This window comes from Onychomys torridus, chromosome 18 (assembly GCF_903995425.1).
Source record: "Onychomys torridus chromosome 18, mOncTor1.1, whole genome shotgun sequence".
Classification (NCBI taxonomy): domain Eukaryota; kingdom Metazoa; phylum Chordata; class Mammalia; order Rodentia; family Cricetidae; genus Onychomys; species Onychomys torridus.
The window spans coordinates 6206063-6348652 of record NC_050460.1 but is presented as its reverse complement, the minus strand read 5'-3'; the positions used below and the strand labels follow the sequence as shown (position 1 = coordinate 6348652).

Sequence of the window (142590 nt, the reverse complement as noted above, 5' to 3'; positions counted from 1 at the left end):
AGACTTGGGAGCACTCAGTCCTAAACGGGATGTCTTCCTCAGAGCCCTCCCTCGAGGCTCAGGGGTCCGTGCAGAGGAGGAGGTGGACAATTGTAAGAGCAGGGGGTGACGGATGAGTTCAGGTAAAGTCTCCCAGGTCCAACAGGAATAGCACCTATCTGACTCCGAGAGGCCTTGGCAGCATACACACAAGATTTGCACAGCTTCAAGCTAGACAGGGTCCCAGTGCTGAGGAGGGAAGAGGATTCAGGCTCCTATCTGTAAGCTGTTTGCCACAGATACCCACTTTGAAAGGAAAAATTCATTTTCTCCAGTGGAGTCTCCATATACCAACCAAACCTCAAGGGAAGGTCCCATGCCCAGGAGTAGCTGGCCAGCGCAAAACAACTTAATAGTACTTTTAATACTTTCGTCCCATTTTTCTTTGTTTGAGCTTTTTTGTCTTATGTATTGTTTATTTTGATTGTGTGTGTGTGTGTATGTGTGTGTGTGTGTGTGTGTGTGTGTGTGTGTGTGTGTGCATGTTTCGTTTGTTGTTTGTTGTTCTGTTTTTGTTTGTCTTGAGAGAGAGAGAGAGAGAGAGGGAGGGAGGGAGAGAGAGAGAGAGAGGGAGGGAGGGAGGGAGGGAGAGAGAGAGAGAGAAATCCTGTCTCAAAACAACAAACCAAACCCAGACACAGGGATATGGACTTAACTCAGCAGGGAAGAGCACCTCTCAGTTCCCAGTACCCACATGGTGGCTCAAAACTGCCTATAACTCCAGTTCCAGGGAATCCAACACTTTTCTGGCCTCACAGGGCAGCAGGAACACACACAGTGCATAGATTTATGTGTAGATAAAACTCCCCCACACATAAGAAATAAAACAAAAAGAGCCTGGTGTCTGATCCTCAGTACCACATGCAGCACACAAAGGACAGACTGAAGTCTGGAGCTCACACAGAGCACATGCTGGACCAGTGCTGGAGCTCACACAGAGCACATGCTGGACCAGTCCTGGAGCTCACACAGAGCACATGCTGGACCAGTCCTGGAGCTCACACAGAGCACATGCTGGACCGGTGCTGGAGCTCACACAGAGCACATGCTGGACCAGTGCTGGAGCTCACACAGAGCACATGCTGGACCAGTGCCGGAGCTCACACGGAGCACATGCTGGACCCGTCCTGGAGCTCACAGAGCACATGCTGAGACCTTATCCATATTGGATATTGCATGTAATCCTCACGGTCCTCAGAAAGGAGTTATCTTGGTGAAAGTCTAAATTAGCCTTAGACAGCTAGTCTGTATCTGTGCCAGGAAGTCCTAAAGGCAAACAGCCTAGGAGAACTCTAATTCCATCAGGAGAGGCTCAGAAGTTGACGCGTGAGTGTGAGGACCAGTGTTCGGATCCCCAGAACTCACATACATGCCAGGTGGTTGTAGTAGGCCACCTGTAATTCCAACCTTGGAAGGTGGAGACTGGAGATCCCAGAGCAAACTGGCTAGCAAGACTTGCCAAATTGACAAGCTTTGGGTTTGATGGAGATCTGCCTCAATGAATACGGTGGGAAGAACAATGGAGGATGGGTACCCACATCAACCGATGGCTTCAACACACACGTGTGCGCACATGCACTCACATGGGCATAATTCACCCCGTGAACTTTTGTGTGACACTATTCCTGTGGAGACATGAACAAACTCACCCCAGGTAGGGGACAGTCAACAGATAGACGTGAGAATACCGCTAAAGCTCACTTGGGAAGGAATGAGTTTATGGGGTGCTTACAGGAATACGGGTAGGGCAGACGCATCACTAACTGCCGGCTGTAGTACGGGTGATGCTCCTGAGAGCGGGGAACTTGGAAGGCACGGTGCAACCAGGATAACTTAACAGTCAGGCAGAGGCTCTCCTGGGAACCCAAATGTGCTTTTGGGAAATTAAACAAACTGTCTTAAGTAGACGGTACACTGGGTTAGAGAGGGAGCCGAATTGTTAAGAAGAAAAAACAACTAAAGGCACATAGGGCTCCAAGAGCTGGAGAGTAAACAGAACACCAGTGACATGCAGCTTATAGAAAACAGTCTAATGCACGATTGGAGGCCCAGACTGAGCGAAGGGGAAAATTTATTTTATGTATGGGTTGGCGATATGGCTCAGCAGGTAAAGGAGCTTGCTGCCAAGCCTGACCAGCTGAGTGTGCAGGCAGAGACCAGAGAAGGATATTGGGTGCCTGCTCTATTGTGACATCACTCCTTTGAGACAGGGCCTCTCACTGTACCAGGAGCTAGACCACCAGTCAGCCCCATGACGCTCTTGTCTACTCGACACAGTGCTCAGGTGACAGGAACTCACATAGCCATGCCCAACTTTTTTTTTTTTTTTTTACTTTATTGACTCTTTGGGAGTTTCACATCAGGCACTCCAATTCTGCTCACCTTCCAGGTCCCGCATATCCTCCCCTCATCCCTGCTGCACCCCCCCCACACAAAAGAAAGTAAGCAAACAAACAAAAACAAAAACAACCCCCCAACCAAACAAAAACAACAGCGAAAAATCTCTTTGCTTCTCCTTTCCTGCCTCTCCATCACCTCTCCATTGGTCCTGGTGGCACTGGAAACTTCAGTGTGTCATATAGTAGACCTTTTGTCCCATCAGCTTTACTGGCAAATGTTCATTGCAATGAGCCACTGATCTGGTTCAAGGCCATCCTCACTGGATCCTCACCAGAACTCCTCTGGGATATCCAATTGTTGCCTGGAGTCTTGGAGATCTTGGGGGTATCGCTCCACAGGACCAGTTCCTCCACTACCTCCAGCAAGCTCTAGATGGGGTGGATGCTAGGGTGGCAACCCAAGGTCCGGTTGTAAGCCTGGGTGATGGCCAAGCTGGTCAGTCTGGGCCACGGGGGAGAGGGGTCAACTCCCCTACATGCCTGCCCTCAGGGTCAGTTTACCCTTGCCTGTGGTGAGGGGTGGGGGCCATCTCTCCCAAATGCAGTGTCCAGCAAGAGGCCAGGCCAGCTTTCCCAGGGCCAGCGAAAGCTGGGACAGCTCAGCACAGCCCTCTGATTTCATCTCCCATGGTTGCTAAGGTCTCCTGATATCCACACAGATATCCACACAGACCCCAGTTGCAGCTGGACCACAGACCTAGACATGGTCGGCAGCAGCAGCTTGTGCCCGGTCCTGGCTTTGGTGGAAGGAATGGCCACTCAGGTGGGAATGGTTCTGGCAGCCATGTGGTCACCAGACACCTCTAAGGCCCAATCCTGGGCCTCTATGTGACCTTTGGTGGCAATGCAGGACCCGAACTTCAGCACAGACCCTAGCTGTGGTAGGACCATGGACCTGGATATGGTCCTTGGCAGTAGCTAGGTCTGGGTGTCACCACTGTGCCTGTGGCAGTATGGCCCTGAGACACCTACATGGCCCTCGATCTCAGGTGTCTGTACAGCCTTGGGTGGTAACAGGAGCCTTGGACATCAGTTCAGACCCTGGCTGCAGGAGGGTCACAGATCCTGACGTGGCCCTCAGCTGCAGCTCTGGTCCCAACGTCACCAAGGCATTGAGTAGCAGCTCAGGCCACTCAGCCCTGCATGCGTCCTGGCCCTCGGACACCAACCTGGACTCAGGTGGCTGATCTGACCTGGGCGTTCTCACGGCACTAGGTGACGACAGGAGCAGAGGATCCAGACCTGGCTGTTATAGGGCCACAGATCCAGACATGGCCTCTGGCAGCATCCTGGGGCAGGATGACACCATGGCCCTAGAAGGCAGCACAGGCCACCCATAAATGTATGGCCTCTGCTGTGGCATGGCCCTCAGACTCCAACCAAACTTCAGGCTCCAGCCCAGATCCTGGGCCTCTGTGTGGACCCTAGTGGCAACGTGGGCCACAGACTTCAGCACAGACCCTAGCTGCAGCTGGACCACTTTGGCCTGGTCAACATCCTAGCTCCAAGTGGTAGCCCTGGCCACTCAGATCAGGATGGCTCTGGCAGCAGCGTGGCCCCTGGACACCAACAAGGCCACAGGTTATGGCCCAGGCCCCAAGCTTCATGTGCCTTTGGTAGCACTGTGGGACGTGAGCATCAACTTAGACCTCGGCTGCGGAAGGACCATGGACCCACACATGGTCCTCAGCAGCAGCCTAGGCCCACTTGTCACCATGGCCCCACGAGGAGGCAAAGGCCACCCAGATTGTGTGGCCCCTGAACCCAAACACGGCCCCAGGAGGCAGCCCAGCCCACTGGAGTCAGCATGGAACTTGATGGCAACAGGAGCCGTGGACATCAACACAGGACCTGGCTACTACAGGACCAGGGACCCAGACACGGTCCTTAGCAGCGCCCAGCCTGGGCATCACCATGGGCCTGGGTTGCAAGTAGACCTCTCGCCTCAGTCTACTCACTGCCTTCACCATGGACCTGGGTGGCGAGCAGGCCTCCGCCTGTTCCTCACTGTCTTCATTTCTTCCTTTCTGTGTCTTTCTACAACGCATGAACCATTCTGCTTCTCTGTCTCTCCCATTTCTCCACCACGTAGTTCTTTATCATAATAAGGCCCACACACCTGGCTCCGGGCAGGCCCATGACTGTCTTCCAGGGCCTTGAGGACCCACCATGCCCAACTTTTTTATGTGAGTTCTGGGATTCAAATGCAGGAGGTTCTCAGGCATGTGTAGGAAATGCTCTTAGCCACTGAGCAATCTTTTCAGCCCCTAAATTTTTATTTACTAACTCATTCATTAATCTACTCACCATTTTTTCATGCTAGGGATTGAATCCAGGGCTTTAGACATGTTACACAGATGCTCTATGAATGACCCCCCTCTCCCTCCCTCCCTCCCTCCCTCCCTCCCTCCCTCCCTCCCCCTCTTGTGTGTCACTGGGAACTGAACTCAGGGCCTTACTATGCTAGGCAAATTCTCCACCACTGAGCTAACCCCAGGCCACTTTTCTTTTCAGGCAGGGTTCACTGAGTTGCCCAGGCATCATTAAACTCATTCTGTAGCTCAGGCTGGCCTCAAACCTGTGATCCTTCTGCCTCAGCCTCCCTACTAACTTCCAGGATTATGGGTGTGAGCATTCATACCCAGATTACATTTTATTTTAGTCTTTCATTTCATTGCAACCAATACAACTATTGCATGAAAATCTTGATTATAAAACTCTAACTGGGGCCAGAGAGATGGCTCAGTGGTTAAGAACATGTCCTGCTCTTGCAGAGGACCCAGGTTCAGTTCCTACTACACTGGATAGCTAACAACCACCTCTAAACCCAGTTTCAGGGGATGCAACACCCTCTTCTGGCCTCTGGGAACCCTGCACTCACGTACACATAAACACATGTAGGCAAATTAAAATAAAATTTTTGGAAAAGAAAACTGAGACTTGTGATTTTACTAAAATTTGAGCATGAAGAAGAGATTTTAGAATACACATTCAATAGTGCATGAATTATTGGTTTTTAGTTCATTGTTAAACCGAACATTGCTGCCAGCCTTTAACGAACTCCCAGATATGTAATATTACCTGAATTTAGTGATTTGTATATTTTGCTCTTTTATCATTTAAAAAACACATGTATGCGTGATGGTGCATGCCTTTAATCTCAGAGGCAGGCAGAGCTCTGTAAGTTCAAGGCCAGCGTGGTCTACTGAGAAAGTTCCAGGACCGTCAGGACTACATAGAGAAACCCTGTCTTGAAAACCCTAACCCTAAACAACAACAAGAAGACTATACATATGTATATAGACATACCTACATATATATACACAGACACACATGTGCACACTTTTAAAATAAAATTTATTTATTTATTATGTATACAGAAGAGGGCGCCAGATCTCATTACAGATGCTTATGATCCACTATGTGGTTGCTGGGAATTGAACTCAGGACCTCTGGAAGAGCAGTCAGTGCTCTTAACCTCTGAGCCATCTCTCCAGCCCCCTAAAATAAAATTTTCATTTGACCAAGGAAAATCCATCTGCAGTTGTCTTTCTCATTTAAAAACCACTTAATTTTTTATTTAAGTAAGAGAAAAGACCAGCGTCAAGCATCCTAACTCTTGAGCATAAAGAAGCTTTATTGGAAGGAAGATGTGGTGGTGTTCACCTTTAATCCCAGTACCTGGAGGCAGAGGAAGGAGAGCAGAAGTTCAAGGTCATCCTCAGGTCCTGGGGATTCTGTGTTAGCTACAGGAGACCATACACAAAACAAACAAACAAACAAACAATAAATAGACAGGCATGCCGCACACCTTTGATCCCAGCACTTTGAAGGCAGAGGCAGGAAGATCTCTGTGAGTTCAAGGCCAGCCTGATCTAAGCAGAGAATTCTAGGCTAGCCAGGGCTATATAGTGAGACCTTGTCTCAAAAATAAAAAAGCAGAACAAAACAAACAACCCTTTTGTTTTCTGTCTTTCTGTGTTAATAGTTGCTAATGTTCTGATCCACCCCTTGAATCCTGTCCCTTGGTACCGCAAAACTCCGCTCCTTCTTCTCTCTCTTCTGCTCTTCCTCCCACGAGGTGCGCACCCCTTGCCCTTCTCTCTCCCTCCCTATTTCTCTCTCCCCTCTCTCTTCCTCCCCACCAAATAAAACTCTTCACTGAGCGCTGTCTGCGTGGCATCTCTGTCTCTCATCTGCCATGGGGCACCTTGGTTCTATCCACCAGGACCTTCCTCATACAATATAACAATAGTGACCTATAAACCAGCCTGGACTAAGATATAAGACTGTCTACACACACACACACACAGAGAGAGAGAGACAGAGACAGAGATACAGAAAGACAGAGAGAGACAGAAAGACAGAGACAGACAGACAGAGACAGAGATTAATAACGTCTTTCTCAAGTCAAGTTGGATGGCTTACACTCTGGGCCACATAGCAAGTACTAGACCCTGTTTTCAAAAAACAAAAACTAAAATTGAATAAATATTTTTCTCATCTTCTAGAAGATTGAAGGCTGAAGGTCACATTCACCTACAACTTGCTGATAGACAGACCTGGCGTTGTCTGACGGGTGCCTGCTCCACCCTTCTGGGAGCAGAGCCAAGGATGGGGTTGGTCTTGATTTCTCTAGTCTCTAAATGACCGGCAGGAACAACCGCTCGGTGCTTGCAGAGTTCTTCAAGGCAGACACAGCCAGCCTGCTGGTGTCCAGCACCCATCCTCAGAGGATGCACTTCTCATGCTAGCTGAGACTGTATTTCACAGAATAGATTGTGATAACTTTTATGACAATGTAGATTTCTGAGGACTCCTTTGCCGGTGTGCTCTGGGGTGTGACTGTGACAGTTGGCCGTCTTAGGACCCCGCTACTTCTCTCTGCACTGTCTGGGAAGAGAGGATGGGGGAGGGGTTAGGAAGAGCAGAAAGTGGAGAAGTTTCTGGAAGAGGCCTATAAAGATGGAGAACAGAATGAAATGCTGTAGAGGAACTGTTCAACGGGCTGGGGAGTGAAGACAGACTGACGATGGTAGACGTGCTAGGGGCCTTGAAGTTTTACCTCTGGGGAGAACAGACTCATCGAAAGAAATGTCAGCTGGAGAAGCTTGCAGCCGGGATGTGGGTTGGTGGTTCTGAGCTGTCTTTTGCAATGACTTCTTTACTCAGCTCCTTGTCAGCCTGGGAATAGAAACCAGTGCCACTTGGCAGTCCTAAAAATAATCACAGCCCAGACAAAGACAGAGGCCTGGATGGGTGAGAGCCAGAGACTGGGTAGGAAGGCAGAAGCCTTGACTGGCCACACAAAGCCAGGATGCCTATGCATCAAAAATTTTTGATCTGATGGAATCAAAAGGATTCAAGGCTTGGGTGTGTAGCTCAAATGATAGAGTACTTATCTAGCATTCCTGAGGCCTTGGGTTCAATACCAGTACTACATAAAACCAAACAGAGTGGTTCACTCCTTTTACCCCAGCATTGGGTGGTATATGAAAAAAGATCAGAACTTTGAGTGTGTGGCCAGCCTGGGATGCAGACCATCCTGTTAAAAAAAAAAAAATCAAATGTGAAATTACTTTTCATTCTGTCCAAGGTCCCCCAAATAATCCTTAATGCCTCCGTGGCATGTTCCTATGGCCTGATTTCCTACCAGAGATACTAAACCCCTAAATCAAGAGAGGGTTGCCATTTGCCAACTCTCTAACCTCAAAGTTACCCCTGACAGTCTCTCATCCGAGTCCCATGTCCCTCTTAGATGTCAGTTAAGGCCTCACTCTGAAAGACAGAGATGATTAAATTCCACAAGTGACCCTGGGCCATTGCCAGCCCAGGCTTGGGTTGTTTATCCTGCGACAGCCCAGGCCAGCTTGATCACTTCATCCTCCTGAGGGTAGGATTATAGGGATGTGCCACATCCCCCCACACCTCAGCCTAGTCTTTCAAAGGAGTCTAGCTACCTCTGCTTCAGTCTGGATTCCCTGGACTCTGGGACAAGTTGCTGGGGAAAAACATCCAGCCAGCCTCCATGTACTGCAACCACCCTAGCAGAACATAGCCAGATGAGGACCAGGACTGGCCGGCTTAATTCCTCAGTCACAAGCGTAACACTTAAGTAGCACTTGTGTTAAGTCACTTAAGCTTTGGGTAATGTTCTCGTTTAGACACCGTCTCAACATGTAGTAGTCTTGGCTGACCTGGAACTTGCTGTGTAGATCAGGCTGGCCTTGAACTCTCGGCCTCTGGAGTGCTAAGAGTGCTGGGTTTTACATGGACAGACATGTGGAGGTCTGGTGAGAGCCTTCTCTAGGTCATTCCGTCCTAGTAGCATCCTTAGGGTGGGACCTTTAGTTCTGTTTTCAGGTGAGAAAACGCAAGTTCAAAGGGTGACGTCATCCCGCCCTCCCACAGCTGGGAAGTAGTATATCCTGGCTCCACATCTAAGTCCGCTCCAAGGAAGTTGGGCTGGCTAGAGGGTGTCCCCGGACGTTAGGAAAGGGGAGCCGTGCTATCCCTGCCTCTTACCTACATAGGACCCTCCTGGGCTACAGCAGGAGCAGGGTGAGGGATGGACAAGGGTCGGCTGGAGTGCTGACCAGGAGCTGCATCTAGGTGAACAAAGGCTCTTTGTGGCCAGGGGCTCCTTTGTAGGACAGCACTCTGGCCCTTCTTCCTCTTCACTTTGTATGAAATGTCTCTTGGTGTCACAGGGCTCTGGTTGAGTACTATTTCCCCAAAGGTCCCCTGGTTTGGCCAGTTTACCAGTCTGCTGCCTACGTGTGACCAGCCTTTTGCTGTGTGTACTACAGAGTGACTGTCATAGGGTCACCTGCACTGAGCATTCCCTTAGTACACTGAGAGTCCCTGAGCTGGAGATCACATAAGGCTCTCTTTCCACATCACATCAGCTATGTCCTTTCCCATGAACGCTCTGTCCCCTCTTCCTCCCTGTCAGCCTGTGGCATCCTAATGGCACCAAGCCAAACCTGAAACCTTTGTCCCCCTCCAGTAGCTGGACTCCCTGATGGACAAGACAGGAAGGACAAGGTGGTCTGCTAATGACACTATACACCTGTGAGCATGTGAGGTCCGTGACCCTGCTGGGTACCGCTGAGTTAAGCTCTGCAGGATTGCGTGGATGTCCCAACAGGTAACCAGCACTGCTTTGGGAACCTTGGAGGAGAAAGGAACTTTCAGTACAAATTACTGGGGGAAGAGGTGTGGTGGGGGTGGGTGGTGGGTGGGGTGGGTGGGGGTGGGGGTGGGGGGGTGTTCCTAAATGGGAAAGTCAGCTGGCCTCAGATTTGTCACAGCTGAGGTAGTAGCAAAGTAAAAGAACATTCTGGAAGCTACTGAATGGACATTGGGGTCTGTTGTGTAGCGTCTTGATCCCCTGATTGTGTCCTGGAGTGTGTCTTTGGAATTAAAAATTCCTTTTTCTTTTTTTTTGTATGTGGAGCTGAGGATCGAACCCAGGGCCTTGAGCTTGCTAGGCAAGCGCTCTGCCACTGAGCTAGATCCCCAGCCCCATCCGTTAATTATTAATTAATTAATGTGTGTGTAAGAGAGAGAGAGAGAACAATCTGAAGGAGGAGTCGGTCCTCTTCTCCCACCAGGTGGTTTTCGCAGATCATCTTGGTGGAAAGAACCTTTTCCCAGGGAACCACCTCACTGGCCATGTCCTAGGACTCTTTCTTGTGTATGGTCCCTGCTGCCACCTCCTCCTCAGTGAATTTCCATTCTCTCAGCTTGGGCAACACGACACAGTTCTCATAGCAACCACATAAGCGTCTTCCCATATGACCTTCTGAATGGCGGCTCTTCCCCCTCCTCCCCCCCCTCCTCCTCCCCCTCCCTCCTTCTCTTCATTTCCCTCCTCTTCCCCTCACTGTAGCTGGAGCTTTCCTGTGTCCACCTGGCTCCTATGACTGCTTAGACCCAAGTAAACACACAGGTGCTTATATTACTTATAAACTGTATGGCCATGGCAGGCTTCTTATAACCCATTTCTATTAATCTATAAGTTGCCACATAGCTTGTGGCTAACTGGTTCTTTTACATCTTGCCTCTCATGGCAGCGGCTGGCAGCGTCTCCTCACTCAGCCTTCCTGTTCCCAGAATTCTCCTCTCTCTTTGTCCCACCTATACTCCCTGCTTGGCTACTGGCTAATCAGCACTTTATTTATTAACCAACCAGAGCAACACATTCACAGCATTCAGAGCAGTATCCACAGCACCCCACCTCCCTTTCTCTCTCTCCCCTCCAGTGCTGAGGATGGAACCCAGGATAGACAGCATGCTAGGAGACCACTCTATCACTTAATTCCACCCAGCCATGTCTTTCCTCCTCCTACTCCCTTGTTCTCTTTGGAAGGCCCCCTCCATCCCCAGGTCAGGAGAGATGGCTCAGTGGATAAAGTGCTTGGTGTGCAAGCATGGAGATCTAAGTTCAAATCCCCAGAATCTACACAAAGCTCCTATGGAGAGGAAGGAGGCAGAAACAGGAGAATCTTGGAAGTTGCAGGTCAGCAAGCCTGGTGTTCACAACAGAAAACATACAAAACAAGAGACTCTGTCTTGAACAAGGGGGAGATAAGGATGAACAGCCGATGGTGTTCTAACCCCCACACATGCCATGTGTGTGTGTGTGTGTGTGTGTGTGTGTGTGTGTGTGTGTGTGTGTCCCTCCCCGGGACAGCCGTTCCCTCCGGTAACTGTCACCTCTACACAGCTTACAGGCAGTGCAGTGCCTGCTTGCCACAGAGCCCTAGGCTGAGAATGGAGAGGGGACACGAGCACCCTGGAGCTGCCACTCATCTCTACATAGGCCAGTTTCGAACACCCAGTGATAGGGCAAAGCGAATGTCTGCCCTCTGGAACTTCAGTGACTCACCCCGTAATCATGTAATTGACACCTGCAGCCTGACAGGTCCTGGGCCGGGTGCTGGGGCAACATGGTGAATGGCACCTGGTCCATGTCAGTGGTCTTAACCCTCCAGAGCCAACAGGGAGTCACTGAGAGTGCTCTCCTACAGCTGGAGCAAGACAAGCTTTTTTTTATCCTAATCTGGGTAGAAGAGCAGACCCCTCCTCCTGGGCTCTCCCTCCTGTCTGACCTTAGGACTCATGTGTAAAGAGGACACAGGTGGGGCTGAGGAGGTGACTCGGTTGCTGAAGTACTTGTCGATACACACCGTGAGGACCTGACTATAGATGTCCAACACCCTTGTAAAAGCCAGGCACTGTGCATGCCCCTGTGATCCCGGTGCCTGGAAGGCACAGGCTGCAGGCTCCCGGGGGCTTCCGGCCAGTCAGTCCAGCTGAGTTGGTAAATTCAAGGTTCAGTGAGAAACTGTGTCTTAAAAAGTAAGATGGAGGGGCTAGTGAGATAGCTAAGTGGGTAAAGAGAGACACTTGCTTCCAAGCCTGACAACCTGAGTTCAATCCCCCGACTCATAATTTTTTGTTGTTATTTGGTTTTTTGAGACAGAGTTTCTCTGTGTAGCCTTAGCTGTCCCGGAACTCTGTAGACCAGGCTAGCTTCAAACTCAGAGATCCTCCTGCCTCTGCCTCCTGAGTGCTGGGATTAAAGGTGTGTGCCACCACTGCCCGGCCTGTCTCTTTCTCAGGTTGACCTGGGCTTTGTGTCTTGTGTATAGGAGGTACAGATCCTCTACACCGTGCTGTGAGGAGTGGTGAACAGGAGTATGTCTGGGGAATCTGCATGTCTCCACATGTTTCCCCGTCTGCTTAATTAATAGGCAGGCAGGGCGTGCTTTTAGGTTGGGGATAGTTTCCCCTTAGAATGTCAAAGGCAATGCTCTTTTCTGATGGTGCAGTTGAACAATCAAGCGTTGCTTTGAGTCTCTGCCTTTTGATGTGCCTCTGCTTTCTCTCTGCGAGTCTGTGAGATCTGCTCTTTCTGAGGGGGTTCTGAAACTCTGTGATGGTGCCCTGGGGAATAAGATTTTTCCTGGCTCTTTGGCCTGCTCAGCTTGGAAATTCAAGTTGAAAAACTCTTGAATTGCTTCTTTTTTCTTCCCCTTTCCAACTAACCCCCATGTGTCCTTTTTGAGAGGTCTTCAACATTGCCTGGCCTAGCCTTGGACTCCTGGGCTGAAGTATGTCTCCTGCCTTAGCCTCCTGGGCTAGCCTTGGACTCCTGGGCTGAGGTATGCCTCATGCCTAAGCCTCCTTAGTATCTGGTACTACGGTAGGTACCACAGTGTCTTTTCTGTTTTCCTTTATGGTTTGTGTGTACGTGTGCATATGGGGGTACTTTTAGTATGGCCTTAATTTTATTCTCAATTGTAAGCCTTCAATAAAGAGTAACTATTAGCTGATCTTTGGTTTAAAAATACTTCCTTATCTTTAAAGACTTGTTTATTTTTAGTCTGTATGTATGAGTGTTTATATCTATGTGCACTGCATGTGTGCAATGCTCATGGAAGCCAGAAAAGGGAGTTGAGTCCCACATAGAACTGGAGTTACAGATGGTGGCAAGCTGGTATGTTGATATGTGGGTACTGTGGGCTTAACTTAGGTTTGCTGGAAGAAGAGTGTTATGTGGTCTCAACTGCTGGATCATCTCTCTAGCCTAGTCTATGGGGTCTCTCTCTCTCTCTCTCTCTCTCTCTCTCTCTCTCTCTCTCTCTCTCTCTCTGAGACAGGGTTTCTCTGTGTAACAATCCCAGCTGTCCTGAAACTTAATTTGTAGACCAGGCTGGCCTCAAACTCACAGAGATCCACCTGCCTCTGCCTCCTGAGTGCTGGGATTAAAGGTGTGTACCACCATAGCCTGGCTTCTAGCCCCTATTCTATTTTATTTAATTTGAAATAGGGTCTCACATATCCCAGGCAGGCCTCAAACCCTCTGTGTGGCACTTGACCTTGAACTCCTAATCCTCCTGCCTGCTTCTACCTCCTGGTCACTGGCATGAAACTCGTGTGCCATTATGCCTGGTTTGTGTAGGGTTAGACCCTGAGCCTAGGGCCTTATGCATCCTAGGCAAACTCTCCTGACTGAGCTGCATCCCTGGTCCTATTTTTCCCCTATTAAGACACGGTCTTGCCATACTGCCTAGGCTGGTCTGGAGTCCTTGGCAGCCTCTTTCCTCAGCCTTCTCAGTTCCGGGACTTGAGTTTTTACTCACGCCTGGCCTGACCCTGTCTTCAACTTCCAGTCCTCATGGATTTTGGTTTCATTTCTGCTACTGTACTTTTAATTTCTAAGACTTGATTTTGTTCTATGAGCGAGAGCTCATTTTTGTATCATCTGACTTTTATTTTATGGATATAGCATCTTATCTGAGAATAAATGGTTATTTTAGGCCAGGCATGATGGAGCACACCTTTTAACCCCAGCACTGGGGAGGCAGTGGCAGGCAGATCTCTGTAAGTTTGAGGCCAATCTGATCTACATAGAGAGTTCTAGGCCAGCCAGAGGTATACAGAGAAACTCTGTCTCAAAAAACAAAAAGTTTATTTCAGATTTGTGTGTGTGTGTGGTGTGTGTACCTGCATGTGTGGGCAGGTGGGAGTGAGCTGAGGTACCTGCGTGAGTCCACTATGAAGGGAAGCCTGCATCTTGGCTGCCCTTGCTGGCTGAGGACTTGGCTGTCTCGTCACCCTCCTTCGCTCTCCCAGCTTGTCATCTCGCTTGCTGTAGTCATCTCCTAGAGTCTATTCCTTAAAATAAAAAGATCTTTGTAGCATCTCCAGCTTCAGGAGGCAGGAGGGGAAGTGCATGAACTCGGCCCTCCATCTTTAATTAGAAGTTGCTCAGTTGGGTTTTCTGTTGTCTCCTCAAATTCTGCTGGACTCAGAGCCTCTCTTTCATCCTCTACCACAAAATGAGTGGCTGCTCCCTCTGCAAATCCTTCCTCTTGCCCCTGGTTTCTTCACTCTGCTGCTATCGAAGCTTTAAAACCACGGTACGTATCTTTGTTTTCCTTGCCTCCTATTTGTGGAACAAGGTCACCGTTTTCTCCTTCCTCGAAGCTCCCTCCCATTTCCCTTCCTTTCCCAACGCTCACCCAGATCTGCCCTCTCACAGCAGGGCCGCAGAGAAAGGCCCTGAGGAGTGATCTTCCCGCTTTGTCCTCACAGCTGATCTACGAACTGAAATGGCTGTCTGGTTTTTGTGTTCTTTGGTTTGGGTTTAGGCTTTCCTTGTTCTGTATTTTCAGGCAGGGTCCTGCTATGTAGCCCAGGTTGGCCTCAAACTCACAGCCCCTTCTACCTCAGCTTCCCTAAAAGTCTGTTTAAAAGAAGAAAGGGGCTGGAGAGCGCTGCTCTTTCCGAGGACCCACGTTCAGTTCACAGCACCCATGTTAAGTACCTTGAAGCTGCCTGTAACTCCAGCTCCAGGAGATCTCAGGCCTCTGGCTTCCTCAACACCTGCACTCACATGCACACAACACCCCCCTCCCCACCCGGACACACACATACTCATAATTGCCAAATAAAATAAAAGACTCTGGGGCTGAAGACATGGCTCAGTGGTTAAGAACATTGGCTGCACACGCCTTTAATCCCAGCACACGGGAGGTGGAGGTAGGTGGATCTCTGTGAGTTCGAGGCCAGCCTGAGCTACAGAATGAGTTCCAGGAAAGGCTCCAAAGCTATGCTCCAAAGCTACATAAGAGAAACCCTGTCTTGAAAAACAAAACAAAACAAAAGACCATTGGCTGCTCTTCCAGAGACCTGGGTTTGATTCCCAGCACCCACAAGAAAGGCCCTGGGGGAGATGAGAGTGAGAGTGAGCTACCTTTCACAATCATCTGTCTGTAGCTCCAGGTCTTGGGGATCCCATACCCTCTTCTGGCCTCCACAGGCATTGTATGCACATGATGTACAAGTACACACACAGGCAAAACACTCACACACATCAGCAAAAATGGGCATGGTAATAAATGCCTCTAGTTCCAGCACTTGGATGTAGGGGCAGAGGCAGGTGGGTCTTTGTGAGTTCAAGGCTAGCCCCATCTACACAGTGAGTTCTAGGCCAGTCAGGACTTTGTACTGAGACCCTGTCTCCAAACAAAACAAGCAAAAAACCCAAACAAAAAGAGGAGGAGGGGGGGGGAGGGGCCGAAAGTGATGGTGCACACCTCTAATCTCAGCCCTTGGCAGTAGGACCAGGAATTCAGGGTATCCTTGAGGCCAAGTTGGCCAGAGTCTGTTTCAAAACCAACCAAACAACAAAAAGACAACAGCAAAACAAACAGTACACTTAGCAGGTAGGAGCACTCGCTGTCCAGTGTGACGACTGGAGTCTACTCCCTGGAACACAGGAAAAGCCAGATGCTATGATGAACATCTGGAAGCCCAGCACTCCAGCTGCACAGGGAGGTGGAGACAGGACCAGTGCCTGGAAGCTCCAGGGCCAGACAGCTTGGAGTGCTGGAGGACATGATGCCACAGAGGCAGAGACAAGAAAGACCCTGTCTCCACAAGTAGACGTGTCTGATCCACACATGTCTGCTGTGGTGCACATGTATCAGACACACAACAGCAACAATAAAAAAAAAAACAACCAAAAACTAAAGGGGAGCGGTCACAGCCACCGTTCATAAACTGAGCTACATTTCCAGCCATTTGGTCAAACATTTGATGTTGCTCAGAACGAAAGTCCAAGTTTCTGGGCTGAACAGCAACTTCCTCCACTGGCCTCTGGGCTACCTGTCCAGGCTAAATCCTCCGGCCTCTCTTCCAGATGCTTCTCTCTGCCTAGCCACCTCCTGTCACCTAGATCCCAGAGAAGTTACACAGATAGGACCTTCCCAGGTCCCCTCCCCCAGCTCCTGCCTGTCGTCTGGCTCCCTGGTTCTTTGAGGAGACTGTCTAACCCACTTTGTATTTTAAGACTTCATCAGTGTCTTGCAAGCAGGACAGTCTCGATAAATTTTGAATGTATGAGTGACTGGCCCGTTACATTTCATTATTTATCTGCCCCTTCTCTGCTGCCTTTGCTGTCACATATTAATAACACTCTTTATAGGAGACCTCTTAAATAATTAAGGTGCTTGAAAGTGTCAAGAAGGACTCTCTCCCCATGGAAAGCCGCCTAGAGCAGAAGGGATTGGAACAAGTTCTTCTCTTTGGTGGGGATGGGGAAGGAGGATGTCACTATGTAGACCAGCCAGAGAAGGTTCTTTTCAAGTCTTTTAAGTTTTGTGTGTGCATGTGCTTGTGCGTGCGTGTGTGTGTGCGTGTGTGTGTGTGTGTGTGTGTGTGTGTGTTCTCAGAAGCTGTCCACTTAGTTCTATAGACAAGGTTGTCTTTCCAGCCTGGGGCTCCCCTGGGTAGGCTGCCCAGGGGGCCCCAATGTGGGGACTCCCGCCTCTGCCTCTCCAGGACTGGGATTTCAAGCATACACATGCCTGCCTTTTTCTTTCTTTCTTTCTTTCTTTCTTTCTTTCTTTCTTTCTTTCTTCCTTTTTTTTTTAAATTTCGGTCCTGGGGCTCGAACTCAGGTCCTCATGCTTGTACAGCCAACACTTTACTGACTGAGCCATTACCCCAGCCCCTGCTGAGTGCTAATGTTTGACTTAATAGTTACCTCACTACACAGTGGTGGTCTTTTTGCCAGCTGTTCTGTGACACATACACACACCCCGAGGCTCCAGGCCTGGGTCTATTAGTGATCCCCAGAGCTTCCAGAACCAGCTGGGCTCAAAGGAGAGACTCAGTTAACACTGAACCTGGTAGTAAAGCAGGGGCTCAGTTAACACTGAGCCTGGGTGTGAAGCAGAGAGGCTCAGTTAACACTGAGCCTGGGTGTGAAGCAGAGAGGCTCAGTTAACACTGAGCCTGCGTGTGAAGCAGATCCTCAGTTAACTGTCATAAGCTGTCTGTCTGCTCTGGGATAGAGAAAGACACATGAGCCAGCGTGGGGCCCTCTCTCTGACACAGATGTAAAATTAGGCCTGGGTTGGTGGCAGACCTGTGGCAGCTAGGAACAGAATGGCCTCTTGGAGGGGCTTCTGGAGGCAGTCAGTGACAGAGAAACCTGAAGCAAGAGAAGTGTGAGTGTGTGAGAGGAAACTGGAGCTGCGGGGTGGGGTGGGGCACAGCCTGAGGAGAGGTGCAGGTCCCTGCAGGGAGGCTTAGGAAACTTCTTCAGCTCCCGCTGAGGTGCTGCGCCCTACTCTCCCCTCCCCTGCCACGGGGGCCCAAGTGTCAGAGAGCCACGCCTACCCAGGGTACCCATTAGGCTCAGGCCTCTGCTGGTGGAAGGGACTCCCTCCCCATTCCCTCCCCTCCAAATGCCCAGCGATAGTTTCCAGACCACCCCAGGGGCCCATCCCTCTTCTTGAGGATTTTGTATTGAACGCAGCACTGAGCAAAGCTTCGTGTGTGTGTGTGTGTGTGTGTGTGTGTGTGTGTGTGTGTGTGTGTGTTGGGGGAGCAGGGTGAGGGGGTAGGGAAGGGTGGAGGGAGTGGGTGGGGTGCGGTGAAAGAAATGGTTCAGAAAACAGGGAGGCCTGGCCGCGCAAACTCAGAGTCCTGTCCTTTACAAAGGAATGAAGTCATCCTAGGTGAGAGTCCAACGCCATGTCCTCTTTCTGTCACCTGAGGGTCTGCTCTCTCCCCTTGTGACTAAAGTCTTTGGAACACAGCCTCAGCTCTACCCTTCTCCCCACTACCCAAGCTCCCCAGCTGTCTGTCTTCTGGGGCTGTTCTGTCCTCGGGTGCCATTCCCCAGTCTCCGCCTCTATAGGCCTGCCTTAGCCTGGGCTAGCCCTCTCCTGGGTCTGTCTTTTGAGACTCCTCACCTTTGTTTTGGGCTCCTTCATGGCCACACCTTTTGCTGGATAGCCAAATATGGGTCAGATGTGTTTCACCAATGTCCATCTGTCCATCTGTCTATCTGCCTGGCATGGGCAGCTAGGTGCTCTACCATCTTCAAGCTCAGGTGAGACTTAATCTGCTTTGTCCTGACTTGAGCTGAGTGGGTAAAGATTCTCCCATGGGATGTGGGCCTCACACCCTGGTACAGCCTCCTCCTCCACTGAAAATAGAATGTGTAAGGCTTTAGTCCAGCCAAGGAGCTGCAGAGCAGGCTCGGGTGAAACCTTCCATTATTTGTTATTTGGGGGGAGGGTGCATGCCACTGTGTCCATGTAGGGTCACAGAACAGCCTGGGGCATGGTCCCTTTTGACCCTGGGGGTCCTGGGGGTCTCAGATCTTGGCAGCCTGTGCCTTTCACTGCTGACCATCTTGCTGCTGGGTCTTTCTGGGATAAGGTGTCCACAGGTAGCCCAAAGATGTTTTTCAGCCCTCAGCCTCCTGAGTGGTTAGTTACAGGTGTACACCACCATGTCTGGCTGTTCTCCTTACTCGTCCCTCCTCTCCTTTTTGAGACAGGATTTCATGTAGTCCAGGCTGGCCTTAAAACCCTGGATTCTCCTGTTTTCTCCCCTAAGATATAAGAGTGTCGCCCTTACCAGTCCAGTTCAGCTCCTTTTTCTTTTTAAATTTTCTCATGTTTATCTATCTATCTATCTATCTATCTATCTATCTATCTATCTACTCTGTGTGTGTGTGTGTGTGTGTGTGTGTGTGTGTGTGTGTGTGTGTGTGTGATGCATGGAGGTCAGAGGACAACTTTGAGTAGTCGATTTTCTCTTTCCAACATGTGGGTGCCAGCAATTGAACTCAGGTTCAACTAAGGAACTTCATCTACTGAGCCACCCTCCTGACCCCAGCTCTTCTCCACTCCTATCCCCTACAGGGCTTCTTTGTGTAGCCCTGGCTGTCCTAGAACTCACTCTGTAGACCAGGCTGGCCTCAAACTCCGAGATCTGCTTGCCTCTGCCTCCTGAGTGCTGGGATTAAAGGCGTGTGCCACCACTGCCTGCCCTCTTTTCTTATTCTTGTTTATGTTTTGAGAAAGGATCATGCATGTTGAGACATGCCGAAGCTGGCCTGCAACTTTCTAGCCTCTTGCCTCTAAAATGAAACATTCCAGTTAGGGTGACAGGACCACTCTCTGCCCAGCTCAAACTTGACATTAGCAGCACACCAGAAACCCATGGAGGGCCCTTCCCGCTTACATCCATCCCCTTCTCCTGGAAGACAGCCAGGTCCTGAGTTCTTGTCACTCCTATAAATTCCTTAAATCTCACCAGGCGGTGGTGGTGCACACCTTTAATCCCAGCACTGGGGAGGCGGAGCCAGGCGGATCTCTGTGAGTTCGAGGCCAGCCTGGGCTACCAAATGAGTTCCAGGAAAGGTGCAAAGCTACACAGAGAAACCCTGTCTCGAAAAACAAAAACAAAAAGACAAACAAGTTCCTTAAATCTCTGCTGCATGTATGTACCTGATAGAACATTGCTACGGATGTTTTCAAACATGCTATAAATGTAAGTGTTCTGTCTCCCCGCTCCTCGACACACTTTCATCTTCTAATTCCTCTTTCGTTGGTCCTGCTGCAGGGCCCTTGCTTAGCCTTCTCTTTGCTGCACACCACACTGGAAACTGTAGCACACCTGAGTGCCCCTCTTGTGAACCAACACTGAAGCAATACCCAGCTCATTGCCCTGAAGGTCATGGACTTTGTCATCTCCATCTATTTCTGGGCCATAGAAGCAACTCCATCCTGACAGATGCCTTTGTGAGTGTCCTGCCCACCCGCCTCCCCGGAGCAGGTAGTGGCCTGGTCTAATTTGGGGCCAGTTCAGGTCCCAGGGAAGGGTGGGGGAACCCTGGTGGGAGGACACGTCCATCCCACCCGGGCCCCGCCAGTTGGCTCAGCTACCTGGGGGTGGCCAGCTCCATGCCTGCCTGGACCCTCTGCTAGGATAACGGACCTTTCAGACCAGGCAGGCACAGGGGCAGGCTGTTTTTCTAAACTTTTGTTTTTTACATCATTTATTTATTTTACGTGGGGGAGGTGGACTCACGTGTGCAGATCAGAGAGAAGTCAGTTCTCATCCGCCGTGTGGGCTCTGGGGATTGAACTCAGGTCGTCAGGCTCGGCAGCAAGTGCCCTTACCCCATGAGCCATCTCGCTAACCCTGTTTCCCTAAACTTTTGCTCCTGAGGCCAGGGCAGGGGACCAGGCCGTGGTGGGACTTCTCTTCAACCTGTGGAAGAAGCCTCTGGGTGTAAACCAATCAACGACGGGTGTGTACACACAAGCAGGGCTGTCGACTCCCACTCCAGACAAGGCTTTCTTTGTCTCCCTGCCTCGAGGTGCTGCAGGAGGCCCCATGTGATTATTTCCTCAGGGCGGTTCGGCCTTGCTCTGCTGCAAACCCGGGTTTACCTCATTCAGCCTGGAGAAGAACATCAGCTGGGCGCTCAAAAAGCCACTGTCCAAGTCTCGCCCCTGAGGCTGTGTACCTCACCTGAGGCTGTGTACCTCCCTCACCCCTGAGGCTGTGTACCTCACCTGAGGCTGTGTACCCCACCCTGAGGCTGTGTACCTCACCCTGAGGCTGTGTACCTCCCTCACCCTGAGGCTGTGTACCTCCCTCACCCTGAGGCTGTGTACCTCCCTCACCCTGAGGCTGTGTACCTACCTCACCCTGAGGCTGTGTACCTCACCCCTGAGGCTGTGTACCCCACCCTGAGGCTGTGTACCTCCCTCACCCTGAGGCTGTGTACCCCACCCTGAGGCTGTGTACCTCCCTCACCCTGAGGCTGTGTACCCCACCCTGAGGCTGTGTACCTCCCTCACCCTGAGGCTGTGTACCTCCCTCACCCTGAGGCTGTGTACCTACCTCACCCTGAGGCTGTGTACCTCCCTCACCCCTGAGGCTGTGTACCTCACCCTGAGGCTGTGTACCCCACCCTGAGCTGTGTACTCCCTCACCCTGAGGCTGTGTACCCACCCTGAGGCTGTGTACCTCCCTCACCCCTGAGGCTGTGTACCTCACCCCTGAGGCTGTGTACCTCACCCTGAGGCTGTGTACCTCCCTCACCCTGAGGCTGTGTACCTCCCTCACCCTGAGGCTGTGTACCTCCCTCACCCCTGAGGCTGTGTACCTCCCTCACCCTGAGGCTGTGTACCTCCCTCACCCTGAGGCTGTGTACCTCCCTCACCCTGAGGCTGTGTACCTCCCTCACCCTGAGGCTGTGTACCTCCCTCACCCTGAGGCTGTGTACCTCCCTCACCCTGAGGCTGTGTACCCCACCCTGAGGCTGTGTACCTCCCTCACCCCTGAGGCTGTGTACCTCCCTCACCCTGAGGCTGTGTACCTCACCCTGAGGCTGTGTACCTCCCTCACCCTGAGGCTGTGTACCTCCCTCACCCTGAGGCTGTGTACCCCCCCTGAGGCTGTGTACCTCCCTCACCCCTGAGGCTGTGTACCTCACCCTGAGGCTGTGTACCTCCCTCACCCTGAGGCTGTGTACCTCCCTCACCCTGAGGCTGTGTACCCCACCCTGAGGCTGTGTACCTCCCTCACCCTGAGGCTGTGTACCCCACCCTGAGGCTGTGTACCTCCCTCACCCCTGAGGCTGTGTACCTCACCCCTGAGGCTGTGTACCTCACCCTGAGGCTGTGTACCTCCCTCACCCTGAGGCTGTGTACCTCCCTCACCCCTGAGGCTGTGTACCTTACCCCTAAGTGAATATCTCTCCTCCCTTTGGCCCCTACCTCCTCCTCACATTCTATATGTAGCCCAGGCTAGTCTCGAACTCAATGGCAGTCTTCCCACTCAGCCTCCTGAATGCTGAGATCACAGGCACGAGCCACCGTGTCTTCTGAACCACCTGCTAGCTAATTAGACCATGCCTCAGTTTCCCCGTCTGAGAAATGGGGGTGCAGTACCTAACCTAGGGTTGTGGGGAATGAAACAGAGCTTCTAGGACACAGTAAATCTCATCAAATGTTAGGGGTTTTTGGGGGTGGGATTATTTCGAGACAGGGTCTCATGTGGCTCAGGCTGACCTAGGACTGTATTTATTTCGAGACAGGGTCTCATGTGGCTCAGGCTGACCTAGGACTGTATGTATGAACTGGAATGACCTTGGCCTCCAGATCCTCTTGCCTCTCACCTGCTGGGTCTACAGGTGTAGGTCACCACACCAGGCTAAATGTTAGTACGGACTACTGTTAGAACTCGGCCTTCCTTTGGGTGAGTGAGTGGCTGTAGAGATCTCTGACTTTGGGTCCCCACATTCTTCCTCCTTCCTTCCGATTTCATAAGCCACACGTCGGAAGATTCTGGAAAGTCCCAACAAACAGCAAAAGGAACTCTGGCTCCAGGTTAGGAAAGGGGTAAGCGCTCCTCCTGCAGGCAGCGTCCCCTTAGCGGGTCGCTTTGTCTGAAGCGCCCTCTGCCGGCCGCAGGCAACAGGCCCTGGGACAGGGTGGTGAGTTCTGGTAGAGACCTCTGTAGTCAGGTTCTGAAGTTTCTCCACAAGCGCAGGAACGCTAGATCAGGACGACCTCTGGCCACAGCCAACACCCAGTCAATTCGGGGGAAGACCGTGGGCTGGGGAAAAGGTCAGTTAGCGGCACTGGCTGCTCTTGCAGAGGGCTGGAGTTTGGTCCCAGGACTCACATGGTGGCCCATGACCATCTCTAACTCGGTTTCCTGGGGGTGTGACATCCTTTCCTAGCCTCTGCAGGTACCAGGCACTTAGATGATGCAATTAACAAATATGCAGGCAAGATATTCATACACATAAAATAACCTTCAAAAAGTAGATAACATAACCAGGGACGCACGAGAAGAAAGAAAATAGGCTGGGCGGTGGCAGTGCACGCCTTTAATCCCAGCAGAGCCAGCCAGATGGATCTCTTTGAGTTTGAGGCCAGCGTGGTCTACAGATCGAGAGCCAGGACAGGCTCCAAAACTACAGAGAAAAACCAGAGAGGGGGGGGGGGGCTAGACAGCACAGAGGACTTCCTGATGGAAAAGTGACCGAGAGACAAGGCAGAGTGCTGGCATTAAGACTACCGTGTTGGGCACAGTGGTACACAATGTAACCTTAGCACTGGGGAGGCAGACAGCCAGGTGACTGAGTCCGGCCTGGCTTCTACACTAAGTTCCAGGACAGCCAGGGCTATATAGGAAAATTCCAACTCAAACACAAAAAGGGTAAAGTGAGTTTCTAAGCTCAGTGGTCCTAGAAACTTCCCATGTTGTATAGCGCAGGGCAGTCTTCATCAGCACCCAAGGTGGACCTTTAGCTTACTTCTTGACACACTGATAAACACGCGCCACCAGTCTACGGAAGAACAGGAACACAAAACCAAAAACCACCTGGATTCCAGCTGAAGCAGGAGAAACTGAGGTTAGACTGCTGAGAGTATAAAGCGGGAGTGGAGAAGATGCCATCTTGTCCCTCTTAGGGTCTGGAGTAAGCAGGCAACCACTGGGAATAGCTCTCAGAACACAGCCTGCTTTTGCAGGGGCAGGCAAGGGAGCCAACACCCTTGAATTCTCCTGGGTCCTTGGGGCCGGGAGAGGGGAAAAGGTCTCCTAAGGTTTAACCGCAGATGGTGCTATCCAGGGTAAGCACATACTGCCTCTGTGGTGGCCAGATGGCCAGGCCTGCCTGTCAGGGCGAGCAATGTGTGTCTGTGTCTGTCTCCAAACAGGGCCTGGTCCTCTCTCAATGGCGTGTGCGTGTGTGTGTGTGTGTGTGTGTGTGTGTGTGTGTGTGTGTGTAGACAGACACAGGAGTTCATCTTAGATTTGCTGAGTGTACAGAGGACAAGGTAGAGGAACTAAGGTAAGGAAAGAGGTCGTGAGCCAGGGTTAGAAGGGAGCAAGAGAGTCAGCAGGCAAGGCCGCACAGCTGCGGTCTTTGGAGTCTCAGACGTTGAGAAGCAGTGTGTGGCTTGCAGGGTGATAGCATTTGCAGCTCCGCAGCTTCCCTTCTGTGCTCCTCCCCCTCCGGTCTGCTGACCAGCCTCCCCAGATGACACCGGGCTGGGGAGGCCCCAGTGGGTGGCCCAGGGAGCACTGCTCCAAGGGGATGTCACCCACCAACAGAACTCACCTTGGGACTAAGAGTTGAGTCCTTTCTCTCTGTCTCTTCCTCCTCCCTATCCATGGTCCCCTGAATGGACCAGACCATTCTTTACCCAACCCAGAGCCACCTGCACGATGCCACTGCAGACACATGCACCTCAGGGCCAACAGTAACCAACCCTGTCGTCAGGACACACACCTGACGTGGCCACCCAGGTGACATGACGGCTTAGTTGGGCATCATGTGTGGAGCAGCACATACTTAGCCATAATGGCAGAGGCCACGGTCATGAGCTGTAATACTCTCCTGGCTGGAGCACAGTGCCCTGGCTGAGAATGCCCTGTCAGCAAGCAACCGACCTGCAACAGGGTCTGGCATTCAGGGTACCAGCTGGGAGAAGGACCCAGGAGGACCTGTGCTCCGGCTTGCCCGCCACTCCTGTCCTCAGCAAATCTTCTGGCTCCAAGGACCCTCCCCTCCCTCGCCTTGGTGACACACACAGGCCCCGGTAAATAGAGGACTTTAATATTTCTGTGCTGGTCAAACGGAACACAGGTGGGGATACATGGGGAAGGCCGGGGCCCCTTGCCTCTAAGGAGGGCGGCTTGTGTGGGGTGGGATAGGGGTTGGTGGTGATAGGGATTCTCCTGGGACATGTCCAAGGAGTCTTTCTCAGGGAAGGGGCCGTGGCAGGGTGCTCTGGGCATCCCTGACACCCAGTCCATGGCCTTGGGTTGTGGGTCCCCCATAGGGGGTCTGTGGAATCTCAACATTTTCCAGCTCTTCTGCTAGAATCCACACTCGAGCATGATGGGGACTTGGTCCTATGCAGGGGTCTGAAGAGCCCCCAGAAAGCAGCCCAGGGAAGGGGGCACGGTTCTGCCCTCTCCTTTCTCCTTAGGTGGAGTAAGAGCAGAGGGAGGGTGGGCAGGACCCCTGGACCCTGGGGAGAGGGGAGGAGAGGATCTTGCCACCAACAGACACTGTAAACTTTGGTTTTAAAGAATAACTTAAGTGGAGGGATGGCTTCCAGCCTGGGGCCAGGACAAAGAGGGGGTGGGGGTGCTCGGCAGGCGACAAAGGAAAAAGCCAACAAAAAGATTTGGTTTTTGCTTCCGGCATAAGAAAGGTCTTTGGTCATCCGTTTAACTGGGGGGGACAGGAAGAGGTGCTGAGGGGGTGAGAGGACCCCAGTGCAGGGGCCCCCCGCAGTCTGGGGCTGAGGATGGTTCCTGCCTGGCTCTCTCCCATACTGTGATACTCAGTTCACCTATGCATACAGGTCTGAAGGTGCCCAGCATGGGGAGGTTGGGGTGCCACGGAAGCACCTAGAAAACAGGGTAGGGTGGAGGCCTGTTTAGTCTGGGTCCTGTCTCAGGTCGGGGAGAGGGGAAAGGCAGGGCACAACTTGCCCCACCCCAGCAGCTTGAGGGGCTGGGCTGCAGCTGCGTTCCCAGTCTGCTTGCCCCATGGAGCAGGGAGCTGGGGCTGGAGCACATTATAATCTTCACAGTTGGGAAAGGGTAAGGGAAGACAACCAGGAAGGGCCCTCTGGCCAGAGACCTCTGCCACAGCCAGGGCAGGAGATGAAGGTCGGGGATGTGAGGATGGCTCAGCCCCGCCTGCGGGTCTCCCCTGTGCTAAGGGGCCCTGGAGGGGAGCGCTGGTGGGGGGAAGGCCCTGCTGCTGGTGGTGGTTGGGATACAAGGGAGGGTCTGAGAGGGTCTGGGCCCTCCATGTCCTCTATGGGTCCCGGGCCAAGGGTTCTGTGTCCTCTCAGGGGGCAGGGATGTGCCTGCCCCCAGGCGTCTGTCAGTCAGGTGGCTTGGGGAGCTGCTGGCCCAGGTCTTGCCCGTCTGAGTCCCCGAAGTGCCTTGAGGTTGGAGGGGCTGTAGAGTGGGGTGGGTGGGCTGGGGTCCGGACTGGGCGGCAGGGTCTTGGCCTGCCCTGCCTGCCCACCCAGCCCTTAGGACATGTCCTCTCCTGGCAGGTCTTCCTCCAGGTCCCTGTCTTCCGGAGGCCCCACAGTGCTGGGGTTGGGACCACCCAGGGGAGGCCCTGGCCGCCTGTCTTCCTCTGCCTCAGCGGGTTCCTCTTTTACTTGCACCTGGTGACTGATGGAAAGGGGGATACGAGCATGTGGGTGCCAGGGCTTCCCTCCTCCCACAGATTCACTCAGAAGCCCAGGACCCTGCCAGGATCCTATCATCTGAGGTCTGACCTTCCCCCAGGCACTGTGTAAAGAGAAGAGGGGCAGAAGTGGGAGAGGGGATGGGGAAGAAGGGAAAATACACAAAAGATGGAGGGCAGGGGGGGGGGGGGGGAGGGAGAATTGTGGGGGGTCATGAAGGTGGAAGCCATCACTTGTCCATTGCATAGAGATGCTGCGGGGCAGATGAGCCACCTTCCACATCTGAGGGGCTTGTGTGAGCTCACCTGTACTGAGGAGGGGAGAGGCGAGGAGGGCTGCTGCTCCCGTTGCTTGGCAGTGGCTCCCCAGGGGCACCCATGTCATCCTGGCTGAGGGGCAGAAGGCTGCTGGCCGAGCCAGGGTTCAGCATACCAGGACTGCTGAGTAGGGGGAAGCTGCTCTCTGCCAGGGCAGCCTGGGGCACACAGGGTGGGGCTCTCAGTGCCTGGAGACCCTTCTCCATTGTCAGAGCCCTCACGTGGATGGCACACTGATCTATCTGGCCAACCCTCCCCCTCCCCCAACACACATCAGCCAGAAGTCCTCATCCTACCGCCAGCTTCCCTGGAAAACTGTTCTGGCCTAGCAAGCCCCCCCCTCCCCCCGCCCCGTCCCTCGGGCCCTGGGGACAGAGGACCCTAGTCTGGTGGGCTGAGGGCTGGGACTCCTTTGGCTGTCCCAATCTGCATGCGTCATGCCCACTCTTCCAAATGCAGGCTTGAAATCAGAGGTGCACACTGGTATAGAGTTGGAGTAGGGTAGAGGGGCAGAGGGCTGAGGCCAAGAATGGGGACTGCTCTTTACCCCCCCGCTTCTTACCCACCCTCATCCACTGGGGGAGAAGTTTAGGCAAAGCCAAGGGCAGGGCAGAGGGGAGAGCAGGTGGGCTCAGTCACCTGGTAGCTGGCGTTAAGTGCCCCATAACTGAGGCCCGAGATCATGTTCTTCACCAAAGTGGGACTCCTAGGGAAGAGAAGGCGACCTCAACTCACTGGTCTACACATGACCATCCCCGATTCTAAGCCAGAATGAAGAGATGCACTTCACTCTCCCATTGCTACAGGGGAGGCTACAGATGGGTCCTCCCTGTTCTCTCTGCTCTGTTCTTCACGCACACAGCCCTGCAGGGAGTGTGGACTGCCAGCCTTGGAGCTGATGGGCTGGAAAGCAGCAACAGTACTCCCAGAATTCCCGTTTCACAGGGTGTGGCCAGTAGTTTCCCTCTCTCATCATTTCCTCCCTCCCTCTCTCTCTTTCTCTCTCCTCCGCCCGCCCCCCCAGGTTCTTAGCCAAAGGGCATGCCTTTAATCCTAGCACTCATGAGGTAGAGACAGACAGATCTCTGAGTTTCAGGCCAGCCTGGTCTACAGAGTGATTTCCAGGAAAATCAAGAATAAACAGAAAAATCCTGTCTAAAAAAAAACTAAACAAAAACAAAAGAAAAAGAAACAGAGTCTCTCATAGCCCAGGCTGGGCACTGCAGTGCCTGTGGCTGAGGTTGGTCTTGAACTCCTGAACCTCCAGCTTCTACCTCCTAAGCTCTGGGAACATAGCGCTGCACCACCATGCCTATTTTCTGATGTTTGGCAAACAAAGCCTGATCTATAACTTATATCACTCCTTGTATATAAAGTCCACTTTCTGGAACTCTCAAACTTAGGAGAGATGAGCCTTGTGCTCACACCTGCTCCCAGGAGCACCATACCCCAAGAGGGGCCTTTCTGTTCCAGAAGCCACAGGCTCTGGGGAAGCCAAGACCGAGGCTGTCTGCCTCCCACAGAACCACTCAGAACCCACACTGCAGGGAGAAGCAGAGGGGCACCAGGGCCCAGGCTGGGAATGATATGACATTATCAAGGGCAGAGGCGACATGCAGACACATAGTAGGGCATTGTGCAGTCGTGCCCTGCAGTTGCACAGCAAGGCTATGCTTGGGCAAAAGAAACATCAGGTACTAAAGGTATCTTAGCCTGGGGAGATGGCTCAGAGGTTAAGAGCACTGGCTGCTCTTCCAGGTCTGGAGTTCAATTCCCATCAACCACATTATGGCTCACAACCATCTGTAATGAGATCTGGCGCCCTCTTCTGGTCTGCAGGCATACATGCAGACACAGCACTCATACATAATAAATGAATAAATAAATCTTAAAAAAAAAAAAAGTATTTAAGTCTACTGCAGACCTCCCCTGAGCAGGAGCCTCTGGCGTGTGTACAAGAGAGTATGTGCTGGTGTGAGAAGGGAAGGTTCTGACCTACTATGTGGTGAAACATCACAAACAAACCTGATGTGATACCTGGTCCTGGACCCAGCTCTGCCACCAACCTGCTGAGTGGCTTCCTGCCAGGGCTTCCCTTGCCCTCTCCACTCAACTTCTCCACTGTGACACAGAGGTGGGGCCCAGGGTTCTCCTCCTACCATTAGGAGGAGTGTAGGTGATAGCTCTCACCTCGGCCCACACCCCAGCTCTGGCCATGACTACTGTGGGAGTCACCTCTCTGGTACCCTGCCCCTTCGACTCCTCCCCTTAGTCAGAAGTGAGACCAGAAGACGCCAATGCCATCTCCGGACTGTCTGTCACGTCCATGCAGCTTGCCAAGCAGTGGTCTCCTCCACCCTCGACACCCACACTCCCCTTTCAGGGTGGCGTTTGGTGTCTTTGAGAAGCAGGGCTGGCCTGGCTCAGGCCATGCTTGGGCACAGCTTGCCCGGCTGGGGCCCACATACCCTGTCATCTTTGGCGGCCTTCGTTTCTGATACTCGCGCTCATCCACGGTCCACACAGCCCCCTTGACGTTCTCCACGCGGACGAAGCATTTATGCAGGCTGAGGTTGTGGCGCACGGCATTCTAGAGACACAGTAAATGGGGTTCACCGCCGTCCCAGTGAACATACGAGCATCCTCCCGTGCTCCCGCAACAACCTCCCACTCAGTCCAGACAGGGAGAAGGAAGGCTCTCACTGGCCCTGCTACCAGGAGCCCCTCCCCACTACGCCTCATCTTAGAAAATGTTGTCTTGGGTAGGGTGTGGTGGCACATGCCTTTATTCCTTAAAGTGGGAGGCAGAGGCCAGCCTGGTCTATAGAGGGAGTTCCAGGCCAGCTAGGACTATACAGAGGCCCTGTTTCAAAAGAAAGAAAAGAAAACGCTGCAGCCAATGAAATGAAACGTTCCTTCCCCATCCTCACGCTGACAGCAGTCATTCCTGATTTCTGATTTTTTAAAGGAGGAGTCTTTTTTTTAATGTGCATTGGTGTTTTGCCTGTGTGTATATCTATCTATCTGTGTGAGGGTGTTGGATCCCCTGGAGCAGGAGTTATAGACAGTTGTGAGCTGCCATGTGGGTGCTGGGAATTGAACCCAGGTCCTTTGGAAAAGTAGCCAGTGCTCTTAACCACTGAGCTATCTCACCAGCCCCCTGGCTTCTGATTGTAAGACTGAACATGGACCCTGGTGGCTTAGAGAAGTTGGGACACTGTACCTCAGGCACACAAGGAACTCTGAGCTTGTAAATAACTTCCACCACTACCTCATACTTCTCTCGACCTTTATGGAACCCCTATGGAGCCTGAGGCTTTGAGCTGTGACTGTAAACAGACAGCTTCCTAGGAACACAAGTATACAGTGGAGCCTAATACATACACACAAATGGAAATAAATTGCTAACTTGAAAGGACAGCCTAAATGCACAGCTGTGAGACAAGAAGACAGAGAGGGTAAGTCACCTTGTTACCACCACCTCCTCCTGGCAAGAGAACTTCAGAAATTGAGGTCACCTGGTTGGTAGGACACATGGGTGGGGGTTGCTGGGCCTAATTCCCTCTGGAAGCCTGAGTGAGGGCCCCGATCTACCCATCTCCTGTCCCCAGGTCCCTTGCTCCCATCTCTACTCTCTGCTCTGATTTTTTGTCTCTCACCACCAGCCCCATGCCTGTCCCCATTACCTGTCCCCCATCAGCCTCCTCCATGAGCCCCATCCCTGACTCCTCTTTACATTTCTAAACGGGGAAGAAAGCGGGCAGGGTGGGCAGTGGGCACCCTGGAGAGCCTCTCTCCTCCCCAACTCTTGCCTCTTGCAACTGGCCCGATTTCATTACCAATTTTAATTTGCCTCTAATTAAATCCTGTGTATTTTTCCGACTCGCTTGCTAATCCACGAGGGAGGCGGGCGGCTGGAGTGGAATCTCACGGAGCGATAATTACAAAGGGCCTAATCACGCCGGGGCTCCTGCCTCGGAATAAATTTGCCCGCATTACGGGGCTCCGATCCTCCGCTTTGCAAATGAGAATGACCCCAATTTCCGAGGGTGGCCTCGCCGGGGCTTTTTCCCTCGTTTCGAAGCCTGATTCGTGATGAGAGACTAATTCGTTACGCTGAAACATTAACGGCAATTTAAGGGGTCTGGCGGAGGCTGCGTAAACAAAAGGATGGGCCCACAACACAGGCCCTAGGAGGGGATGGCTATGCGAGGGCTGGTGAGGACCATCAGCTTGGCAGATGGTCGCTCTGTCCCCAAGAAATGGCAGCTAGCCTGGCCCACACCCACTCCCAAGCCTGGATGCCTGGGGTCTAAAGTAGACAGCATCACCTTATGGATGGGGGCCAGAAGGGGTGCGGGTGGGGACTAAGAAACCCAAATAAAGTAGAGGAAGATGACCCGGAGGATGTGCAAAAAAATGGAACCGAATCTGAGGGAAGAAACCACAGGCTGCATTTCCCCAATACCACGAATGAAGTTGGCTGGCTGAAAACTCTCAAGGACAATGTAGATCTCAAGCCAAGATAGTCTGACCGGATGTGTCAAGTGTGGGCCCCTGGGTGGTGTGGGTAGCAACACAGACACATTGTGTATCTGAACCAGTGTGTGGGAGGGATGAAACAGAGACAAAGTGACCAGATGAGTTGTTTTAACACAGCCACTGAGAAACCAAGAGAGCCTGCTTCCACACAGAAACCAGGCTCTACACTAATTAAACTTCAAGTTTAATGTGATGTGATTGTATCATTTGTAAAGCCTGCCTTCCGACCTGGCCTGGAGGTTGGAGGCAGGACCAGGTGGTCCCAGAACGCGATGTTGGCTCAAAAAGATAGCAGAACTGTGGTTGCCAGGAAGTGACATCACTCATAGCCAATCAGAATGGCTGTCCCAGTCACATAGTCTCTCCAAGCTTTGAGAGCTTGGCATAGGAAAGGGAAGATGATGTGATAGGCCCTTCTAATAGCCCTTTGTACATTACCAAGGTAGAAAAGGCTGGGCTACAACGGACCGCACCTGGTGCTTGGCAGTGCCCGGCCCCAGGGCCTGATACACGCGCTGTGAGAACTGAGAAGGGAGGCGGTCTGTTTCGCTGCAGTTTTCTCACTGGCCAGCAGGGGGACTCGAGAGCCAGGGATACAATTAGAGTTCTGAGATAGAGACGCCCCCTCCTGTGTCTAGACTTCCTGAAGGGGCCAATACTCCCCCCTCCTCCTCCTTCTTAATTTAGATATCACCTTCCCACCTTACTGTATAGTGCAAGACACACAGAGTGTGCGCATGCACACCTTATCTTGACTACAGAGTGGTTGAGTGCCCCAGCCCACGTCTCTGTGTCCCATTTTCCTAGGGTCTTGCATTCCTCCGGTCTCCTAGGGAAATGCTTAGGACTGAAAGCGTCGAACGATTAATTAGATAGAGGCAATTATCTTCCTGCTACATAGGTTAGCTGGGTGGCGTGTGAGGGCCCATTTGTGTCCCTAGGAATGGTCCATGGGCCTCAGTCCACCCATGTATCTGGGCCATATACCTGCGACCTCTTCCTGGACATCATATGAACCTTTAGTTCCAGAATCTAGACCCATGAAGTCCCTGTGCATTTACCCCAGGACCTCTTACCAAGAATTCACCCATCTGAGGCCTGTTCTCACATGGCTGAGTTCTCTGTACTTTAGAAATGCCACAGAAGAAAGAATTCATTTCTTCCCATTAAAGAGACAACACAAGGCTGGCTAAGATTACTAAAAGGAAGTCCCTGGGCAAGCCTAGCACACACAGGGCTGGGTTCTGTGTCCAGCACTGCCTAACAGGGTGTGGTGACGCACACTTGTAATCCTGGCACTCAGGGAGGTGGGGGCAGGGTGATCATTTGAACCCAGGTTTTAAGACAATATGGCAAGTCCCTGATTCACAAAGGGGTAGTTATGAACACTCTGTACCTCCTGCTAAAAGTGGGGTGTGTGTGGCCCTGGTGGGCTATTTCTGCCGAACTGTTGAGGGACAGGCAATGTGGCAGACTTGGTCTCACTGGGATGGAAGTTTAAGAAGTAAGTGTGGATGGGGGGACAGAGGGCACACCTCACCTTCCAGGTGGCAGTATTCCTTCGGAAATAGGCAAACATCCTGGTGAACCAGTTATAGATCTCGTTCAGAGTCAGCTGCCTATCCGGGGTTTCCAGAATAGCCTGTAGGCAAGGAAAGAGCAGAGAGCCTCAGCCTCAGCTCACAGCCCTAGGTTTTCACCCTTCTATGCAGCCCCTGACTCACCCGTAAGGAGAGGAGGCCCACTGCAGTGTGTATGTGGACCCAATGGGTAGATGCAGGGCTCTGTGAGGCGGGCTGGGTGTCCCAGCAAGGCCAATGAGCTATGGGGGGAGGGGGCTGAGGATATTGGAAGCCCAGCCTCCAGAGGCTGCACATGTGCACATGGGACATAGGTGCCTTTTTTGGGCTTGAGGGTGAGGGGAAAACAGGGCTTCACGTGCCCTATCTGGAGGAAGCAAAGAAGCACCACTCTTGAAGCAGTTGGGAATTTGTCCTTATTTGGGCAAAGTGCACCCTGAGAGTGTGAGAGAATGCACACCTGCAGGAAGTCCCACAGAATGGACACATGTGTTTATGAATATCATGTGAGCATTAAGAACATGAGGATTATGGACAGGAGAGGAGGAACAGAGAGGGAGGAGGCTAAGTGTATGTATGCAGGCAGGATGAGCATGACACTGTGGATACCACAGTACAAATTAACCGGAAAATACTCTGAGCTGCAGGCAACCTAAGCCACAGCCTGCAGGAGGAAGACTGGATGAGAGGCCCCAGGATCCTCTCGGAGGTAGGGACCTTATGGTCAGGTAGGCCTGAGGACAACTACCTTGCCTTCCCCACTCCTCCTGCCTGCCACACGTACCTGGCGGATAAGGGAGGCGTAGGTGAAGGGGGGCCTGACATCAGCATTCTTGTAGAACTCATGATTCTGGGCCAGCTCTGGGGGAGACAGGCAGAAGGTGAGGCAGCCAGACTGGGTACCCGCCTGGGGGGGGGGGAACACCCCTCCCACAGCAGCCTCACCTGAGGAGATGGGGGAGCAGAATTTGTCGCTGCTTCTCCTGCGAGCAGGGCCCCCACTATGCAAAGAGGCAGAACCCAGACCCGGGGGTCGCAGGGGTGTGACAGGGGCAGCGGCTGAAGTTGGAGGGTGCACAAGGCCATCTGGGAATGGGTCTGCAGAGACGGTCACCTTGGAGAATGAGGAGGAGCCAGGGACTGGGTTCAGCTGTGAGCCATGGGGAAGGTGCTAAAAAAAGCACCCAAGGAACTGTCCCCTGAAGGCCAGGGTATGCTGTGGAAGGGTTCAGGGCATGCAGGGAAGTGGGGTACTCACTGGCTGGCTGAAGGGCTTGGGCTCTGAAGGCCGCATATGCAGATGTGCCATCATGGCCTGCAACCTCTCGCTCTCCTTGGCGAGCTGTGAAAGATACAGATGAGGAGGGACATGGTGAGGGAAGGGAATAGGTCCTTATCCCTACATGCCATCCTTCACCAGGATACTCCTCAGGATACACACACACACACACACACACACACACACACACACACACACACACTAACATCTGTTTCCTCTGTGCCTTACTTCTGAAAACTTTCTGAAGGCCTCAGGCATTCTTTGCCCTCTGGACCTCCACGCCAGGATGTGACACTCTCTCCCTTTCTCCGTGGGCATTCTAGGCTCAGTCTATACCATACTTACACATGGATGGCCTCTTCCAACCAGCAATGTGCCCTTTCTCCCCACGGAAAGCAGAATCTGTGGTTGAACAACCCCAGTGCCTGCCTGGTTCACTACTGAGAGGTATGTGGGAATGGATGAATGATTCACTCTCTCCATTCATAAATTTGATGCATCTTACAACTATCCTCTCTCCACAGGGTGCCCTGTTAGGAGCCAGAGATGGATAAACATGGATGGCTGACTGACTCTCTTGAGAACTCCATGCAGGAGCCAGGACACCTGGCTCTAATCCCAATTCCTCCATTCACTGAGTGGCCACTTGAAAGTGTCTGTGCCTGAGTCACATGGTATCAGTGCAGGCTTGACAGCCTCTCTGAGGATTCCTGGAGCTACGTGGAAGACTGAAGAAGCATGGCACAAAGCAGGTGTATGCTAGCCACTCACATTAGTCTTGTGTTCACACAGCATATAAAACACCGCACTGCACACACAGCCTCAAACTCAGCTCACCCTCACAACTCATCAGTCCACATCTCACACTATGGGAATTAAGACCTAGAGAGCCTAAGATGCTGGCTCTGAGCACAGGACCTTCCCAGCACCCTCCCTGCACACCCTCGGGTCACACCTGGATCTCCAGCTGTTGGACCACCTGCATCTGCACGCGGCATTGGGCCGTGCTCCGGTCATCCAAAGCGTGTTCTGTGTTGAGGTGTCTTAGAGAGGAGGAGGTCAGGGAAGAGAGTGAGCCCTGGGCTTTCTGACTTCACCCCTCCAACCCATCCTCCAAGCCCAACTCTGTCAGCCAGCCCTTCGCCAGAAAAGCAGACAATAAGAGCTACAAAGAAGAGCAAAGGAGTGGAGGGCAGCGACTAAGGAAGCTTTCTCCTCAGCCTCCTTTGATGTCTTAGCTAAAACCGGGCTATAGAGAGATCTAATTGCAAATGAACTAATTAAGTAAACCTCTGACGAAGCGTGAAAACAATTTGTTTGACCCTGATGCTGCAAGGGTCCGGGAGACAGCGGAGTTAATCAGTCAGTGACAGAGCTTGGCACTGTGGTGGCGGCTGGCCGCCTGCTGCCAGCGCCTGTCCGCCTCCCACCCTGCCTGTCCTCGGCTGGCCATCACTCTCCACGATGTGGAGAGATAGGCTTCCTCCACTGACACCCCTGTTCTGGGGTGGGAAGGGAAGCTGCCAGAAGGAAGATGGGGGGTGGGAAAGCAGAGGAAGAGCTAGGCCACTCCGCAGCTCAGCTGGGACATTAGGACTGCAGGTGACAAGAGGTACCATGGGCTGGACAGAGAGGGGCCCTTCAGGGAGAGGCTGGGTGACACCTACTTGATAAACTGGCCCAGGTCTTCACACAGGGTCTCACAGCCTGGCCACTTGCATTCTCCATGTCCATAAAGGGGGTGGGAACTGGGGGTCTCCTCATGGGAGGAGCTAGAAGTGGAGGAAAAGGTAGTGGTCAGAGCCCAATGGCTCCTCCTCAGCAGCCTGGGTCCAGCTTTTGTCCGACTCCCAAGGAAGGAGGTGAACTCCTGGGTCCCTGAGCTCCAAGCCCCTCCCTCTTCTCAGTCCCCACCATGATGCCTGCCACCCTTGGGGTTCCAGGTACAACCCAGAGCAGGGCCTTGGCACGTGCTACGCCCTAGGGCCATCCATACCTGTCTCTCCGAGATGTGAGCACAGTGGGCTGTCCGTTGGGTAAGGGGTGGTGGGAGAGGGGTGGGGAGACCTTGGGGGGGCTGGCGAACGAGGTAGCGGTGGCAGCTGTGCTGGCGAGGTCCAGCCCCTCCTGCCTGACGCTGTCCTCAGCAGGCTGCCCTGGGGCACCCTCGCCTTTCCACAGCTGAGGCAGGTCTGTCGGGCACACGGCTGCTGCAGGAGAGAGAGGCTGGTTGGCTGCGAGCACAACACAGAGCCTGTGCCTCACCCGGGGCTTGGTGAAAGCTCGGGGCTGGGGGGCGGGGGGGGGCGGGGGGGGCGGGGCGGGGCGTTGCTCACCTTGCGGGAGGGCCTGGAGGGGCCCTGAGGCTTGGCTAGGCTGCAGGCTGACCAGCCCCTGCCTCTGCAGGTTGAGCAAGTGCTGTTGCTGCAACTGTTGCATCTGCAGGAGCTGCTGCTGGAAGGCCAGCTGTTTGTTCCCCAGAGCCTGGGAGGGAGCCCGAGGGGGTGGGCAGAGAGGGGTGCCGTTGGCCTCAGCCGTGCCATCTGGCCCCCACGCTGCCGCCACCCCCTCCCAGGGCCTGTCAGCCCCTGGAGCTGTCGTGGTGGCGGCGTCTGCCGCTGCAGCTTCTCTGCTCCCGGCCCAGCTTCCATAGGGCTGCATGCCTTCTCGCAGTAAACACACGCATGCACGCACGCACGCACACGCGCAAACACACACAGCCAGACCCAGACACGCAGCACGACGCCCTCCCTTCTCCCTCCTCCTCCTCCTCCTCCACCTCCTCCTCTTCGGCAGCAGCAGCTTCGGCTATGCACACCGCAGCTGTGCGCCTGGGTGGGGGTGGGGGCTCTCATCACAGTGATAGATGAGCCTGTCAGATCTGGGGACCACTCCCACCTGGAGGAGACCCTTCCCACATGCCCAGGGCCCCCCTTCTTCTAGGGTGGTGGAGACTTTGCACCCCTATCCCATCCTATTTTGCTTTTTAGACACAGTGCTAAAGGAGTGGATGGGACCTGAGCAGCCTCAGCCGAGTCCTGGAACAGTGACACCAGCATCGCCCCAACACAAGCTCCTGGTTCCCTGCGTGTGCGTTCCTCACCCCTCCCCTCTCAGTCCTTCACACAGGCACTGACAAGTCAGGCTGTCAGCAACTTTTCTGAGCCCAGAGAGCCAAACATGTTCTGGATGTTTGAGAGGCCAGGGTATCTCTGCCTGCCTGCCCTGGGGAGTGGGCTGGTGTGTAAGTCACTGAGGCAAGAGGTTAAACAGCCTAGATTCAAAACCAGATCTGGAGCAATTGAAAATGCACTGGAGGAGCCAAAGGGGTGGGGAATGGCTGGTGACCACCAGAGCAGCATGCTGGGAAGGGTAACCTGAAGTGGGGCGGCAGTCTGGTCAGGAAGGAGACATGCCTGGGACACAAGGGACCTGAGGTCACCTCTCAGGAGGCACTGTGTGTGGCAGAGCTGGGCTGGGGAGCTGGGACAGTAAACTGGTGAGGCTGCCCAAGGCATCATGGGACAGGACAGGAGCTAGGACAGCTAAGGTCAGGGAGGTACACTGCTGAGGGTCCTCCAGATGAGACAGCTGGCTGACCAACGGACGAGGTGGGCAGCAGGATGGTACGACATGAGTCCACTGGATATAAGCAAAGGCCACCAGACACATCTGATGACTTGCACACACTTCTAAACACATGCGCAGAGACAGTACAATTTGAGGGACAGAGAGAAAGAATGGGTAGGGTAAAGAATTGGAGGCATGTGAATGTCCATCCTAACTTCTTTCTTGAACCCTCCCTCCCAACATTCTCCTGGTTTTCTACTATTCCCAGAAGGCTTTTTTTTTGATCAGACTGAAGAAGACTGGGTTGTCTGTTGGGACTGGAGAACTCAGGGGACATCTGGGCTGGGCTCTGCAGCCACTCACCTCTTTGGGCTGCTGTTTCCCAGCCTGTTGCTGGGTAAGGAGCTGCAGGTGGAGCTGTTCTTGCTGCTTCTTGTAATATTCCTGCAGCTGAGGGAACAAGAGGGGTCGGTTTCCAGGAGCTGCTAGGTGCAACCCAGCCCCACTCCTGCAGGCAGGTCATGAGAGAGTTCCAGGAACGTGGCCAGGCAGGGAGAGAGAGCTGAACTCTTCGGCATGTCACTGAGAGTGTGTGTTGGGGGATGGGGGCATGGTGTTCCACTGCTTCACCCTGCTCCCCCAGAGTTCTAAAGACAGAAGGGAGGCTAGCTCGTGGGAAGGAAGGGTGGGAGACAGCTGAGGATTCTCCCAGCAGCCCTAGAGGAATGCAGACCCGTCTGGCCTGGGCAGTCTCTCTGGTTTCTGCCACAGCACAGGTCCTCAGTGAGGCTCAGGGAGGGAGTGGAGGATGCTGCCCTGGGGCTAGACTTACCTGCTGGAGCATGAGGGCCTGTTGCTGCTGCAGCAAGGCCTGCAGCTGAGGAGGTGACAGGATCTGCTGCATCTGCTGCGGAGTAAGCATCTGCTGCGACATCATGGCCACAGACACAGGCACCTGTGGGATGCACCCCGTCAGTCAGAGGTAGTACCCAGGGCACGGCAGAGCGTCTCTCCAGTGCACCTGCCTGGGTTCATATTCTGGCTCTGCCACCTATGGGGCTGCATCTCTTTTGACTTTTTGTTTGAAATGATATTTTTTTTGCAGGTGGTGATGAGACAGGATCTATCACGTGTCCCAGGTTGGCATTGAACTCCTTATCTTCCTATTTCTCAAGTGCTGGGATTACAGGCCCTTGCCTCTATACTTTATTTGTTTTATTTAAAAATATTTTCACTCTCGAGCCCAGGCTGGCCTTGGACTCCTCTTGTCTTCCAAACACTGTGATCACAGATATGAGCCACTGCTCTCCACAGAGCTTTGTCTCTGGACATATGATTTAACAGTGTCAACCTCTTCAGGCTATAGAGGAGTAACAATAACAGCAGCCAGAGGCTAGTGGATAGCAATGACCAATAATAAATGGCTGTGATCGAGGGATGTGTGGTCCCAGATGTGGGAGATGAGATGGCACCGGAACAGGTCACTGGGCTACTTCCAGCTCTTACTTATGTTTGAGATCCCAGCAAAGTGGCCTGCTTAGGAGCAGCTGGGAGACAAGTCAAAAGTATCCCACCTGCTGGCCATGGTGGTGATGGCCTATAATTCCAGCACACAGGCAGATCTCCTGAGTTTGAGGTCAGCCTGGTGGACACAGCAAATTCTAGGCCAGCCAGTGCACAGTGAGACCCTGTCTTCCCCCAAGCTTGACATGATCCCACGCTGGCATGAGCCCAGCTGGACTCACTCTGAACACCTGTGTTCATGGCACACATGGTGGTCCAGGGCAGAGGCCCAGAGAGCACACACTGCTGGGACCGTTCTGGAGATGTGCATGTGAGTGGACTCATATCTACAGTGGAGTAGAAAGCATAGCAGGCCAACAGGCTTAGAGTCACTTGCCCTCTTTGGGACATCACTGTCCTCAAACATAAAACACAGGAACTGGGCTACAAGAAATGAATTCAGGATTCCCCAAGCCCAAGCAGAGCAGCTTCCTACCTCCTGAGCCTGTTAGCACTCTCTAGAAGGGGCAGAGGATTCAGCCACAGCAAAATGGTTCAGACAAGAAACAATGACATCATATTTTCCCATAGCCCTGCCTTCTCTGAGCTCCCTCAGTCACAGCAAGGCAGTTTAGGCCATTACACAGTCCTATAGTGGCAAGCAGGTGCTCTGATGGTGTCCCACCACAGGCTGGCAGACGGGCTGGGCTAGTCTAACTTGAAGGGCCATTGGCTGAGATCTCAGGATGATTGCCCTCTTTGACGCTTTAATCCCAAGGTTGGGGCTGTGGCTCTGTTGGTAGAGTACTTGCCTAACATTCAAAAAGTCCTGGGGTTGAACGCCAGCACTGTATAAAATCAGGTGCAGTGGCACACACCTGTAATGCCAAATACCAGAAGGGCGGAGGCAGGAGGGTCAAGAATTCAAGGTTATCTTTGACTATGTATTGAGTTTGAGGACAGCTTGAGCTACATGAGACATGGATCCAGACGAGAAAACTAATAATAATAGGAAGAAATTTAGTCGGGTGGTGGTGGCATGCAGCTTCAATCCCAGCACTCAGGGGGCAGAGGCAGGCGGATCTCTAAGTTCAAGACCAGACTGATCTACATACAGAGCAAGTTCCAGGACAGCCAGAGATATACAGAGAAACCCTGTCTTGAAAAACCAAAAAGAAAGAAGGAGGGAAGAAAAAAAAAGAAAAGAAGAGAAAAGAAAAGAAAAGAAAAGAAACAGTTACCACCAGGTCTAGGAATCGCGGTCACCGAACTCAAACTGGGAGCTGAGACTTGTCAGCTCTCAGCTGGGCTCCCCATGACAGGAGGAAGGGAAGGCTGCCCATGGGCTCAGTGTTGGGGTGCTTGCAGCCTGAGTTCTCTATGCTGCCACCCACCTGCTTCTGGGCATCCACCAGCAGGCTCAGGGCTGGCCGCCTTCCACTGAGCCCAGCCCTAGGTCCCTCAGCCTGTGGGTCTTGACACCTCAGCAGCCTAGCCTTAGAGAGAACCTTTCTGGGGTGAAGTTTCTTCTTCCTCCTCATTTTCTGTTTCTTAAAGACAAGGTTTCTCTGTGTAGCCTTGGCTGTCCTGGAACTTGTTAGACCAGGTTGGCCTTGAACTCAGGGATCTACCTGCCTCTGCCTCCACCCAAGTACTGGGTTTAGAGGCATGTGCCACCACCGCCCAGCTGGTTCTTTTTAAAAATTAATCTAATCTTGTTGTTGTTGTTGTTGTTGTTGTTGTTATTATTATTATTATTATTATTATTATTATTATTATGTGTCTCCCCTCCACAAAGGACAACTTTTGGGAGCTGATTCTCTTTTCATGGGTTCTAGGGGCTCGAAACTCAGGTTGCCAGGCTTCTGTGACAGGCACTTTACATACTGAGCCATCTCACTGGCCCTCATCACTACTCCTTGAAAAGGTGAATAAGCATCGTTGTTTCCATCTTGCCTGGGATCTGAACATCATCCCTTCTCAGCCTCACATTGGAGAAAATGATGCTGCTACTGACTGAGCTGGTGCCAAGCAGGTGGCTAAGCCCTCTAGCAGGTCTTACCTCCCCAAATGTCCAGAGCGACCATTGAGAAGTGTACACCATCTCCATTTAGACAGTGGAGGTCAAACAACCAGCCCCCATCCCCAAAGGACTGGAGCCCCAAAGTGGAGCATAAAGGACATCCCAGGGGTCACTCAGGACAACTCACCAGGTCACTTGTTCCAACCAATGCCAGAACGGAACAGAAGTCAGGAGAGAGGGCGGGCAGACACACCCCAAGGACCCTACTGGGCACCAGGACAGGAATGACTGACGGCAGAAAGGAGCCAAGGACATAGCCTAGCCTTCTTTGGGGTTTTCTGACTTGGAGGTGGGAATGGAAGAGATGACCTGAGAAGGCGTTCTGGCCCCCAGGCCCCCTGTCAGCTGGCTGAGCAGCTGGCTGCAGAAGCCTCCCTGGAGATGGCCTTCACCCTGTGTGCTCATCTCCAGGTGGCCAGCCAAATGGAGCCCAAATAGACTCAATGAGATGGCTTGGCCCAGCTATCACCATGCCCATCCTGGAGTTGTGAAAAGTGAGTAGACGCGCTCTCACAGTACCCCTGCAGACACGCTGGGCTGGGGTGTTAGTACGGGCACTGGAGGGCTCACCAGCTGGGAGTCCCTGCCTCAAGGCTGAAGGATCAATAGCACTATGGCAATGGTGATGGCCGACTGCCAGCGCTGCTCAGGCCCCAGTCCTCCACCTACCTCGAATGCAGAGTGCTGGCTAAGGCGGCCTGATTAGGAGGAATGAAGACGGTGCCTGACATGGAGGAAACGTTAACTAGGGGCCAAGGGTTGGGAGGATCCAAATTCAACTCCCAAAGGATAGACTCTGGGGTCCCTGGTAAGAGGGAATAGTATGGGGCACAGGCTGCCATGTGGTTTGGGTCTACCCCCTTGCAAACAACCAGAAGAGCCTCAGGCTAATTCTGATCTGAAGTTGACTCAGAAAGACAGTGGTGGCCAGGAATGAGGTTTGGTGCCTGTCATCCCAGCACGTGGAGTCTGAGGCAGGAGGATTACCTCAAGTCTGAGGTCAGCCTGGGCAATTTAGTAAATTCCCGGCCAATCAAAACTACAGAATAAGACCCTGTTTCAAGGAACAAACTAAAACAGGGATGGGAGGGAGGGCAGGAGTGTAGCTCAGTGGTAGACACTTGTCCAACACGCACAGAGCCCTGGGTTTAACGCCTAGCACTACATAAGCCAGGTGTGGTGGTGCATGCCTGTAATCCTAGACGGAGACAGAAGGATCAGACGTTCAAGGTCATCTTCATCTATATCTACATAGAGAACTGGAGGCCAGCCTGGGCTACATGAGACCCTATCTTAAACAAAAACAAACACACAAACAAATCTAAAAAACCTCCATAAAACACAAAACCAAAGAAAAGGCACAACTTCCAGAACTGTGGGGCTGAGAAAGAAGCCAGGCTGGCCCTGACTGCCTCTTCGAACTCCTTCCTGGCTGCCTGCTCACAGCCTTCTGAGATTGATTTCCAGTTATAGCGAGGGCCACTCCTCGGGCTTAATACCGCTTTAAAGCTCACTGAGGGTAGCTGCAGGAAGATGGTAAATGAGGGACAAGTGACCTGTCCAGGAGCAGAATGTGGCCATGGGACCCCAACAACTTCATTACCCACATCACTCAAGTCCCAAATCCACAGCACATCCTTTCTGCTAAAGGGCCCTTAAGCATCCCGCTTCTTCATTAACCCTGGGTCCTACTTGAGGACAGTTCCCACAACACCTCAGAGACAGTGAGGATGGGGTGGGGTGGGATGCAGGGGAGGCAGACCTGACCCCAGGATAAACAGGACTGGGGAGAAGAAGCTCAGGGACCCCAGGGACTTGAGTGGCACAGGTGCTTCACTGACTGAGGTTCCACATGGAGCAGAACTTTGGGCTCAGGCTAGTTTCTGCCCTTATTCGTAGGGTGTTGCAGTTTGCCTATCAACTTGACACAGTCTAGAATCACTTGAGGAGAGTCTCAATGAGGAACTGTCTGGATCAGGTTGGCTTTTGGGAATGCCTGTAGGAGATTGTCTTGATTACACTAATTGATTGGCGGGGGAGGGTGTACCTAGCCTGGAAGTGAGTGGCATGTTGGCACCATTCCCTGGACTGTGATAGAGCAGAGAAGACGAGCTGACGCTAGGCACACATGCATCCGTACTCTCTGCCTCTGGGATGTGCCGCCTTGAGTTCCTGCCTCGACTTCCCTGCGATGATGGAATATAACTTGGACTTGTGAGCCAAATAAACCCTTCCTTCCCTGAGCTGATTTTTGTCAGGGCCTTTTATCACAGCAACAGGAATTAGGGCATGGAGTGACTCTGACTAGTTAGATACTCTCTGAGCCTTGGCTTTCTCATTTGAAAATGGATCAATAATAACAGCTTTCCCATGGGTATGAGGACAGTGATACTTGCAGAGGGCCAGCCTTGGATACTCACTCTGCATCCAGGCTGGTAGGGGATGGGGTGGGGTGAGGTGATTCATTTGGTAAATGCTTGAGAAGACCCTAAGTTTGATCTTCCACCCCTACCTCTGGGACCAGCCAGTGTAACCTAACTGCTGAGCTCCAGGCCACTGAGAGACTGGCTGTGAAGGTGGTAATGATTCTGAAACTATCTTGGGGTGACACGTGAAGTAATCTCGGCCTCCACATGCACATACACATATGCACACAAACACAAACACATGATATCTGCTGGGTGGGTGAGGAAGCTGATTTCTGAGAGGTGAGAAGGCAAGCCAAGGGCCACCTTTTCTCTCTTGGAGGCAGCTCTCTTTGGCAGGGGAAGGCGTCCTAAGGAAGTGATCTTCAGATAACCATCCCAGCACCCAGCTGGAAAGTCCCCCGCTGGGTTCACTTGAGCTTTCCATTGTGGAATGTGTGTGTGTGTGGGGGGGGTGTTGGGGGGCCCTGTAGCTCTCACCTCCCTGCTTTATAAGGAGGTGCTAAGCCAGGCCAGCAAGGGGAGGGCTGCTGGAGACCCAGAGAAATCCACGGGGGGGGGGGGGGTCCCCCTCGTCCTCTGTGACCTAGTCACACACCCCATGAGAACTGTCTCCCCTTGAGATCTCCCTCCTTCCCTCCTCCCTGTTGCCTTTCCGGACTTTGTCCCCCTCCTCGCCCCAACCACAACCGTTTGCCAGCTCCCCACTCTTAAGAACTCTCAGGTTGCTTAGATTGCTCTGAGGCCACCGAGGGCCTCGGCTGCACAGCTGTCTGGCACCTTGAACTTTTTCAAAGCACTTTCCAAACATATGCTTAAAAGAAAGAAAGAAAAAAGCATAGATAACTTGCCTGTGAGCACTGAACCCTCTCCAGGACCATGCTGCATCCTTCAAGTACCCTGAGTCTATCTTATGTCCCTGCCCCCTAAATTCTCCAGGTCCCTCAGGCCTCAGAGGACTCAGGAACAACTCTGCACAGTGCTCACCCCATTCCCTTCCTTAAATTCCTTTCAGAGCCTGGTTTAATCCAGTCCTCTGTCCCAGCTACCCGCTCTGCCCCGGCGGGGAGGGGGCTTGGGCGGCTGGGAGGAAGCGGCTGGCCAGAGTAGTGACCCATTGGGGCCCAGACTTCGATTCTCCCGAGTTCTTTGGGACACAAAAGGTAAACAGAAGGCCAGGCTTCCCCACCTCCTGCCGCTCCCCTCCCCTTCCAGCCAGCCAGATGGGCCGACAGGCTGGGGGAGGGGAGAAGGGAAAAAGGGCAGATTGTGCAAAGGAAAACACAAGAGACAGACGGCAAGAGACAGGAAATCGGGAGAGACGGGGAGAGATGGGGGGGGGGGACTCAGTGATTCTGCAACTGAGGAGTCGGGGGGGGGGGGGCAAGACCCAGCTTAGGGATGGGGTAGCACGTGGGGAGGAAGGGGGACAGCCTGAGAGCCAGCGGGAGGAACCCCAGTGAGTCAGGTCCAGAGAGGTGCAGACAAAGAAGCTAGGCAGCCGCAGGCCTGGCCGCTCAGGTGGAGACGGAGGTGTTAGTGCCTCTGGCCCGCCCTGCAAGGACTGTACTTCCTCAGGAGCGTGGGGGCTGGGAAGGCGGGCTTGCTCTGAGGGGTCTGTGACCTCTCCCTGTGCCTAGCATCTCCCCAAGCCCCTGTCCTCTGTCCCGACCCTGCCTAGTGCGGGTGGGTGTGCCCCCTCACCTGCACCGCAGAGGCCGACTGTTTGCTGTCATTGTTCCCGGGGGAGTTGAGGCTGGAGGCTTGCTGTAACAGGAACTGCCGGGCCACCTGGAGAGCCTGTAAGACAGGGCTGAGTCAGTGCCTGGCCCCAGCAAGGCCCTCAGAAGTGGCTGGGATCAGGGATGAGTATGCGGAAGGGGGTGGGGTGGGGGTTCGGGCTGTAAAGAGGAACACCCAAAGGTCATGAGGGAGGGTCACAGGTCCAGGGGTTTGGGGTAAGGATGGAGGTAGGAGAGGCTGATAACTGCTATGGTAAGAATCACAGCAGTCTTCTAGGACTCACCCAGGGGTCGGAGTGTCCATTGGTTTTCCACTGGGACAGCAAAGGTCAAGGGTCAAAAGGGCTCCAGGTGAAGGTGCAGGAGGTAGAATGGTGGGTACTTTTTACTGAGAACCATGTGTCTGGTGCTTCAGACACATTATCTGTTTGTTTCTGAGGCAGGCCATGGCTGCCCCGGAACTCACTATGTTCAAGACCAGGCTGACTTTGAACTTAAGAGATCCTTGGGCATCATTCAGGGCTAGATGCAAGCTCTTGATCCTCGGTTATAAAGCTGTGAGTTAGGGCTTAGCAGCCTTCTCTTCCAGATGAGGCAGCAAATCTCTAGGAGGTTAAGTCAGTAACTTGTTCCAAGATCAACTGACCAGCCCCGGAAGCCTGCTTCTGAGGTTTAAGGAGGGGAGGAGGTGGTGTCCATTGAGAAGCTACCTACAGGAGGGTACTACCATGAAGCTAGGGCACACAGGTGGGGGGTGGGGGGTGGGGGTGGTGTGGAGGGGAAGGGTCTGGGGGCCCGAGGAAACCAATCGGATTTGAAGGCCATGTCTAAGCGATCAGTCATGTGAGTGCCTGGGCTTGGTGGCCAGTGACAAGGGACTGAGCCAAGGGGATCCTAGGAACGGGATGTGTGTGGGGGAAGAGGAGTGGGGGGTACAGCCCATGAATAGGTGATAGTCTGGTAGGAGAATGAAGGGTCAACCCAGGAATGTGCTCCTCTGGGACCCAGCCAAGGCCTTGTCCCCGAGACCTGGAGGTGGAGGTGGTGGCAGTGGGGACCTGTCCAGTCAGTTCCAGGTTCCTCAAAGGCCTCCTAGAGAGCCAGAGCAGATGTATTCAGGCCCTGGAGCAAGGCTTTGGCACTGGGCACATATGGGCTGCAATCCCAGCTCTGTAGTTGACTGGCTGTGACCTTGGGTAAGTCATCCCATCTCTCGGTGGTTATGTCTCTTTATCCGTAAAACTGGGACACGACCCACTGCGGAATCAAGACCAAGGCTGGCGCCTCGTTGGCATTCAGGAAGTGTATACCCTTTTCTTCTCAACAATCCCCAGGTGGCTCTCTACTTACCCACTCCACTCGGCCCACACTTGTTAGATGAAGGTGCCCAACTTGTAGCTGGCTCACACCCTGGCACACACACCTGTTTCTTTCTCACATGGATTCCACTCTCCTACCCCAGCATCTTTAAGGTACAACTCTTTTCTCTCCTTTCCCTGCCTCCTCTTCCCAAGGATCAAGCCCAGGGCCTCCTACAGCTCCTCAGGCAAGCGCTCTACCACTGAGCCACACCTCCAGCCCCAGCCCCACCATGGATGTGTGGTGGACACTCACAGCTCAGCAAACACCCTCTGAGCGCCCACTGTGTACCCAGTGTAACTATATATACAATCCACCTGCGTGGTCCTTCACAGTGTTGACTGGCACAGCTTTCTGGGACTTCAGTCTAGTTTACCTTAGGGCACTATCTAAATACTCACTGGTGTATCTATGGGAACGCGCGGCCTCCTAGGCAGCCCTGTTGCCTGACCACCCCCAGCCCCGCCCTCCAAATGGCCCAGACTTCCAGGCGGAGTCAAGATGCTGCCTCTCCTGAAGGGTTTTCTTTAGAAAGCAGAAATTGGACCTCCCTGGGTCAAGAGATTCCGAGGAACTACAGGAAGAGAGGGTGGTAAAGGGTGTGGAGAGGCAGGGGGTGGCCTAGGAGCCCCCAGGAAGGAATTCTGGCCTCTGTCACAGTCTAGCTCTTACTGGCCTCCACGTCTAACCATACTGCTTCTTGTCCTCTAGGGGGAAGATGGCACACAAGACACGGTAAGGGGTGGGAGTGGGGGTTGACCCCAGAGCTGACCAGCACATGGGATTCAAGAGACATTAGTCAGTGGGAAGGGGACAAACCCTGATGTGGGGGGACAACAGCAGGGTTCTGGGGAAGGTGGAGAGAGAGCCTGGCCCAGTTTCTGGGGCTGCACAGTAGCCAGGGGTTGAATTCATTCCTCACCAACTCTCTTTCTTTGTGGTTCCCTGGAGCACGAAATTACAAGGTTTACAGGGGGGGGGGGGGGGGGGGGGTGGGGAGGGGTGTGTGACCGGGGCCTACAATCTCATTCCTGGAAGCAGCAGGCCCTCCACTCTCCACCTCATGAACTTCCCTCCCCTTCTTCCACCCTGTCTTGGGGAGCTCTTCCTCAGGCCAGCTGAGTTAGGTGAGGGGTACTCCTCCCTCTCTATCCCCACAGGGAATCTGTTTCTTCTCTCCCTCCTTCCTTAGCGTGAATGAAGTACCTACTGTGTGCTAGGTCATGCTAGGTGGTAGGTGGTCCTGCCCACGGGTGTTCCCCTGCTGGGAGCAGGGGGTCTCTACAGGACTGAGGACTAAGTAGGGAGCTGAACCATCAATGGCACCCTCATGTGGTAGGACTCCGTGCTGTGGAGCTCTGAGCAGGCCTCCCAGAGGTGACAGTCCTGGAGTCCTGGAGGGTCTGCTCATCAAGTGGACAAGGAGGAGAGGTGCTCCTGTGGTGTGCACCTCTCCTGAAGTGAGAGGTGGGAGCTGACAGGGCTTGAGATAGTCCCCGGCTCAGGCAGAACACTGGACTGTGCTGGGAGTCAACAGGAAAGGTCGGGGTCTGGCTGCAGGGGCCCCAGAAGCTGATCACCTGCTCTCCAGGCACCTCACTCACTCACTGCCTCCTTCCCTTCTTCCCACACAGCCTGGAGGGATGGTTCACCTACGGGGACGAAGCAAGTTCCTTTCCAGCCTTGACCTATCTGGAATGTAGTAGCACCTAAAGAATACACTGAAGGTGTCCAATGATGGCTGTGGACAGATTCCAGGATTGTGGTCTAAGCTCCCCTCCTCAGATGGCCATGACACCATGCACACACCATGTCACACACCATGCAGTGTGGGTGTGTGGGCAGTAACTGTTGTCCTGGGCTCTACTTCATGCCGTGCATGCACCTGGCTAAGGATGGTGTGCTCTGGGAGCCATGGGCATCCCCAACCTAGGCTGTCTTTTTGAAGACTCCCCCATGGGCTAGGCAGGTCTAAGGCATTCCTAGTTTCACTCATCAGTGTAAAGTACCAAGTGCCAATGTCTTCTGCCCCTGCCACTGACGGTTAAATAAACCACTGGACCCACAGCCTCTGAGATGTGAAAACAACCAGCCCTGACCTCACAGCCCAGCTCACCTTCTCTACTGATGCTGACCAAACTGGAGCCACTGCGGGAATATCAGAGAATAACTCTGTGGAGTTGGCTTTCCCCTTTCGAACTCCAGGAGGGCAGGGTTCCACAGCAACTATTTACCCAATAAATTGACTGGATCAGAGCCCCTTAAGAGCATGGATGTTGTCAAATTCAGCTGTGAGCTTCCCACCCCCAACACACAGTAGGCATAATTCCTGCACACAAAGTCTACCTTGTTCCAGGCTAAGTATGGAAGGCTGTCAGGGGGTGATCCTAAGTTCAAAAGCTAAACCTGTAAAGAGCTTTGTAGTACCCAAGGCACTTCTGTGGTGTCAGGATGGCCAAGAGGTCCACAGTGCCAGAGCCAAAGAACCTCTGCAGAAGCTAACAGAACTGTCCAGGAGCATCCTCGCACTAAGGTAACGGCTCAAACCCAGACATGGATGCAGGCAAAACACCAATGCATATAAAAGAAAAAGAAAAGAACATGGAGATCCAGGAAGGGACCTAGGGCTCACCCAGAGGCACAGTGGCAGAAGCTGAACCAAAGTCCACCAGACCTAAGGCTGAACTCAGCAGGAAAAATGAGCACAGGCCAGCAGGTAATGGGAGACTCCATATCAGTGGGCTGTGTTCACATGCAGCGCTGAGCGTCAGCCCTAAACTTTGTCTAACTCCGGAAACCCACACTTTCTTGTCTGTCTCTGGAAACTTTCTGGCAAAATTGGAATTCAGCCCTATCTCCATTTGTTGATATTTATGTGAGCTTCCGTGATCAACTCAGACCACTAAGCTCACATAAATGGGGCACGTACCTTTAGCCCCTGGGCCACCTTATTGGTCCTGTGTTGATCTTATGTGCTGAGGGCAGGCTAGATTCAGGTGAAGGGGCCCCAGAAGGTGTCCAGGAGTGCTGTCTCCACCCACCACCTCCTCGAGCCTCAAATCCAGAAGCAACTTAGGAGAGGCTGACAGCTCTAGGCCCAGGACAATTTAGTCACTGACCTATTGTCCCAGGAGCCACCACCAAGTTCAAGGAGGAACTCTTAACTGTCTGAGCTCTCTAGTTTAGTGGGCTGATACAACCACCAGACAAACACACAGGCCAAACCTGACTCAGCTAAGTCTTATGCTGAGGACAGCAAGCTACATAAAACACGGCCAAGGCCAAGGGAGACCTCTGAGGAGACACTTCACTGCAGAAGCGACTAATTCTCCCCAGGGAGAAGATTCAAGGCTGAAAAAGAGAGGTGCAAAGGCCCCGAGGTAGAAAAAGCAAAACATGAGGTATATCATAAACTATACATAGGCCAGCCAGCTGGCACGTGCTTTTAATTCCAGTACCCGGAAGCCAAGGTAGGAGGATCTGGAGTTTGAGACCAGCCTGGGCCACACAGCAAGACCTCTCTAGATATACTCTCTGTCTATTTCTCTCCTCCCCCTCAACCAAATAGCAGGCTGAGGCTGAATTCTAGAGACAGACATGGAGGAACTAAGTAAATAAAGGCAGGGTTGTTTTTGTTGTTGTTTGTGTGTTTGTTTTGGCTTCTTCTGAACATGTATGTACATGTTCCTATATGTGCTGATACACACACGCACACACATGCACACACATGCACACATGCACACGCTCATGTACCTGTATGTGGAAACCATACCAGTAAAGATTCAACACCCGAATCCTCTCAATAGCTCTCCCTTTGTTTTTTGAGACGAGGGTTTTTCCTAAGTCTGCCAATTTGGCTATGCTAGCTGGCCAAACTACCGTCTCCGCCTTTCCAGCACTGACAGTCTAGGCTTTTTAAATGGGCACCGGGAGCTAGAACTCAGGTCTTTTTTTTTTTTTTTTAGAACTCAGGTCTTAATAATGCTTGCATGCCAAGCACTTTATTTGACTGAGTCATGGCCCCAATCCATTTTGGTTTTGTCTTTTAATATTTTTTTCTTTTAATGTGTATGGTCTTGTTTGTTTGTTTTTGCCCATTACCACATCCATCCTGGTGCCACAGAGGCCGGAAGAGGGCATCAGATTACAGACAGTTGTGAGTCACCATGCGGGTTCTGGGAATCAAACCCTAGTCCTCTAGGAGAACAGTCAGTGCTCTTAAACCACTGAGCCATCTCGATAGCGACATCCATTTCTGTTCTTTACAACAAAGCCTTGTTATTTGTGGGCTAGCCTGGAGCACGTGACTCTGCTGCCTCTGTGTCTCAAATGCTTGCATTATAGGTGTGCGCCACCACACCAGAGCTTCAAATGACATTTACCTCATTCAACACCTGGCACAGGTGGGCAGAAAGTGTTATCTAACCCCTGCTAGTAAACAGCAGGTGTCTAATATGTGTTCCTTACATACTCATCCATCCCTCAAAAATTTTGGATAGATCAAAGGAGGGAATGCCAGGGAGAAGGGTCAGAGGCCTGAGGTAAGCAGCAACCACCACAGACTGAACTAACCTAGGGAGACACAGGTTCTAGACCAGGAAGGCTTTTTCCTCCAGTGAAGAGGCATAAAGATGAAATTATACAGAGAAGGGGGCAAAGAGTGGGTGGTGGGGAGACTATAAACCCCCAAAGTGATTCTACTACTTTTCTTCCTTTGGATTTTTTTTTTTTTTTTTTTTTTTTTTTTTTTTTTTTTTTTTTTTTTAAGAAAGCATTTTGGAAAAGGCTGTTGATTTTTTTTTTTACACCAACCTCGTAAAAATGACATCGGCACATTCTCAAATTAGAACTATTAACATAAAAACCAGGGAAGCCCAGGCACAGACAGGCCTTCCCAGGTGGGAGACATCCATCCTCAGGACAGTCCAGATTCAGGGCCCCTGCTGCCAACTACAGCCAGTTGGCCTCAGCAGGTGCAGAGCAGCCGTGGGCCAGTGGCATAGAAAGGACTCTGTCCCTGGACAGCTCCTGCATCCTGCCCTTGCAGGTACCAGCACAGCTTGACTCCCAGTGACAGCCAAAGCCAGCGTGCCATGGCGCTGGGAGAGGCAGGGCTGGGGTCCAGTGTCTGAGGGGATGGCATCCAGGCATCGACAAGCAGTGAAAGAGCAGGGGTGGACGGCATGGTTCCCAGTCAGGTCCTCTGTCTTAGCTGTAGAATTCTCCAGAAGTGGGTCTGCTCCACACTGCCTGGCCCCAGCCACCTCTTCAGGGGCTGGATCCCACTAGCGCATTTCAGAGCAACCCCAGCTCACACTGTAGGTTCCAGGGGAGCCCATGGATGACTGGAATTCAGCCCTCTCCACTTCAACCCTCACCCTAAGCCCTTTGCCCTCAGGAGAAACAGACCTCTTCAGTGGGGACTAATCCTGGCTTCTGTGGAAAGAAGGTAACATCAGGGAGCCAGAGGGGAGAAGCTCTGTATGAGTCTCCTGGAGGAAAGCCAGGGGTCCTTCCCCCAGGCTCTGGGCCCCTTCCTTTCTCCTAAAGGGACTACCTCTTGGCAGATAGGCTGGCCTTTGGCTTACTAATTCAGGAAGTGGTAGCCATGCTCCCCATCCCCTCCAGTCCCCACCCCTTCTCATCTACCTCTCCCTATCGACTTCTTCTGTGCTAAGGTACAGTTCTGAACCGCTCCCCACCCCTGGGTGGTTTTCCTTTGCACACCCCAGTTCCTCTGGTGGGGGGGACTCCATCTCCAGATGGACAAAGGGAAGTTCGTTAGAGGATCAAAGCTAAGGCAGAGGAATCCAGGGCGTGAGGCTGGAGTACTGAAGATACAGCCCTGACCAGCAGGAAGGCTTCAGACAACTGTTGGCAGCCTGTGGGCGGTGGGGCGGGGCTGATCCCCTCGGGAAGCTCCCTTTCCACCCAGTCCTCCTAAGTAGCCTGGCAGAAGAGGGCCAGATGGAGGAAAAGCTCTTTCCATTCTTCCTCTCCCCTCCCCCCAGCTCCCTGACTCCCCAACCCCCATCTCTTTGGAGGGGGTGAGTTAAAAGCCCATTACTGGGCTGAGCCCCCCAACCCTTTTGAATCTCCTCACAGGATGCGACGGGGTGGGATTTGGCCCGGTTGCCATGGCGACTGCAAGTGGGAGTTCCCAGACGCTAGGCAACCCCCTGGTGACCCTCTCTGACCTGTCACCCCTGCAACCCAAGGACAATAGGAACGCTGGCTCTGGGGGCCCAGGACGCCTTTCAGCTCAGTGGCCATTGGTTCTGCCTACCCCCACCCTGCCAGTTCAGTCCTCCTGGCCCCAAGTCCAGCTGTCTGCCAGCAAACCAGACCAGTCCCTAAGACCTTCCAAAACCAGGGCAGGGGCACACCTCTCACAGCCCAAGCCCGGTGGGTATTTGTGGGTCCCCACAGCATTTTCAGTAGCACAGGCAAAATAAGCCTCAACTGTGCCTTGCTCAGGCTGACCTCCAACTCAATACGGTAGCAGATGACCTTGAACTTCAGGTGTTCTGGTCTCCACCTTTCAAGTACTGGTGTTCCAGGTCTGTGAGTGATGTTATGCCTAGTTTATACAGCAGGGCTTTACATGGGGCAAGCATTCTACCAACTGAGCTACATCATCACGGCCTAGAGTTTCTGAAAGGTCTGTGGTCCTCCCTCCCACACCACCTTTACAGGATAGTCTCCACAGAGAGCGTGGCTGTGGAAAATGTGGGGAAGCCCCAGGGAGATAATGGAGCTTGGTTCTCCAGTGGCTCTGTTAGTACTAAGGGCTCCGGGAAATACTGAAATGGGGCAGCCAGCATGGGACTGTGCAGCCAGAACTGGCCTGGCAGCTAAGCTGGGTCGCCCCCTCACCTCTGTTTAAACAAGGTCCCAGCCGCTGTTGCGTGGAAACAGAGCACCAGCTCTTGTTCCGAAGTGACGTGGCTAGCCTCTTCAGCACTGTTTGCTCCAGCCTAAAGTCCTGTCAGCTGCCTGGCTTCTGACTCGCCCTGTCTGGCTGTCTCTCAACTCATTACTCCTAAAGGCCAGGACTGCATTTCCAGGACTTGTTTACCAAAGAGACAGGGACCCACAGACAAAGGGACTGGGGCTGGGAGATCCTGGGAGGGCAGGACAGACGGCCAGACTTCAGCCTCCAGCAAGCACGGAGGGGGGGGGGGGGCAGTTAGAGTCCCCAGCCTTCCTTTTGTTTTGACACAGGCTAGCCTACTCTGTGTACCTAAGGATGACCTTGAATTTCTCTGCGGCCTTCCTCCTGTACCTAAGGACTGAAGTGCTACCATGCTCAGTGGGGATGCCTCTGTGTGTGTGTGTGTGTGTGTGTGTGTGTGTGTGTGTGTGTGTGTGTTCACCTGTGCAGGAGCACATGTTGAGACAGCGGTTGACACTGGGATGTTCTCAATTGTTTTGCCACATTACTTTAAAAATTTTTATTTATCTATTCTCCAAGGATTACAGACATGTATACAATGTATTTTAATTGTATCAACCCCTAGCTCCCCGCCCCCTCCCATTCCCACCTATTTTTAGACACAGTGTTTCTCACTGAACCTGGCTGGGGCTTATAGTTTCAAGTAGACCAGCTAGTCAGCCAGCTCCTGGGATTCCTGTCTCCCGGTCACCCCAACACACTATACTGGGATTATAGGTTTGTTCTACCACACCCAACTTTTATGTAGATACTAGGGATCCAAACTCTGGCTCTCATCCAAACTCTCCCGCTCAGCTATCTCCAGGGCCCCAGAGCTGCTTATGTCTGAGACAGGGTCTCACCAAGTAGCCCAGACTGTTCTGAAACTTGAGACCCTCTTGCCTCAGCTTCCTGAATGCTGGGGATTATAGGAATGTGCTACTATACTTGGCTTTAAATTGACTTTTTTCTCCCTCTATTTTCTTAAATTAATTTATTATTATTAATAGTGTGTGTGTACGTTTGTGCAGGGGCCCAGCTGCCACGGTACAGGTGTGTGGACAACTTTCACCTGTTAGTTTTCTTCTACTATGGGTTCTGGGCATGAGTTCAGCAAGTGCTTTTACCCAGTGACCCATCGTCTGCTTTTCTTTCTTGTTTTAAGAGACCCTTTTAGCCAGGCAGGAGGTATTCTCACTCACTGATTATTCACACACGTATTTAGCACCTACTGTGTGTGAGTTCTTCATCCCACATCTTCCAGGCTATGGTGGGAGGACAAGGAGAGAGAGGGAGGACCCTGAACGAGGTACCTGGAGGCTGCCTCTGGCTGTCTCAGCGCAGTGGCCTCTCTCCCCAGGGATGCTGCAGCAATTTAATGACATTTAATGTCACAGTGAATCCAAAGGCTGTCTTCTACAGACTTCCTGCTTATGGCTGAAAGGCAGGTGGAACCAACAGATAACTTCCCTTCCTTGATCTTGCTTCCCCCCGCCAATAACAACCCCTACTTTTAGGGGACCAAGAGTTGCTGAATGTTCTCTCCCAAAGCCTCAATTCATCTGTTGGAAATGGAAGAATGACCCACAGACTATGTTTCACTTTAATTGAAAATTTTATCATTTTAATTTTGCAGTGTTATTTTCAAGGTTTGGAGCCAATGAAACCTTTTCTTAAAGTCTCACATATTTCCCTTGGGCCTGGGCACTTCGCCCACAGTGAGCCCAAATGGATAAAACGGCCATCCCGGATTCTTTGTGAAGCCGATACAGGATTTTCCAGGACTTTGGGATGGTCCCCAAAACAAACAGGAGCGACTGGAACGTGGACTTGAGATGGTAAGTCATGGCCCGTGTACAGGGCCGAGCCCAGAAATATGATCAGTACAGACGGTTCCGTCTCGCCTGCCCAAACATCTCCCCAGTTACCCAGAGGCCTGTGTTTATGCCTCATGGCAAGCTTTCTATTTTCCTCTTGAAAATTACATTTTGTTTATTTATTTTGTGGGTGTGTATGTGTGTACACAAGCCACAGTGCATGTGTAGGGGTCAGGAGACAACTTGCTGGAGTCAGGTCTTTCCTTCTACCTAAGGATCCTAAGGATTGAACTCGGGTTGTCAGGTTTGGCGGCAAGCCTCTGAGCCATTTTGCTGGCACCAAGGTTTTTGGTTTTTTGTTCTTTGTTTAAGTTTCCAGTTTAGGCGGCTCCTCCAACCCTGAGCCACATTTGAATTTGCATAGTTCTCTTTGCAAAGAGATGCAGGATGGTCCAAAACTGCGTGGCCTTGGAAAGGTTCTAGGTGTACATTTTTTAAAGATGTATTTTTAATTATGTATATGTAAGTGTGTGTCTGTGCATATATGCAAATGAATGCAGGTGCCTACAGAGGCCAGAAGAGGGAACCGAGTTCTTAAACTGGCATTGCAGATGTTTGAGCTGCCATATGGGTGCTGTGAATCAAACCTGAGTCCTCTGCAAGAGCCCACGTTTAATTATATTTTGATAAAAAATAGGATTCTGGGGGTTGGGGATTTAGCTCAGTGGTAGAGCGCTTGCCTAGCAAGTGCAAGATCCTGGGTTCGGTCCTCAGCTCCGACAAAAAATAAAAAATAAATAAAAATTAAAAAAATAGGATTCTGTCTCAGCAGAAAGCACAGACTCAGTGGGTCTCTTCCCCCCAGAGAATCTGCTTAAGAAGGATGATGTGACATTGCCCACCAACACCCAAGGATCATATACCTGAAGATCTGAGTTCGATCCCTGGGTCCCACATGATAGTAGAATTGACTCTCCAAAGCTCCATACATGCACTGTGGCATGTGAACACTACACACACACACACACACACACACACACACACACACACACACACACACACACACACACACACACACACGACATGCATACTATAAAATATAAGATGCTAGGTGTGGTAGCTTACTCCTTTAATCTTAGCATAGAAAGGCAGGCAGATCTCTGAGTTCCAGGGCAGGCAGCCTGGTCTATACAGCAAGCTCCAGGCCAGCAATGGCTAATAGTGAGACCCTGTCTCAAAACAAAACAAACGAACAAAACAAAAAACCCCCACAAATATGGAGTGACTAAGGAAGGTCCCCTAAATCCATCTCTGCCCTCTGTACATAGGAGCGCACACATGCAAACAACACACACAGAAACTGTTACCTCCTCTACTTTTCACACCTACTTGAACAAGTGTGGAGCGTCACACCCGGCTGCTTCTCATCCTAATGATCAGCGTGTTAGTGGCTAAGGCAGTGGGCTGCTAAGGTTCTGCCTGGGACTCAGGACAGGTTCCTCTGTCCCTGTTTGAAAGGACCAGCCACCTGAAGCCTCAAGTGTTAAGATGTGGGGTGGGGTAGGGAGGAGCCTGGATGACAGGGATGACTGGAGGAACAGGAAGGCCCAGGCTGCACAGGTGAGGATGGTAGCGAGCACCCAGAGTCCTCCTGTTCTGCTTTCCCAGCTGAGCCCCTGAGGGCCAGGCCACCAGCCACAGTTTAAGAGGTAAAGTCAATGGAGGACTGACTCCCAAGGCCAGGGCTGGCTGGGCTGGTTCTTCTGAACCCTTCAAGCATTATCTCCTCCACCCTAACCCTTGGGTGGGGCTGAGACCTGCTCATTCATAAGCTAACTAGGTTCTTCACCTAGTGCCCCTGGGTCTTCAGAGAGGCCAGATTATAGTCATAAAAGAAGAAAGGGGACACAGACTGGGCTCCCAGTGTGAGCCTTGAAAATACAAACCTGGGCTGGAGAGATGGCTCAGCAGTTAAGAATATTTGCTGTTCATCCAGAGGACCTGAGTTCGATTCCCAGCACCCGTATCAGGTGGCTCATAATCATCTATAATTCTAGCTACACAGTATCGGACACTTGGGGCCTTTGCAGGCCCCTGAACTCATAAGCACATACTGTGTGAAGAATGCAGATATACACACAATTCAAAACATAAAAATAAGATAGGTGGTGGCGGCAGACGCCTTTAATCCTAGCACTAAGAGGCAGAGGCAGGCGGATCTCTGTGAGTTCCAGGCCAGCCTGGTCTACAGAGTGAGTTCCAGGATGACTGTTACATAGAAAAACCCTGTCTTGAAAAAAAAAAGTGTGTGTGTGTGTGACAGAGAGAGAGAGAAGAGAGAGAGAGAGAGAGAGAGAGAGAGAGAGAGAGAGAGAGAGAGAGATTGAGATTGTCCTTCTCCTCCCTTCCTGGGCCTCTTTCCACACTCTTTGGCCACTGGTACCTTTAAGTTCAACCTCTTCACAGCTCAAATCAGAGACGTAGGCAGCCTTGGTTCACAGCACAAATAAAAACACCCCTATGTGCAGAGCACACACTCCCAAACCTGTTAATATAGCCAGTTTCCCAGCCACGTGCCTATAAGAGCCAAGACACTCACAGACTCAAAACAGACTTTCAAAGCCTGCTGCCCAGGCGGCTGTCGGCCCTTATGGCTTTGCTGGGACTATTTCAAACTTTATAAACTTGGGCTCACAGTACCACTTTGAGCTCCCCAAGCTCAGGCTAGCCACCACAACAGCAGACACACAGGGAAGCCCCTGGAGGCTGGCCCTTCTCACTGTCTAAAAGACAGGGTGCCAGGCAGGACAGAGCAGCGACAGATACTGGGTGGCCCAGAGGGTGTGGATAAAGGCCTGAGGAGATCAGCCTGCTCCTACCTGTTGCTGTTGGAAGTGCAGAAGCTCCGTGGAGCCCATCTCGCCATTGCAGTCAGCTCCGCCCGCCGCCTCCCGGCCTGAGCCGTCCCTACCCGCAGCCGGAGCTGCGCCTGCTGTCCCGGCCCCACTGCCGCCATCAGCCTGCCCAGAGAGGCTGCCCACGCCGTTCTGACCAGACGGAGCCGACCTGATTGTCTCCGATGCAGATTCCACCATCATGTCGCTCTGTCAGGACCTGGAGAAGAGACATGGAGGAGAGGCTGAGGCTCAAGGACAGATTGCCAAGGCAGGTTCTACCTGGGACTGAAAGCTGCTCGCACCCATCACCCACCTCACCAAACCCTGTCCTGGGGGGGGGTCCCTTCCTCAATTTCCCAGAAGCTCCTCCTGAGACCCTCTCAATGTCACCCTTTCCTCAGGGTTAAGGGGCAGCTACAGAAAGCAGCTGAGGTCCCTATCCTGCAGCCTCCCATTCCCTTCTTCCAGTGAGAGGAGACGGGCGAGAGCAGGAGAGGAGCCCTAACCTCTCCCCTCGGGTCCTAAGCCTGTTTTGGTCTCTTTTTAGCTGGGACCTGCCAAATCTCTTCCCTTCTACCAGCAATGTCCCTTGACTTTGTTTCCATATAGACGCAGGAGTTTGGAGGGCAGAGGGTGCTTCCCAGGACACAGAGGCCCTAATCAACACAGGAAACTAGCTGCCCTGAGCCCTTAGCATCTATGGAAGGCATCCTGGGCCCACCTTCAGTTCTTAAGTCCTCAGCCCAGCTACCAAAGTAACTCTTATTTATTACTACCCACAGCCCAAGAGTCCTCCTCCGAACAGTGAGATCTGCATTTAACACCCATTTCACTGATGTGAAAACAGAGGCCCTAGGTCTAAGCCCTCGCAAGCCTCACCCCCAAAATGGGGCAGTTAGTATAATTGAAGGCTAGAGTGTGTGCTCAGCATGTGAGGCTTCGTTCCCATTCTCAGCACTAGGTAAACTGAGGCAGGAAGGAAGGGAAAAAGCTATCACACCTGTAATCTGTTTGGGAGGCTGTGGTAGGAGGAGTTCTAGGCCAGCCTGAGTTACCAGAGAACCTGCCTCAAAAACAAAAAGATGGAAAGATGGCTCAGAGGTTAAGAGCACTAGCTGTTAGTTCCTGGCACCCAAATAGGAGTGTTCACAACTATAGCTTCAGGGGATCAGACACCCTCTTCTGGCCGCCACAGACACCCACACAAGTGTGCATACACACATACACACACACACACACACACACACACACTAAATCTGAAAAAACAAAAAAAAACCCCAAATCAAGTCTTTTTTAAAAACATACTTCTTTGTGTGTTTTGCCTGCATGTGTGTCTATGCAGCATGTACATGAAGAATCCTGAAGGAAGAGGCATCAAATGCCCCGGAACTGGAGTTACAGACAATTGGGAGCCGCCACATTCGTGCTGGGAATTGAACCCACGATTCTGTCCTATGGAAGAACCACCAGTGCTCTTAACCAGCCCCAAACCTTATCCAAAGCATGAGGGTCAAGACCCAAATGCCTCCTCCTTAAACCTGGTCACATGGAATGGCTGTAACCTGTCCAGACTGGGACAGTGAACAGCAGGGAAAGCAAGGGGTGAGGAGTTCCCTTCTCCAGGTGTAGAGCATCCTACCAGCCTGACACACACTTCAGAGGGGGACGTTTAGCATAAAATGCTATTCTGAAACTAGGAGGGTAGTGCATGCCTTTGACCCTAGGTGCATGCCTGTAATCCTGGGACTCTGAAGCAGAGGGATCACAAGTACAAGACTCTGCCTCTCGCACCCAGCACTCACTAGCGTGTGTGTGTGTGTGCGCACACGCACACGCACAGGCACACACACACACATAACAAACTCTTCTCAAATTCTAGACTCTATATTACCCCGTGAACAATTACCCTAAAGGGAACAGTCAGTGCCCAAGCGGACTGTTGTTTAACATATGTCTCAGACTCCCTAAACCTCCATTTCCTTGTCTGTCAAAAGCATTTCATCCCAGCCTCTTGGAGACCTTTAAGACAATGAAGGCGCCTGCCCAAAGTAAGCCCTCATCAGCCCATTCCCCATCCGCCCTAACCGTGAGGACAGAGGTGACGAGGTTCAGAGAGGCTAATGATTTGTCTGATGTCACACAGGGATCAAGCCTCTTGAACACCCAGTGATGACTGGAGAAGCCAGCCAGATAACCACATGTCCTTCTCAGCCAAAAGGATGAGGCCCTTCAGGTAACAGATTAAGGAAACTGTAGGAGGTGGCTGAGTTCCTTACTCTTCCCAGGGTGAGGCTCCCAGCAGCAGCATCCTCCCATTCCTACTTTTAAGTCTTTCCTTCTGTCCCCTGGGCCACTTGTTCAATCTTTATCCCTGCTGGGAGCAGGGTGGGAAGGTGTGTAAGGGTATGGGGGGGGGGAGCTGAGGGGTCACACCACCACTCTGGAGGCCTTCTCAGTTTTTGACTCTGGACTGTCTCTTGCAGTGGATTGAGGAGAGGGAATCCTAAAGAACGCACGCACTGCTCATGTGGCCTCAATGTCACAGTATGTTCTCGTCAGCAGCTCCCACTCCTGAGATCTGAGAGGAGGTAGAGCAGGGGTAGAGTGTGGAGGTGACGGTTTGGAAGAGATTGAGCACTCCATCCCAAGCCTGTAATAGCCATGTCGGCCCCAGGGCTAGTAGCTGCCAAATGATGGATGGGTGGGCTCTGGCCTCCACCCACCACAGCACAGGGCTTCAGCCCCCTCCCCTGAAACCACCCACCCCGAAAACTTCAGGAGTAATGTCCCCCACTCAGGCCTGGGCCTCAGCTGGGGGTGAGGAAGTGGGAAGACAGCAGGAGCCCACTACCCACTCCTCTAATTCCAGCCCTGCTGCATAGAGAGCAGCTTCCAGCTCAGAATCCCAGGCGAGCTACTCTGAGATCTGAGAACTCCTGGGCCCCAGGGAACAAAGACGAGCCTCGGGGCTGGCGCTTGCAGGACAAAGTAAGGAGAATCTGGCAGCTCTTTCTCTCAGGGAAGGGGAAGTGGTCCCCTTCCAACATTCACAGGAGCACAGCAAAGTTGTAGCTCTGACAGCAAGTTTGGAAAAGGGGGAGTGAAAGGAAGGAGGATGTCAGTGGAGTTGTCCTTCCTTCCCCATCCTTTCGGAGAGGAGGGGGAGGGGGAGGGGATAGCGACACCAAGTGAACAACGCAATTGTGGCAATGTGCCATGTAATAATAGCTATTCAAGGGCCGATCATTCATATTGAACAAGCCTCTCATTTGCATGCTTGAGATTATATACATTTGAAAAGTCATTTCCGCAGGGTGTATGAATAGCAACCATTCCCTTCTGGAGTGTGCTCTGCCCCCTCCTGGGGCCCGTGCCCACTGACACACACCCATATGCCTCCTTCCAGGTTCCCGCCCACCCACCAACGAGCCCCTCAAACCCAAGTGGCAGGAACTTCCAGGCCCTCTAGGAATCCTCACCTTTGCCCTGGCACACCTGCCTTCCAAGACTGAGCACAGCAACAGCCAACAGCCTCCAGCCTCCTACCCACCTCTCAGAAGAGTGTTGTAATGAAGATGGGGAGTTCCCTGTACTGTAGGTGAGCAGGCGCTAATGTCTGGGGCTCTCAGCCAGCTAGCGGTGGGGTGGGGTGGGGTGTCACCGTTATCAGGGACTAGAAACAAGGAAGGAGTTGAGCAAATCACTGGTGTGCCTTTGACTCTGGCTAGGAGAGATGGCAGCCTAGGCTCAGTCACAAATCAACCATGAGCCCTTTGCCTTCCTACATCTCAGGAACTCAGTTTGCCTTCTCTCCATAGGAAAGTAGTTTCAGGAGCTCCAGGGAGGTGGGGGCGGACTCCCTAGCCTAGTTGGTGGATGTGAAGCCATAGTATTTGAGTGTTGCTGGGAGCCACCAGGAGGCCATTAGAGTCACGGCTTAGTCCCTTATCCCAAAGGCTCCACCCAACATGGATCACAGCTGGCTGCTCTGGGCAGTCCTTCATTCCTATACTCCTGTCTTACTGACTTCACATGTTCCTGTCCTCTCTGTATACACCTTTCTGCAGCAGGGAAAGACACAGCTGAGACTAGACACCTAGTCAGAGTTGTGTGGCCTGGGCAAGTCACTGGGCCACTCTTCATATAATAGTCCCTTCAGGCTTGGTGTGTGCTCCTCCTCAGCACCCAGGAAGGGTAGGCAGGAGGACCAGGTTTTCAAGGCCAATCTCGCTAGCAGCCAGCGGGCCCCTGCTTTTCCCTACCCCAAAAAGTCACTAAGGAATGGGCACCAAACATTTTCAAATTTCCCTAAGAACTGCTAAAACTAGGGCTTCTCACTCAGCCAGCATTCCCAGACCACTCCCCCACCACATGTTGTGGGTAGTGGAAGACCATTTACAGAGGGTGTGTGTGTGTGTGTGTGTGTGTGTGTGTGTGTGTGTGTGTTGGGGGGCGGGGGTCCAGGATGTGGAGGGCTACATGTGGGTAGATCCTACACTCCCATACTCCGGATTCCCTTGGTGAAGTCTGAGCACTGGGGAGCCGTAGTCAGGCCTGGGCTCCAGCAGGCATCCTCGGAAGGAAGGCAGGTTAAATCCACAGCTACCTCTTCCGCTTTGGGGAACTCCGTGGTCATCTGAGGGCTCCCACTTTCCCTGAGGCTTTTGCCTCTACGAAGCACCCCAGCGGGAGCGAAGGCAGCAACGCCTTCTCGGAACCAGCCAGGGTCCGCCCCGTCCCCTCCCTGCCGGAAGTGACGAGTTGCACCTAGCTAGGGGCCAAAGGGGCCCTCCAGGCCTGGGGTACTTCTGGGAGTCGGAGAAAGACACCAGAGCCCTACACGTGGACAAACCTTTTGTGCCTTTTCGCGGGCCCATATGGCGTGGGGAGTATTAATTACCGTCGCGTTTTAATTAACAGTCGCTTAATCTGAGCCGTAACATTTGCCACGACACCCTACGCCTCGCCTTGAACCCCGCGCCGCCCGCCCTGCCAACTCATCAATTAATTTTTATTGACGTTTTCTTCCCCCAAACAGGCACAATACCAGGGTTTTCCAATTAACACCTCCGCGATCTCTAATTAGTGCAATTAACAGACTGATGGATGCCTGGAGTTTACCCGCGAGGGAGGGGGTTGGGGGAGACCAAGGAGCTCGCGCGCGCGTCCTGCATCCCGGGAGCAGCAGCGCAGCAGCAGGAGAGGAGACAGATGGGGCGTGGCCATGGGCCACCTGTACCCGAGTCCTGGTGGCCCCTGAAGCAGAACGTGGTCCGGTTAAAAGTCTGACACTTAGGGCTAGAAAATTGGTGTCTAGCTGCAGCCCTGTCGGTCACAAACTTGCCGAAAGACTTGGAGCAAATAAGTGGATGTTGTCTACTTAAAACTCCAAAGAATGCCGAGGAAGCCGATTGCAGTCAGCAGCGACAGAACATCCTAAAGCACAAGACCGTGGAGAAGAGCGAGCCCAGGGATGAACCAAAAACTTAGCATGCTTGTACCGGGCTCCATCCGAGAGTTCCCCCGTGCAGCTGACCTGCCTGTCTGAGGCAGGAGGGCTCCGAGAATGAGAGAAAGCTTCACTTAAGAGCTAGCTTTCCCATGGACCAAATTAGTTAGCTGATGGACCGCTGAGGCCATGCATTCACTCAACCAGCACTTAGGGTCCAATTAACCCCCAAACAGATCTAGCCACAGAGCCTGAAGGGCAGTTCTTTCTAGGAGGTATGCAAAGACTCAGCCAAGGTGATTGGTAGAGGTGAAGGCTCCACTCATGTTTTCTTCTGAGTATCTGTCCCTGAAAAGGTGGCCACTTGTGGGGTTCTCTCTCCCTCCACAGCTAGCCAGTCAGGAGTATGTTGTACCAGCAATGATCCTTCACCATTCATAGTCTCAGAAAGCATTTAGGCAGCACCAGGGTGTTAGGCAGCACCAGGGTGCCTGGCTGGGTATGCAGAGAATAGGCTTCAGCATGCCATTCTAGAGCTTACCTTCTCGTGAGGGGAGACAAATGATAAAGTCATATAAATAGCCCCTCTCAGATGAGATGAATTCTATCCAATAAGGAATAAATGGGACTCTAAATTTTAAAAATATAGTAATTGTATTAATTCTTGAGAATTTCACACATGCACACAGTGTCTTTTGATCATACGAAACCCCTCCCCACACCCAGGGCTCTACCTTAAATGGAGTCTGGATTGGGGAAGGCCTCTTGCTAAAACAAGTTAGCTGTGAAGGATGAGTGGGCTTGGCCAGGCAGACTATAGCCTGAATGCCCCCCCCCAAAAAAAACCCACACACCACACACACACATGCAAAGGCCTTCATGAGTGGGCTTGGCCAGGCAGACTATAGCCTGAATGCCCCCCCCAACCCCCCCCCCACACACACACACGTGCAAAGGCCTTCATTTACTAAAAGAGAGCCTACTGGGTTCAGACATTTCTAGGACTAAAGGTCTTTGGAACAGTGACATTTCCTAGATCACATATGAAGACATACATGAATATGCATGGAATACAGTATGGAGCCCACCTTATTTGCCTATTCCTTTCTTTCTGGCTATCCTGCTAACAAGTCTTTTCAGGGCCATCAACCTTGGTCCTACAGTCAGCTGAGTGTACCTCTCATGTCGAGGACCCAGGGACTCAATGCATCTCTGACCTTCACTGGCTGCAGGCTGCCGAGGAAACATGGAGAGCTCTGCAAGCAGCCACTCACTCGCCACCTACCACTAACCCTCTGCTGGCATGCTTCACGACATGAAACAGTGAGGTCACCAGCCTTCACCCTGGTGTTCGGATCTCTAATATGGGGCTGATACCAACAAGTCATCCTTTCCTCCAAGGATGCTTCAGAACCAAATGAGGCACGGTGCATGAGTGAGGCGGTCAGGGAAGGGCAGTTCCTGGGGCTCCCAAGGGCCTTGCTGCAGCCCCCTCTGGAGTTTAAAAGCTCACCTGGCTGGGCAGTGTTGGCACACACCTTTAATACCAGCACTCAGGAGGCAGAGCCAGGCAGATCTCTGTGATTTGGAGACCAGGCTGGTCTCCAAAGCGAGTTCCAGGAAAGGCGCAAAACTACACAGAGAAACCCTGTCTCGAAAAACAAACAAACAAACAAAAAACCGAACCAAAACAAAACAAAAAGCTCACCTGACCCCTTCCAGCCTTCTGTTCAGCTTCTGAGAAAAGTTAGGGTAGGACCCACAAGCTAGAGAGCCCCTAAGGGCTGAGGACCCAGCTCAGTGGGATCGCTTCCGCTCACCATAAGCAAGGCCCTGATTTTCACCCTAGGCAACAAACACCCTCTCCCCAAGTTCCTATCCTGGGACTTGGGGGCTTTCCCATCTGTGGATCAGGGGCTGGCACCTCAGCTTCCCTACACACCTGTGCCTGAGTGCCAAGGCAAAGATCCTCCAGAAATGGCATGTGGCACCTTAAGAGCTACCCGCCCCCAAATCTAGGGACCATGCGAGTCCTCTTAGCACAGAACTTCAGGGCTAGAGAGGCTTAAGACAAGCAGCAGGGCCAGGATGGGCCCATTTCAGAGGGTCACCTGACCCACACAGCCCTTGACTGGGAATCTGTCCTGGGCTAACCTTTGGAGGAGGGGTTTCCTCCCCAAGTTTCAAAATGTTTTATTTTCTAATTCTAAAAGCAAATGACATCTTGGTAGAATATTCTGGAGGGAAATGCATAGCTGGGTGTGGTGGTACATGCCTATAATCACAGAACAGGCTGAGCTAGGAGGAAAGAGTTTCAGGCTAGCCTGAGCTACACAGCTAGATTGTGTCTTAAAAAACCAAGAACCATATCAGTGGTGGTGGCACATGCCTTTAATCCCAGCACTCAGGAGGCAGATGTAGGCAGAGCCAGCCTGGGCTACACAGAGAAATTCTATCTTGAAAAACAAAAACAAAAACAAAACAAAACAAAACAACAACAACAAAAAAAAAAAAACCACACACACCAACCAGGTCTGGCATCCTAAGCCTGTAGTCGTAGCACTTAGTAGGCAGAGGCAAGAGGGTCACTGGAAATTTGGGCCAGCCTGGTCTACACAACACATTCAGAGTCTGACACATGGGCTGTTACCTGTCTTCACTTAGGAGAACAGGACACTCCACATTTTGCTTAAAAGGTAGTCACTTCTTCATTATTACTGCTTTTTATTTTGGTTTCATTTTTTTTCTGAGACATGATCTTACCAGGCAGGCCAGAATGGTCTGGAACTCCCACAATCCTCCTGACTTTCCCGGGGCTGGGGTCACAAAGCCACTGCCAGGCTTTAGAGTTACTCAAACTGGCAATTCTGCTGAGGATAACCTTGAACTCTTGACTCTCCTGCTTCCACCTCCCATTACTCAGACTGCAGGCATGTGCCATCACTGCTCTCAGCTTTGGAACTGTGTATCTATAAAGCTCTTGATCTCATTGCTGTCCACCCATTGGTACCTGTCTGTCCTTTCCTCCTGAAGGCCATTTCCCTCCACTCACACAGCTCCTTCTCCGAGACAGTTTCTACATGAGGAAGCCAACACTGAGCCCCTGCGGCACGCACAAGCTCCTGGTAGAGAGGTGCAGAGTGGACCTTGTCCTGCAACAGATACTGGGTACATGAGGTGGGAATCTTGGCAAACAGAGGTGAGAAAAACACAGGCCTGGCTTTTGGAGTGAAAAAGAACGATAGGTAACCAAAGGCACCCAAGGATCTTCCTGACGAAGGAGCCTTAACAACAAACCATCCCTACTTCTTCCTCTCGACCAGTTAAATCCGACTCTGGGGAGTGGGGTACAGGCATGGCACCTCACACAGCTTTCTCCAGGATTCTGAACTACAGACGCAGCCAGGGTGCAGAAACTGCCCCCACCCACACACACACTTTGCAAATGTTACCTTACGGCATTGAAAGGATGGGTGCCCAGAGGGTGTGTGGTACTCTGGAAAGACCCCTGCAGGTGACTTCTGCACTAGGTCACAGGCAGCAAAAGCCTCCAAAGCATAATTTGCCAATGTGTTTCATTATGTGTCTCTCTCTCTTCACGGTACTGGAGACTGAGCCTAAGTCCTTGTGTAAGTCAGGCTTCACCACTGGGCTGAGATATCAACCCTTCAAAAAACCTTTCTTCCCCTAAAGTGTCAGGCAGGGTTTCCCTAAGGCACCCAAGGCTGGCCTTGAACTCACTCTATAACCTAGATAGGCCTTAAATGTGCCTCAGCCTCCTGAGCAGCTGGGATGATAGGTTCAGTCCTCAAGTGCAGTTTAGACTTCCTAGTCACAGCCAATCCACTCAGAGTCCCTGGCTGCCTCCACCATAGCCTGGCCCTCTTCTCTCCTCCACACTCCTGTGGCTCACTTTGAAAGAGGAACCAGTTTAAAGATGACAAATAACTTGACAAGGTCATCTGGTCCCAGACCCTTCCCAGCATCCCAGCCCAGTGCTGCCAAATCCATAGACTCAAGACACTCTTCACTGCCACTTTCTCTCCATTGCTCCTTTTACTACGAGGATGAGGACGTCACAGTGCTTCCACCAGGCCTGGCAAGGCAGCCTCATTCAACACTCTTCCCTATTACCATGACCAAAAGGAAGGATTAACAGAGACAGGGATGAGAGAGAGACAGAGAAAGAACCAAAGAGCCCACTCCATCTCATTAAGAAAGTAAACATAAGAGCCATCTAAGTGTCTAATTAAGCTTCTAATTAGTCCCTGCTTGTTACTAATGCAAATTAGATTACTCCGCTTAACTACAGCATGTCCACAACACCCTTGTTAATTGCGGCCTTTTGAAATTAAATTACTCCCTAATTAGCATATCAAAGCCATTGATTCGGAGCTGGGAAAGAAGAGGGCAAGGGGAGCCTAATGCCAAGTTTGGTTAATCAGACACAGCTAATTAAATAGTGACGTCTTACGTGGGGGGCCTGCCGGTTCAGGGGTAGGGGCTACCCATTCAGGGCCCAAATGACCATCTGGAGTCTGTCTGGAGCCTGGTTCTGGTGGTGCCCTTGGCACCAGAGGCTCCTGTAGGCTTGTGGCAGACCACCTGGTCTGGCACTCCATGGCCCTTGACCCAGGCCTGCCCCCTGTCTCCCCAGAAGATTTCTAAGCATGGCATTCAGGAACATCTTAGGCACCAATTCAGGGACATCTAATACATAACAACATGCAAATAGGCAAAGACTGAGCGAGTGTTCCTGCACCTCTCTGTTCCTGCATCCAAGTTGGTTTCCGAAGGCACCTCATTCTCTCTAGGCCTCAATGGACCAGAACCAGCTTGTGATCCCATTCTTAGGGGACCTCCCTGTCAATTAATTGATAACAGGAGGCATCAAATCATTCTCTTGAGGATGTGAGATTTTGGTGAAGGAGAATCTCATCGCTGGGGATCGGGTGGAGGTGGTAGGCAATCATTCCTCTAACCAGGCTTCTGATCAAACAAGGTGTACACAGGGAGGGTAAGTTTTGGGTGGGAGCAGGTAACGGGGTGACGATTCTGCAGAGGGCCTTACCTGGATGGGGTGGGCCCCTTTGCACTTGCCCAGCCTCTGGAAGCATGAGGCCTTAAAATTCACTTCACAGGGGAATGGGGAAACCAACTTGCTAGGATTGGAGCTTAATGGCATTTGGTTTAACCCCAGAAACCACCAAAACCAGCAAGAACTGCCCACCAATGTCGATTCTTAGCAGCCGCATGGGAATGGGGATTGGATATGGGCAAGAGTGTCCTTACAGGTCTTCTCTGAGCCATTGCCAGAAAGACTCTTAGGAGTCTTTTGAGGTAGCTTGTCCCTACACCCCCCCCCTGCAGCCCTCCCCCATTCTCCTTAAAGAATAGTGGGATCATGCAAGTCAGGCAGTGTGGGTGCACGCCTTTAATCCCAGCAGAGATCTCTGTGAGTTCAAAGACATCCTGGTTCTCAGAGTTCCAGGAAAGCCAGGACTATACAGAGAAACCCTGTCTCAAAAAACAAAACTACAACAAAACAAACAAAATAACCAAACCTAGGACCAAGCATATGTCCATGTGAAAAGAAAATATGTAAGCCAGATTTAATTTCTATAATCCCAGAAATTTTAAGACTGAGTCAGGAGAGCTTAAGACCAGCCCCAGTTACATAGTAAGACCTTGTTTCAAAAGGAAGGAAGGAGGGAGGGAGGGAGGGAGGGAGGGAGGAAGGATGGATGGATAAAGAAAAGAAAGATCCGGAGTTGGGGAGATGACTTGGTGGTTAAGAGCACTGGCCTCTCTTCCAGAGGATCCTGTGGGCACCAGGCACACATGTGGTGCACAGACATATATGCAGGCAAAGCACCCACACACATAAAAGAAAAAGAAAGGAAAGATCTAGGTAATATGCTCAGTAGCTAAGATGGCCACTACAGAGGCCAGGGAGAAAGAAGTAACTGTCACCCAGCCTCAGTGTGTCCTCAACTGCACACAAATGTAGGCTGTGCTTGATTGCTCAAAGGAAGCCTGAGTGGGGATATCTATGTGACATCTACCACTGGCTGAACTGTGTGACAGCCAACAAAAAGCAGGGGTGAAGTCATTCAACGGGTGATGTCACCCCCGCCCCCGAAATAAACCTTTCAAGAGACAAGTTCTGTATGTAACAACAGTGATTCCATCTACGTCAGACCTCCGCCCTGGGCCTTGTCAAAGGAGAGTAACAATCACACCTTGGGATACCAGGATGTGGGTTAGGTTAGGATGGTGCTATAAGCCAATGGTTCTCAACCTTCCTGACGCTGCAATCCTTCAATACAAACAACACATGTTGGGCTGACCCTGACCATAAAATTATTTCATTTCTACTTCGTAACTGTAATTTTACTACTGTTAAATTAATCATAATGGAAACATCAGATATGTGGCTCCTATGGGGTCTCGACCTACAGGTTGAGACCTGCTGGTGTTCTCCGCTGTATGATTCTTTGCAGGGAGATATCTTACGGAGCCTTTCCCACGCCATCTTCCATGACACTAGGAGCTGTTTCCTGAAGACACTTACCCTGGCTCTCAGGAAGCTGCGCGGGGGGGGGGGGGGGGGGGTCCATACCTGTGCCCTCTCCCCTACTGATAAATCATCTGCCAAGGGCGACAACTTCTAAATAACTCCTAAAAATGATGAGTTGGCATTTTCTTTGGGCCACCAACCAGCTCCCAAATAAAGACAGGGAGACATGATTAATTATGAATGCTCGGCCTTAGCTTAGGCTTGTCCACTAGCTCTTTTAACTTATTTTAACCTGTTTCTATCCATCTACATTTTGCATCTGGGCTTTTTACCTTCCTTTCATTCTGTATGTCCTATGTTCCTGCTTCCTCTGTGGCCAGCTGGCTGGCATCTCTTTTTCTTTCTTCTTCCACACCGCCCCAACTAAAAACCCCACATTATGCCCCTCCCTGCTACTTCCTGTCAACTAGTTGCTAATGCTGCCTCTCTGAGCCCAGGTTAATTTTATTCAATTAATGAAAATGCAACACATCTTTACATAGTTAAACAAATGCAACATAAACAAATGCAACACATCTTTGCCTAGTTAAACAAATATTCCACAACAGGACAGCAGGACAGCAGGAGGGATGGGCCAGTGAGATGGTTCAGCAGGTAAAGGTGCTTGCCACCAAGCCTGACAACCTACGTTTGATTCCCAGAATCCATGCAGTAGGAAAGAACCGACTCCCAAAAGCTGTCCCTCGGACTTCTACATGTTTGTCATGGCACGTGTTCATGTGTGCACAAACAAAATGCTAAAAAAAAAGTGAGAGATGCCCCATGAAGGGTGAGGTTTTGTTTATTTAAGGGGAAACCAGATAGAGAGAGGTAGACTCCCTGAAAAGGTGAGGCCAGCCAGTGCCCAGCGCCAAACCAGGCAAAGGGGTTCACAGCAGCACTTTGATTTTAGAAAATATGTGAAATTAAAAGCAGAAAGAAAGAGTGTGGGGGAGGGGTGAGGCTGTCCTGGTAAGTGGGGGAGGGGGCAGAAACACATAAGGAAGGGCCAAGCTGCAGCCTGCCTCACAGAGCTCTCTCTCCCAACGAGATTCAATTAATTGATAACAAGAGGCATCAAATTAATTTCTGGAGGATGTGAGATTCTGATGTAGGGAAATCTCGTCGATGGGGATCAGGCAAGAGGAGGTGGGCAGCACCCCTTTTAATCAGGCTCTGGCTGTCTAATTGGCAGACAGGAGGCTTGCATGAGTCATGGGGTCCTTTGCCGAGTTCCACAGCACCCCCTTCAGGAAGCCCCTTGGGGGGCAGCAGGCCAGGAACATGCTGTTGGGACAAAGACTGTGGCCATCCTCATCTGAGGCCAGGAAGAGTCAGCGGTCATTCACTGACAGCACTTTAGGAAACCTGATACTCACAGAGAACAGCATGCCAAAGGCCAGACAGTGAGTTAGGACATCGGTGGCAGTGCCTTACAGGGACCCCACGGTGTACCTAGAGGACCCAGAGAGTCATCCCTGAGCACAGGGGGCATAACACTGAGGGACACTCTATAGCAAAACACAGATCATGACGTCTGAGTCTGCGCAAGTGGTTCATGTCCCCCAGCATGGTTGGAAGTCTGGGCTCCGGTGGGTTGGCTCTCACAAGCCATGATTGCTTTCTTAGGCTCAGGTCTCAGTGGTCTGTGACCTTCCATCAAGGGGGAAGGATGTTTGATGCTTGGGGACTCAGGGAAGATGCCGCGGGAGCCACTGGGAGCTTCATTGACATTCCTAGCTCAACTAGAAAGAAAGGGGGGAAGTAGCTTGTGGCCACTGGGGAAACCCAGGAGAGATTCTCCCAAGGGACCATAGATGAGACCCTCAACACAGCCTACTGCTCTGAGTGCCACCAGCTCCTGCCTCTACTCCCCTAGCACCCCCAGAGCTGCCCCTTACTAGACCGAGGGCACATCTTGATGTTCCATTACTTCCCTCACACTCTCTCCGCACGGCATTTTCCTCCCTCCACACAGGAATTCCTGCAGAAAAGAAGAAAGTCACTCTTTGGGAGTGACTTCTTTAGACCTGGGGCCACCAGAAATGTGGACTCCTAGAAATGCAGGCCCAGCCAGAATTGTGTCCCAGGAGCCAGCGTTGGTTTGGCAGGATTGAGGAACCCAGCACTCAGCTCTCCTTACCTGCCCATGCCTCCATTTTCCCCTCATGGGGGTGGGGTAGGGGTAAGGCAAGACTGCTGCCTCAGCACATGTTCCCTGGGAGAACCCCAGGCAGCCTCTCTTGACCCCAGCACCCATCTCAAAGAGCCACATTCCCTTTCTTACTCCATTTGCATTTTCTGAGTTGCAAGAGAGCCCCCTCTTATTTCCTTTTCTGGGGCCTGCCAATGTGTCTGCTGCACACAGTAGGCACAGGGGTTTGTGGAATGGACATCCTGGAACACACATCTCTATTCCCCAAATCCTGTCCACCCTCAAGTCTGGCAGCCATCATCTTTCCCCCTCTCTTCCCGCCAGTCAGAATTCTGAGGCATGCCATGCTCCACTACTAATAATAGACAGACAGACAGATAGATTTGGGTCACTTCTGCCCCCCTCCCTACTTCGAACAAATGACATTCTTAATTCTACATACTGTCCTACTATAACGAAATCCACCATTTGCTCCCCCTGCCCATTTACACGCTAGTGGCTGGGGTCAGATGCCATCAGAACTAACTCCAGTGGGAAAGCAACCACCCTTTACCTCTACCCGGCAGCACCCATGCAGCCCAGCCATTCCGAGGTAGTGGAGCAGAGAAAGGGCCCCAGGAGATGAGGAGACACCTGGGGCGGGAGGCACAGGTTTCTGATGGGGCTGGGGGAGATAATGCATGGCTTTATTGCAGGCAAGCGAACAACAGCGTGTGTGTATGTGTTTATGTGCCCATCTATCTGTCCTGGAACTAAGGAGGGTGATACAACAAGGAAGTCCACATGGCCCCTCACTCTGGTTCTATGCAGAAGTTATCTTTTGTGGGGTGCTCTTGTTTTCCAGCCCACCAGTGTGCCCCAAGCCTTCTGAGAGAGCCCAGAGCATGCACAAAGTCAGAGCCAAAGGCAGCAGGGTTCCCACTGAGACCTGGGATTGGTGCGGCGATCAGTAGAAGGGAAAAGTGTTCATTTCCATAGAAAATGCCAAGTGGTGGTGGGAAGGACAGACCACTTCAGGCTCCCTGCAGGAAAGGTTCTTGCTTCTCTGAGATGACCATTCAGTGGTAAGTCCCAAATTTGAGGTTTTCTGCCTGATGGATTCCTATAAGGGCAGGAGGCTCCATTCCCAAACACTAGGAATCTTCCCTTTTGAAAAGAGAAGCTGGTCTTCCTGTAATTTTTTTCTCCTCAGTCTTCTGGAGAATTCTATTCATTTGTACTTGTCTCTATTACAACCTTAAGAAGGCCTAAAGAACAAGCCGGGGTAGGTGCAGGCAAGGAGTGCAGACCCCTACTAAAGGCAAGCAGGTCATACAGCCCAGCAAACTAGGGAGAGAGGAGGCTGGGCCAGGCTGATGAAGTGGTCAGTCCTCTATCCCTGCCCTCCTCCCTTGCCCAAAGCAGAGGCTCCAGTCCCTGGTTATTCTGGAGCCCAGCAATTTAGTCCCAGCTCTGAGCCCAGGCAGCAGTAAAAACCTCACACAAGTTACCACTTCTCTCTGGCTTAATTTTCCAGCCTATAAAGTGAAGGTTTATACTCCAATATTTCCAGTATTCAGCCCAGGAAGTGGTAAACAGTGGCCTGGCAGTGCTGGTAAACTAGTTAAAGAAAAGAAAATGAAAAGTGCCATCATTGAAGGCACTCTGATGGCCAGACACTTGCTCGGGTGTGAAACTTTACCTCTGATTCAACTCCTGAGCCTCCATTCCACCCTGGGCATTGTTGACCTACTTTACAACCTAAGAAAATTGAGGTTCCAGCAGCTTAATTAAGTTCCCTCGAGCCCTATCTCAAGCGCCAGGTTCCAAGGCCCTTTTCACTATGACACACGCACGGCCCTGGGGAGACACGAGTTTGTATGCCTCAGGTTCTAGGGCTCCAGAACCATCTCAGAGGAAGCTATTACCAGCCAATGGAGGCACAGAATCCTGGCAAAAACAGGCCCCTGGCTGCCTTGGGCCTGGGGAATCTGAGACAAGACAGGAAAGGGGATGGGACAAGAAACTGAGGAGCCCCTAGGATGGAAGGAAGTTGGCACTGTTTGGGCAATAATAAAAGCTTGGGCTTCGGTGCATTGCGTCTAGAGGGTGAAATCTTTCAAAAGTACCGTGGGCAGTGAAGGGTTAAAATGTAGGCAAGGAAGGATGGCTTCATGGGGAGGATGCCCTTCCCTCCTTCACAGTCCTCCGAAACCAAACCCCTTCCATGCCACCCTACCAACCCATTACATCTGTCATCCATTGCAGGACACTGAGGTCCTCGAGGCTCCAGAGAGCAGCACAAGGGTACTACCCTAGGACCCAGTCTGGGATCTGCCCAGGCAAGGTAGGGGCTCCGCAAACATTGAGGAAATCATCAGATCAAAGAAAGCCACCCTCTTCCAGTCCTCCTGGAGCCCTTCCCTGCTAGGAAAAGGTGTGTGTTTGGAGTCGGGGCCCAGCAGGATAGGCACATTCCTGGCAAGAAGGGACCTACCTACCAGACAGAAAGGTAGAGGAACAGGGTGGGGATATGTAGGAAGGAACAGGCACAGGGCCTCCAGCAAGCTGGGCCTGGCCAGCCCTGCTCCCTAGTCTTCAGAGGCTCCTCAATTCCAACCCAGCCTTAGCCTCAGAAAAGACTGTAGTTTGTAGACGGCTCCTCCAACTTCCAAGGTTGGAGCTAGGGTAAATTATGGTAAGGTGTGTGTGGAACACACCTGTAATCCTAGAATCCCAGAGGCTGCGGCAGAAGGACATAGTATGAGGCCGGCCTAGGCAACATAAAGAGACAGTCTCAACTCTCCCCAACCCTCCCAGGAAACAAAACAAAAACAACAAAACACAAGCAAGCACTTAAGGGTCCCCCAAGTTGAGGTTCGGATATCACGGGGTCTGCAGCAAGTGTGGAAGAAAAGAGAGGGTCCCAGAAGGGCCCTGACACCAGGCTACCTTGTCCAACAGACTAGAGTGGGGGTCCGCTGCACATTCTTTACACGCGCTGTTCTAAGGGTTCCTCAGGGCCAGCAAGCCATCCAAGCGCCCCTCCAACCTCCAGATGACAGTCCCTGAATCACCCCGGCAAGGTAAAAGTTTCTCAAGTTTAAGGAGAAAAAAAAAAAAAAAGAGAAAGAAAAGCCTGCAGACTTCCTCACAGCGGTTCTCCGCGGGGGCGGGCAGAGGTCGTCTGAGGCCGACCGCTCCCCTTCAGGAGCCTCCCCCTGGCTCCTCGGTTGATCTCAACCAGGGGCTTAAAATGCCGGTGCGGCAGGGTACCTAGGCCAAGGGGCCGACCCATTGAGGTTCGCGGGGGTGGCGTGGGGGTGGCGGCTCAGCTTCGCCAGGAAGCGGTGGAAGGGCATGGACCACCCGCTGCTCCTTTCTTCGTGGGAGATGGGACACTCGGGCAAACCACAAGGACTGTCGCGGAAGCAGCGCTCACTCTCCCGACCCTGAATTCCAGACCCAACGCCGTCGACTGCCAATCCAGGCAAAGACGCTTTAAGTTCAAGGTAAAAATCCCGCATTAGCCAAAACTCTTTTCGAATTGCTCCGGAACCGTCAAACGGTGGCTTCGGACTCAGGTTTGTTCCTCCTGGTCTCCAAGCCTACCCAGCTCGGAGCGCCACGGCCCACCGGGTGAGTAGACCCGTGCAAGGGTGCACCACACGCGCTTATCTCCAGATATCCGAAATCCCAGGTGCCAAGCAAAGGAACGTGGAAACACACGCGGCAGTGTTGGCATAAGAGGCCCAGGGTGCAAAGGACAGGGGCACTGTCTGAGAGCAAGGACAGCCCCCCCCCCATACCCTTGTCCTCCCAACCTACAGAGTAGGCGGATGCTACATGAGGGTGTTCACGCGGCTGCCTCAGTTGGGAGAGAGAGAGTCAATCTGTGATGGTCAGGGCCTCTGCCTCAGAATCCGCGTCCCACGAAATCACACGTTCCTCCACACAGGTGGCCGCGGCCCCAGGTCTCTAAGGGCACTCACTCAACATTCTGGCGCCACCGGGTTCTGCTCCGGCGCAGCCCAAGAAGCAGAAGTTTTATGTAGAAGCAGAGTGCAAGGTTTGAGCACCGCCGAGGGTGGCCGCGGGTCAGAGAGGTGCTGGGGAGACCAAAGGACTGTCTAGCGAGTCACCAGATTCCTCGGTCTGGAGGAATGGAGTCCAGCTCGGTCACTCCAACAGCCTCATCCCTGGTGGCAGAGGGCCCTCCCTCCAGTCACTTAATCCCCCCACTACCGGGCAGGAGCTCTGTCCCAGTGGGGAGGGTATCCACCAGGTCAGTCCGCCACCGACCAGCTCCAACACACAAAAACCACAGGCAATTTCCAGTCTCTCTCAAGTCCCCAAGAAGTTTTCCGCTCTCAGATGTGATCAAGGGATGCGGGGAAAGAAGGTTGACAAGTCTCAGCACTTCCGAGGTGCGACCAAGGCGACGAGGTGTTTGAGACTGTTGGTCGTCTCCCCCCCGCCCCCCCAACCAAGTCCTTCTGCCTCCTGCTAGTCCTGGGGAGTCCCGTGCAGACTGGACTTGGGGGATCCCACTTCACCACTTCCCTTCCCGGCTCAGGAAAGTCCGGGCCGGGAGTATTCTTTGTCTTACTCCGGGAGGGGGGGTCGCGCCCCCTAACACCCCATTCCCAGCAGCGAGGCCAGAAGGGGGCGGAGCCCAGATTCTTGGGGCAGGGCGGGCCTCAGTGGCCTCTCCAAGCCGCCCCCATGGCCGGCTTCTCGCTGCCCCCTAGCCCCGCGTCGCAGCCCCCACCTGTTCCCCAGGCAGCTCCAGTCCGCTGGGGGCCCGAGCCGGGGGCAGGGTTTCGTAGCTCGCCGGGGTCAGTGCGACGCGGCCGGCCCCGGCTGGAACAAAGTGCTCCGGCCCGGGCCGGGCTCCTCCCGGCGCCCGGCGCGCCTCGGGCCGGCAGTTTGCAAACACAAAGTGAGCCAGGGAGCAGGCGAGAGAGTGAGCTAGCTGGGGAGTTCGACGAGTCGTCAGCCCAGCCCCCACCCGGGTCACTGGGGTCCCTGGATCGGCCACCTACCTGTCCGGCCCGGCCGCTCAGTGCGGGCTCCGGCCCGTCAGCCCGCACGGGGCATGGGGCTCGCTCGGGTCGCAGCCCGGGCCCGCCGCCACCCGCCGGGACTGCCCCTGCGCACCGCCCCGCTCCGAGGCGATCTTTCCAGCGCCGATCGCCGCGCGCCTCAGCCCCTCGGGGACATCGCACTTTATAGGATGGCTCGGCTCTCTCCGGCTTCCGATCGTCCTTCCCCGGGCTCCCGCGACGCTCCTGAGCTCGCTGGGGCTCCGGGGCTCCGGGACCCCGGCGTCCCCGCCCCCGGCCCAGCCCTGGTTCCGGCCCGGGCTCCTCCCCGCCGCGCCGCGGCCGCCTGCGCCGCGCCCTGATCGCGTGCTGGGGGGCTCCGTCCCGGCCGCCGGTGGCACTGTCCGGCCCGCAAGGGCGGCCGGCTCCGGACTCCGAGGGGCTGCGACTGAGACCCGGCTGCGAGTGGCTGCGAGCGGCTGCGAGCGGGCGGCTCGCGGGCGGGGCGCACCGGGCGGGGGACCGGAGGGGTGGAGGGAAGGAGGGAGCGCGCGGAGCGACGGGGAGGAGGGAGCGAACGAGAGAGCGGCGGAGGGAGGGGAGACTAACTTCTAGTGCTACCATAATTCGCCTAAAGCAGGTGCAGCCACTTTTCCCCCCCGCGAGGCGGCTGGCGGCCAGCCGAAGAAGACCACGTGGACCAAACTTTGGGGAAGGAAAAATGGGGACGTGGGGCTACGGATCTGCCAAAGTAGATAGGCCGCAGAGGTTCGCACTGGCCTGGGGACCCGTCCTATGGGACGCTTTATAAACTCTGGCCTTTTCCAGGAGCCTGGAGGTACGGCCAAGTCCTGCTGGCACACGGTTCACTGGTTTCGGGCGGGCTGCGCCTGGCGCGGGGAGTGGTCAGGGGCCCCCCGAGTCCGGAGCCGGCGTCCGGCGCGGGCCCTGCCTTGTCTCCTTCCGACTCCCCACTGTGTGGGGGCTGGGGCTGGGGAGGCTCTTTCTGGGCTTTGTGAACAGTCGTTCTTCCAACCCCGCGCACGCGCTGCCTCGGTCTGCAAAGGGGAATTTCCTATAAAGTGCTGTGAGAACCAATGAAGAAGAGGCTTCGGGCTGGATCCACGCGGGCCGAGCGCAGAGCAAAGTCGAGGCAATTATCTGAACAAATTAGATTGTAAACAAAACTCGGCGTCCCTGAACACCGCTTGTGCCCAGGGGGACCGAGAGGATGGGGTGGGGGGAGGTGGGGACAGTGTTTTGTGTTTGGGTTGGGAGGGGGAAGTCCGGGCACGGAAAGGCCCTCGTTCTGAGAGGGGAGGGCTAAGTTGGGTAGCAGGCGCCAGGCTCAGACTGGTGGAGACCTGAAAAAAAATCCTCCCACTTTCTACCCCAAACATTTTTTCCTGTCTGGGTGTGTGAAGTAGTGAGGGACGCTCCAGGGTCCCTCCATGGTTGCCTCCACCCTGCCCAGTGATGCCAGCCCCCCCTCCCCGGCCACTGATGTGGGATGAGAACAAGAAGGCAGTGACCCTGGAAGGCCCTGTTGGCTTCAGGTTACCTTGAGGCAGGTGGCCAAGGGCAGGCAGACCCATGTCTCAGTGGGGCTGGTTCAGGACTGGGCCTGCTTTCCTAGGGACACATATTTTGGAGAAAACCCTTTAAAAACGGGTCTCAGAGATGGCACTCAAGCTGTTTCTGCTCACTTATTCTGCCCTTTTTCTGTGGGAGCTACAGCCAGGAGTTGAAAGGTGATGATAACTACACAGGTCTAGAGCGTCTGTCTCTGTTTGCCCAAGTGGACAGGCAGACCCGACAGGCAGACATAGACTCTGCTCAAGTCTTGCAGACAGGTAGGTGTCAAGTTGGGGAGGACTGTTACACCACTTATTTAATTAGTTATCTGTGCTGCTGGAGAGCAAATCAGGCCTCATAAATGCTAAACACATTGTTCCCATCTAGCCACACCCCGACCCAGGTCATTTATTTGGACATCACAATGACCTTTCCAGTAGAAAGAACCAAACGACTGTGGGTAGGTAAAGACAGAGGTCCAGGTGGTCAAGGTCATCTTCAGCTACAGATGAGCAGCTTGAGCTACATGAGACCCTGCTTCAAAAATCCAAAACAGTGTTGGCCAGATGGTTCAGTGGGTAGAGATGCCTCCTATCTCCTGCCTAAGTTGGACCCTGGAATCCACACAGTAGGAGGGAACTGACACTTGAAAGTTGTTCTCTGACCTCCACACACACATGCACACATGCAAAATAAATAGATAAAACTTGATTTTTAAAACACCTTTTGCCGGGCGGTAGTGGTGCACGCCTTTAATCCCAACACTTGGGAGGCAGAGGCAGGCGATCTTTGTGAGTTCAAGGCCAGCCTAGTCTACAGAGCAAGATCCAGGAAAGGCACAAAGCTACACAGAGAAACCCTGTCTTGAAAAACCAAACCAAACAAAAACAAAACACCTTTTAATCCGAAACAATAAAAATCAAGGGTTAGATGACAGCTGACGTGTGAATCCTGCCTCATTCCAGGTATGCTGGCTCCTTTAATCTTCATAATTTGCCTATGAGGTAGATAGTTCTGTTGGCTCCATTTTATAGAGGGGGAAACTGAGGCATAAAAGGCACTCACCATGTATAAGTGTACACAGTTAAAGAGTGATGGAGCAGTTCCGCCCAGAGCCATTTGTCTTGGATGAGGGGTCACTCTGGACCACTTTACCTTCTGTGGAGAGGCAGCCTGGTAGACATCATGGTGTGCAGACAACCAGGGAACTGCCCGGCTGCTGCCCCGCTCCGCAGCCCCCTTCCCGTCCTGTCTAGAACAGAGGCTGAGGGTGCAGTGTCAGGGAGGTGTGTGCTGCTGTCATGCCCACAAGCTCTGCCCCCAGCCTTGCTACATCAGCTCCTCCCCCACCTCCCACAGGGCACACTGGGAAAATAACTTTTTGTTTTCATTTCAATTTACCCCTCTGCTCGGGCCCACTCAGTCCCCAGTGGGACTGTGGGACTTGTGAGTCACAGAGGAAAGCCCAAGGGAGTCAGAAGACCCCATCTTGTCCTAATTGAGGCAATTCAGTGGAGAAAACAGACCTCTCCAAAGAAGGTAACAGAACAAACAATGTGTTAGTCACAGTAGCCAGGCCCCAGGCCTTGCTCCCAGTGTGAGTTTGGAGGGGTTCCCCACAGGAGCTGTAAGTTCCCTAGGGGGAGTCACTGTACCTTGTCTCATCCCAGTCTGCAAGACAGGTGCAGGTGCGTGGGTAGTGGCGGAGGGTCTGACTCCAGGCCAGAGGCTAAGGTGAGGACCATGAGGGTTGGAGTGAGGCAGCCTCAGGTTTGGACTCCATCCTGGACACGTACGGATGTGTGACCTGGACAGACTGTAGGTCCCAGCCTCCCTTCCTTCAGTCACAAAGTTGAAAGGACGCCTCTTTCGCCTTCTCTTTTTTCTTTTTCCTTTTCTTTTCTTTTTTTTTTTTTTTTTTTTTTTTGAGACAGGGCTTCTCTGTGTAACCCTGGCTGTCTTGGAACTCACTCTGTAGACCAGGCTGGCCTCAAATCTGGAGATCACCTGCCTCCAAGTCCTGAGATTAAAGGTGTGGGCTACTGCTGCCTGGCAGAAGGATGCCTTCTTAAGGGGGTTGGGAGGAGAGCATGAAGAAAGCCTGGTGATCTATGCCTCTTGTGTTTTTTTGTTTGTTTGTTTGTTTGTTTTTGGTTTTTCGAGACAGGGTTTCTCTGTGTAGCTTTGCGCCTTTCCTGGATCTCACTTGGTAGCCCAGGCTGGCCTTGAACTCACAGAGATCCGCCTGGCTCTGCCTCCCGAGTGCTGGGATTAAAGGCGTGCACCACCACCGCCCGGCATCTCTAGTGTTTTCCTAAAATACTTAGCTTTTCTTTTGTGAGCCCCACATTCCTTGCTTAAAAGTGAGGAATGGTCCCAGAAGCGGGGTACCCCAGAGACCTAGGATAGAACCAAATACAAATGGCAGGGGAAAAAAGTCATTGAAATGATTCCTAATGATACTCTGCTATCTTCATAGATTGGTTCTTAGCCCAACTATCATCAGAAAGGCTTCACTCAGCAACTGATGGAAACAGATGCAGAGAGCCACAACCAAACATTAGGCAGAGCTCAGGCAATCCTGTGAAAGAGGGGAAACCAGGGATGCAGGGCCCAGGGGTGTTAAGACATCACAAGAAAAACCACAGAACCAACTAATCGGGGCTCAGAGGGGCTCAGAGACTCAGCTGACAGCCAGGGAGGGAACCTGCATGGGACTGACCTGGGCCCTCTGCATATGTTACAGTTGTGTGACTTGGTCTTTGTGTCTGACTCCTAGCGGTGAGAACGGGGGATGTCTCTGACTGCATTGCCTGCTTTGGAGACTCAGTCCTCCTGCTGGATTGCCTTATCCAACCTTGGTGGAAGAGGGAGTGCCTGGTCTCACTGCAGCTTGATATAGCATAGCTGGCTGATAGCCATGGGATGCCCCCCTGTATCTGAAGAGAACCAGTAGAGGAGGAGTGGATGGGGTGGTGTGTGGTGGGGACTGGGAAGAGGGGAGGTGGGGGAGAAGCTTTGGGTAGGATGTAAAAAACAATAGATAGATAGATAGATAGATAGATAGACAGATAGACAGATAGACAGATAGATGGACAGATAAATAGGAGCTGTGACCTCAGAAGGCAAGAGACAGCCAAATCACAAAAGCTGCCAGTTAGGCAATCCTGGCATGTACTAGGCCGCCTGCAGCTGCTTTTTCCCATTCTGCATGCAGAGATGGTTCAGAGATGTCAGTCATTTGTTTCAGATCACAGAGCTAGGAGACAGCCCAGCAAGTGCTTGCTACCAAATCTCCTTTGGGCTGGGAAGCAGATAGGCTTTCCTAAAGGGCATGAGCTAGCCAATAGAAGAGCTTGTTTCCTTCAGGAGGCCTGAGATCTCTCAAGGACAGGATGGTGGCTGTGTGATTAGAAACAGTGTATTTAATCCCACACTCTGAACACACCTAGATCCAGATATTTTGTTTCAGTTCATCTCACTGCCGAGGAGCTTATCGTTTTCTTTCTCCTCAAAAGTTTCAATCATTTATCTTTTTAGATGTATTTTATCTGTGTATGTAGGAGTGTTTTGCCTGCATGAGTATCACAGGCGTGCAGTGCCCAAGGAGGCCAGAAGAGGGTGTCAGATCCCTTTGAACTGGAGTTACAGGTGGTTGTGAGCCACTATGTGGCTGCTGGGGACTGAACCCAGGTCCTCTGCAAGAGCAACAGGTCACCCCATAGGCTGAGACATTTCTCTAGCCCCCATTATTATTATTTTTTTAAAGATGTTTTTAAAATGTGCATGTGCACACACAAGTGTGTTGGGTGCCTGAGGAAGCCAAAAGAGAGTATTCCTGAAGCTGGAGTTACAGTGGTTGTGAGCCACCTGCTCTGGTTGCTTGGAAGAGAACTCTGATTTTCTGGTAGCATATCACCTGCTCTACCTGAGTCCATAGAACAAGTTCAAGGCTAGCCCGTTCTACACTTGTGTCTCTGGGCCACGTTTGTCTCCAGGCAACAGTCCACCCCACGTGTCTGTTTCTTTACCACCTCCCCGTCCGTCTGTCCATCACTGACGGACAGTTAGGCTCTTGGGATGCTTGCCCGGCATGGTCTCACTATACTTCCCTTCCTTTGTGACCCCTGTTTCCCTTCTGCTGAGTTATCCCTCCTCCCTGGCATTCTCTCCCCTCCCCACCTACCCTTTGCAGTCTTTCAGGAAGATCCAGAGTCTGTGCTGAGTGGAGGTGGGGGAGGGATGCAAGGACAGCCTTCCCACCGAGGCCTCTGTTCCCCAAGATAAGTGACAATTTAAACAAAGGAATATTTCATTAGGGGTTGATATCTTAATGAGCTGTACCAGGACCCTTCCAGGCACTCTGGAGACTCCCCCTTCCACTAAGAGAGGGCTCCAGCCCCTGCAGGAGGCTTATCACTTTACCATATTGGCCTGAATAGAAGAACATGCTGTGGGGCTCTGTCCCTGGCACTGTGGAAGTGAGGCCCACGGGACTGGGTGAGGTGGCATTGGCCTGTGTGCCAGGGCCCGGGGAGATGCTTGTAGAAGCCTTGAAATTAAGGAATACAGACATAGATTTTGTCTGTGGTGGTGGACATAGGGACTTCGGGCTGATTGGTTGGAAATCTCTCGTTAAAGACCAGGAATGTACAATATCATGACAGGCCGTGAGCAGTCTTCATTAATTAGAGAGCCGCATCAGTGGGCGAAATGAGGTCTCCGGCATGGAGAGGCTTCTGTGTGGGAAAGGGGAGCCAGTCATAGCCTGCACGTAGCATGAGGGCAGTCCTGGCACGCCAGCCTTCCCTCTGCCAGTCTTGAGGGAGGTGAGGTAGAGATGAAATCTCATTGTGCACTCGGGTGGGGGGCAGGCAGGTCTCTGTGAGTTTGAGGCCAGCCTGGTCTACAGAGTGAGACCCTGTGGAGAGAGGGAAAGGAAGAGGGTGGAGAATGAACCTCACTAGATTGCCTTTGCTGAGGCTGGTCCTCAGCTGTCCTGGAATGTCAGGTGGATGCCACTGTACCATCTACCCATTGTGACATTACCAGCCAACCCCACCTGCACACCTTGTCCTGTATACCGCTGGAGATGGAAATCAAGGCTATATCCCAAACAGACAATGGGTGTAGGGCAGACAGAAGATGAAAGGGGACTTTACATGCCCCTATGGGATGTGGTATCTGAGCTGACCTGTCTCCTAGGTTCCTTACCTTGCCCACAGCCATATATAATGCCAGGCCTGAGCCCCAGGCCCCCTTCCTGGTTCAGCTCATCACGTAGGAACCACTTTCCTCCAGTCTCATCTGTATTGGAACTCTGACCTCCACACCCTAAGATCCTCTCCATTGTCAGGTAGCTGGAGATTCCTAGAGTTGAGCAGCTGAAGGCTTGAGTGAGGCTGTATGTCAGTGGAGCAGATGGGTCCCCAAGACATGGTGCGAAGCATTCTGCACAGAACCCCTTCCCTCCCAGGCTCATGGGTATGCTGTCTTGTTAGGCCCTTACCCTGATCCCTTCCGCCCTTCAACTTCCTATAACCAGCTCCTGCTTTTCCTCCTGAGGATTCCCTCTCTGTGTGCATTGGAGCTCACTCTGCCATAGCGAGAAAGAAGATGAGTGTGGGGAGCTAAGGGAGCCCTCTACCATAACAGATGGGATCTGATGGATAACATCCCACTCAAAAAAAAAAAACCTACTCATGCATAGATCAGGGATGCAGCTCAGTAGTAGAATGCTTGCTTAGTGTGTGTACAGCCTTGAATTGGATTCCCAGCACTTCAAGAGAACAAGAAGGAAGGAAGGGAGGACAGAAGTGTGGGTGTGGTGGCTCACACCTGTAATCCAAGCACTAGGGAGGCTGAGGCAGGAGAATTACCATGAGTCTGAGGCTAGCCTGGGCTACAGAGTGAATATCAAAGTGGGACCCATCTCAGTGAAACAAGGACCACAAAGGTAACTCTCGGCAGTCACACTGCGTGGACCAGGGTTTGTGGATGGAACTGGGACCACACTAGTGGCTGCTTTGATAACACACCATTCACTGCCCCCACCCCGTGTTTCATTTCCCCACTCCTCTGCTGGAGTTTCTTCAAGTCACATGTTTACAGTGGAATAGCTTCTCAGGCTGCGTTGTTATGGTCTTCTTACACAGGACAAGGGCAGTGGAGTTGGAACTCAGTCTGATGATTACAAAGAACAGAGCCTGGGTTCAAACCATTTGCCTCAAAGAGTTGAGTTCAAGGCCATTTCCCTGTTTTGTTAGGTTTTATTTGGGGTGGCCAGAGAGATGGTTGGCTTAGCAGTTAAGAGCATTGACTGCTCTCGAAAGTGACTCAAGTTTGGTTCCCAGAACCCACATGGTGGCTCCTGTTTGTAATCCAGTTCTAGGAGATCGGATGCCCTTTTCTGGCCTTTAGGGCACCAGACAAATGTGTAGGGCACATACATACATTCAGGTAAAATACTCATACACATACAATAAAATAAATTTTTAAAAATTATTTTGGGAGCTAGGCAGTGATGGCGCATTCCTTAAATCCCAGAACTCTGGAGGCAGAGGCAGGAGAATCTCTGAGTTTGAGGCCAGCCTGGTCTACAGAGCAAGTTCCAGGACAGCCAGGGCTACATAGAGAAACCCCGTCTCACAAAAACAAAAACAAAAACAAAAAAACAAACAAAAAGAACAAAATTATTTTAGAGGTCAGGGTAGATAAAGAGGTTGTTCAGTGGTTAGGAACACTTGATGCTCTTGAAGAAGACCCGAGTTCAGTTCCCAGCACACATATGTGATGATTTACAACTGCCTGTAACTCCAGCTCAGAGGATCCCCAGCCCTCTTTCTGGCCTCCAAAGGCATCTGCACAAATGTGTACATACGTACACACATACATGTAAGTAAATATGAAATACATACATGTAAATAAATATGAAATATTTTTAAGATGCCACTTATGTACAGGTGCCCACGGAAGTCAGAAGAGGGTTTTAGATTCTTTGGTGCTGAAGTTATCATGGTTATGAAGTACCCAGTGTGGGTGCTGGGAACTGGATTCAAGTCCTCTGGAAGAGCAGTAGATACCCTGAACATCGGAGCCATCTCTCAGTCTTCCTTGGCATTCTCATCTTGAGGGTGGAAGGTAAGGAGCAGGTAGGTCAGGTGGATGCCGCGGCAGGGAGTGGAAAGTATTTCTGAGCTATTCAGTCTCTTGTGTGTCCCTGGGGGCCACTGGATGACAGTTCCAGCCTGAACCCGGATTGTAGAGCGAAAGCTGAAAAAGAATAAACACTTAGAGGGGCAGAGACATGACCAATGAAGAGAAGAAAGCCACTGGGATGGGGCGGGCACAGAGGGTGACCATGCCTGGACACAAGGGTGAGAGCCCAAAGAATCTTCCCAAGCTTTTGCTTACACAGCACTCTCTACAGGACAATGGAGGTGACAGAAAGGGGCTTGTTTGGTGGTGCTGGGGACTGAACCGAGGGCCTTCTCCACGTGAGGCGAGTGTTGTACCACTGAGCTTCATTCCCACTCAGGAAAGAATTCCTCACTGCTGAAGTGTGTTCATCCTGTGTATGGAGTATCCCCTGCTGAGAGCTTTAGGACCGGAGGAGATGACAGTCTGCTTCTTTTAAAAAAGATCTATTTATTTTACATGTGTGGGTGTGGGTGTGGTCGTGCAGGTGCACTACATATAAGAGCCCATGGAAGTCAGAAGAAGGTGTGGAATCCCTGGAAATGGACTTAGAGACAGTTGTGAGGTGTCATGTAAGTGCTGAGAACCAAATCTAGTCCTCCAGGTCCTCTGCAAGAGTAACGAGTGCTCTTAACCCCTGAGCCATCTCTCCAGCCCATCTCTAGTCTGCTTCTTTTATTAATATGGGTGTGGAGATGGGCGCTGCAGGCCAGATGACCTGATTGATGCCTTCCAAGTTACACCTGGCGAGGATGTGCTAGGATCTTCTGTCTTACGTCCCCCCAGAGGCAGAGCAGCGTAAGAATTCCAGCAGTTTGTTGAGGCGGTAGTTTCAGAAAATACTGGTGGGATGTGAGGTGGTGAGGAGGGAGAGAAGGCAGCCATGAATGAAAAGCCCATACCCAAGGAGCCGTGAGGGATGCATGCAAGTCACTGCAGAGGGCCAGGGAGATGGAGCCTGCACCCTTCTCCTCCAGCCCCTCAGACACTGCTCCAGGTCTGCTTGCTCTTATCTCTCCCACAAGTCCATGTTAGCCTGGGCTGGAGCCACGGGCATTTCCTTGACCAGAAAAACAAACAAACAAAAAACCCTCCTGGCAAAGAGCAGGTGTGCGCAGAGAACCTTCTAAGTTCATAGTCAAAATCTTAGAGATGGCGAAGTGTGCCAGTGCCTGCCACACTCCGCCCTCCTTAGCTTTCCCTGTTGGTGTTGTTTTGGTGGCTCCATCCCTGTCCCACTGTCCCGTCCCGTGTACTGGGGTGTGGTAGTTTTAATGTAATTGGCACCTGTAATCTCATAAGGAGTGGTACTGTTAGGAAGTGTGGCTGGTAGTGGAGTGGGTGTGGCCTTGGAGGAAGTGTGTCACTATGGGGGCAGGCTTTGAGGTTTCCTATGCTCAGGATACCGCCCAGTGTTTCAGTTAACTTCCTATTCCCTGCAAGATGTAGGACTCTCGCTCCTCCTCCAGCACCATGCACACTGCCATGCTCCCCACCACGATGATAATGGACTGTACCTCTGAAACAATAAGTCACCCTAATGAAATGTTTTCATTTGTAAGAGCTTCTGTGGTCATGGTGTCTCTTCACAGCAAGAGAAAGCCTAAGACAATGGGGTTTGCATGCTTCTGAGCTGGACCCAAAGCTGAATTCACACTTTGACAATCCTATCTATTCTCACGGTTTGATTTAGTTTAAAATGACTTTATATTGCTTATCAATATTCTTTTTTAAAAAGATTTATTTATTTATTATGTATACAGTATTCTGCCTACATGCCAGAAGAGGGCACCAGATCTCATTACAGATGGTTGTGAGCCACCATGTGGTTGCTGGGAATTGAACTCAGGACCTCTGGAAGAACAGCCAGTGCTCTTAACCTCTGAGCCATTCATTGCTCCAGCCCCACTTATCAATATTCTATGTGTATATGTGGTCCTACATGCTATGGCACATGTGGAGGCCAGAAGAGAACTTGGTAGAATTGGTTCTCTCTTCCCGCCTTGTGTGAGTGAGTTCTGGGCACTGAACTCAGCTCATCAAGTTTGTGTCATTGGGTAGCAAGTGCCTTAACCATTGTGCCCACTAGCCGGTGGTATCTTGGCTTATTTTTATTTTGGATGTGTAGATGTATTGCTTGCATGTATGTATGTATGTCACATGCTTACCTGGTGCCTGCAGAGGTCAGTAGAGGGCATCAGGTCTCCTGGCACTGGATTACAGACAGTTGCAAGCTACCATGTAGGTGCTGGGAACTGAACTCTGGTCCTCTGGAAGAGCAGCAAGTACTCTTAACCACTGAGCCATCTCTCCCTCCAGCCCCTTACTCTCTTGGATTTAACTATCACCTGTATGTTAGTGGCATCCTGCCTTAGATTTTTATCCTACACCTATTCCTGTGGACCTCAAGGGTTGTCACACTCAAAATGTCTCCAACCCAAGTCATCAGCACTGAATTTTTGATCCCCCTGCCTCCACCTCCTGAGTGCTTGGATTACAGGTGTGTACCACCAAACTCTGGACTTTGTGCACGCTGGGTGACCATGCTACCATTTGAGGCACATCCCCGCTGCTGGAGGCACTGACTTCATCCAAACATGCTTCTTCCATTGACCCATAAGAACCACTGGGTTCTCCCATCTCTTTTTCTTCATCTAGTCAACCACCTTGTCCTGCCAAGTGGCTTCCAAAGCATCCCAGAGCCATTCACTCCCTCTTTGCCACCCACGCTTTGCTGGCCACTAGGACCCTCATGGCCATGACTTGGAACGTTCTGGCTTTCAAACTGGACCCTTACTTCCAGTCTGATTCTCTCCAAGATCCTCCCTCTAATGCATCCATCCATCATCCACAGTGGTCCAAAAGCTCTAGGCTAGCCATGGTGGTCTACACCTGTAACCCTGGCAAGCTGGAAGCCGAGGCAGGTGAGCCACAAGTTGTAGGTCAGCCTGGGCTACACAGCGAGACTTTGTCTTAAAGGCAGTGAAGATTGAGCAGGTGGGAATAGAGTCCATTTGGCAGAATGCTTGCCTAATTTGTGAAGCTCTGGGTTGGTGCCCGGCATTATGACACATTATGACTCCTGTAATCCTAGTACTTAAGTGGAGGCTGGAAGATCAGAAATTCAAGGTTATCTTGGAGAGTTTGAAACCAGCCTGGGCTACATATTGGACCCTGTATAAAAAAGGAAAAAAAGAGTTTTATGTTCAAGAAATGTGCAATCTAGAGGGGGTGAGAAGCACCTTTTTTGGAGTATGTTCACTTTTTTTTAAAAAAAAAAAAAAGATTTATTTATTATGTATACAGTGTTCTGTCTGCATGCATGCCTACAGGCCAGAAGAAAGCACCAGATGTCATGCCCCGCCCAAGACCCATTCAGGGTTGGTGAGACCGTCAGTGAGTAAAAGACCTTGCCATGTAACCCTGACAGTCTGAATTGGGTCCCTCGAACTCACAGTGGAAAGCAAGAATTGACTCCTGAAGGCTGCCCTCTGACCTCCACACATCCACACACTCCGTGAGCACAGACCCACACATCATACACACACACAATAATAGTAATTTCATATATATATTGTAAATTCAGCACCTGGCCAGGCACACAGGGTGCAGGATGTGCTTTCTCAAACCTCCCTTTCCATCCTGTCCACCCCCAGCTGTCACCGGACACGTGCTGTGCAGGTAGCCTTCTCGCCCCTGCCCTCCATCTGCGGATTCAAAGACACATCGGGATGACACCTCCTCTTGGAAGTCTTCCCTGAATGCCCCAGGCTGGATTACACATTCCTTTCATGAGCTTGTACCAGTGCAAGCATCAGAAAAGCCACTTCTAAGGGGCTTAAATAACAATGGAAAAGGATCAGATGTGCTCCTGGAACTGCAGAAATCAGTGTTGAGGTTTGCTGCTGTTGCCCTGTGCTCCAGGGCTTAAAACAACGCCCCTAGGTCCTCCTGTTGCTTACTTCTGCCTTTCTCTGAGTAGGCTTTGTTCTCAGAGGTCCTGAAGTCCCGGAGACTTCAGGCTCTCACCTGGCCTGCTTTGGTCCAGTGAATTGTTCCAGCCAACACTGGCTCATCAGGTCTCTATGGAGGCTTTCCTTAGCTTGTCACACCATCAGGGTGGCTAAGGGCTCCCAGAGTTCTTCTGTAATGGCTGAATCCTGCCCACCATCTGTACCGGGCTTTTTTCTTTTGGGCCACCAACCAGCTCCCAAATCATGACACAGACAGAGACTTCTTATTAGTTATAAATGCTTGGCCTGACTTAGGCTCACTTCTGGCTCACTCTTTTAACTGAAATGACCTGTTTCTCTTTATCTACCCTTTGCCTCGGGCTGTTTACTTTCTTTCTTCTGTACACCTCCCTTTCACTGCTTCTTGTGTGTGCTGGCTGGCGCCAGCCGGCTCTGGCCCCGGACATCTCCCTCATTTTCTCCTCTTCCTTCTTCTCTCTTTTCTCAGGTCTAGAGTTCTCCTCCTGTTTATTCTCTCTGCCTGACAGCCCTGCCTATTCATTCCCTGCCCAGCTATATTCTTATTAGACCAATCAGGTGCCTTAGGCAGGCAAGGTAAAACAAACGCAACCCATCTTTACATAATTAAATAAATTCAGCATACACAAAAGTAACGCACCTTTACACAGTTAAAGTAATATTCCACAGCATAAACAAATGGAACATATCTTTGTCTACTTAGAATAATGTTCCACGGGGTTGGGGATTTAGCTCAGTGGTAGAGCTTGCCCTGGGTTCAGTCCTCAGCTCTGGAAAAAAATAATAATGTTCCACAACAACCATGGTCTCTGTAAGAAAAGTTGTATAGAGGCATAGCCACACCCAACTGTTTACCCTTCATCTGGGCTGTTTTGTGCCACAGGGACAGGTAAGGAGTGGAGGCAGAGACCTGCACACTTTTTTGCACAGTGATAAAGAGTAAATATTTTAGGACTTACTGCCCAAGAGGCCAAACTGAGGATGTTATGTAGGGATTCATAAAACACCTTATCAATGAAATTACAATAATAACTAGTCATTTCTTTTGTAGTACTGGCCTATCATTGAGAAAAGTAGAATTTAGGGGGAGGAGGCTCTCTCTTTTTGAGATGGGACCTTAATATGTCGTCTTTGCTGGTCTAGAAAACCAGACTGGCCTTGAGTTCACAGAGATTTGCTTGCCTCTGCCTCCCGACTGCTGGGATCAAAGCTGTGCACCGCCGCTGCCAGGTTTCTGCTCTCCCTTACCACCGTATGAACTCAGATTTGAAGTGAAGGTCACCAGGCTGGTGGAGCACCTCTCTTTCCTCTGCCAGTCACCCCATTTCCCTTCACTGATAATGTGGTTTGAATCTGAAATAGCCCCGCAGACTCATGAGTTGAATGTTTGGTCCCTAGCTGGTGTCACTATTTTGGAAGGCTCTGGAAACCTTGAGGATATGGGGCCTGGCCTGAGGAAGTAGGTCATGAGGGGCAGGTGGGCCTGGGATGGCTGTCCTAGCCCCTGGCTCCTGTCTTGTTCTCTGCCCTCATAGTAAGGATATTGGCTACAAACTCTTGACACCTTCTCCTAAGCTGTTCCTCCTTGTCTGTTTTTCTGTGATGGGCTCTCTGAAACTGTGAGCCCTGCCTCTCCCGCCTTAACCCCACCCCTGCCTCTTGTGCCTGTCCAGAACTGTGGTCTGGGAACCGCAAAAGTAACAAACATAGATAGACACAGAGACACACACCTTTAATCCCAGCATTTGGAGGCAGAGACAGGTGGATATTTGTGACTTTGAGGCCAGCCTGGTCTACACATGGGAAGTTGCAGGCCAGCCAGGGGTACATAGAGAGATCCTGTCTAAACCAAAAAATAAAAAATAAAAATAAAAAAAGAAAGGAAGGAAGGAAGAAAGAGGAACATATATTTGGATTCAAAGTTAAAACTCCCTATTATCAAATTGTTGATAAATAATTATCTATTATAATTAAAGCTAGTCTGGGCCTGGGAATAGAGCTCAGTGGACACAATGCTTACTTAGCATGTGTGTGGTGATAGCTTTGAGCCCCTCCTGTGATTCTGTGCATCTCTAATCCCAGCACCCCAGAGGTGGAGGACCAAGGTTCAGAAGCTCAAGGTCATCCTCAATTACAGAGGGAGTTGGAGGTCAGCTGGGGCTACAGAGACTGTGTCTCAAAACACACACACACACACACACACACACACACACATAAACACACACATACATACTACACTCACTACACTACATACCACACACACTACACACATACCATACACATACATACCACACTCCATACACCACACACACACCACAAAACACATAGAATACATACCACACTACATACACATATGCATACATACCACACACACACACACACACACACACACACACACACACACACTAAACACCATACCACACACACACACCACACCACACTTCATACATATATGCATACACACCACACACACACACCAAACACACACCACCACACACCACACACACACACACACACACACACACACACACACACAAACCCATCCTGGTGGCTCATTCCTGCCATCCTTGGCATTTAGGAAAGTATAGGGTCAGGAGTTCAATGTCATCAGTGGTTATATAGTGACTTCAAGGCCAACCTGGCCTGTGTCAGATTCCAAAGCAATGGAACTCCTGGACCAGGGTTGTAGCTTTAGCACTGTTTGCCCAGCATTCATGAGGCCTTCGGTTTGTCCTCAGAGCCATAGCACAGGCAAGCACAGACTCTGGTTGGAGAGCTGGTATACGAGTTCAAAGGGCTCACTGCTTTTGTAAACCAAACTTAGGTGTGGTTCCCAGCACCCACGTGGTAGCTCACAACTGCCTGCAACTCCAGTTTCAGGGGGTCTGACACCCCCTCTAGCCTCTGAAGGCACCAGGCACACACACATGTGGTGCACATACATACATGCAGGCAAAACACTTATATACATAAAATAAAAATAAATAAATCTTAAATATGTCCATGTGCATGCTTAGCTTGCAAACTATTGAGTACAAAAGCAGTCCGGTTTGCGGGACAACAGACGCCTGAATAAGGCGAGACACAGTAAGCTGGGAAAGATGAAGCAAATCACTCTGATGGTGGAGACGGGTGGACACTGGGTCTTAGTGTAAGGGGCTCTCTTGGTGAGGTGTTAGTATCAGGGTCTGTAAGCCAGAGAGTCTTTAAGACATCTTAAGTTTTATTTATTTTGTGTATGCATGCATGTGGGGGCCCTGGTGTGAGTGTGGCCATCAGAATTGGTTATTTCATTTCTGGAACTTTGGGGAGTCCATTCTCTCCTTCCACTATGTCCATCCTGGGCACCAGACTCCAGTTGTTAGGCTTAGAAGCAAGCACCTTTACCAGCTGAGTCATCTCGACAACCCAAGGCATTTCTTTAAGAAAAGTAAGTTCATAGACATTGGGTCCCTTCATGGGACACATCACTGTAACGTTGGTAAGGGTGGCTGAATCCTTTTCAGAGGGAAAGGATGCCAGCAAGGTCTGTCTGGGATATGACAGAATTCGAAGACACAGGCTTTATGACACATGCTTTATGATGGGACTACTCTGATGTCCCCAGATTGGGTAGCTGAGGTGGCCTGGCTGCTCTGTGGTGGACTGGAGCAAATCTTCAGTTGGTGGTCCATGTGTTAGACCACACAAATTCTGAGAAATCTTTGGACCAACAAGACATCTTGGTGGGTTAAGGCTCCTGCAATCAGGACTGGTGACTTGAGCTTGAAGCCAGCCTGGGCTGTGAGACCCTAGCCTCAAAAAATAAACAAACAAAGGCCCCTCTTAAGGCTGGCAGGAGAGGGTCTTATATTCCAGCTTCTGGGAGCCTCAGGTGCTTCTTGGCTAGCAGACACATCACTCCAATCTCCCCTTTGGTCTTCCAGGGCATTCTCTCCATATGTTGGTGCTGTCATATGAACGATTTTGAACACCCAATCATAACACCTTAGGGCCATCCCACTCCAGATCCAATTCCTCTTTACAGCTCAGCACAGTCCCTCTTGTTCCATGCTCCACTGCCACACACACTTGGTGATGACCACACTCAGAAGCCACCCTGGAGGAGGTCAAGCTCAGAGCCCTAGGAATTTGTGGCCTTAAACTAGCCTCCTGCTCTCACATCCCCTCCCACCCCCACACCTTCTCCTTCTGACCCCTCCCTCCTGCTCCAGCATCCCCTCCCACCAGACCTGCACCTGGCAGCTCCATCCTATACTAGATGGGACACCAGAGGATGTCCCCTTGCCTTCTAGAATCAGGTACCCCTTACATGCCGGCCTTCCTCTCACATAGAGTCTTCCTTACCCCTTTGCCCTTCTGGCATCAGGAGTAGCAGACACATTGTCTCTCTCTAACACCACACACACACACACACACACACACACACACACACACACACACATACATATGCACACACGCATACACATATGCATGCACGCACACACATATGCATGCACACACACACAAGCACACACACACACACACACACACACACACACACACACAGACCCTCCAGCAGCCCATGGCAGCAGTCTGTTCTTCATTATGGGCCAATGCGCCTGTTTACTCACCCAGCTGGAGATGGTTAGAGAGTGATAAATAATGAAAGAGAAAACAGGCTTTTCCCCTCTGCGGCTTCTATTTATGTAACATGTGTCACCACGGACTCACAGACTCTGGTTCGGAGTTGCTCGCAGGAAATAGTTTATTTTTTCCGGACAGTGGCTTGAGGGGTCGGGTAGAGGGCCAGGATTTAGGTTTCTGGTCTCACACCCATGGGAGTTTCAGGATCTGGCTTCCAGAATCCTCTTATGGGGCCTTGTTCCCTGACACCTCCCCGCTACCTCCCACCCTGGAATGACATGGTGGCTTGGGACCGCCTGATGGCAGAGGCTCTCTTGTTGCCATGATTTGGAAGGAAGCTGCCTGGTTGGGGTCCCTCCCAGCCACCTTTGAAACCCCTCAAACAGATGGGATTATTTTAAGAGCCTGACAGCTAAATGCTGGGGCTCCGTGAAAAGAGCCAGTTGGAAAAGGGGCTTTTTAGGTAGCCTGCACCTGTCACGGGGGAAAGCATGCAGAATATTCAAACTCTGAAGAATGAAGGGCCAACCGGGTCGTGATGCACACTTTTAATCCCAGCACAGAGGCAGGCAGATCTCTGAGTTCAAGGCCAGCCTGGTCTACAGCGTGAGCTCTAGGACAGCCAGGTCTGCACAGAGAAACCCTGTTTCAAATAAACAAAGACAAGCAAACAAACAAAAAACAGGGGAAAATGAATGAATGAATGAATGAATGGCCAGAGAAATGGCTTAGTAGTTAAGAACACTTGTGCTTCCAAAGGATGAGTTCGGTTCCTAGCACTCAGGTGGGGCTGTTCACTACTGCCTATTACTGGCTTCCACGGGCACCTGCACTCACATGCACATGCCCATATACAGATGCACACACACCATGATTAAAAATTAAAAATAAATATTTAAAGAGAGTAGGAAGGAGAGATTCCTGCCCTAGTTCACTTCAAGTGTTGGAGACCTCAGAGGGTCTCAGTGTGGGTTCCCAGCTGGGACAATAGGAAGGACCTGTTCTGCCGGCACAACTAGCCAGGACTTCAGACTCAGGCCTGAGGCTCCTCAAAAGGCCCCCTCCCCCCACTGTCTCCTACTCCGGGCAAGGCCAGCCTACCTCACCTTTGCTAGCTGGTGGGAGTCTCCCCATGGGTATTACAGGTTGCAGTGTCTGTAAATGTGAACTGTGGGCAATCTGAGAAGCGCTGCCTTCCAAAGGTGGGGGCACTGAATGACACTGGAGGATGGCAGCTGCTGCTCACCAGCCTCCAGAGTATGTAGGCCACCACCTGAGCGAGCCTGCTTTCCCATGCCAGGGCAGGCTAACAAGGCTTTTGCTGAGCGTGGAGCCCCAGGAGTATCCCAAGCCACTGCTCAGGAACCCCAGAGGTCCCAAAGGACCTTGGGAAGATAGGGTTCACTGTGGAAGCCAGAAGTGGGGAGCTCTCATCTTTTCTAGTTGTGGGGGAGAGTTTAGGATTCCAGGGCAGAATCTAGTCCGAGGTCTCAGAGTTATTTGTGCTTGTCCTCTCCTGGCTAAGGAAGAGGCTTCCACCCCAGCTAAGGAAGGACCTTTACACCTTGACAACATACGAACATACAGTGTGGACCCAGTGCAAGAGAGAAAAGGCACCTAGAGGTAGGTTTCACGGTAGCCCTGGCTGTCCTCAACTCACAGAGATCTGTCTACTTCTGCCTCTAAAGTGCTGGGACTAAAGGCATGTGCTAGCTTGGGTTTTCTTTTATTTCATTGAGCGTGCACACACATACATGTATGAATGTCTGGAGTTGGTTCTCTCTTTCCATCAGGTAGGTCCTAGGGATTGAACTCAGGTTGACAGCCTTCTACAGTCAGCACTTTGACCCACTGAACCATCTTACTCGACCTGTTTTGTTTTTTGAGACAGGGTCTCATGAGCCCCAGACTGGCCTTGAATTTGTGACCCTTCTGCCTCAGCCTCCCAAGTGTTGGGATTGCAGGTGTTTGCCAGGACACCTAACCAGGAGGCAGTCTTCAAGAGTAATGGGAATCAGTTCAGTATGGTTTCTAACAGGCTGCTTCCCAGGACCCCTCTGCAGGGCAAGAATTCAGCAAATGGTGCCAGCTGTCCAGGGATCCGCCCACAGGAACTAGTCCCCAGGAATACTAAGACTAGCACTTGGTGGTTTCCCAAACACTTGCAGTGACAGGCCCTGACGCCATTCCTCTCCACCATACCCAAAGACAGAGACTGGAGTACCTGGTCACGTTAGGCAGGGATTTCCCCAGAGGGGAATCCAGTTTCAAACCAGGGAGGTGAAAACTGGTTTGAAGAAAGACACAGAGGAAGGGGGTTTTATCAACTTTTATTAGGGACCAAGAGAAGACAGGATATTTTGGCCTGGTTGCCTGGACATTTTGGGCTGGCTGGACATGCTGCCCTGGACAGTTGAGGCTGCAGACTGAATCTGGTTCTGGTATGGGGACTCGGCAGCTTCTTTGGGCTGCATCCAGACACCATACGGTTCTTGGCTGCATGATACTTACTCTCCTGCAGCGATCCTGGATACAGACCACTCTTTTATTTGTATTTATTAATTTTTACACAGGGTCTCTATGTAGTTTGGCTCTCCAAGATCTCGCTATATAGACCAGGCTGGCCTCAAACTCACAGAGATCCTCCTGCCTCTGCCTCCCAAGTGCTGAGATTTAAGGCGTGCATTTCCATGCCCTGCTCCAGTATCATTCTCGAAGATTCTAACAAAGCTGCCAATTCTCATGACCCTGGGGATTGAATGGCGACTCCCCGGCCCATGGTCCCATAAGGAAGCCATTACCATCACCATTTCCATCCTTAGAGGGGAGAAAAGAGGCCCAGAAACCCAAACGACAGGGCCACATAGCTGCCTCCCCTGCCCCTTGCCTTTCCCAGATGGCTCGCAGCACCTGGCGAGTTTAAATGTTTCTTTGAGTTGTGTCGGCACTGGCCGACCCCTTCTCCAAACCACACCACCAAGTTCATGGGGTTCTTGGTTTGGTTGGTTTGGGATTTTCTTTCTTTCTTTTTTTTTTAATCAGAGTCTCTATGCAGCCCTGGCTGTCTGGAAATCACTAGGTAAACCAGCGTGGCCTTGAACTCATAGATCATAGATGAAAGCCATCACACCCAGCTATCTTCAAGTTCTTTAAGACAAAACAACTTCTTTTTATTCAAGCGCTGAACCTGCGCGCGCGCGCGCGCGCACATACACACACACACACACACACACACACACACACACACACACACACGATCACACGTGTTTGCCACGCAGGGCACATGCAGAGATCAGAGGACAACTTGCCCGAGTCTCTTCCCTCCTCCCACCCTGTGGGGTCCTGGGATCAAACTCTGGTTGTCAGGCTTGCTTGCTATCATCACCCTTACCCACTGAGCCATCTTGCTCACCTCACTCTGAGTTCTGGTTTCCTACTGGCTCAGAACTATACACAACCCCAGCTCCTTCCCCACCTATCACTCCAAATTCTTTGAGCCCTGGCCTCAGTTTCTCCCGTGCCTCTCAAGCCTGTACACCTGAACACTTGATCCCTGCCTTGGTAGATGGGCAGTACTGGCTAGGCCCCTGCCCCAGCCCTAACCCTCACTCCCTGAACCCCTAGGGTCCTGTCACCTCCATCCTGACTCCTCCTGAAAAACATCAGACCCGGCACCGCCCTCCCCTCGCCCCCCCCCTCGCGCAGCCCTCCTCCTCGAAGCCCCGCGGGAGCCCAGGTTTTGCTCGAGGCCAGCCAGTGAAGCAAGCTGTAACAGAGAAACCTCAGGCTCCTCTTTAAAAGTCCCCAGAGGCGGCAGATCTGAGGAAGGGCTGCCGAGAAGGTGCCTGCAGCAATGTCAGCCCAGAACAGCCTGCTGACAGGATGCTGAGCAGGGATTAAGGTCGGGATCAGGGAAGCCGGGGAATGAAGGCCCGTCCTGGCCTCCCTTGTTGCCGCCACCAGAGCCGCCTCTGGGTTTGTCTTGTTTGTGTTCTTGTTCTTGCTCTGGGAAAGTGGGTAGGGAGGGAAGTGGGCGGGGTGCCTGGAGAAGCTGGGCAAGGACAGGAGATGGGTAGAGAAGGACAGACGGGGGTGGGGTGGGGGGGGGGGTGGGCTGAGAGGAGGCCAGGCCTCCAATGTGTCTCAGGGACCAGCCAGTTTAATGTCCCAGTCAGCTAGGCAGGCTAGTGGACAGTGAGGCCCAAGCCTTCTTCCTGGCCACTTGCTTCCAAGGGGTTGGTGTGGATTGCAGGACACGTGAAAACAGAGCTTGTGAGACACTCCGGGTGGGTGAAGTAAAAGCCACCTTCAGGAAGAGGAACAGCCTAGCCTGTCCTGGTGTGGTCTTCCCAGCCCTGGGGAAGTAGAGTCCCGAGGACCAGGAGTCAAAGGTTATCTTTAGCCATGTAGCTAATTCAAGACTGGCTGGGCTACAGGAGACCCTGTCTTAAAAAAAAAAAAAAATGTGTATGTAAGGGGTAGCTGGTGAGATGGTGTATGTAAGGGGTAGCTGGTGAGATGGTGTATGTAAGGAGTAGCTGGTGAGATGGTGTATGTAAGGTGTAGCTGGTGAGATGGTGTATGTAAGGGGTAGCTGGTGAGATGGTGTATGTAAGGGGTGGCTGGTGAGATGGTGTATGTAAGGGGTAGCTGGTGAGATGGTGTATGTAAGGGGTAGCTGGTGAGATGGTGTAGGTAAGGGGTAGCTGGTGAGATGGTGTATGTAAGGGGTAGCTGGTGAGATGGTGTATGTAAGTGGTGGCGGGGTGGCTGGAGAGATGGTTAGGTGGGTCAGAGCACTCACTATGCAAGCCTGATGACCTAAATTCAATCTGTGGAGCCCACTGTAGGAGATAGCCAACTCCTGATCTCTGCACGTAAACTGTGCCATGTGTGTGCTCTTATTCATACACACACTAAATAAAATGTTTTTTGTTTGTTTTGTTTTTTGAGACAGAGTTTTCAATGTGTAGCTCTGGCTGTCCTGAAACTTGGTCTGTAGACCAGGCTGGCCTCGAACTCGCAAAGATCCGCCTACCTCTGCCTCTCGAGTGCTGCACCACCACTGCTGGGCCCAAATAAAAAGTTTTTAAAAGGGGGCCCAGGTGTGGTGGTGAACACCTTTAATCTGAGCACTTGGGATGCAGAGGCAATAGGATCTAGGCCATCAACAGCTATATAGTGAGACCTGTTCTTAAAAATATAAAAATAAAAAAGGTAGATGGTTTCTGGGGAGTATCTAAAGCTGCCTCCCCCATACACACACACATACAAATGTGCACATGCATATATATCTGTACATGCATACATGAACACATATATACAATGATATTCAACTTAGAGTTAGAATGATATATAGTGAACAGCGGTCAAAGTCAATCATCAGCTTGGAAACCATTGATATCCAGTCAGGTACTGGATCTTAATGAACAAGCCCCTCCCCTGTCCCTGAGCTGATGAGCCACAGGCATGTGGCTTAAACTAGCCTTGCTACTTTCAGGGTTCATCCAGGAACCAGGTAGTCATTAAGGCTGCTAAGACACCTGTCTGTCTGCTTACCTGGCCATTGAGTAGCCATTCTGGGGCCCTCAGTCTCTTCCCCTCTCCCCCATCTCTGGATATTCTGGAATTCAGCTGAAGTGAAGAGAGGATTTGTATGAGATGAGGGCTGGGGGGGTTGTCTGGTGATTTGGGAAGGGGTCTTTTTCTTAGGGTAAAGCCCTGGGGCCAGTTGCCAATCTCACCATTAGTATGTGGGAAGCTCCCTTCCCTTGCTGGGAGTTTAATCTCTTGGGTATTAGTTCCTGATCAGCTAATCTCTACCATTTTATAATAATCAAAGTTACGTATATTATAGAATTTCAGAAAACGTACCTGGGCAGAGTGGTGAACAGCTGTGACCCCATCACCAGGAACAAGAGCATGAAGGCAAGAGGATTCAGAGTTAAGTCATCCTCATCTGAAGAGCAAGTTCAAGGCCAGCCTTGGATACAGGAGACCCTGTCTCAAGCAAACAAACAAACAAAACAACAACAATAACCATAGATACATGCACAGAGGGAAACTCAGAAATACAGAAAAGCACCCACAAAAAGGGAGATAAAGATCATCTGTAACCTAAAAGCCCTGAGATAACCATGGTAACACTTCCTATAGACACTAGTCTAGATCTTTTGACACATGTGCGTGTTTACAGACTTCAGGAGGCTTTTTTTTTTTTTTAAAGACAGGGTTTTTTTTATAGCCCTGGCTGTCCTGGAACTCACGCTGCAGATCAGGCTGGCCTCAAACTCACAGAGATCTGCCTGCCTCCGCTTCCTGAGTGCTGGGATCAAAAGCACCATCATGCTTAGTAAGGATGCTCACTTTTAACACACACACACATAATTTCTCTGAGACAAAATCTCATATAGTTCAGTTTGGTAGTGTTTATCTAGCATGCTCAAAGCCCCGGGTTCAATTCCTGGCACCCAACACATGGTGTGGTGGCACGCATCTGTTGTCCCAGAAGGTGGAGGTGGCAGAAGTTCAAGGTTAAGGGCTGGGAGATGGCTCTGTGGTTAGGAATGCTTGTTGCTCTTGCAGAGGACCTAGGCTCAGTTTCTGGCACCCACATGGTGGCTCGAAACCATCCATAACTCCAGTTCCAGGGAATCTGACTCTGGACTTCCGCAGGAACCAGGCATCCTACAGGCTAATACTCACACACATGAGATAAAGTAATCTGAAAAAAAAAAAAAATTCAAGGTCATCCTTTTCTCTATAACTTTTTCTAGGCCAGTCTGGGCCACACAGAGTAAGACTACCTCAATCAATCGATTGATCGATTGATTGATTGAGGCTGGAGAGATGACAGTGCTCTAGGGGGTGGTTTACAATTGCCTGTAACTCCAGCTCCAGGGGATCCAGCACCCTCTTTTGACCTCCCAGGATACTTACTGTACACACTACACACACTTGCACATATGGACACAAATACACATTTAAAAAACTTTCAAAAGAGGAATGCTCTGTCCTTTGGTTTATTAGAAAGCACTTCAGCTGGTGCTGTGGCACAGGGCTTTGATCTCAGCACTCTGGAGGCAAAGGCAAGCAGATCTCTGTGAGTTCAAAGCCAGCCTGGCTTGCAGACTGAATTCCAGGACAGCCAAGCTACACAGAGAAATGCTGTCTCAAAAAAAGAAAGAAGGAAAGGAGGAGAGAATCTCATCTCCTCAGTCCAGTGGTTATAGAGACTGCTTCTGGTTTATTATTGTTTACTATGATAAACAACACTTCTGTGGACATCTTTAGAGAGAAACGTTTGAGGGGTTATTTATTCAGTAATTATCTGCTTAGGTGTCCATCTACCCCCACTTTTTACTTTTGCCCTTTTTGGGGAAGGATCAGCATTGATTTGACCTCAGGACCCCAAATGTTAGCTTGGCCCTGATTCTCTGTGGGTTTAGGAACTAGTGTCCTGGAGCAGATACCCTGGCTGATGGGAACAGCCTAGTTTCCTGCCCTGTGTGGAGCCCACAACTTCTCCTAGAAAAAGTATCCCTAACCTCAGAACTACTAGCCCGTTCCAGATTCTCTGAGTGGTCCACCCCCATCTCTAAACCTTCCTGTGTAAACTAAGCCCTGCCTCCATCCCTAACTCTTCTCTGGTTCTTCTATGGTTTAGAGCTGAAAGCCCACCCACAGAGCCCTTGTGTTCAGTGGCACACCTTGGCAGGGCCTGCGGAAGGTACCCTTTCCTCCACCCCGCTTTACCCACCTGCTATGTACGGCTTCCCAGTTCTCCTTGCAGCAGCTCCCGCTCTGGATCCTGTTTCTAACAGTACAACCAATTGGCTCCTGTGCTATGTCCCCCAGCACCTCTCACCCATGGCATGGTTCCACCACTGCCTTCTGCTGCACCTAAGAAACTTGGTCTCTTCCCCAGTGAGCTCTAAGCAGAGGCTGAAGTTCTTAAGTAGATTCGACTACAGCTTGGGAAGCCAGGATCCATCTCCCTGATTTCCAATGGCCTTTGGGAGAGGCAGGGGGTAGCTGGGCTGAGGATGTAGCTCAGTGGGTAGAGTGCTTGCCCAGCACAAAGCCCTGAGTTCAATCCCCAGCACCCACAAACCAGGCTTGGTGACACATACCTTTATAGCAGCCCCCATTGGGTGGGTGGAGGCAGGAGTTCAAGATCCTCCTGCAGCCTGGGATAGAAGAGACCCAGAGTCAAAAAACAAACTAACAAAAACCAAGCAATCACCTTTTTGTTTAAATCTACTATTAAATCTACAAATTAAATCTACAGATTTAATTTCTGTCTGTCCAGCAGTCATGCTCCCAATCCTGTGAAATTTTCAAATATTTTTCGTTCCCCGTGCTCTCCCTTCCTCACCCTCTCTTCTTCTCTTCTCTCGGCTCTGACCCACAGCCTCCCCCTCCTGTCCTCATCTCCCCTCCTCTCCCCTTTCTTTTTTTTTTTTTTTTTTTAAGTTTTTTTCCTTTTAACTTTCAAGGTCATTCCGGACTCCTGATGCCGCCAGTCCCTTAGTGAGACGTGCGCGCCATTGGCGTCCGCGGCCTCTGTTTCCGTGGTAACCCAGTAACCATTAATTTTCAATTAAAGGAGACAAAAAGCTGGATGACAGCTCCGGGTCTGCTGAAGATGTCAAGAATCTGTATTAATATACAGCAAGAGAGCATAATTGTGTGTCCATCTTCCAGAGCGGCGAAAAATGGAGGGATAATTACCGGCTCGAAAGCCACTCTGTAATTTAGTTCTTACTGTCACTGCGGCCCTACACATTAGCATAAATTAAAAGCAGGGTTTATTGTTATCAAAGTGCATTGATATCGCCAGGCCCGCTTTCTTCCTTTTAACTGTTTGTTGTGGTTGAAGTGACTCCCCAGTTCTCACAGGGGTCTCCCTGGGATGGAAAGGGGAAGCTCCGATGTTAGACCTGGAAGGTCATGACCATTTTTTTCCTGCCATCGTTGGGTCCTCTGGGTGGAAAAGACCAGTGGGAGGGAAGATAGTGTCCGCTGATGAGGGCTGTGGGTGATGGACAGGTGTGCTGCGTTTTTATTTCACCTTTCAGGTATGAGGGCTTTGTTATGCTTAAGAGTTCTCTAGCTCTTTCTCAAGGGCACTACTGCCCCATCTTAGGTCCGTCTCCGGTTCCACTGGCCCATTGTGGGGGTGGGGGTATAGAACATGTAGAGTAGGCCCTCAAGGCCAACCTGTTAAAGGGATGGGTCGGTACAGAGGGGTCTCCTTTCCCTGTCTGGATGCCAGGAGATGGAACCTTCTTGACTTCCTGGTCCAGGGTCTTGTCAGCTAAAGCAGAGACATTCCCGGCTGCTTCTGGGCCACCCTGAACCCACACCCCCGTTTGGCCTTACTTCCCTGTGGTCTTGGGTCTTGTCACCCTGCAACCTCTCCTCAGAGGAGTCAGAGTGCCTCCAAGTATCTCCAGAGCGCCCGTGATAGTCACAGTGCCAGTGACAGCCATAGAGACCCAAGCATTTCCATGAACAGGGATGTGATGTGGGGGTTTTCTTGTATTCTATCCAGAGAGAGCTGTCCTTCAGAGGGGAATTTAGTGTAATTACCCTTAAGGGAGCGATCCTTACACAGCCAGTCACAACACTGACCTCCTAGCTGAGGCTTGACAGCAAAATTACAGACTGTGTACTCAACACAGGGGCATCCTCCCTTTTTGGGGGTGGGGGGGAGGAAGGAGGAGGAGGCAAAGGAGACACAGACGCTTTGAAAAGAAAAGTGCTGGCTTCCAGCTGCCAGGCACGAGGGTTCTCCTTGGCAAGGCGTAGACAGGGCAAAGAGAAGGAACCCTGAGGTCCCCAGGCACTCCAGCTGCCAGAGAGGAGGGGCCAAGGCAGCCACCCAGCCCTGGAGATGTCTGGGCCGTGGTCTGCAGTTCTGATTCCAGCTGAAGTTCATCTTATTCCAGGTTGAACTTTAAAGAGCTGAGAATTATTTGATAAAATACTGAAGTCTCCCAAACACATCTGTCTCTCAGTCCTTCCCAAGGTGCTGGAATGTTCTTCTACCTGAGTGAGGACACATTCAAGGCCCTGCAAACATCACCTATGTGGCCTGGTTAATGCTCACAGGTTAAAGTGCTGCTGGTCCAAATTTAGCATGGGCTTATCTCTCAGATGTATGCTGGCCTCTCACTCGCCAAGACACTAAGGACAAACAACAGACTGCTTTTCTCAAGGACTGGAGAAAATCTTGATGGACTTTGGAACCCCCACAAGGAGTGGTGGAAATCCCCAAACCTTAATGTAGCAGCAGCTCCAGAGACCTGATGGGTAGAAACTTCTCCCAGGGCAGCCCCCCCCCCCCCCCCCCCCCCCCCGCTCCCCGCCTCTGCCCAACACAGGAGCTCTGTGCCTCGACGTCCCTTCCATTGGTCGATAGCATTGACTTCTTGGATTTCCTCCTGAGTGGGACAGAAAACCCATTCCGGGTTCTGGAATCCCTACCCTCCTTGTGAATCCCACAGCGCCAGTCTGGACTTTCTCCAATGCCTGCAAACAACTTAGCAGTTCCTCATCTCCTCCAGTTCTGGAACCTGGTGGACAGACCAGACCCCTCATCTTCTAGCCTAACCGTCCATGAGGAGGTAGAAAAGAAGGCCGAAAGTGCAAGGGGCCAGGTTGGGAAGCCCAGTGTTTACTGAGCATCTACTGTATCTCCTGCCCAAACCCCCACTGTCCTTCCTTCCGTCCACCCACCCGGGTAAGGAAATGCTACGTTATCCCCACTCACTGGAGAAGAAAACTAGACTCAGGAAGCTTCGAATCAGTTGCCCAGGTCACCTGGTTAGCCTGGCAGAGCCAGATGGAAGCAGAGATTCCCAGTCCACTTGAGGACTTGCCTGAGATCTACACTGCTTCCGATCAACACTTGTGGGGTGCCATCATGTTGGAACTGTGGCAGCACTTGCCTGTCTTCAGAGCTATGTCCTTGCTGCCTGGAAGGGAGAAAGGGTTCTAGGGAAGAGCCAGTCAGTCTCCCCACGAAGGTTCACCAGCCCATACCCACCTTAGCAAGGACACCAAGGACATGGAGATTCCATGGTTCTTCCTGCCTATGGGACCTGTTCCAGGGCTCTGTGAGCACCCATCATTCCTCCACCCCCCACCCAAACTCATCTTCCAGGGAGCCTCAACCATCCCTCCCGGGCCCTGGTGCCTAGTTCCTTCCTCAATAGGGGGTCTCCTTAGCCAGAGCACGCTCACTGTGCTTTACTTGCTCTGTTTTACCCCAAGCCCCCACATTGTGGAAATCGGGTCCTCAGTACATTTGGCCAATGGAAGGAGGGGCACTCAGTATACACTGGTGTATGCTGGGATGTGGAATAAAAGGTGTGGCATGGGCCCAGACTCTGCTTCTATTCTGGACTTTGTGTGTGGCAGAATGGATTTCTAGGAAACTTTCTTTTTTTCAAGTTTAATTTTGTGTGTGTGTGTTTGTGTAGTATTGTATGGGTGTGATGTGTGTACATATTAGTGTAGATGTGGTAGCCCAAGGCCAACATCAAGTATGTTTTGTCAGTTGTTGACCACTTTTATTATAATTATTAATTATACGTTATTTATTTGTTTATTTATTATGTGTGTAGGTGTATACAGCCTGCATATGTACGTCAGAGAAATTTCATCAGAGTTGCTTCTTCTACCATTTGAGTCCTGGCGACTGAACACAGGTGGTCAGGCTGGGTGGCAAGCGCCTTTCCCCCCTGAGCCATCTTACTGGCCTTCCCCGCCTTTACTTTTTGAGGCAGGGTCTCTTAAGGAGCTTGAAGTTCATCAGTTGGGCCAGGGCAGCTGGCTAGTAAACCTCAGTGACCTTCCTGTTTCCACACTCCTCCACCCCCCAGCTCAGGCTTTCACATGGGCTCTAGGCATCTCAATTCAGGTCTCCCTGCTTGTGTGCCAGGCATCCTACTGACCGAGCCTCATCTCAGCTCCTGAATGTGGGATTTCTGCCCCCATTGCCACCAGCAGCTCCTCCTGGGTACCTTCCCTTCTAACAGCTGCAGACTGAGAAAGGTTCCTTTTAGACTCTGACTACCCTTAGTCCAGGAGGGCCCACAGGTACAGCTGGGCGCATTTCCCTCCCCTAGGACTTACCTGGGCTGGAGTCCACACCCAGGAGTCCAAGGGTGCCCCCACCATGGCCTCCAAGCAGTTCCCTCCCCACAGATGTAAATCCTGGCCGAGTGGCCACACAGAGCATGTCTCTTAAACAAACACTTCTAGCTGTTTATCTCCCTGGCCTTTAAACAAACGCTCTCAAAGGTTTCTGCTGATAGGGGAGATTTGCTGAAAACCATTCCTTGCTTAAAAGCCCAGGGTTTATGCTGCCGGGTGGGGGTTGTGGGGCCTTCAGGCCTGGCGTTTCTCAGCCTCGGGACCACATGTTTATCCTCTGGGCCTTGATAGAGGAGCAGCAGAGACTAATCTTTATGGAAAAGAAAATAATAAAAGCAGGAAAGGGGGGGAGGGGGGGACCGGGAAGGGTTTGGTTCTTGTCAGACTCCAAGAGGCTGTGGCAGGTTGGGGTGTGGCAGTGCCCACCCCTCTGCTGTGGGGGTGGGCACAGTGCCAGGGTGGGTGGGGCCCCCTGGACTTCGTACGGAAGGCAGGTGAGCCTCCTCTGGCCTTCCATCCCCTACAGAAGCAGAGTGGGCCTCTCCCAGGTGCCTTGCGCAGGAGTAGGGAGGGGTGGAGCCTGACAGCAGTCACACGTCCCTGGCTGTTTGTCCTCTGCTTTCAGTCAGCCTGAATTCTGGAAGCACCCATGGCGCGGCTTTTAACATGTCCTTCAGCATTCTTGCAGATCTCGTTCAAAATTATTTACTAAATTCAGTGGTTCTCAACTTGTGGGTTACGACCCCTTGGCATTGACTGACCCTTGCACAGAGGTCACCTAAGACCATCAGAAAACACAGGTACATTACAGTCATGAAGAAGAACAAAAATAATTTTATGGTCTGGGGGTCACCACAACACGAGGAACTGTATTAAAGGGCCACAGCATTAGGAAGGTTGAGAACCACTGACTTAATACCTACAGTGCAGCAAATCCCAGGGGTACATTTGTGATGAGCTTGACTTTGCAGATGGGGAGACAAAGGCACAGGAAGATCCCTGGGCCACATCCGAGAGGTTTGGGCTCACTTGGGATGAAGTATGGGTGTCAAATTCGAAAATGACTCTTCCCCAGTGGGGAACTGTTGTGGATGTGACAATGTTTCCCTTGCTCTCCAGGTGATCCGGAACCAGTTCCATGTTATCTCCTAGTTCATCAACCACACCAGGGTGTTTGTTTTTGTTTTATTTCTTTCGGAGATGCAGCCTCATGTACCCAAGGCTGGCCCCAAACTATTTATGTAGTTCAGATGACCTTTTTGTTTTAAAGATTCATTATTTTTAATTCTGTGTGATTCTGTGTGTGGGTGCGTGCATGTGAGTGCAGGGGCAGGGGGAGCTCCAGCTCTCTTAAAACTGGCTGTGTAGACCAGGCTGGCCCCCAACTCACAGAGATCCCACTGGACTTCTGCCTTGTGCTGGGATTGAAGGTGTGTACCACCATGGCGGGCCCCAATCTGAGGTTTATGAAAGAAGTAACAGACAGAGGCTGGAAAGCTGGCCCAGCAGTTAAGAGCAGTGGCTGCTCTTCCAGAGGACCTTGGGCTCAGTTCCCAGCACCCACATTACAGCTTACAACCATCTGTAACTCCAGGATCCGGATTTAATGCCCTCTTTGGCCTCTGTGGACACCTGCAGTCAGGTGGTACACATGCACACACTCGGGCACATATACACATAAAATGAAAATTAATAAAAAGAAGACTACGTAATGGACTCCTCTGACAGCATAATTGGGTGATTTTTTCATTCTTCCTCTCCTAACTCCCCTCCAAAGCCTCAAGGCACCTGAGGTGAGAAAAGAGGGACACAGGCCTGGGGAGGCGGCTTAGCCTGTAGAGTATTTATTTGCCTGGCATAGCAAAGCCTCAGGTCTGAGCCCTAGCAATGCATAAAACTGGCTTTGGTGGTGTAAACCTAAAAATCCCAACACTTGGGAAACAGATCCGAAGTTCAAGGTCACCCGTAGCTACCTGAATCTCTGGACTATGTCATCTCCAGGATCCACTGTGATGTGGAGGCAGGGTCTGAACAACAGTAAGAGGCAGGGTATTTAGTTCTGACACTTCTCCTTTTTGCCTTGGCCCATTGAAGAAGATTCTGGAATCCAGAAAGGTCAAGTGACTTGGCTGCTTCACGATGGCCTTCCACAGACTGGGCAGTGGGGCCGGGCCTTGGGTGGTGTGGGCTCCTGGGCTCCTGGGCTCCTGGGTGCCGAACTTGTCTGGAACCTCTCAAGGTCAGAGGCCCGGAGCAGGTGTCGTGCTGACTTCCGCCTCTGCCTTGTTTGTTTGTGAAGTTGCTGCGTGGCAGGTAGGGCTGGAACAGAGGGCCAGGTAGGAATTTCCACTGCTAGCAGCCGGAGCTCCCGCCGGAAGCCACGCCCTCCTCATGTGGACGCGCCTGGGGCCACACCCCTCAAGTTAGCACAATCTGACATTGCCCTCCCCCACCCCTGTGCTCCATGCCAAATACCTTTCCCCTCCTGAAAGCACCTTTCATCACCTGAGCTGCCCCCAGGAAGTAGGAGAGAGGGTAGGTTGAGAGCTGAAAGAGGGGCGGTGGGGAGGCGGGGCATTCCAGGCTAGGGGAGGGTTGTGTGAGTGGCTGTCTCCCACCTCTCTCCTTTAGAGAGAAACATCCGGTTTCCAAAACTTTTCCTTCCTCTTAGAAACTCTTGCTGTAAGATACATATTTCACACCAAGGTAAACATGACTGGTGACGGTCTCCCAAGCGACCTTTCCAGGGAAGAGTCTGGCAGCTGGCCCTTTGTCCATTCTTTGATACACTCAACAACTGGGAGACTCGATCTGTGCCTCTCACTGCCCTGTTGGCACAGGAGGACCTGATCCAAACTCAGGCCTCATGCTTCTTGGCCCCTCCAAGGGAATCTTCGCAGCTGCTCCTTTGCACTTCTTTTATTTGCTCAACAACTGACTTGGGTATTCCCCGGGGAGAATCCATCCTCCCCTCCCCCTCCTCTTCCCCCTCCCCCACCCGGGACTTCTTGTACAGTCCCTGCTGAGACCTCTTCAGACTGCCGGGCTAGCCACTGTGCAAGCTCTGAGCTTTTTGGGTAATGATACCCTGAATCTAGCCCCTGGTTTGGTTTTTAGATGCAGTAGCCCAGGCTCACCAAGCAGCCCAGGTTAGACTTGAACTCATTAGGTAGCCCTGGCTAACCTTGAACCCATGATCCTCCTGTTCCAGCCTCTTGAGTGCTGGGATTACAAGTGTGCCCCCACTAAACTTGGCAAATGCAGTGTTGAGAACTGAACCCGGGACATCATGTGTATACACTCTATAACTGAGCTGCATCCCCAGGTGGACAATCCACCCCAAGGTCTGATGTCCTGGGTGAGCACCTGCCGGTCACCAAACTGAACAGACTGACAGTACCTGCCTGAAGGCCTCTCACTGGGCCACCCCCACTTTCAGTCTGGGCAAGGCCCCCCAACTGATGTGGATGAGGACAACGTAGAGCTAGCAGCATACCTGAATGCAAGTCAGACAGGGTATCATTACCTACAAAGCCCAAAGCATGGATAGCGGCTAGCCAAACAGTGTGAAGAGGTCTCAGCAGGGACTGCACAAGAAGTCGGGGGGGGGGGGGGGGGGGGGGGGGGTGGGAGGATGGATTCTCCCCCAGGAACACCCAAGGAAATTGTTGAGCAAATAAGATAATGTGCAAAGGAGCAGCTACCAAGACTTCCCTTGGTAGGTCGACAAGCATGAGGACCTGAGTTTGGATCCCCAGCACTCATCTAAGAGCCAAGTGCTACCCCTGGAGGCTGCAATCCCAGAGCTGGGGAGGTGGAGCTACAGACGGGTGGATCCCAGCCAGTCTAGACAAGTGGTCTAGACGCTCCTGGTTCAGTGAGAGCACCTCCCCTGATCTCTCTTCCCGATCTCAGTGTAAACCTGGCACTTAGGAGGTGGAAACTGGAGGGTCAGGAGTTCAAGGTCATATCCAGCCAGCTGTAAAGGAAGTTCCAGGTCAGGCTCAGCTATGAGAGACACTCTCCCAAAAAATGAATAGAGGGCTGGGGAGACAGCTCAGTGGTTAAGGTGCTTGCTACACGAGCATGAAGACTCCCCAGAAACCTAAGTAAATGCTGGTCCTCACAAGGCTGAAACTTGATCCCCAGAGCAAGCTGGCTAGGAAGACTAGCCATATCAGTGAGCTCTGGGTTTGATTGAGAGGCCCTGCTTCCGTGAATAAGGTAGAAAAGCAATAAGGGAATGATTCCACACATCAACATTGAGCATCCACACACGTGCACATACATGCAAAAAAAATGCATAGGTACACATATAATGGCAACTAGTGAGGCAATTCCATGTAGTTTATCTGGTAATTAAAAGAGGTTTATTTCAGAGGCAACTTACAGCCACTAAGGGGTCAGCTACAGGATCTGGGAGAGATGAGGTGCAGTGCAGCGTAGTTCTCTGGAGAACTCTGACTTGGTCTACAAGCCAGCCAACAGGTCCATGAAGAGCCAAGAGAGCAAGTATGTATGCATCTCAGGTCTTAAGGGGTCTCGTCTTGGCCAAGCCCCAGGGGCAGGTCATAGGCAGGTGTGGCAGTGTTTCAAGGTCAAAGCTGGAACAGCTACCCACTACATAAATATATGCATCACACACACACACACACACACACACACACACACACACACACGCACGCGCGCGCACGCACGCACGCACGCACGCACGCACATACACATACACACACATACGCACACACATACACACACAAAATGAAAAAACAATAACAATAAAACAATGTACTGGGATGTAACTCGGTTGATAGAGTATTTGTCTAGCATGTATGAGGCCCTGGGTTCGATTGACAGAACCCTATAAACGGCATGGTGGTACACTCCTTTAATCCTCAAAAGTGGGAGGTAGAGACAAGAGGATCAGAAGTTAAATGTCATAGTGAGTTCAAGGTCAGCCTGGGCTATGTGGCACCTTGTTTCAACACCCTGGTCCCCATATGCCACCACATAAACTCAAAGGACTATATCCTATTTCTGGGCTTGGCCTGTAGAGTGCAATATTGTTTTCCAGCTCAGGTTCAGGCCACTTCCTCCATGGAGCTGTTCCTCAGGCCTCACTCAGGCCAGCCTTTCTCTCTTGTCCTTCCTCTCTGTCCTCAGCACCCACCTTTCTTCATTTCTGCTCAGCTGGCTCAGCTCCTCCCCTCCCTTGCCTGCAGACCGGATGGAGGCTGAGGCCTGTCTCACTCTCAAGCATCCAGCCCTCAAGTCAGTACAAAGTTACTTCCAAGGCTTCTGAGTGACTTTCCGTGGTGTTGAGGAGACACTCTGCCACAGGGTGGAGGGTCTGCTGGGGATGAGAAGAGATACTATACTGACCTCAGTAGGGCTGTCACTTAAAGACAGGGAGGGCCACAGAGCCCCCAGAGCCTGGGGATGAAGGTTGCCTCAGTCCCTAGCAGGCCTCCATCTCAGCACCAAGAAGATGGATGCGGAAAGGGAGGCAGAGAGCCAGAAGCCTGGGCTCTGGCACCCACCACATATTTCTGTCTTGAGCATCTGGTGAGCTCAGCATTTGCTCTCCACAGCCTACGACACTTTGAGGGCTGTTGATACAATTAGATCGGCAAGTGCTTAGTGTCCAGCCTAATTGCTTAAAAGCCACTTGAGGATCCAGCTGACCTAGAGTCAAGCCCTGTGTGAGCAGGGAAGGGAGGGCCTCCCTAGACACATTTCTGCATACCTCGGACCTTCCTTAGTGACCAACACTGGGGTGACTTTTGGGGGATACCAAAAGGGGGTGGACGGAGTCACTAAAATCTGTCTTTCCCCAGCCCTCCCATCCTTTCCTTACACCCCTCCTCATGCACACCCGGAATTCTTCAGGTGGTCAGACCAGATGTGTCCCCAAAGTAGCCAGGCCAGAGTGAAGCTTGTCATCTGGAACTCTCTTCATCTGGTGTTGGGGTTGGTTGGGAAGTTCTAGACTTCAGAGTAAAATGGGAGGCCTTGGTAAACATTGAGCAGGGATGACATGGCCGACTCTTTAAATTCCATTTTATTATTATTAGTTGTTTTGTTTTGTTGCAGACAGGGTTTCTGTATTCTGGGCTGGCCTCAAACCCCCTATGAGATTACAGGTGTGCAACAATTTAGCGAGTCTGGGTTTGCTTTGCTGCTTGTGTGTGTGTGTTTGCACCATTTCACCCAGTTTATGTGGTATTGGGGGTCAACCCAGGTCTATGTGCATGCTTGGCAAGCACTCTACCAACTCAGCTATATGTGTGTGTGTGTGTGTGTGTGTGTGTGTGTGTGTGTGTGTGTGTGTACATATGTATATATAAAGATAAAATGTTTTGTGGTGTTAGAAACTAAATTCAGGATGTGCTGGGCATACTGGACAAGTGCTATCCCACTGAGTTGAATCCTAGCCTTTGATATTCTGAGACTAGGTCTCTCTTTGTAACCCAGGCTGACCTTGAACTTGGGATTCTCCTACCTCTGCCTTCTAAGTGCTTTGGTTACAGAAGTGTCTCCCCATGCCCAGCAGGAAACATATGTTAATTTAAGGAGTTTTATTCTATTTTTAATTATGTGCGTGTGTCTGTGTGGGATATACGCATGAGAGGAAAGGGGTTCTCAGAGGCCAAAAGAAGGCATCAGATCCCTTAGAGCTGGAGTTACAGGCAGGTGTAAGCCACTCTACAGGAACAGTGTGTGTTCTTAACTGCTGAGCCATCTCTCAAATACTTTAAAAAATTATTATTATTACATGTGTTTTTGTGTGCACACCTGTGTGTGTGTGTGTGTGTGTGTGTGTGTGTGTGTGTGTGTGTGTGTGTAGGGGGTACTCATGGCGTGAACATGGTGTGTGTGGAGGTCAAGAGGACAACTTTCAGGAGTTCCCTCTGTCTACCATGTAGGTCCCAAGGATCCAACATCAGCCTTGACAGCAAATGCTTTTTACCTACTGAGCCATCTCACCAGCCTGCAAACACATTTTTTAAAGGGCTTTGATGCTAGTATAGACAAGCCTGGAGGTAGGGACAAGAGAGGAAGCAGAGAGAGCAGCTGGGAAGCTATGTGATGGCCAGGTGAGAGCTACCGACGGTTAGAGTCTGGAGAAGTGGCCAGGTACAGCTAATGTGCCCCAGCAGTCCATCTGTGGGAGGGCTGTTAGTGAGGGACAGCTGCGGGAGGCTTGACCCAAAGCTCTTGTGATAGGAGGAGACTGGTGCCTTGGTAACGGAACTTAGATGGTAGAGTGAATGCCTAGAGTGTACAGAGCCCCGTGTTCCCACCCACAGCACCACAGAAACCAAAGGTGACAAACGCTTGTAATCCCGGCACTCAGGAGGTAGGGCAGGAGGGGCAAGGATCCAAGGTCATCCTGGGCTATATTATGAGTTGGAGGCCAGCCTGGGCTATACCAGACCTTGCCACAGAACAAAACAAAGGCTGCAGGTGAGAAGGGAAGGAAGGGCTTGAGGCTCAGGGGCAGTTCCTCCCATCCAGCCCTGGGGAGAACTCTCAGATCTTTAGAAGGAATACTCACCGGCCTAGCAGAATGGGGCTCGTTTTATTTAAGTTTCTTAACTTGATTTATCACTTTTAAATATTTAGACATATGGAACGTGAACCCCATTTGTACTTTTGCCCCATCCAGAGGTGAGTGGAAAATGTCTGAGGGCTGGGATCATGTCTTCTCTGTCTTGTTCACCCCACTCTGGGCCCCTGGGCCTGGGTAATTTCCATCAGGCTGCAAGGAAAATCAGATCCCAGCCTGGCAGTAACAAATGTGCACTCTGTATGCTCTGGGAAGGGCTGGGCTGTTCAGAGGTCTTTAATAAGCGTGGCCTGGCCTGGGACAGGGTGGCAGCTGACCCCCAACCCCAGGAGGGGCTTGAAGATAGCATGGGTTGGGAGCCAACTTAGCTCTGGGGGATTTGCTGTTGGTCAGCTCCTGGTGTGTCTTGTCAATCAAGAAGATGTGTATATCAGCATTGCCCTACCTCTCAGTCAGCTGGGGACCTAAGGGCTGGCATGCAAGGACTTCTAGAAAGCATTGATTATTGCTAGCTCATAAAATAGCCCTTGAAAGGAGCATTTGAATTTTTAAATTACATTTAGTTTATTTATGCGGTTCTTTCCTTCCCTATGTGGGTCTGTAGGATTGAACTTAGGCTGTAGAGTTTGGCTACAAATGCCTTTATTAGCTGGAAGGCCCTGGGAGGAACATGTAAACCAAGCTAAGGGAAGGGGCAGCCATGGGGACACTGTGGGAGCCTGCAGGACACCTGGCTTAGGCAGAAGAGCCAGAAGTTAAAGGTTAGGGTGGGCTGCATGAGTTACATGAGACCCTGTCTGAGAACCCTAAGATCCTGGGCCAGTGAGATGGCTCCGCAGGGAAGGCGGTTGGTTGCTGCACAAGCCTGACAATTTGGATTTGATTTCCAGGTCCCATGTAAAGACGGAAGGAGAAAATGTCACACGTTTGTCCTCTGACCATCATGTGCCCACCATGGTGCACCCCTGCACATAATAATTAAAAAAAAATTTAAACAAGAGCCGGGCATGATGATACACACCTTTAACCCAGCTCTCTGGAGGCAGAGGCAGGAGGATCTTTGAGTTTGGGGCCAGCCTGGTCTACAGAGCGAGTTCCAGGACAGCCAGGGCCACATCTTGAAAACAAACCCTATCTTGAAAAACCAATAAATAAATAAATTAAATTAAATTAAAATTAAATGACAAAATAAGTCCAGCTAAGGGATGGTTCCTAGCATGATAAGGATGTGAGAGAAGCTGATTGTAATTGTGGCACCTCACTGTCCCAGGGCTGTCTGTGGTCTTGGGTAACTTGCTCCGATCTGTTTCTTACATTCCATCCTGTCACCTCCAGGGACCTTGGCACAACCTCTCCTGCTGACTCATTTTTCTTTTCTTCCTTTCTTTTTTAAAATTTCTTTTTCTTTCTTTGTGTGTGTGTGTGTGTGTGTGTGTGTGTGTGTGTGTGTGTGTGCGCATGTCCTGTGTGCACAGTGCCAAGGCCAGAAAAGGGCATCCCCTGCAGCTGGAGTTACAAGAGGCTGTAAGCCAGTTGGTTGCTGGGAACCCAATTCAGGTCCTCCGGAGGATAAACAGTTGCTTTTGACCTGTGTGTCACTTCCCCAGCCAACCTCTAGCTGACCCTTCAGTATTTTTGACCTCTGAGTCACCTCTCTGACTGACCTCTTCCTGACCCTTTGGTACCTTTGAAACAAGATTTCATGCAGCTCAAACCTGCCTCAAACTATACAGCCTTGACTTTGTGGGGATCCTCCTGCCTCTGTGTCCCGAGTGCTGAAACCATCGGCCTGCACTACCATACCCTGTTTATTTGATGCTGGAATTAAACCCAGGCCTTCAGGCATGGTGAGCATTCTTCCCAAGCAGCGCCCTGCTCCCTTGCTTATGGAAAAGGATTTCCATAAGCCACCCGGGGTGGGTGGTGGTGGTGGGTGGGTGGGGGAAGCTCAGACTCGAGGTCCTCCTGCCTCAGACTACGGGGATAATATGTGAGAGCCAGCAGAGTATAGTTTTGAGGCTGAAAATAATAGTCTATTCAAAAACCTGTATTGGTGCCTGGTATACGAGGAAAGCTACAAGATTGATATTAAACACTGCTGGACCATAGTGGCCCTGGAGGTTGCCCAAATTCTGCTTTCAGCCTTCCTGACCTTTGGCCCAGACTGTGGCCATGCCTTGGAGATTTGACTTTCAGCATGAGAGTGTGGCAGCACACACGCTGTTATCTCGGGGTTGGGTTATTTTGAAGTTTAAAGTATTTATTATTTATTATTGGTGTGCGTGCGTGCGTGCGTGCCTGTGCATGTGTGGAGATCAGAGGACAAATCTGCAGATCTGCAGAGTCAGTTCACCCCTTCCACCCTTACTGGGGCTCCAGGATTGAACTCACGACATTAGGCCTGTAGAGCAGCAGCACCTTTGTTGGCCGAGCCCACTTGCCAGTGGTCTCACTGGATTTCTACTGCTGTGATAGACACCGTAACCAAAGGTAACGTGCTCATTTGTTTCAGCTGCAGTTTACAGTCCATTAGGAAGGGAAGTCAGGGCAGGAACCCAGAGACAGGACCTGAAGCAGAGGCCATGGAGGGACACCGCTTACTAGCTTGTTCCCTGTGGCTTACTCAGCTTCTTTTTCTTTTCTTTTGTCTTTTTTGATTCTTCTCTCATATATTACATTCTGACCACAGTTTCCCCCTCCTCCCCTCCTCCTAGTCTCTGTTCCCCACTTCCCTTTCCCCCCAGATCCACCCTCCCTCCATCTCTCAAAAAAGAGAAAGTCTTACAGGGTCATGAACCAAACACCACATAATATACTACTATACGACCAGACACCGTCTCATCAAGACTGGATGAGTCAACCCAGTATGAGGAAAGGGTCCCATAAGTAGGCAACGACCAGTGACCATCCCCGTACTCACCATTAGGAACCCCATAAGAACACCAGCTACTCAGCCATAATGTATATACAGAGGACCTAGGTCAGCCTGTAGGCATCTGGCCCTTAGTTTATTTTCTTATAGAATCCAAGACCACCTGTCCAGGGGTGGCATCACTCACAGTGGTCTGAACCCTCCCACATCAACCATCAATCAAGAAAATGCCCTACAGCCTTGCCTACAAGCTAATCGGATGGGGGCATTTTCTCAGTTGAGGTTCCTTCTTCCCAAAAGACCCCAGCCTATGTCAAGCTGACAAAAACCTAACCGCTCTAGCATCCCTACTTATTTATTTGAGTGTGTGTGTGTATACGCGCGCGAGTCGCGCGCACATCTGCACATACCGTGGGTGCAAAGTGGAAGTCTGAGGATAGCTTAAAGGAGTTAGTTCTCTGCATCTACCATGTTGGTTTGGGGGATCAAACTCCGGTTGCCAATCTTGGGGGCAAGCACTTTTCCCTCATGAGTCATCTTGACGGCCCTGTTTTGTTTTGTTGAGACAGGTTGTGCCTAAACACTGGGCAGGGGCCAGTAAACCTGCTTCAGGCTCCTGCGTACTAAGATTACAGATGATGTTCACTGACTACCTTGTCTGGCAACAATCACAGGACTTTGGAGGCTGTTGCAGGAAGATTCTGAGCTCAAGACCAGCCCAAGCAACATCATGGAACTGTATCTCAAAATATAAAGAATGTGACTAGACACAGTAATGCATACCTATATCCCAACACTTGGAGGGGGAAGTCAAGAGAATGAGAAATTCAAGACTAGCTTTGGCCCATAGGGTCATGTATTTGAATGCTTAATCACCTGTTGTGGACTGTCTGGAAGGATTGGAGGTGTGGCCTTGTTGGAGGAGGTGTGGCCTTGTTGGAAGAGGTGGTGTCCCTGGGAGTCGGCTTTGAGGTTTCAAAAGCCCACACCAGGTCCGGTGACGCACAGCCTTCAATCAGGATGTAAAGCTCTCAGCTACTGCTCCAATGCTGTACCTGTCTGCTTCCCACCATGATAACAGATCAACTATCTGAAATTGTAAGTGAGCTCCAAGTAAATGCTTTCTTTTATCAGAGTGGCCTTGTACATAGTGTTTCTTCACAGCAGTAAAACAGTAATCAAGATGCCTTCAAATAACCAAAAACAAAACAAAAAACTAAGAGGTGACGTAGCTTAGCATTAGTTTGCTGAGGATGCCCCAAACTCTACATTGGGGCTTTAGCACCACAAAAAATAATAAATAACCAAGAGTGATGGTGTACTTCTTTAGTGCCAGCACTCTGGAGGGAGAGGCAGGCAGATCTCTGAATTCAAGGCTAGCCTGGTCTACATAGCAAGTTCCAGGACAGCCAGGGCTGCGTAAGACCCTGTCTCAAAACACTAAAGTAGGGGACTAGAGTGGTGGTTCAGCAGCTAAGAGACTGCACTGCACTTGCAGACACGTGAGCTCCATTCCCAGCACCATCAGGGGTGGAGCTGGTGATGTGTGTGCTCACAAGCTGTAACTCCAGTTCTGACATCTTCTGACCTCTCCAGGCATCTGCACTCACATAAAGAGAATTTTCCTCCCCACCCCAACATAACTAAAATTAAAATAAATACAAAAAAATTAGTAACTCCCCAATATCTATGCTCCTAAGTTGGCCTATGTGGGTGTGGGTAGGGGGCAGGTATTTCAAGTACCTGTCAGCCACTTCCCAAGACCATGTCCACACACTCAGCCTAATTAACTTCCTTGGGTGCACTCCGAGCCACACCCCCTTGAGATGTCTGACTTTACTCTCCACCCTGCTCCAAGCCCACACCTTGTTCTGCCCCTCCCTCCCTGAAGCCCCCACCCTGCTGCCTGCCATAAATCTGTAACTCCACAGCGCGTGTGGATGTAGGGGGCGGTGGGGGAGCCTGGTAGAAACCTGCAGCAAAGCAAACCGACCTCAGCTAATGAAAACGGTGATAAATCTCTGTCTATCAGGTTTGTTGTAAGCACAAACATTGCCAAACAAGGACGCAGCTGGCCTGCAGGCCTCCTCCCTCCAGTGTGCAGAACTTTAAATGGAATGGTTGCTTTACACATCTGTTTACTGCTTGGATGCAGGGGAAGGCCTGAGACCAGGGTTCCTACCCAGAGAATGGGAAGCGTGCCAGGTGAGAGTCCTCCATCCCCTCTCCCTGAGCATAGCCCAGCTGGCCAGTCCCCAGCCTCCTCTGACCCTGTCCTGGCAAGTTCTCCCTCTGTAATCCACTAGGTGCAGGTATGGGGGACAGAATGCTAGCCCTGCCCCAGGTGGTTGATATTCAAGCCTCCACAGTGCAGCCTCAGCTTGCCCCAAAATAGGCACTTCTGGCCGGCAGACCCATTTCCTGCTCTTTTCAAAGTTCTCTACCCTGCCTAGAACTTTCCATTCATTCCTCAGAAGTACCCCTGAACCCCAGCTCCCCCAGGAAGTCTCCCCACCTGGTCTTCACTGGCCTCCCTGGGTGCCATTCCAATAGCACCAGCCACTTAGAGCCCACTCAGGCATTGGGAAACGAGTACTGTTCCAGAGATGTGTGAGTGTGTGTGCACACACACAGAAGTCAAAAATTAAACAAACGTAAGAAGGAAAGGAAGGGAGAGGAAGGGAAGGATGCTGGAAAGAAAGTCTATTTATTCATTTAGATTTTTTGAGGCAGGGTTTCACTATTGTAGCCAGGGCTGGCCTTGAACTCACAGAGGTCCTTCTGCCTCATCCTTCTAAGTGCTAAGATTAAAAGTGTGTGCCACCAAGCCTAGTCTTGACCCTTTATTTCTGAGGTTGCTGTGGGATATGAAGGGATACAAGGCACCCCACCATGGCAAGGGACACATCTGTTGATCCCCCTGCCTCAGCCATCCCAATGCTGTGGCCACGAGTGGCACCACACCCAGAGTTTATGTATTTGTTTATTCTTCTCTCATATGTTACATCCCTACCGAGGTCTCCCCCGCCTCCCCTCTCCCCCCCTCCCCTCTGCCCACCTCCCCTCTGCCCACCTCCCCTCTCCCCACCTCCCCTCTGCCCCACCTCCCCTCTCCCCCACCTCCCCTCTCCTCACCTCCCCTCTGCCCACCTCCCCTCTCCCCTCTGCCCCACCTCCCCTCTGCCCCACCTCCCCTCTCCCCACCTCCCCTCTGCCCCACCTCCCCTCTCCCTGAGATCCACACTTCCTTTCCCTTCAGAAAAGAGCAGGCTTCCCAGGGATGTAAACAAGTTACAACAACACTAGACACAAACCCTCACATCAAGGTTGGACGAGACAACCCGGCTTTCTTATTCTTTAACTAGAATCTTATACTGTAGTCCGGGTAGCCTGGAGCTTGTGGCACTTTCCAGACTCAGCCTCCAAGAGCTGGGATGTAGGTGTGTGTCACCCTATAGGCGTGTGTCACCACTGCGACCCTTGTTCTTATTCTGATCAGTCTGAACAGGACTGTGCCAGTTGTTTTTGTCAGTTAGACACAGCTGGAGTTTGGAAAGAGGGATTCAGCTAAGAAAACACCTTAGTAAAATCAGCCTGTAGTCAAGCCTGTGGGGTAATTGCCTTGACTAATGATTGAAGTGGGAGGGACCAGCCCACTGTGGGCAGTGCCACCCCTAGGCAAGTGGTCCTGGGCTGTGTTAGAAAAAAATAGGGCGAACAACCAGTGAGCAGCATTTCTTCACGGCCTCTGCATCAGCTCCTGCCTCTGGGTACCTTTAGTCCTACCCGATTTCCTTCAATGATGGACTGGTGTGGAAATAAGTAAGCTACGTAAGCCCTTTCTTTGCCAACTTGGCATCTTACCACAACAATACAAACCCTAAGACACCGGGGAGAACCTGCTTCCCACCACAGTCACCTGTGGTGAGTGACCCTCACGGTAAGACTATGACGTAAGCAGAGATGATGGAAAGTCCTGACTCAACAGAGCGAGGCCCAGAGTAGCTATGTGTGTTGCCTGGGATCACACAGCAAATTTAAATAAAGTTCAGCACTAGGATCTGGACATGGTAACTGCTGCTTATAATCTTAGTACCCAGGTGGCTAAGGCAAAGGACTATGAGTTCAAGGCTAACATGGACTACATAGCAAGTTCTAGGCCAGCCTAGGCTATGTAGTGAGACTCTATCTCAAAAAAAAAAAAAAAAAGAAAGAAAAGAAAAGAAAAAGAAAGAAAGAAAGAAAGGAAGAAAGAAAAAAAGAAAGAAAGAAAGAAAGAACCCAAACCTGAGTTGTGGGGAGAGCCCACGGTTTCTCAGTTCTTGATCCAAACCTTCTTTAGCCCACAAACCATACAGTGTCTGCTTTATGAGCATCACTGAGCTGGGTGCTCAGCGGAGGCTGTCAGTAGACCCTCCAGTTCTGCCACGCCCCAGGCCTGCTCCTCAGTTCACTCACAGCTGGTTTAGGAGGGAGTCCTGAGCCCCAGAACACTTCATCCCAAGTAGCCTTCCTGCCACTTGGTGTCAGTGGTTTCCTAGTGGCTGTCTTCCAAGTGCACACAGTGGCAGCTGGGAAGGACTAGGGATCTTGAAAACTCAGGAACCCCCAACTTTTTGTTTTTGTTTTGGAGACAGGATCTCACTGTGTAGCCCAGGCTGGCCTTGAGCTCCTCTTGCCTCACTGTCTCATGTAGGTGGGATTACAGGTCTGACCATTACTCTTGGCCTTAGGTACAGAAATTCTGTGGTGGCACACGCCTTTAATCCCAGCACTCGGGAGGCAAAGGCAGGTGGATCTCTGAGTTTGAGGCCAGCCTGGGCTATAGAGTGAGTTCCAGGGCAGCCAGGGTTACACAGAGAAACCCTGTCTTGAAAAACAATAACAACAACAAAACAAAACAAAACCCAACAACAACAACAAAAGAGTTCTTGGAATCCTAGGGGCTTAGGGATGTGATTCATTGGGTAAGAATATTTGCCTGTAAGCATGAAGACCTGGGTTCAAATCCTCAGCACATGTACAAAAAGCTGGGAGAAGCTACTTGTTCCTGTAACCCCAGGTGATGGGGAGGGGGGCAGGTGGTGGGGAGGGGGGCAGGTGGTGGGGAGGGGCAGGTGGGCCCCTGTGGCTTGTTGCCTGCCAGTCTAGCCTAAGGTTTAGTGAGAGGATAGAGTAAGCAAAGGGTAGTAGAGCAGGCCACAGGACTTCCTCCTCTGGCCTCTGCATACACAGGCATGATCTGGAGCATCCAAGTGCACGCGCGCGTGCAGCTGATCACATACGTGTCAGGCCCCAGCTCCAAGTGTCCGAGTGGGTAAATTAGTTTGCCTGGCTAAACAACCATAAAAGCAGGCTGGCTTACCTACCAGGAGACTCACCACAGCATGGAGTCTCCCTGTTTCCAAAGGTGAGGTGTAGCTGCTGTTTCCTGGGAGGGAGCGGGACCCTGAAGTCTACCTCCATGGAGTACAAACACATAGACAAGAAGGAAAGAAGGAGCCAGATGGAGCCTGACAAGGAAGAAGCTGAGCTAAGAACTGGGTCTCAGCACCCACTATTCCAGCACTTGGGGGGCTCACGCAGGATTACGAGCTCGAGGCCAGCCTGGGCTACAGAGAAGGACATTGTCTTAAAAAAACAAAACCAAATTAAGCTTGTGCATCCTGAAGCAACTTGGTTTTCTGAGGTGATGAAAATAAAAAGTCATCTTTACGGGTTGAGGATGTAGCTCAGCTGGTAGCGACTTCCTAGCATGCAGAAAGCCATGGGGTGACCTCCAGCGCTGAATAAATCCTACACAGTGGTGTGTGCCTGTCATGCCAACACAGGGAGTAGAGGCGGGAAGATCAGGGCAGACTGCATAGAGAGTTTAAGGACAGACAGCCTGGGCTACATGAGACTCAGTCGTTGGTTGGGGATTTAGCTCAGTGGTAGAGCGTTTGCCTAGCAAGCGCAAGGCCCTGGGTTTGATCCTCAGGGCCAAAAAAAAAAAAAAAAGAAAAAAAATCATGTTGTGGTATGGCAAAGATTAAAGAGGTGACTAAGAGAGTGGAAACAGGCATATATGTATGTGTGTGTGTGTGTGTGTGTGTGTGTGTATGTATATGTGTGTGTGTGTGGTGTATATATATATATGTGTGTGTGTGTGGTGTGTGTATATATATGTGTGTGTGTATATATATGTGTGTGTATATATGTGTGTGTATATATGTGTGTGTGTGGTGTGTGTATATATATGTGTGTGTGTATATGTGTGTGTATATATGTGTGTGTGTGATGTGTGTATATATATGTGTGTGTGTATATATATATGTGTGTGTATGTATATATATGTATGTGTGTATGTATATATATGTGTGTGTGGTGTGTATGTATATATGTGTATATGTGTGTATAATGTGTATAATGTATATATGTATATATGTATATACACATACATATATATGAAAAAATGGTCAGGTGAGATAGGTCGGGGGTAAAGACTCACTAGGAAAACCAGATAACCTGAGTTCAATCCCAGAAACCCACATTAGGTGGAAGGAAAGAAACCACTCCACAAAGTTGTTCTCTGACCCCCACATACCTGATATGGTACACACACACACCAATAATAATAGTTTAAATAAGAAAAGCCCTACAGAAATACCAGTAGCAGTCACTGCACCTGAGGCCTGGTGAATAACTGCCTAGTTTCTGGGAGGAAATTGTGTACTCCCTGGATGCCAATTACCCAATTTCAGACAACTGTGACATTCTTCAGGCTCTTGCAGCCGATATTGGGACTGTGAACTAGAGAGAGGGCTCAGTGGGCAATCTTACTGCTCAGGTATGAAGTTTAGAACCCTACACAATGCTGGGCACACCTGGAATCCCAGAACTGGGTTTCGGGGAGGGTGGAGACAGGCAGATCCTGGGATTTGCTGGTCAACCAGTGTTGCCAAAACAGTGAGTGGCAGGTTTGCATAAAAAACATAAGGTGAGAGCTGGAGAGATGGGTCAGTCACTGACAAAGAACCCTGGCTGCTTTTGCAGAGGATTCAGGCTCAGTTCCCAGCACCTACATGGTGACTCACAACCTTCTATAACTCTAGCTCCAGGGGATCTGACACCCTCTTCTGACCTCCATTGGCACCGGGAATGAACATGGTGCACAGGCATAGGTTCGGGCAAAACACTCATATGTATCAAATAAATCAATAAATCTTCACAAAATAAAAAGGCGGAAAGCCATAGGGGAAAACACTGGCTTTGCCCCCTCTGGCCTCCATATATGCATGCCAGACACACATTTTAAAAAGGTCCCTGGTTTTGTAGTCAAAGCTGAATTCAGTAAATGTGCGAATACCTCACTAGGGCATTATAAGAGTCTGGCCAGTGGATACAAACGGAAGGATTACTGATTACAGAACACTTACCAAATAAGAAATGAGCTTCTTTGTTTTTCGATACTTTGTATCTTTGTTTTGTGTTTGAGACCAGGTTTCAGTATTCCAGACTGGCCTGAAACTTTCTAAAGAACAGTCACCTGGACCTCCAGATCCCTTTTGCCTCCCCCTAAGTGCAAGAACCGAACCCAGAGCTTCCAGTACGCTAGCCAAGCACTTAACCAACCGTGCTACACTCCCAGCTCCAACAGTTTGTAAACTTTAGTTTATTGACTTCCGGTCTGTCTGCGCGCATCTTTAATCTTTACTAAAATGTCAACTGAGCTGGACAAGCATATGCCCATCAGGCTTACAGCTGTGCCCCCAGGCCCGACTCAATATGTAACTAATATTTACCCTGAGAATGAATGGAGACTCAAAAGCCTGTCTGCAAGCATTGGAAGGCTCACTGACAACGTGAGAAAGGCTTCCCAGTTTGGATCATCCCCAAGGGGACACGGAGCTGTGCCAAGAGCCCTGTTAGGAGTTAGAGAGTTGGCCTCTGGTCCTCTTTGCCGCCCAACTGCAGATCCGCTCTTTCTGTGTGCTTCTCCAGAGCGTGGGAGAGCAGAGCGCACAGGGCTTTCCGCGGTCGATGCTGGCCTCCAGAGAGCTCCTGCCAGCTGGGGAGTGTGGGGATTTGGGGATAATTCAGCCACTTAATTAATGAAGAGGAAGGAGAAGATAAAGGCGGGGAGGGACGCAATCCCGGAAGAAAAAGTCACCCGGGCTGGGCAGCTGCTCCAGCCGCTCCCTTCCCTGCATGCCCCGCCAGTTCCCGCCGCCGCCACTGACTTTCTGACTTCTTAACTTGTCAGCAAATCCCAGAGTTAAAAATGCACACGCACCCCGGCCAGCCGCCAGCAGGCCCGTCTGGCCGCGGCTCCAGATGTGGGGCCACCGCGCGGGCCGCCCGCCCCGCCGCGCAGACTAAACAATCGGCCTTGGCCGTGAGCGCAGCGCAATTCCAGATGCCGCGTCGCCCGCGCCGCGCGCTAATTGGGCCGCGGGCGCGAGGCTCTGTCAGCGCCAGCAAGGCCCTGCCCCGGGCGGCCTTGGCACGTCGCCGGCCCGCTGGGCTACCTAGGCGGGGTGGGGAGACTGAGTAAAATGAGGGGAGAGTAGAGAGGGAGAGGGACATAGGCAGACAGAAGACAGACAGACGGAGACACACACACACACACACACACACACACACACACACACACACTCTGAGCTCAGAGACTAGAGGTCAGGAATACAGGGGCAGACACAGGCAGGTTCAGAGACATCCTAAAAAAGATGTAGCTACAAAGACAGGGAGGACCGGAAACCTAGGCGGAGGCAGGAGACAGGGAGACCCAGAGCTGGGGAGACAGAGACACCAAGACCACCGATGGGCAACAGCGTGGCCGTGGTCAGCGGCGGACCTCGATAGGTGTCCTTCCCTTCTGTTCCCACATTCTCACTTTCTTCAGGGCTTGACAAAGCCTGGGACGGAGTGTGTCCACCAGCGCAGTGACCTAGGCCTACCCTGGATGGGTGACGGAAGACCCTTGTCCCCACATGAACCGGATGTGTGGGGTTTTCACCCCCAAACACAAGCTTGAGACACCAATTCACCTTGGACATTGTGCTGATGAGACTCTTCCTCTGAGGCAGAGGGATGTCCCCAATGACTCCCGCTCACCCTCCCCGCCCCCCAGGCAGCCACACTGGCAGCTCCTTTCTTATGTGCTGGGGAGCGGGGTGGTATTCCACCGGTTCCGACATCCGGGGATGACCTGCTCGTAGAGGCCCAGGGCAGGGAAGCCCACTGGGGACCACCCGTGGGAGCGGGAGCCAGGCGTTCCGCCCCTGCTGAAGGCCCTGGCAGCCCAGGGGGCGAGCGGCGAGGGCAGTGCGGCGGCCGGGGCGGCTCTTGGAGGCCCCTCTCTGACAATCTTTCCTTTGTTTGTTTTCTTAAATCTGGGAGGCCCGAATTCCTGCCGGATTCCGTAGGTTTCACTCAGGAAGGAGGCGCCCCCATCCCCCTCACTCCGGGCCGGGGCTGAGCCGGGGGGAATGGCAGGTTCTTCCCGGAGGAAGGAGGCACGCAGCCCGTGGCCCGGGCAAGACGAATCCCGGGCGCCCTGCCCGCGCGTGCCACCACGCAGCCCCAGCCGAGGGCAGGGAACATTTAAAAGGGTGGGGGGAAACCAAGAATCGCTTACATACATACATACACACACACACACACACACACACACACACACCAACTTTACTCCATCCGACTCATCCCACACCCTTCCACCTTCTCTCTCTCTCTCTCTCTCTCTCTCTCTCCTTCCCTCTTCTCTCCCTCCCCCTCTCTCTCATTTTGGTCTCCAAACTTGAGCCTCATTAATTTCCAAAAAAAATTTCCCCCAATAAAAGGCAAACATGGAAAGAAAAACAAACTATTAGAAAACAGAGGAGGGCGGAAATGTTATTTAAAAGGTTACCAGACCACATCATTTTCCAGTGATATTATATACTCCCAGCAGTATCCAAAATATATATGGGATCTGGGCCAAGAATGAAAAAAAAAAAAAAAAAACATAAAAACCCCTCACTTAGACACAACATCTGGACCGGAGAGCGAACAAACCCTCCATTTATCACACTTAATCCTCCATAGAAGCAACCGACGGTTGACTTCTGTTTTGCTAATTTAGCTGCTTTCAAGCGCCCGCCCAGTCCAGACTGGGAATTCCGCGTCACTTGTGGAGCGCCCAGCCCTGCCCTGCCCCCGACCGTGTCAGCTCCCCCGAGCCGCACGGCAGAGGGAAGGGGGGAAGGGACCAGTAAAGAGCAACGTTTAGTGAATTCTCTTCACTCCCGCCCACCCAGGTCAGTGAAAGCCTGGCCTCTGCCCTTGTTCCGTCCAATCCCTCAGCACCCTGACACCCACTTCCTCGCGGGCCACACCCCTGCCTCTCCTGCGCAGGCTCGGTGGAGACGGCGAAGCCTCCTGTCGAAAGCCAGCCTGGTCAGCTAGTCCCTCAGCCAAGCGTTGCCAGCCACCTACCTGGCAGTGCCTACTGGCCTGGCAGCTGGACCCTTGGGCCAGCTGGGAGAGGGCAGGGGGGTGTCGTGTGACTGGAGGTGGGGGCCTATGTTCCCTGGAAGCGGATGAGAGGCAGGAGGTCTTGAGGTGGCTGCCCCGGGGGTGGAGGTGGGGGTATTGTAGAGACAAAGGGAACTTGTGAGAGAGAATAAAACCAGTGGAGTGTAGTATCAGTGGGAGTTAGTCAATGACTCCCTGGGACCCTGGCCCAGTGGGGCTGGTGCCAGGGGCAGGGCGGACCTTCCTCAGTAACCTCCCTCCCCCGAGGCCTCCTGGGGCCTTCCTGCTCTCTCCAGCCCACCTCAGCCTGTACAGAGACCCAACTTGGAGCTCAAGACATACTCTTTTGGCGTGCCCTTCCTTAGCAGCTGGGGGTTAGAGCTGTGAGAATAGCTGGCACCCCCTGAGAGAGGAGGCAAAGGATGTGTGCCCAGCCCAGTCTCTGCCACTCCTGGAAGAGCACCGAAGCATATCCTGCATTCCTAAATGGACTCTGCCACACACCTCGGAACTCCAGTCCCTTCTGAGCATGGTGCTCTGTGCCTCTAAGACTGACTTTTATTTTTAATTATGGGGGAGGGGTGCTGTGCACTGTGCACGTGAGCTGCTTTAGGCCTTCCAAAGGACCCCAGTTCAGTTCCCAGCGTTCACCTTGGGCAGCTCACAACCACCTGTAGCTCCAAGGGGTTTGATGCCCTCTTCTGGCCTCTGGGGGCACCTGCATTCATATCCACATATCCACATGTATGTTCACATAATTAAAGATAAATCAAAAGAGATAGAGATGGGGTACTAGGTAAAATAGAAAGTCCATCAAAGTGATACCAGGAGCTGTGAATGTGTCTGGTAGGCCTTCCCCTGATAACTGTCTTGAGCAGGCATGACGGATGTCCTAATTAACTCCTACATCTCTGCAAGACAAACAAGGCCGGTCCCCTGGAGCCCCCTTTTTACAGCTCAACAAAAAGCTAAGAAATGTCTTCTGGCCCAAGGCCACCATTCTGTGACCCTAAACCTCCTGTGTATCTTTGGACAAGGTGTGCTCCCCCTTTGGGGCTTGAACTCCTGAAAGGTAAAATGAGCTGGGCATCCTGCTTTGCATCTGTGCATTGGGCTGTACATCTGCCTCTCCCTGCCTTTCCCCTACCCCTACCTCTGCACCTCATCCCTGCTGGAACCCCTCATCTCTCCTTAGGGGTTTCTGTTCTTCCCTACTTCCTCTGATCCTGGCCAGGACCCCTGTCCTCCTCTGCCACAGTTCCTTGTGAGGGAGAATGTATGGACAAACAGCACCGGGTGCTACCACACAGAAGCATGTCTGTCCATCAACACAGCCTGGGCCTGAGGAACTGGCCCTCTCCATCTGCCTTCTTAGAGGAGGGTCTATCTCCAAATGCCTTCCTGATGCCCTGACCTTTGACCTTTGACCTCTGGAACAGTGAGAGAATGGCATGCCAGCTGGACCAAGAGAGTGCCTTATATGGGTTTTCAGTCCCAAGAGAGCAGTGGGCTCTATCTTCTCACGCTCCTCATCCCAGGCTCAGACAAGGGGACAAGAAAGGAAGCCCCCTCTCTAAGCCAGCGAATGCTGGGCCACCACCTCCTTACAATGCCGCCTGCACTTCAGAAACTTCCAGAACCTCTTCTGGAGGCCCCATGCCAGGAGGTTGTTACTATTACCAGTGTGTCCTGCGTTCCTGTCAGCCCTGTCTAGAGAATCTACTGGAAGTCTTGTTGGAGGAGAGAGTCTGGGGCTAAAACAAGTGAGGGTGTCCTCAAGGAAATGCAGATACCTGGCCTGGGGCTCCTGGGCAGAGTGTTTGGCAATGCCTGTGCGTGGGCCTGGTTGGAGTGGCACCTGAGAGGAAGCCAGCACCTGGGGGCAGGTGAACAGGATGCTGTGTGCTGGGTGTGGTGGAGGGGGAGGGGACCTGGGGCCACAATAGGCCATTGTACTCAGGAGTCACCTTCAGTCCTGGATGCTGGGTTTCCTCTGCTCTTCCCCACCTCCAGCTGGGCTGTACAAACAGCAACACATATGGAAGGTGCTGTCGTACACAAAGCTGTGTGGAAGGTGGCAGTCACCTGGTCCTGGACCCTTCTGCTCCGAAATGGACCACGACAGACTGAGGCGCTCGGCTGGTGCTAAGTGGTTCAGCCAAGAGGGACAAAAGAGGACGCACCGCAGGTTCTGGTGTGTGTGAGGCTCTTACCAAACAGGTGACAGGGTCCTGGCCTCAGTCCAGCCACCAGCCAGCTCTGTCTGCCCTACCGGCAGTGTCCACCTCTGCGCAATGGGACGAGGGTACAGGGTGACCCTTCCCTCTCTGGCTCCTGGTGTGTGCAAGGCAGGGACAGCAGAGGCAGCTGAGTTCTCCTCTGTCACGTAGTCCTGACACCTCTTTGCCCGATGGGTCTTTCACCCTGGGTAAGAGGTGAACAAAATTGATGTCTGCTTGTGAGGGATGAGGGAGAGACCCAGGACAGGATGCCTTTTATTCCTTTATTTGTTCAGTTCTTTTTTGACCTTTTTCTTTCTTTTTCTCTTTTTCTTTTTCTTTTTGAGATAAGGCTTCTCTGTGTAGCCCTGGCTGTCTCAAAACTTTCTCTCTCTCTCTCTCTCTCTCTCTCTCTCTCTCTCTCTCTCTCTCTTGTTATTTTATTTTCCAGAGCTAAGGACTGAACCTTGCTAGGCAAGTACTCTACCACTGAGCTAAATCCTCAGCCCCGCATCAAAACTCTTTCTGTAGGCCTGGCTGGCCTAGAACTCAGAGAGATCCTCCTGCCTCTGCCTCCTAGATGCTGGGACTAAAGGCATGCACCATCTCCGCCAAGTTTATTTTGTCATTTTTATCTCTTAGGACTTCGAGACTCCAGCCTTCAAAGCTGAGCAAGATGTGAGACTAGAGAGATGGGTCTGCAGGTAAGAAAGAGCACTAGCTGCTCCTGCAGAGGACTCAGGTTCACTTCTGGGTATCTGGACAGCAACATACAGCCACCTGTCGTTCCAGTGCTGGGGAATCCGAGGCTGTCTTCTGGCCTCTGCTGCTTGCACACAGTGCACATACATACATGCAGTCACTCACACATATACTTTTTTTTACAATGAGCAAGATGTGTTTCTGCCTGTAGGGGTCTCCTAGTGTGAGGGAGGTTTTGAACACACACACACACACACACACACACACACACTCTAGCACCAGTATATCATAAAATTTAATCTTTATTCAATACTTACTGTGAGTTGGGAATAATTTCAAACACTTTATTTTTAAAATTTTTATTATTTATCTATATGCGTGAGTATGTGCCTTTGTTTGGGTGCAGGCATGCAGAGGCCAGATTTGTGAGATCCTCTGGAGCTGGAGTTACAGGCAGTTAGGAGCTGCCCGATGTGGGTGCTGGGAGCCAAAGTCAGGTCTTCTCCAGTGTGCACCCTTAACCAGGGAGCCGGCTCTCTAACCCCAGTTTCAAGCACTTAATCTTCGTTCATTCTTGTGACCTTTTCCGTTCCTTAGAGGAAGAAACTGAAGTTCAGAGAAGGTAAATACATTGCCCGAAGTCTCACAGCTAGTGACAGTGTCAGGATTGCATTGCTCGCTGCAGCCTGGGCTCTCGGGGCACAGTGGACAGCATGCGTGAGCCTGTGCTAACGAGGGCAGATGGGCAGGGAAGAGACGCCCTGGCCGTTGAGTGTCTGAGTAAGTGGAGAAATACAGGATGAGCTACTCCCCCGGTTTCCCCAGGGCAGGACACAGTGAAACTGACTCAAAGTTTTCAGGCTCTTAGAAATGGGGGCAGGAGGTAGGAGCCAGGGGCCAGACCGAGTCATGCAGAAATTTGAGGCTGGAAGAACCAAAGTTCAAGGCCTGCCTGAGCAATTTAGTGAGACCCTGTCTCAAAGTAAAAGGTAGAAAGAGGGCTGGTAATGTAGCCAGGCCCTGACTTCTATCCTAGTACTTGCAGACTGTGGCAGGAAGATCGCTGAGACTTGGAGGCCAGCTTGGGCTATGTAGTAGATTCCAGGCTAGCCTGGGGTACAGTGTAAGACTCCCTTCAAAACACATTCTCTCTGTCTCTGTTTCTCGGTCTCTCTCCAAGGCAAGAAGCTGAGACCGTCTTCCATTACAGGATGGTAGAGGGCTGGTTAGGACAGGTCTTCAGTTTCCCTGTCTGCCTGAGGTCCTTTCCAGTCCAAAGCTTGTCTTAGAGGTCCTCAAGAGGTCATGGCAGAAGGTGATGTCTACCCCAAGATAACTTCAATCTCCTAAACCCCAAATCCTGTTGGTCTCCTGATCCCTCTCATCTCCAGTGTACCAGGGACCAGGCAACAGAGTGAGTGTGCTGGGGACCAGAGAAACAGAGAGACCGTGTGGAGGGAAGAGAGCAGAAAGAGAAAAGGGAGACACACAGAGGGCCTGCCCGCTTTTTAGGCTGGCCCACGGTCCCAGGCCGAAGAAGTGATTAAGGACAGAACCCTTACAGCCAGAACATCAAATAAAGGGTAGGCTGTGTGTGTGTGCATGCATACCATGGCATGATTATGGTGATCAGAAGACAATGTGTGGGAATCAGTTCTCTTCCTCCACTAAGTAGGTTCTGGGAATAGAACCCAGGGCTTTAGGTTTGGCAGCAAGCACCTTTACCAGCTGAGACATTTCAGACTTCAAACGTGCTGTGTGGCTGATAACCTTGAACTCCTGGTCTCTGTCTTCTAAGAACTGGGCTTTTAGGAGTATTCTACCACATCGGCAGGTTCAAGGCCAGCCTGGTCTACAGAGTGAGAGTGAGTTACAAGACAGCCAGGGCTACATAGAGAAACCCTGTCTCAAAAAACAAATAAAAAAGGTGTATCGGGTGGAAGCGGCGATCTCTTGTTTTCATCACATAGACACCTACTGCAAAGATGGTCAACGTACCTAAAACCCTGAGGACTTTCTGTAAGAAATGTGGCAAGCATCAGCCTCACAAGGTGACCCAGTATAAGAAGGGCAAGGATTCCCTGTACGCCCAAGGAAAGCGGCGCTACTATCATGATCATCGGAAGCAGAGTGGTTACGGTGAGCAGACAAAGCCGATCTTCCGAAAGAAGGCCAAAAACTCAGGCTTGAGTGTGTTGAGCCCAACTGCAGATCCAAGACGGTGCTGGCCATTAAGAGATGCAAGCATTTTGAACTGGGAGGAGACAAGAAGAGAAAGGGCCAAGTGTTCCAGTTCTAAAACTTGTGTTTTCTGAGAGGAAAATACTGAAGCAGTAGGAAAATTACCTGTTAGAAACTAAAGTTATTGTTACTGATTAAAAAAAAAAAAAAAAAAAAAGGGTATATCACCATGCCCAACTCCACCACCATTCAAGTTTGTTTGAGATTTGGGAAGGGATTATTTATTAATGACATTTTATTTTATATTTATTTTGAGATTTAAAATTTTACTTATTAAAAGTTTTAAATTAAAATTAAATTTTTAATTAAATATTTACTTTTCCCTTTTATGCCAGGTGGTGGTGGTGCATGCCTTTAATCCCAGCATTTGGGAGGCAGAGGCAGGCAGATCTCTGAGTTTGAGGCCAGCCTGGTCTACAGAAGGAAGTCCAAGACAGGCAGGGCTACACAGAGAAACCCTGTCTCAAAAATAGATAGATAGATAGATAGATAGATAGATAGATAGATAGATAAAATAAACTTCCTCTTTAAGTTAAATGGTTAGGGTGTTTTTGGCTTTTGTTTTGTTTTTAACTTTTATTTTTTGATTTTCAAGACAGGGTTTATTTTGTTTGTTTGTTTTGTTTTTCGAGACAAGATTTCTCTGTGTAGCCCTGGCTGTCCTGGAACTCTTTGTAGACCAGGCTGGCCTCGAACTCACAGAGATCCTGCCTGCCTCTGCCTCCCGAGTGCCGGGATTAAAGGTGTGCGCCACTGCCGCCCCACTGGCTTTTCTTATTCCGACCCCGTGTTAGATGTGGACACAGGCAGCAGTGCGCATCCTGCTGTGTGAAATAAATTACTGATGGACAGTCTGCCCTGTCCCATCAGTAGCTGGCTTGTCAGTGTGCTGGAAAGGAGGATGCACAGAGGGGCTGGTCAAGACCAGGAGAAGATCCCTCTGACATCCTAGTGGTCCTCCATGGGGAGTCCTTCCCAGCTTCCCCTACCTTATAACAACCTCCCCCATCAGCAACCCCTCATCTTCAGTGCCCATCACATCCATTCACTATTATGTTTGTATCCATTATTCAAGAAACAAACAAACAAAGTGACCCCCCCCCTCAAAAAAAACCAAAAACAACAACAAAAACCTCAAAAAAAAAAAAAAAATCCAAAAACCCCACCACGCACTCTCTGGAATGTGAAGATGTTTACCCTGAGTCCTCACGTTTAAGAAGCTCATTGTCTATTAGAATACCAGTCACGCTCACAGTGCACAGTGAAGAACAATGACTAGACACAGCCACCCTCTACTGGGCAGGGCAGATATTGTCCCCACTGGAGGGATGAGTAAACTGAGGTTCAGTGAAGGTGAATGAAAACTCAGAAGCCAGCCCTTCTGTCTCTCTATCTACTTTGCCCAAACTCTCCATCTCAGGTTCAGCCATGTCTTCTGTTCATCTCCCTTTCCGTGAGTGTCTGCTAAAGCACCAGACAGCAAGAACCCAGCTCTTGTTCTAGGCCTGGAGCAGGGTCCTGGGGCCCCCTGATGGGTCAGTACTAATATTCTTTTGCTGACTCTCAGGTCATCCAACGAGTCCCAGTGTAGTGGCTAAGATGGTGGTGAGCTGGCCTTTGGCTGACGATGAGCAGACCATTGCTCCTCTGTTCATCCATCCTTCTGTTCACTCTCCTGTGAACTCTATCCATTCCTAAACCCATCTCCCCACGTCAGAGACAGGAGGATTGCTGCAATTTGGAGGCCAGCCTGATCTACACAGTGAGACTCTGTCTTAAAAACAGCAACAACAGACAGATGTGGTGGCGCACGCCTTTAATCCCAGTACTCAGCACTCAGGAGGCGGAGGCAGAGGCAGGCAGATCTCCATGAGTTCAAGGCCAGCTTGGTGTTGAGTTCTAGGCAGCTAGGGCAGCATAGTGAGATGCTGTCTCAGTAACAACAAACAATAGCACAATAACGGCAGAAGACTGAGCTTTGAGCAAGTGAAGGTCAGTCTCCCAGCTTCCCCTGGAACTGTCACATGCTCCATCTCCATTTCCAGAGTCCCAATTAATCCCAGTTTGTTTCACATGTCTATACACCGTCGTCATCGTCATCGCAGAAGCCGGAGACTGTGGACTTGGACATGCTGTTTGCTTCCTCCCTGCTCCCTCTCCCCCTTTGGCAGGCGCATCACCTCCTGCAGGGAAGGAGCGGCTGGATTCCCAGCTCTTCCCTGCTCTCTCCTCACCCCTTCTCCTCCCTTCCTGGGGCTGTCAGTTTAATGGACAGGTATTCAATTCCAGCCTGGCAGGTGTCTGGAAATGCCAGCACTGCGCTACAGCAGTGTGTGAAGTTCATTCTCAGGAGAGCAGCAGATGCTGCCTACCACCTGCAGATCAGCGTCTCCCCTCTGTGTATTCCCACCAGACCAATGTGGGTGCCCCTGAGTTCTCCACTGTAGCTCAGCTGAACTTGGGGAGCCTGCAGAGGAACAGAGAGCCTCCCTGAGTGCTGCCTATGGTGGCTGGCTCCCAAGTGCTGGTGCTATCCATTCAGTCCTTAGCAGGACTGCTTTTGAACTATTAAGAGCATGTAATAGCTAAGACATACTGCTCCTGCAGCCCGGGCCAGATAGGCAGCTCTTGGCTTCTCCAGCCTGCACAGGCTGCTGCTGTTCTCTATCACCCTCACACAGGATGGAGCCAGTAACTGTCTGCTCACTCTCAGCCTGGAGAATACGTGGAGGACCTGCCCAGAGAGCTCTGGAATCCCGGATATTGGGGCTGGTGCATGGGCCACAGCCCACTGTGTTATTCCTGGAAGGCCTGGACACACCCAACCCCTCTATGAGTCTTGGGGAGAAGGACTCAGGGTTTGTGTTAGGTATGGGCATGCAGCTGGAAAGGATGATCTCAGCTGGGCATAACAATGGCACACGCCTTTAATCCCAGCACTCAGGAGGCAGAGGCAGGTGGATCTCTGAGTTTGAAGTCAGCCTGGTCTGCATAGGGAGTTTCAGGACAGCCAGAGCTACACAGAAATACCCTGTCTCAAAACAAAGCAAAACCAAACCAAAACCAAAACCAAACCAAAACAAACAAACAAACAAAAAACAAAACACAAAACAAAACAAAAAACAACAAACCCACAACAAACAAACAAACAAAAAAGGAGAGGCTAATCTTTCAGGGTTAGGGATAAACTGGAGAAGCTGGGTTGAAAGTAGCAGACCCACAAGTTAGTGAGATGCTCACCCAGTAAAGGCACTCACCACCCAGCCTGATTACCTGAATTTGATCCCCAGGACCCACTGACTCCCACATGTTGTCCCCGAACTTCATGCTGTGCCATGTGCTTCCTCCTCCCACACGGTGTGGAGACTGGAGCATGTCAGCTACAGCCAGATGAGAGAACTGGGCAGCCCAGCCCAGGGACAGCACTGAGTGATGTCTCAGAGGAAGCGGGGGAAGACCACCACAGCTGCCTTCTGGTCATGCCCTGCCCGCCATGTCCACTCCACTCCTGCTCAGTTATCTGTTTCCTCTTTCTCTGACATCTTCTTACCTGTCCCCAAACCCCAAGACCTCCACCTACCCACATACCCCAATGAGGCATCACGATTCCTAACGAAATGGAACCACTGCCGGATGAAATATATTACTATTAAATACTTAATTCTTCTAGTGAGCAGAGAGCAGGCAGTATGAATACGATTATTAAAGAAAATTACTTTGGCTGATCAGATATTTCTGCATGCTAATTTCTGACCCCTCTCTCCTCACTCTCGCTTCTTGTCCCTTAGAGACCAGGACAGATAAAATTCCATCACAAATAGCTGATTACTAAGGCTCACATTAAAAAATCACATTTTCCCTTGCCTCCCTCTTTCTCTGGTATCTTTTTTATGCTGATGTCCTTGCTTGGAGAATGGGTAACCCTAGATAGCAGAGCTACGGGTTGGACATCAGGGAATCCTTGTTCTTTCTCACGACATATCTACTATTCCAAACTAGATAGGCGGCGCATGAGCTCGAGGGAGATCTCAGAACTCTAATCACAGCAGCTTGTTCCAGTGTTCTGTTTCTAAGAACGCGGTGGGGCTGCCCTCTAACCAAGACACCAACCGAGCACAGGGTGGAATGCCAGGGCCTAAGAGAGGAGCCGGAAGTGACATGAGGCTCCGCCCCAAGGGGAGGGACTTCCTCACTGTTCAGCGCTTTCTGATTGGAGAAGTTTTAGGTTTTTCTAGAGAAAACTCTAGTGAACTTTATTTACTCATTAAGTCCCCAGACTTTCATGTGTGAATATATATGTATGTCTAACATGTAACTCAGAAATTAGGTTAGTCTGTTTCCACACCTTGTTTTTTCCCCCCATCTGCAAAATGCCCCCCCCCGTGTGTGTGTGTGTGTGTGTGTGTGTGTGTGTGTGTGTGTGTGACTTATTAGAATGAGGACTTGTGAGTTAAAATGTGGGTCCCAGAACCCACATTTTTTTTTAAGGCAGGATTTCCCTGGCTGGCATGGAACCCACCCCCTTGTGGACCAGTCTAGTCTCAACTTTACAGAGATTGGCCTACCTCTGTTGTGCTGGGACTCTTTTTTTCCTGTCTTGCTATGTAGCCCTGAACTCATCTTTTTGACATAAGCCTCCAGCCAGACTGATGGGTTACAGATGTGAGTCACTGAGCCCTGATTTGACTAGGCTCCTTTTATCTATCTATCTATCTATCTATCTATCTATCTATCTATCTACCTACCTATCTATCTATCATCTATCTAGCTAGTGCACATGTGTTGTGCATACGTGTCTTTGGAGTGTGTGTGCTCCAGTGCACTTGTGGAATCAGAGGACAGCCTTCTGGAGTCCCTCCTTCCATCACATGGGTCCTTATTGTTGAACTCAGGTCATCAAGACTTGGTGGCAAGCAATGTTACCTTCTGAGTGGTCTCTCCAGCCTTTGACAAGTTTCTTAACACCTCTTGGATTGTCTTCTGAACAATTCCTAAAGCCCCTGAACCCCTTCTCAGTTCAGCTTACCAACGCCAGAGCACTTTTTACTTTTCTGACAGTTGGAGGTGGTGAGGGGAGCCTGCTAAAAATACAGCCATCCCCAGAACCCCAAAAGCCTTCAATTTACCTGCTTTTATAAAAAGATGCTTTCTTAGGTGTCACCCAGAGGAAGGTATAATTACAGCCTGGGAATGTTAATTCCTTTGCTCCTGGTATTCAGGATCTCTGCTCTGTGGGGCTCCTGTCCTCCTCAGAGTCTTGGAAAAGGAGATGGGCAGGCACAGGAGGGGACCACAGTGGGAGGCATACCAGCCTGGAGCCTGCAGGGCATAGGACAACTGGGTGAAGCCTAGAGGAATCTCCTGCATGCATGTCTGGGGCCAGACAAAGTGGTACCGGACAGAGACCCAGCCAGGCTGTGGCAGGGGCCTGTTTCATATAGTAACATCATGCTTCATCAATGGTGTTCTGGCCAGCCCCCAGTTCACTTTCTCGATTTTTCCTGGTGTGGAGGAGGGGTGCTGGCTCCAGTGTCCTTCCCTCTAGGTCACAGTGAGGTGGCATACCTTTGGGTATATGGGAAGCATCTCATAGTAGTCGACACGGTCTTTCCTTCCTAACATTTTTCTTGCAAACCCAGTGTTGGCACTGGAGTAAGCACTGGATCACAGTGGCAGAATTCACAGTGTAGACAGGGAGCAGAGCATAAACACAAATAAAAAGAACATAAATCTCACGTTGTTTATAGTGGTGCACACATTTAATCCCAGCATTAGGTAGTCAGAGGCAGGAGGATCTCAAGTTCAAGTGAGTTCAAGACCAGCCTGGTCTACATAGTGAGTTCAGGGCAGCCAGGGCTATGTAGAGACACTGTCTCAAAACAAAGAAAACAAAATAAAATGAAACAAAAGCTGAACAAATGAACTTAGTGGAAACAAAACTGCTGAAGAAGAAAGGACCCAGGTTAGAGAGATGGCTCAGAGGTTAGAACACTGGCTGCTCTTGCAGAGCACGAAAGTCCTTTGCCAGCACACACATGGCAGCTCACAACTATCTGTTAACTCCAGTTCCAGGAAATCTGATGCCTTCCTCTTCTGGTCTTCTCAGGTACTGCACACATGGTGCACAGACATACATGCAGGGTAACACTCATACACATCAAATAATTAAAGAAATCTTCATTAATCTTTTAAAATTCATTGTTTTATTTTTGTACGTAGGTGTTTTGCCTGCATGTATGTCTGCACAGCATTCACATGTATAGTGCTAGAGGAGACCAGAGAGAACATTGGATTCTCTGGAACTAGAGTTACAGATGCATAATAGCAACAACGTGAGTACTTGGAATTGAACCTGGTGAGCCTTATTTCCAGGCCCCATGAAGTAAATCTTTTTTTTTAAAAGACTTACTTATTATGTATAGTGTTCTGTCTGCATGTGTCCCTGAAGGCCAGAAGAGGGCACTAGATCTCATTACAAATGGTTGTGAGCCACCATGTGGGTGCTGGGAATTGAACTCAGGACCTGTGGAAGAGCAGTCAGTCCTTTTAACCACTGAGCCATCTTGCCAGCCCCATGAAATAAATCTTAAAAAGAAGGAGGAAGAGGAGGAGGAAAAGATTGAGGGATCCGATTTAGGACCTGTCCTGACGCCTACCCTCACACCTAGGCATCTCAGCGTCTTAAGAGGGAGCTCAGAAAATGATTTCTGGAACAGACAACTAGCTAGAATGGCCTGGGAGGACCAGAGTAGAGGGTCTCTCTCAATAGACCCTGTTCTAAGAGGGGGAAGTTGAAGGCTGAGCTCCATTCTTCAGCCTGGTTCAGGTCAGGGCAGAGTAGGTGAACCTACAGGGTGGCCTAATGGTCCAATGTGAGTGGCTATCTTGCTCCACCTCCACTGAGTGGAGGATCTTGGGAGCAAAGGTGGGGGTGGGCTCGCTGACCCTCTGGGGAGCTGGCTGGCCTGAGATGCTGTGGAACACTGGTCCCGAGGCTGTATATACACAGGGCCTGGAATGTTTATTTTTCCTTATTGACTTTCTCCAAATAAACCCCTGGCCAGCAGAAAGGGCTCCGAGCAGCAGCTGTTTACCCAGTGTTTGTGATAAAGGGCCTTCTCCATAGCAACAGGTGGCAATGGGCAGCTTTGGGGGACAGGGTTGTGCTTACTCAGTGGGAAAGAAAAAGAGAAAGAAGGAGGAGGGAGATCAGGGTGGAAGGAAGTAGGGGATGAAAGAGAGAGGAAGAGTCTGAGAGAGGGAGGGAAAGGGGAAAAGGAGGGAGAGAGACAGGTCCAATGGGAGATGGGTGGAGTGTGGTGGGGGTAGCAGGGGTGAGGGGGGGGGGGAGGCTGGAAAGTGAACAGAAGGAGCAGAAAACCTAGGAGGAACTGAACAGTTCCTGTCCACATGGCAGCTTCTCTTTCTTTCTCTCTTCCTTCCTTCCTTCCTTCCTTCCTCCCTCCCTCCCTCCCTCCCTTCCTCTCTCCCTCCCTCCCTCCCTTCCTCTCTCCCTCCCTCCCTCCCTTCCTTTCTTCCTTCCTTCCTTCTTTCTTTCCTCCCTCCCTCCCTCCTGCTCTCTCTTTCTTTCTTTCTTTCTTTTTTTTGATTTTTCAGGACAGGGTTTCTCTGTGTAGTTTTGGAGCCTGTCCTGGATCTCACTCTGTAGACCAGGCTGGCCTCAAACTCACAGAGATACGCCTGGCTCTGTCCCCCAAGTGCTGGAATTAAAGGTGCGGTCCACCACCACCTGGCCAGCTTCTCTTTCTTAAAAAAAAAAATTATTTTGTTACATTTATTGTATGTGTGTGTTTTGCCAGCACGTGTGTACATGTACCACATGCATGCCTGGTCTCTGTGGAGATTAATAGAGGATGTCAAATACCCTGGAACTGGAGTTACAGATGGTTGTTAGCCACCATCATGGGGGCTGGAAACCCAACCTACAGCCTTTGCAAGAGCAGCACATGCTCTTTACGACGGAGCCGTGTCTCCAGGCTCTAAGGGCCTGCTTCACTTTTTTTTTTTTTTTTTTTTTTAACGTGTCTATGTATATTTTTGTGTGTATGTGTACATGTGGGTGTCCAGGGAGGCCAGGAGAGGGCCTCTGGTCCCTTGGAGCTGGCATCACTGGAGCCAGTGTCTTTATCTCAGGCTTCTACTTCTGCATTACAGAACTGGGGGAGGCCATGTTCCTGATGCTCAAAGACACCAAGGTGGTAGTGTGTTCCCAAAGAAACCCCAAGGCACTAATACCATGTCCTTTCCAGCACTGGAGAGGACAGACAGACAGACAGACACACACACACACACACACACTCACACACTCACACAGACAGACAGACAGACACACACACACACACTCACACAGACAGACACACACACATACACACACACACAGACACACACTCACCCACTAACTTAAATAGGTCTCTTACGCTCCTGCTCCACCCCAAATCATGAGAGAGTCCACACTAAGCAAGTGTCAGTGGAAATTTGAGATGAAGTCAAGGCCAGCTCCAGGACTTGCCTGGGCCTTCCTGCTGCTGGTGCTAGTGTCCTCAAGACTTCTTGACTTGCAGCTGTGTCTGTCCTACCTCCCACTGCGGATGGCATTCCCCTGTGTTTCCTTTGTAGAAGGACACCTGTCCACATCATGTCTGATTTCATCCTAACTGGACTGCACCTGTAAAGATCTGAGTTCCAAACCAGGTCACGTGAGCAGGTGTCAAGGGTGGGACTTGAAGATATCTTTTGGAGTGATCCAACTATTGCCACTGCAGGGGTGCCATCCTGTGAGCAGAGATAGCTGCCTGTGAGACTCTCAGGCAGCAGACACCTTCAAATCCCCCCCTGCTCCTCCCCGCCCCCTGCTCCCCCCTGCTCCCCTCACTCCCCCCTGCTCCCCCTGCTCCCCCCTCCTCCCCCTGAGCCCCCTTGCTCCCCCGCTCCTCCCCGCCCCTTGCTCCCCCCTGCTCCCCCCCTGCTCCCCCCTGCTCCCCCCTCTCCCCCTGCTCCCACCGCTCCCCCCTTGCTTCCCCCTGCTCCCCTCACCCCCTACCCCCCCATGTCTTCTGTTGCAGAGGTTTTGCAATAGGGAGGGGGAGGACTTGGGAAGAGGAGGGGATAGGAGGTGGCTTTGGGAGTGTGGTTCCGGTGGTGGCCTTGGATGTGTTCTTCCCAGCTTTTTCGTCT

At 51.4% G+C, this 142590-nt stretch overlaps 1 protein-coding gene and 1 pseudogene across 2 annotated transcripts; one reads left to right on the top strand and one right to left on the bottom strand.

Moving 5' to 3' along the window:
• Positions 1 to 24882: 24882 nt before the first annotated feature.
• On the bottom strand, positions 24883 to 78245 carry Foxp4 (forkhead box P4). Of its 2 annotated transcripts, none has more exons than XM_036167781.1 (17): positions 77746 to 78245; positions 58541 to 58775; positions 45514 to 45609; positions 38630 to 38752; positions 38161 to 38247; positions 36564 to 36711; positions 36224 to 36437; positions 35895 to 35999; positions 35183 to 35270; positions 34207 to 34290; positions 33894 to 34062; positions 33733 to 33809; positions 32909 to 33010; positions 29295 to 29416; positions 27466 to 27532; positions 26815 to 26984; positions 24883 to 26492 (listed from the first exon to the last, which is right to left on the bottom strand). In XM_036167781.1, the coding sequence occupies exons 2-17, from the start codon at positions 58757 to 58759 to the stop codon at positions 26345 to 26347; spliced, it is 2019 nt and encodes a 672-aa protein (XP_036023674.1). In that variant the 5' UTR covers positions 58760 to 58775; positions 77746 to 78245; the 3' UTR covers positions 24883 to 26344. The 2 variants fall into 2 exon arrangements, with proteins under 2 accessions (XP_036023674.1, XP_036023675.1); XM_036167782.1 differs by having other exon boundaries at positions 36224 to 36434.
• A 54894-nt stretch (positions 78246 to 133139) lies between these two features.
• LOC118569282 lies at positions 133140 to 133486 on the top strand (annotated as a pseudogene).
• The last annotated feature ends 9104 nt before the right edge of the window (positions 133487 to 142590 follow it).

What these genes read in the sequence shown, in the direction of transcription:
- Foxp4 (XM_036167781.1), bottom strand. Translation starts at nt 58,759, where the DNA reads ATGATGGTGGAATCTGCATCGGAGACAATCAGGTCGGCTCCGTCTGGT. An exon ending in GGAAACAGCAGCCCAAAGAG is followed by an intron (nt 36,712 to 38,160) that starts GTGAGTGGCTGC and finishes GCTCCCTCCCAG; the next exon opens with GCTCTGGGGAACAAACAGCT. An exon ending in CACTTAACGCCAGCTACCAG is followed by an intron (nt 26,985 to 27,465) that starts GTGACTGAGCCC and finishes TGTGTGCCCCAG; the next exon opens with GCTGCCCTGGCAGAGAGCAG.